General features: G+C 35.5%; 3 protein-coding genes across 4 annotated transcripts; 1 reads left to right on the top strand and 2 right to left on the bottom strand.

The window, feature by feature from the left end:
* Window positions 1-13,938: 13,938 nt before the first annotated feature.
* Window positions 13,939-14,736, bottom strand: LOC129987770 (uncharacterized). The gene has a single exon (XM_056095708.1). The coding sequence runs from the start codon at window positions 14,734-14,736 to the stop codon at window positions 13,939-13,941; it is 798 nt and encodes a 265-aa protein (XP_055951683.1).
* A 27,504-nt stretch (window positions 14,737-42,240) lies between these two features.
* On the top strand, window positions 42,241-51,757 carry LOC129988573 (gastrula zinc finger protein XlCGF8.2DB-like). 2 transcript variants are annotated; one of them, XM_056096823.1, is made up of 2 exons: window positions 42,241-42,573; window positions 49,654-51,757. In XM_056096823.1, the coding sequence occupies exon 2, from the start codon at window positions 49,820-49,822 to the stop codon at window positions 50,846-50,848; it is 1,029 nt and encodes a 342-aa protein (XP_055952798.1). In that variant the 5' UTR covers window positions 42,241-42,573; window positions 49,654-49,819; the 3' UTR covers window positions 50,849-51,757. The 2 variants fall into 2 exon arrangements, with proteins under 2 accessions (XP_055952798.1, XP_055952799.1); XM_056096824.1 differs by lacking the exon at window positions 42,241-42,573 and adding an exon at window positions 42,681-42,754.
* Window positions 51,758-60,462: 8,705 nt separating this feature from the next.
* LOC129987769 (fibroin heavy chain-like) lies at window positions 60,463-134,492 on the bottom strand. Its single transcript, XM_056095707.1, has 86 exons — window positions 134,039-134,492; window positions 132,206-132,430; window positions 131,171-131,446; window positions 131,054-131,113; window positions 129,965-130,204; window positions 128,765-129,151; window positions 127,739-127,997; window positions 126,726-126,976; window positions 126,585-126,680; window positions 125,521-125,817; window positions 124,366-124,743; window positions 123,266-123,595; window positions 122,162-122,530; window positions 121,115-121,393; window positions 120,194-120,346; window positions 119,990-120,163; window positions 119,172-119,228; window positions 118,932-119,120; window positions 117,996-118,163; window positions 117,777-117,950; window positions 116,951-117,007; window positions 116,711-116,860; window positions 115,790-115,942; window positions 115,556-115,729; window positions 114,491-114,787; window positions 113,381-113,713; window positions 112,316-112,606; window positions 111,146-111,547; window positions 110,081-110,377; window positions 109,302-109,312; window positions 108,866-109,226; window positions 107,801-108,097; window positions 106,616-107,029; window positions 105,551-105,847; window positions 104,351-104,773; window positions 103,286-103,576; window positions 102,131-102,517; window positions 101,093-101,356; window positions 99,926-100,321; window positions 98,861-99,151; window positions 97,721-98,092; window positions 96,620-96,952; window positions 95,627-95,884; window positions 95,486-95,581; window positions 94,421-94,717; window positions 93,224-93,643; window positions 92,159-92,455; window positions 90,974-91,390; window positions 89,942-90,211; window positions 88,943-89,173; window positions 88,802-88,897; window positions 87,737-88,027; window positions 86,816-86,968; window positions 86,552-86,740; window positions 85,727-85,783; window positions 85,487-85,636; window positions 84,566-84,718; window positions 84,302-84,490; window positions 83,486-83,542; window positions 83,246-83,395; window positions 82,104-82,475; window positions 81,279-81,335; window positions 81,063-81,188; window positions 80,196-80,294; window positions 79,908-80,096; window positions 78,861-79,139; window positions 77,721-78,092; window positions 76,680-76,952; window positions 75,666-75,908; window positions 75,510-75,608; window positions 74,463-74,741; window positions 73,464-73,694; window positions 73,323-73,418; window positions 72,276-72,548; window positions 71,106-71,507; window positions 70,059-70,337; window positions 69,045-69,290; window positions 68,904-68,999; window positions 67,857-68,135; window positions 66,687-67,079; window positions 65,640-65,918; window positions 64,609-64,878; window positions 64,468-64,563; window positions 63,459-63,699; window positions 62,294-62,697; window positions 60,463-60,815 (listed from the first exon to the last, which is right to left on the bottom strand). The coding sequence occupies exons 1-86, from the start codon at window positions 134,406-134,408 to the stop codon at window positions 60,517-60,519; spliced, it is 21,066 nt and encodes a 7,021-aa protein (XP_055951682.1). The 5' UTR covers window positions 134,409-134,492; the 3' UTR covers window positions 60,463-60,516.
* Between the last annotated feature and the right edge of the window lie 9,687 nt (window positions 134,493-144,179).

The following is a 144,179-nucleotide window of genomic DNA, read 5'->3' as shown; positions in this document are numbered from 1 at the left end:
CGGACGCCTGCGGACAAAATCATTCATCAGTGGCTAGGTGCGTTTAAAGAAATGGGATTTGTGTTAAAATAAAAGTCGTCTGCTGGCCAAAAAGTGTCTGAAAAAAAAGGCAAAAAAAGCATTAGATACTCGATTTGGCAACAAGTGGATTGGAAGAGCAGGGTTTATTTCTTGACCTCAAAGGAGCCCGGATCTGACTTCATGAGATTTTTTTCTTCTGGGGCCATGTCAAGAATCTTGTTTACACTAAGAAAATTCAGAATGTTTGCCGTCTCAGGCAAGGGATAATCACTTGTGTGGCAAACATCACTCCAGACATGCTGGCCAGGACACGGGAAGAGGCTGAATATCGTTTGGATGTGTGCAATGTCAGCACATATTGAAATCTACCAAATGGTAAAAATCTTGATAAATTGACATTTAAATATATATATATATATATATATATATATATATATATATATATATATATATATATATATATATATATATATATATATATATATATATATATATATATATATATATATATATATATATATATATATTGACTGAATTTTATGATTGAATTTTTTTAAAAAAATTGCATCAAAACACCTGAGTTCTTTATGGACAACCTGTATTTTCTAAATTCATGTCCGAAATATGATATGAAAAGCATAATTACTTCATTATGTCTTGTATTCTACAACAAACTATAATATTTTAAATCGGATAAATGATTTTTACTTAATTCGTATTCTAGATGCTATTTTCAATATTGGCCTCTAAAATGTTTATTTAGTTAGAAATGTTTTCTTTCGTAAATGACTTATTTAAGAGTCCATTAAAAATAAGACGATTATGGATCATGCCATTTTTATATTGAATAAAGTTTTATAAGGATGATTTCATTTTTGAAATAATTTCAAACATCGTGCGTAGAATTCGAGGGTGTCGAGGCATGGGTTATCGATGAAATATTATTTCAAGAAGTTAAAAACCAGTGAATAGCATATGAAAATTACTGATTTCGTGATTCGCAATAATTGATTTAATAATGAAGATTGTTGCCTGGTTTTTAAACAACTTGAAGCACAGGTTTGTTTCTTTTTTTGTGATTTATTGGTAACAGAAACGTACATCATAAATTTTAGACTGAAAATGTCTTGATAAATAAAATGCACGTGATTACGCCTTCGAGGACAAATTATAATATTAATACGTACATCGTATCTAAGAAAATATTACAAGCTGTAGCAGGCCTAGAGAGCTGCACACACCATAATATTCGGCAGAGAACCGAGATCACACCCAACGCAGTCCATGATATTCAACTTCGCAATATTCCAGCATTAACAGAGAGACCACGTGGTATTTACCAGATTGACAGCTAGCTCGGCCCAAGAAGATAACGTGGTTAACTGAATTCTTAAAATATCATCCATTAGCTGCCTCGACCACTCGAATTCTTCGAAAATGTTTTAATTTTTTTCAAACCCGTGCTTCACTTTCTCCTCAGCAGTCTCATTGAGTAATATGTTATACATTTGGTGAGGAATTGGGACCCACAAAAATCGAGATCCGTTTCTGTAAGTTTCTCACGAAACGAACTTAGTGTCCAAATAAAATTTGATAACTCGCTCCTCTCATGTTCTACAGTTCAAGGGGTTCTACGTTTTTGGACTCGAACTCCAGTAAGAAGAGCTCTAGGTCCTTCAAAAGTGGAAGCACTGAATATAAATAAAATCCATGTCAACAGTCTTTCAACTCTCAAATGAATCAAATGAAAGGGATGAAACATTTCTTACCCCTGAAGGTGACACGTTTAATTAGAAATTAGAGAAGAAAAAATATTTCTGGGAATTCGAAATCGTTGTAAAGTCTATTTTTAATTACCAACACAATTTATTGAAAATAAAATGATTCTGAAAGAAAACATTTTATTATAACTCTTTCGTTTCTTATTTTAAAGTGGTATGGAATCACTGTGTATTAATATGTTCGGAAAAAACTGAAAAAAATCGTTAAAATTTATAATAATAATATTAAATTGAATGTTTAATATAAGATTAATATTAAATTGAAATGTTGAAATAATTTAGCTTTCTTAGGTGATCATAACTGAATTAGATGAAACTTAGGTGAATAGTGCGATAACTGTAAGTTCAACGATCGGCGTTATTGAGTATTTTGAAAAATAATTGCATCATATATGTATCGCATGTAATTTACGAATATGCGGCAAAAAAGAAGAAAAATAAAAAGGATAATTTTGAAATTAATAAAAATAAAGGACACTGTTTGCAGAATAAATAAATAAATGAAATAAAAAAGAACAAAAAGTAAGTTAAGTTTGTTTTTTTAAATCGAGACAGAAACATTAATCTTCAAAACTGCCACTTTTGGAAAGGATAATGGAGATTCCATTTCATACAACAAAATAGTGACCGATATATTAAGCAAGTTTTAGTTGGATGTTTAATTTAATTAAGGAATGGATTGACTTTTGCTGTACACACGCGATAAATCTTTGACTACAAAATCAAAATGCCTGCCTTTTAGTCATCAGTGATGAACTCGATCTCACATGTGAGAATATTGTTAAAAGAATGCAGCTTCATGTAGTTAGGGAAGATATTCATACTGAACAAGTTATAAAGCACTTCAGTTAATAATTTTTTTTTCAATTTAATAATTGCTTTAATATTTCCATTAATATTTGCTTCTCTAATAAACTTACGAATCATGCTCATTATGCCTGAAAATTACAACGAAAATTTCGCTCAAAAACTGGTCAAAGATGTTTTATCTCGGCAAATTTTACAGACGGAAGCGTGAAAATTTGTCTCCTTGTAGATGGTTTGAACAAAAACATTTTACTCATTGAGATTTTTCCTGCGGGAGGGGTCTGTATAACAATTTAAATATTGTAAACCTTTTTATTTATTTTTGATTACCTTTGTTATGTCGGATTATTTACAATATTCTTATTTACAATAGTTAAAGAAATAAATGCTTATTTCACTTATACACAAAATGAAAAGTTATTTTCAAGTAAATGTTGGTCTTTCATTCATTTGTAATAAGTTACTAACCAATGAAAAAATTGTTTAATAATGAAATAAATATTGCTATATTAAAATTTACAAAATATATCATTCTTTTTCAAATAAACACTAAATTCCAATTTCTTTTGTTTCCCTCATTTTTTCGCTACCTCATTCTTGTAAGTTCCTATATCCATCCGAGGTTTAGGGAAAGGTGTTTACTTGCCTTCTCATATAAAGTGAAATACAAATGCTATTTTCATTTTGTACATGCATTTTCGATAAATTAGATTAATTTTAACTGCCCATAGAAACTCTAATGACTAATCATGCTTGCAATAAATATTTATATCCCCATATTTCCTTTAGATAATAGCATTCACTCTTAGCCCCCAACGAAATTCCAGTGAGTGATTACTGGCATATATTCGATTGTTAAAATGGTAATAATTATCATCGCGTTTCAATTGTTATCGAAGAAAAAATATTTCAACAATCACTTTTGTTATTGAAGTCAACAGCAATATAATTGTTTAAATACTCAACAAAATTATAAGATGTAAACAATGTAGCAGAAAGAACAATGAAAGCATACACTGTTGCTTTATTTTAAAATTCATTTACTGTTCTGCAACCGATAGTAATGCGAATTTTTCTTGTTCTGAGCAATGCTTAGTGCGTTTCTTGACTGTTTCACTATGGCTACGGCCGTCGGTGGACTCATCGTTTTTGTGACTCTTTGAGAATTGATAAAATATTCCCTATTTCCCCGTTTACCATCTTCTGGGGATTTTGTTTCTGATCCTGATTTGGATTCAAATGCGGTAGTACCATCTCAACCGTTTAAACCACGAGTTGCCGTGGTGCGCTCGTATGCCGTGTTTCGATTTTGCCAGGCATTGGACATTCCAGTTGAACTGGCTGATACTCAAGTCCAGGAAGCTGATGTTCCAGCAGTGAAATCATACATGGTTTATAAGATGTGCTGTGGATTGAACTTGCCGGCCCGATTGGCTCCCATTGGTGTCCCAGTTGTGGGGTCATATGCCATCTATCAACTTTGCTTGGCTCTGGATTTGCCGGTGGAATACCGACAGTGCTAAGAGGCAGTTTTCCGAATACTTTTGTTGGCTGATATAAAGATTCTCTGTCGCCAAAAGTTCAAAGACTGTTCCGGATGCCGGTTCAAAAACTGTCACGTGCTTCTGGAAGCTATTTAATATGATTTTCAACATCAAAAATGTGGTCGGCAGTCATATAAAGTTATGAAACAAGCATATTGTCAACATCAAAAACAAAAACATCAGCAGCAGCAATAAAAAAAAAACTTTGTGTGACTGCAGCGAAGAAGGGAGGGTTGGTGGGTGGGGAACGAGAGTAGCCCACCTCCACGTGGTGTTCCCCGGGCAACGGTGCAGTTCACTGGAACTGCAACGGCTAAGAGGCTACTCAAGCATGAAGTATAAATAAAGATCCTTTATTTTGTCTTTCAAAACTGCTTAGATATCATTTTTTAATTCTTTTGCATTATCTTGAATTTTTTTATAGGAAACCAATTATCAGTTCTTGAACAATAGTTTCTGCATTTTTAACATGTTAATGTTTATACATACATTCTACATATAATTCAGGCGATATGTATATGAAACATTATTCAAAACTTCTTTAAAGGTCGAATGTTTCATCTCAAGCTGGAAAATTCAGAAAAAGATACTTTTAGGGCTACGGGCTTACCAGATGAATCGAAATACCAGACAACATAAAAAGCAGAGGCAGTGGTCACTGCAACACTTACTCGCACATTCTCTAATGGATAGGACCACACACAACTTACATGCCTTTGGAGAATTTTAATAAGGAAACATAGATCTTTGGTGTTAATTTAACATTTATACTGAATATGATGCTGGGAGATGTATTTTCGACACTCTCCCCTCTTTTTTTTTTGACAGATTGTAATCAAAATTTGACACTCGTTAATTATTGCGCTCCCATGCAAACAAAAATACATAGAAACAGACATTCAACCTTTTGAAAGATTTGGGTATAAATTAGGGTAATCTGGGTAAAGATTTGGGTATATAACATTTTAGATGCTAAATATGTGTACCAAATATATCTGGCTATTTATACTTTTTAGTTGTTATCGAGCTCGTTTGCACTCGGGACAGCTGGAATGGCACATTCCCTCTGAATGGATTACCTTCAAAATTTTATAAATATCTACAAATTTAGTGTCAATTACACGTACTCAATAGTGTCAATTACACAAATTCCATTCGCCTTTCTCAAATCTTTGTTATCATTTTTTTGGGACAGATGAACAGAACGACAGGCAGACGCATTTCCAAAAATGTGTTTTTCTTGAAGATTTGTGAAAATCTCGAGTTTGAAATTCTGGACGGTTATATTATTTTCTCCTTGCATGACATCGCATTCAAAAAAATAAAAATATAATATTTTTTTCAATTTATGCTCTGATGAATTAAATATTTTATAGTTTTCTACAGATCCTTCGAGGTTTATTTAGTCCTAATTAGAAAAAGGACTTTGAAACTCTGTGATTTTAAGTAAAATGAAAGTCCATTCTATTGCGACTAAAAATGGGCAGTTATGAAAATTTGAATATGACTAACTTATAAAATTGCAAGATCTCAGGCTAATTCAATGAACATCTTTAAGATGGTACGCAAATCAATGCCCGAACTTTCTTCAAGACTGATTGACGTAAAATTCATAATTTTACGTCAATGAGTCTTGGATTGGATTGTCCTAAAATACTGTTATTCAGAACTTCGTAAATCGGTTGGATATGTTCGCAGAAGAAAAAAAATATTATTTTTAGTTTCTTTTAAATTTTGCAGTGTCAAGAACATTTCCTTTCATAATTCCTTAAGATTAAAGATTTAAGAAAGATAAAATGCTGGCCTCATAACTTTTTCAGCAGTATACTTATTGACTGAAAGGGAATGAAATATTATTTTTTACATTATTTAAATCCTTTTGAAATGAAAACTAAAAACTGAATTTTATGATGGATAAAAGAAATTTTTACTGAAAAGTTTTTTGAGATTTTGCATAAATCATAAAAAATATTCTTTAGTACAAATAAGACTTAAATGCTGAATGAATCTATTTTCTATTCTCATATTTTTTTTTTTGATGTTTAGTTGCAGCAAAAACTCTTTTAAGATTAAATGAAAATTTATCACTTCCTTTGTATCTCAAAGTTCAAATTTTACGGGAATTGACCAAAAATTAGAGAAGTTCTTAGTACTCTTAACACAACGGGATATGGCTTCTATAAGAGCGTGAGTTATATGACTATCAAAATTCTAAACTTAAATATATTTTTCCGAAGGAAGTAATTATAAAATATTTAATTGAACATAATTTATATAAAATATTTAACTGACATTTAAGCTACAATGAGCACAGCGATCCATCTGGTCTCCAAAGGTCATTAGTTAATAATAAACATGAATACCTGTTTGTATGTGAAAGCGAAGAAAGACAAAAATGGGTTTTTTAACTACATAGGAATGCCCTTTATTTTGTATCTACCTGAAATCAATCTCATTGTCAAATGGTGTAGCTAGTATAGAATTGATATTTAAATAAATTTATCTATTAACTGTTCTGAAAATATTTTTTAAAGAAGAAGTCTATTGCTTTCCATATCATCTGAATATACAAAATTTCATATCTTTGGGACTCGAGGGGGTAATTAAAAATGTATTAAAAAATTACTAACTTGAAGCGATTTAAGTATAAAAATGCATGCTGTTAATGCAACAGCCCCTTTCCTTCATACCATGATTAGACTTTAATTCAATAGCCAACGGAATGATTCGAAAAGCTCTTACCTGTCAGAAAGGAACTGGAGGCAACTAGTGGATTTTTCACATTTTATTCACACACAGCAGGAAATAAGAATACACAGCATTTATACAGCAAAGAGCACAAAGGCAACGCCATACAACAAGACTCTACAACGTACACAACAAGACTCCCAATATAAACAAAACCCCGAGGGGGACACAGCACCCTCATGCGTAAAACCTTGGACCTCGAGGGGTGTAAATAAAGTTTCAACACACTCCCTCCCCCTCTCGAAACGACCAAGGGGTTCATTCAAATTACCGTTCTGCAACCGACAGTTGTGCGTTTTTTTTTTTTTTTTTTTTTCTTCTGAGCAATGTTTAGTGCGTTTCTTGACTGTTTCAATGCGGCTACGGCCGCCGTTGGACGCATCGTTTTAGTGACTATTTGGGAATTGATAAGATATTCCCTATTTCCCCGCTTACCATCTTCTGGGGACTTTGTTTCTGATCCTGATTTGGATTCAAATGCGGTAGTACCATCTAATCCGCCTGAACCGCGAGTTGCCGTGGTGCGCTCGTATGCCGTGTTTCGATTTTGCCAAGCATTGGAGATTCCAGCTGAACTGGCTCCTCCTCAAGTCCAGAAAGCTGATGCTCCTATAGTGAAATCATACATAATTTATAAAATATGTTGTGGATTGAACTTGCCGGCCCGATTGGCTCCCATCGGTGTCCCAAACGTGGAGTCTCATGAAATCTATCTGTTTTACTTGGCTCTGGATTTGCCGATGGAATGCCGACAGCGGTAAGAGGTAGTTTAACATCGAAACTGTCGAAAGTCTCCGAATACTGTTTATGACTGATCCAAAGATATCTATTACCAAATGTTCAAACACCATTATTTTATTATTTTGTTATATTATTTTTAACATCAAAAATTGTGGTCAGCTGTCATATAAATTTATGAAACAAGCATGGTGTCAACATCTTAATACAGTTTTAAAAAACATTTTAATTCTGTCAGCTGCAGCGATGAAGGGAGGGTTGGCGGGTGGGGAACGAGAGTAGCTCACCTCCACGTGGTGTTCCCCGGGCAACGGTGCAGTTCACTGGAACTGCAACGGCTAAAAGGCTACTCAAACGTGAAATATAACTAAAGATCCTTTCTTTCGTCTGGTTAAACTGCAAAGATATCATTTTTTACTTTTTTCATTGTCTTACAATACAAATACTTCGCAAATACAGATACACAAAATACCTAGCAATACAAATCCCAAATACTTTGTAATACTTGTCACAAATACCTTGCAATTTTTTTGATAGAAAACTAATAATTAACACTTGAACATTAGTTTCTTTATTTTTAACATATTAATGTTTATGGGTTACATACGCTCAACATATTGCATTATGCAAACATGCATGATTAAAAATTCACTTTAAGTTGGATATTTCACCTCAAAATCGCAATTTCAGAAAAAGGTACTTCTAGGACTGTGGGCTTACATATACCAGATAACATAAAGACCAGAAGGAGTGATGACTTCAAAACTTACTCATACATAATAAATAAAACTCTTATTCCTCTCATCTTTCATAACAGTGTGGGCCTTATGTGTGAGACCACAAATACAGTACACTCCCGATTATCCGCGGAATTGGGTGGCGCGGCCGCCGCGGATAACAAAAATCGCGGATAATCCGAAAAAAGGCTAAAAACGGGTATTGAAAAAGAGAAAACAGTCATTCCAACTTTGAAAAATCATTTTATGTAATTGTACACGTAACGTAAAATAAACAGCAGGAAATGTTTAATTAACGCTTAATATTTTAGTATATCACTCAAAACTAACCTAAAATGCATTTTGTTAATGAAAACAGAAAAGTGCTTAGTATTTACGAGAGGCGTCAAGGATACACAGAAAAATTAATACATATGTACTGTTTTAATACTGTAACGTATTATGTAATTACAAAAGCATAACTGTAAAACTGCACCTTTTTGAAACAATCAGTCAAAAAAAAAAAAAAAAAAAAAATGTGCGGCAGGCGCGGATAACCCGCCCGCGGATAATCGAGAGTCTACTGTACTTTGCAATGGCAAAGGTGAATATAAAAAACGAAGTAGAGATCTTTGGCGTGAATCTAACAGTTTTATTGAATTTATTGTGAGAATATGTATTTTGTGCGCCTTTCATTCTGCCTGATCGTAGCCAAAGTTTGACATAAAACTATGTATTCGAGGTATCACATAACGAATTTCCTTTAAGTGATATATTTATGAATTATTGCATTCACTTGCATACAAAAATATATAGAGATTGACATGCAACCCTTTAACAGATTTGACTCTAAATCTAATTAGAAGCTACTCTTCAGATGCTAAATCTATGTACCAGAATTTATATATCTGGCTCTTCATGTTTCGTAGCTCATTTATGCTACGAACAGGTGGAATGGCAGATTTCTTTGGAATGGATTGCCGAGTTTCATAAAAATCTGCAACTGCAGGGTCAAGTCCAAGTACTGAATTCCATGCGTCTCTTTCAAAACATTTTTTCATCACTTTCTGAGACAAAGTAACAGGACATGAAGATATAATTCCAAAAATGTGTTTTTCGGTTGAGATTCGTCAAAATCTCGAGTTCGAAATTCTTGACGATTCTAATACTTTCGCTTGGATACTTCTTATACAAGAATGAAAAATACTATTATTTTATTTAATTTATGTTGTGCTGAATTAAGAATTTTATATAAAGGTGTTATTAAGTTCAGATATTAGAGATGAAAAAAATTTTTAATCTCCGGGATTTTTAAACCAATTTGTAATGCCACATCATTGTCAACTGCTAGCATCACAGAACAAGGATACCTATATAGGAAAATTAGCAATATTTGTAAAATTTAAGCTATACTGCGTTCTAACAAACTCTGACTATATACTATGTTCAGTAAAATTTCAAAAGAAAAATTCTTCAAAAGTTATTGTTCGTTTTAAATTAATTCTAATCAATACATTGTTAAAATGAACCATTCATTTATTAATAAAAATGGAAAATTTGGAGCGTTGAATTAAATTCAAGATAAATAAATTACTCACAATCAAGAATCAGGTTCGTTTAGTTTAAAACGTGATCGTTTTAGAGCGTTTGTTTTCATAGAATATTCTTCAATATTGTAAGTAATGCCTGATTATCCCTAGCCTTTTTGTATCTGTGAAATGATAATCAAATTGATTCAACTGTTTTAAATCAGGGAGTCAAAGTCGTTGGCGAAGTCATCTGTTTTAAAGACTCAGCATTTAATATATATATATATATATAACTGCAAAAGACGGTCCAAACTCTCTCGGGTTATTTAGTTAAAAAAAGATAGTCTTGCAGCGAGCAATTTTATTAATGATTTGCTTCTAAAGGAATTTTTAGAAAACTTCTCTAAGAATTAATTTTTAATTAATTTTTCTGTTTCAAAAGGTGATTTGAAGCTGAAAAATTAATTAACGCATGATTTTCTTTTCTAGAATCTGATTTTTTGAAGGAAACACTTCGTGTGACGTCACAATATTTTATGGTTTGAGAATTCCTTGAGAAAACTTTGCCCGTATTCACAGAAACTTTGAAAATAGGATCCCTTTCAATGAGTCTCCCTTTTCTTTTCTGTAACAAAAGAGGCACTTTTCATAAAACCATTTTTTTCTTTCTCCAATGAATTCAAGCCGGTTTCCTGTAATTTTATTAAAGATAATTTATAAACGCTTGAATGTATTCCTTTTCGTTAGAAGCAAAATTCACTATAGTGAAAAAAATCCATCTCTGTTAATTAAGTATTTATTGAAATCTGCTAGAATTTTATTCATAGCGACAAAAAAATGAATTGAAACGAGAGAAGAAAATGTCTTTTTTCATTTAAGTAAACAATATTTTTCAGTGTATTTTCTAAGATTAGAGAATTTACACCGCAACTGTCTTTTGAACTGTTAGATCTATTTTCACTTAATCGTGAACTGCACGGTGGTTTTTAAAGATTCACACCACTAATAAGGCTGTAAATTATTTTCAGATATTCTAATATTTATTTAGTTAAACCATTTCTTTACCGCGTTTTGAATTTAAAGACAAAAGGTCTTATTATTAGTTATGCTTAGTTAAATAATTTAATTTTTAACTGAGAAATTAAATATTTAAATTAATATTATAATTCTCACTCTCCAAACGTCAAAGAAATATTTGAAGAAAGTCTAAAAAATTTATAAATTTGGTCTTATTCCAATAGACTATGTTCTGCCCATGTTATGGATTTCTTTCAATTTATAAAATTAACGCATTCGAATAATATTAACACATTCTGCTCCACGTTCCTTAGCATTTAAATAAAAAACATCAATTATATTTTTATTCGACAAAATTATATTTGAATAAAAATAGCTAGCCATCGATAAAAATCTCCTGTAACAGCCAAGTGCAATCGTCATTAAAAGAGTACAGCGTTATTGATTGAGTATCAAACGATTCTCTATTTACTAAGATAACTTTAAGAAAAGACCTGAAATCGCGTTCAATTATCACTTTTAATTCATTATAAATAATAAATTTGAAAATTAAATTTATAATTCCCCTAAACGGTTCAACAAAAAAGGCTGTTCCACAATGCATATTTCTGCCAAGAAAATACACAATTCTGCAATTATTGAAATGAATTAAATTATCTAGGTAAGTTTTATTGCTTCACAGACTTGGCAAGGAGCCAGGATTTTTTTCGTCGGCTTTACAAGGAACCGAATTAGGAAATCAAAAAAGAATTCTTTTTATAAAATTTTAATTCTAAAAGCATCATTTGCAGGGTACTTTAAATTCTCTTTTCTTCAGTCTTTTGTGTGTCTTCATTTTCAGTTATTTGCTTTGAATTTTATCGCCAGTAGTACATCAGATCCAAACGAAGAAAATTAAAAGCTAAAAGTCAACATTATTTTTTTCTTTCCTTTTCACAGTTTTATATCCAGTTATTATGGTTTTGATGTCGATGGCATTCAGCTTGTCACGGACAAATCTGTGCGGGTTCCGATAGCATAAATATTCTAATTTCAAGTGTTTACTGAGGAAAGCGAACCGTAGCAGAGTACACAAAGCACATTCGTGATGCGGCATCAAGCTTTTCATCTTTACTGTTGACTGCATTCGCTCCGTTTACGGCATCACTCCTGGAATCACGGAGCGCGAGTCTTGTTTATCTTTCATTACTCCTGAATAAACACGCCCGACTGAGTTCTATTTAGACGGCAGAATAATTCATGGAAGAAGTGGCCATTCGCTGGACTGGTTCCAGAAACTTTCGCACATGAATTATATTTCTGTTTAGCCAACTTCCCCCACTCCCTAACTCTCCTTTAAAAAAAATTAAAATAGAAAATATAATGAAAATTAAAGTAACTGCAACTTACTTACCATTTATAAAAGGAATTCTTTATTTTCCCTTATAGGAAGTACACAAGGAAGAGATATGGTCAAAATGATCGAACCAGATTTTGACCATACTTCATACCTCGAACCCTCTAGTTCCATGAATACACTTTTGGAATTTTTGTCTTTTATGAACGCGATAATTCACATACTCTTTGAAGAAAAAAAAGATGGATGAAATTTGGTATATGGATTTAACACCAAAGTTATACATTTCTATCAAATTTTGAACTAAATTCATTCAAAGAAAATTTATCTGTTCTGTTGTTCGATCTCATATGAACACAATAGCTTCAAAATGTATTGAGTTAGATAGATGAAATCGATACACGTGTTAAAGTAGAGTAGACATCGCTGAGGCTGCTTTGCATTTATATAATTTGAAGTTAACTCTCTACGTTATTATTGTCTTTTTTAAAAGTAATTAATCTTTATAAATTTCTTTTTTGGCAACTTTATTTCTTTTGTGACGTCATTATGCTTACTTACAGATGTAATCTCGGCACGAAGAGGAATTGTTCATTGTAAGTTCTTTTAGAATTCTTTTTCCTGTGAATGTCGAATTTTATGCGTTTAAACCTTGAATATTTGTAAATAATCACTGCCGTAGCAGAAATTTTATGTATATATCTAAATTCTGAAGGAGTTTTAATTAAAACTGCTTCATTAGTACATGAAGTGCAGTGAACTATTTACTGGCGTCCTCATATAATTTATCACAAAACTAAGTTAGTCAGTGACTGATTTGACAACTTAACAACACGGGCTTAACATCGCAAATGTAGATCCATATCAAAGTTTGAACAAAATCCGTAAAGGGGTTGACCGTCTGTACTTTTCCATGTTTTGCATGCTTTCTAGAAAACTACCCGTTTTCTTTAGCTTCAAACTATAGCTTGCAGCGCATCTTAAATTCTTAAAAACTAAAATAATTTTAGAATTTTAGAATTTCATCGGCTTATTTATTCTTTTCAACTTAACAGCATATATTACAAACATTACCAGATTCCAAAAGGTTTACAATTGATCATCAGCTATTATACAAAAAATAAACGGAGTAATATTAATAAAATATGTTTATCAAAGAAAAATTGTTTGCTTTTACTTTTTAATAATTTAATTAAATAAAAATTGTAGCAGTTATAAAATGAAAAGGAATCGTCTGCTAGATGTCTATTAACAAATTTAGATTATGATATTTACCGAACACTCCCGCCTTTGATTATTCGTTAATAATCAAACAGCAAATAAGGTAAAGAAGCATTGGATACAAAGTAATTTGCATTGTTCAAGTCCTCAAAAATCTTGAAGTCACTTTTACAATTCTACCTCTTCTTGTTGTAAGAGATTTTTCACTAAGATTGGCTTTCAGCTTCTGTACACTTTATCTCAAAGGGACTAAATACGACGAACAGGACGTACAGTCTCACCGCTTCGTGTTTTCAATCGTACTACTTTAACGTTTTTATCTACCTGGATAAACCTCAAGAATTTGAGCCCTTGGCCACATTCATTTTTTCTTTGAATCATTTTCAATTAAGACAATTTCTCCAGGTTTTAGTTCATAATAATTGCCTTTCTTCCGTGGTTGTAATATTATGCCTAAATATTCACGGCAAAATCTGTTTCTTATTGTCTAAGATTTAGTCGATATTTCAGACAATTATTAGCATCAGTAGTGTCGAGTTTATCTAAATCGGGTACTCCCACCGTCGGAATATCTTGTATAAACATTGAAGGAGAGAGCGGAATGAGGTTATTGGAACCTTCGGGTAAGTACGTAAGAGGTCTGTAGTTAATGACCGCCTCACAATCACATAAGATAGTAACTAACTCTTCATAGTACAAGCAGGCATTCCCTAAAACACGTCTAAGAAGTTTTTTCACCATTTGTACAATCCGTTCCCAAAACCTATCCCACCAGGGTACAAAGGGTGGTATGAATTTCCATGTTATTCTTTGGATAGAAGTTTCTCTTTCAATCACATCCCAATCCAGTTTTCGCAGCAAATTTTCAGCGCCTACAAAGTTAGTGCCATTATTGATGTAAATAACCTTTGGTCGGCTTCGTCTGGATATGAACCGCCGAAGGCAAAGGATCAAGGATCTAGTATCAGGTGACTGTGTCAATTCGAGGTATATTGCTCGATACACTGCACACGTGAAAAGAAGTATCCAACATTTTTCACCTCCCTTAAGCGTAAGTGGTCCAGCTAAATCTATTCCGCTCACTTCAAATTCAACTGATTCTTCTACTATGTCCTGTGGAAAACCAATAGGCTGGGTCTGTATGTTCCTGGAATTGTATCTCTTGCATCTTAAGCATTTGTTAATTTCTCTACGAATGGTTTTTCTTCCATTTATAATCCAGAAATTTTCTCGCAATTTCGATAATAAAATCTGCACTCCAGCATGAGAGTTTTCCATATAAGCCTCTCTGACAAGAAGCTCTACTAACTTATGTTTTCCAGTAAGAAGAATAGGGTATCTAAAATTTCGCAAGTCGTCCTTCTCAGTTAATTTTGTTTTAATCCTTAAAATACTCTCCTTATCTCTAACGACATTGAGAGTCTTCAAATCTATAACTGATTATTCTGTGAAAGACTTTTCTTGAATCATCCTATTAATCCTTTTTTCTGCTTCATTCATTTCAGATGTAGTCAAACATCCCTCTTTTCTGCACTCCTTTTCAGTCTTAGAATTATGCTGAAATCTTGAAATTCAACCCAAAATTTTAAGGATTTTTGCATAGCTGGAAAACCGAGAGAAAAGACTTGCAGTAACAGGAGAGTTGTTTACAAGACTAATTGATTTGCCACATTTTTCTACAGAGATAAGCTATTAATTAATATGATGATTCGATTCTGGTCACAAATCCTCACGTAAAAGAAACCATTTGGATCCCTCCCACCATTTAGAACTCAGAAGCTTCAAAACGGAGCATCCACGAGAGGGCAAATCGGCGAGGTTTAATGATCCCGGAACATGTTTCAAGTCATCTATATTTGACAGCTTCCGAATTTCATTCACTCGATTGCGGACAAAAATGCTCCAAGGTTCGTCTCATCTGATCCATTGAAGAGCTGTGGTAGAGTCGGTTCAAAACTCTGTTTTCACATTTACAATATTTAAACTCTCTTTTACAAGCTTTGAAAGACTTGCACCAATGTAGTAGGCAAGCAGTTCCAGTCTCGGTATAGTAATGTATTTTATTGGAGCTATTCTATATTTAGCAGCTAGTAATTGGACAGAGGTTCCATGGACTGATTAGCATCGTATGAATACAACTGTTGCATATGAAATGAGGCTAGCACCGCAAAATACGTGAAAACTAAAGAAAGAAGCATTGCTAATAAAAATTGTCCTTGGAATTTTCACAAGATGTAACATTTTAATATTTTCTATCCATTTTAGAAATTTTTCTTTCATATCCGTTGATACTTCCGAATTCCAGCTTTTTTTCAATCGCCAACTCTCTTGCAATAATATTTTAGATTGCAAAGAGCCTGGATAAGTAAAACCAATCAGATCAAAACCTCTATTGGCATAAGATAAAATCACACGTCTAGTAATTGTATTGGTAGGCATTTCCAGTAAAGAATTATCATAAAAAAGCACATCTTCTGATTTTTCCACAGAAGTCCTAAAACAGGATTTGGTTTGGGATCTTTTAATGAAATTGGCTCTCCTGTGAATTCCCAACCTCTAAGGTCAAACTTGACTTGTGCCATCAGCTTTGTTGAATCTTTAATAAAGTGTTGCAGTTCCTGCTCTGAATTTACAGATGTCACACAATTGTCGACATAAAATGAGTTCTTTAACTTCACAGCAGTATCATGGTAAGGAGAAGATAAATACTGGTCAAAATGATGGTGGATGACAGCACTCAACAGAAAAAGGCAGCAATTCAGGCCAAAAACTACTCTGGCATGCTGATAAACTTTAGTCGCATCTCTGCTCTCATTCTTCCACCACAGAAATTTCAAGTATTTACTTTCTTCTTTAGAAACAGATATTTGAAGAAACGTCTTTTTGTCTCACATTGATACAACACCAAAATTTTTCTTCCGAAATTTCATAAGTACTGAAGGTATCGTCACTATAAAATTTGGACCTTTCATCAAACAATCATTGAATGTAAGATTACCTCTTGACTTGCATTAAGCGTCAAAAATTGGCCGCATTTTGGTGTTGGAATCATTTTTAAATACGCCTCGATGAGGTAGATAGTGACCAGGACCCTAATCAGAATCTTCTATAATACCTTCTTTTTTCCACTCTTCGAAGACAGCATCATAACACTCGAAATGATTGCCCTTTAACAACTTCATGCTAGTAGAAACGGGCCTTTTCCCAGCAATGTCTTTATTTGTAGGTAGTTCATCTTGACTGCGCATACAGGGAAGCTTGACCTCATATCTTCCATCCTCGTCAATTTTTACATTTTTGGAAAAATAATCAAAAACTGTATTTTCTAAGACTTTTGAATCATTAATCTCACATTGATCCATTATACCTAGAGATTCTAGTCTCCACAGGTCTGAAATGTCATTACTTTGAATAAAAAGAGACATGGAGGAGTTTTTGTTGAAATTAGCTTTTGGTTTTCCCATTGCACTCCAACCCAAATAGGTTTCGATAGCAATCATTCCTGATGACAAGGGACATATATTTCCTGTGAAGAGATTTCCAGTATAACCAACTCCTATCAACAACTCTATAGCATCGATCTTTTCCCAACATCAGTGAATTGGATACCTTTATTCTGTAGCTCCTTGACCCATGGATCCTTTTGTATTCTAGGAATATAACCTAAAAAAACCTTTTTGTATTAATTGCAGTTTCATCATTTCCATTTAATTTAAAATTGAATTTTGCGGGTGCTAACAGAAAATTAAAGAGATATGAATAGTACAATGAACATAACGTATCTGCGTAATGATAAAAGTAAATGAAATGACTATCAAAATTTGAAGCTTTAAAATATTTTACTGAAAACCCTATTATGAGAACAAGTTACATAATATATTAATTGAACATTTTAGCAAGCATTAATACTGGCGAACCGGCTGGTCGCCAAATGCGGCTAGTTTTGAATAAAAAAAGAAACGTTTTTAATTTAATTAAATTATTGTTCGAAAAAGCAAAGTTATATAATGAATAAGAACAATAAAAATGATATTTGCTGCGGAAAGTGGTAAATAAAGTCATAATTTCAATCGTATATATGAAACTATGTATGGAAATAAATATTCTAAAATATTGGTAGGAATATTAGAAGAGTTACATATTTAAATAGACTCTTTAATTTAGAATGCCTGGTCACTTTACATTCAAACGATGATAATACGAGCATGCGCGAAAACGAAATCAATAAAATTGGAAAGAATTAAGAAAGTTAGAGCAGGTTGATTCTATTTATCAAATAATAAGAATTGGAAGATGTGATATTCCTCTGAAACTAATTTTCTTTACAAATTTAATTCTAGCCAACGCTGAATAATCTGGAGCTTTTAATTCAAATTCAGGAAGAAAAAAAAACTAGACAATCATTGAAGAATCTAATTTTTACCAAAAAATCAAGGTTGTGGATCAATTAAATTTGTTTCCTTAATATAAGGGTCTGAACATTCTCCTATAATTTTCAGTTTGTAAGAAATTCAGCAGAATGACTTTGCATTTCTAAATTAAGGACATAAAATTTATCACGTATCGCAGATGTAAAACATTTGAAAGTATAATTAACAAATAGGACTATCACGTGTTTAAAAAATTTACGGTTTAAACTATCCCAGTCTTCTTTATTAAAACGTCGTCTTCAAGAGCAATTTTATGGAGGATTTGTTACAAATGGAACTATTAAAAAACTGTTTAAAAGAACTTCAGAAAGTAATGCACAGCAGAAAAGCTAATTAAAGTATATTGTTTTCTCTAGATTCTAACTTCTTATGAGGAAAAATTCGTTAAATGTTCCAGCATATTATAGTTTGAGAATTCTTCAGGAAACTTTGCCGCAATTCCTATTACATAGAAAAACACTACCTTTAGAGATATCTCTCCTATGGCAAAAAGTGTTACCTTTTACTTTGGCGTGAAACGAAGTATAGAGAAAGTATAGCAATCGTCAAAAAATTTGGGATTTTGACTCGGGATTTTGACGAATCTCCCCGAGTTCGAAAAACATATTTTTGGCACATTTTTTGACCGATTGTCTGCCTGTCTGTAAGAAAATAACTCAAAAACGATTGGAGTCAGAAGGTAAAATTTGTATCGGGTCTTCATCTCAAATTTCTAGAATTTATCACATTTTTAGTAAAATCCGTTCAGGGGAAGTCTGTCCGATTGTTCTAATATAATTAAATACGATAACTACAAAACGAAAAGGAATACAATCGGATGCACAGATTTAAAATCCATAATGTGAAAGTCTATCAAATTTTGAACCAAATACAGCAAGGGATGGATCGTCTGTCAACCCCTTGTTATTTTCAAAAGCATGTCAACGCTATAACTAAATAAATGCAATGACTTAAATATATCAAATATTTGGAAAGTTATTTTGTGACTACAAGTGTCATTTTGTGTCAAATTATGGTTTCAATCGGATGGAAAAAACGCGTCTGAAACACAACCGATTTTCGGATACTATTAGCCACATGCCAGGGATTCATCACCAAAACGCTTGCAAAGGATTACACGACAAATGCATGAAAATGTTAAATTCACACCGAAGTTTGATAGTTTTCTAAGCATTATACGTCACTGCTCCCTTGTCCAAAGTCCTGCAGAGTGGGGGAGGGATGACATTTATGTTGGAAGGTGCGCGAAGTTTTGGGGGGACAACTCCCGTTGCTTTAGAAGCATTTCTTTTTTCTTCTAATTTTATAAAGTATAATGTAATCTTTTAATTTTGTAAAGTATAATAATACCTATATCAAGAATTTCTGGTGTCACATTTTAATGATTATAATATTTTTAAATTTAGGAAAAGTTACTTTGAGGCTGGGTGAGGGGATTTTCCAACGCTTACAATAATTATAAATTCCCATTTTAAAAGTCTGTGCCCCGAGCTTTGTGTTTACAGATGATTCGGCTTTGCTCACTGTTCAGAAAGCTTCGATTTTGGACTTCTTTGCACGCTTTTTCTTCCAAAATGAAATGCATAGAATTTTCTTTTAAAAAATCTTTTAAAGAGCATCGCTGATAAAAAACAAAGCATAAAACAGTACAGGAATTCGGAATATTTAACTAAATAGTGTGTATGTTCTTACATATCAGATTTGACAATTTAATTAAATTTTCGTTGATTTACTTAATTTTTTTAAAAATCATAGAAAACAATCATATTTTACTGTATTTTTTTGAAAAAATATATTATTACAGGAAAATGAATGTCATATATGAGTTTTAATGTAATATAATAACGTAGAGAATAATGAAACCTTTAAATTAATAATAATTTGCGAAAAATCATGAGTTTTTTATAAGCAAAATATAACCGTTTTACTTACTGACCTTTTTCGAATTTATAAGGGAGAATGAGGAGGGGGGGGGGATCTTTCGCGGCCCTCAGAGGTAGGAACTTTTCGGTTCTCAATTCTTGAATGTCAAAGTAGAATTCGATCAATGTTTTAAAAATATATGCATTTTTCTTCTACTTTGCCTGACTGCAAAGGACTATTTTTTCATACATTCGTGAAGACTGTCCCCCTGATTGCAACAAGACGTGAACCGCCAGTTCTTGAGTAACTCCTCTTATTCCATACCCATTTTGACCCCCAAACACAATATTTACGGACATCTGAAAGACTTGCGATAAGTGCCGTGACTGTTGTAATTGATCTCATTCAGTCTAGTATAATTAACCAAATGTATAAGACACGCCTTCAAAAAAAAAAAAAAAAAAACGCCAACAGCTTCGTGATGTTGCCAGATGATCATTCTATATATTGACCTCACCGAATTTTGTTTACATGGATGGTGGAGCGAAAGCGGGTGCATGGTAGTTGATATACTGTACCAGCGAATGACGCTACACATTGAAAAACAAAAGATTGTAATTAGGGATTGCAATATCGGACCAAAATTTCAATACCGGTATTCGGTATTTTTTAAATTTAATACCGGAATACCGGTTTTAATACCGGTATTAGAAATTTTAGAAAAAGAAAGAAAACACAGGTGTTTTCTTTGTTTTATTTGCCAGTTTCGTTAGAGAGTGTAAATATCACAAAAAATAATTTGTAACTTATAAATTATAACATTATATAATCACAAAAAAGTGAAGGAACGTCTTATTTATTTAAATCACAAAAAAAAGGGTAAATATCACTTTCAGTCTGTGGTACTATTACAAATTTTTGAAACGTGATCTTAAAAAACATAATTCATCCATTGTACTATCATTAAGCATGAAAAGTAATTTTGTGCAAAAATGACCAGCTGTCGAAAACGCTCTTTCGGCATCTACGCTAGTTGGTGGTACTGTTAGCAATGCGCGATATACTTTTTCCAAGTATTTACCTCTAAATCCCTCATCTTCAAATAAATTGATTTCTCGTCAGATGGTTTTGGATATAGCTGATTTCTGTATTGTATTTTGGTTTGTTGAAATTTTTTTATTTATCGCTCATTCTAATTTTTGTTCAAGAGACAATTCCTTTTCACTATCGACAGTAGTGACATCAAAATCTTCGATAATTGAACCGAATTCTTCTGAACATGGATAGGTTTGTGGATAAAAAGTTTTAAGAAAATTTACTATAAACTTAATGAAATTTGAATTGGTTATTTTCTTTTCTTCTTTTTCATTTTCATTTTTAAAATCATTATAATTATGTAAATACCATAAGACATTTTCTATTTCGGTATGCCTTTCTTCTGTGCGAGTTTTCAATGTAATATATAATTCTTCAGATAGTGATGTGTGCTGTTCTTTCAGTGACTGCAACATGAAATTTATTGTTGCATTAGTTGCATAAATTAGAATCTCTCCGACATAATGCCTCAACAGTCAGTTTTATTGGAAGTAGAGCTGATATAGTTCTGGATATTAAGTCGAATTCACTACCTGAAAAATTAATTTTGAGGTTTAAGTCGATTATTGTTTTTTGGATTGTATTTCTCAGTTTCAAAAATCGTACCATCATTGGAAGTAAACTGTTCCAACGTGTTTTAGAATGTAATATTAACATATATTCTGTTTTATTTTCAGTTAGTATATATTTTAGTAACGTATCCTTTTTTATTGGGGAACTTTTAAATATCTTAACAATTTTTCAAACTTTATAAATTATAGAAAGCAATTCTTGATAGGTTAATATTTCATCCCCATTAGCAATATCTTCTTCAACAATTACATTGTCATTATCTTCATTGTCAATATCACTCTCACTCTTAGTCTCTTCAAATTTGGAATCCGAAGTTTCTATATCCACAGTATTTGGATTCTTCTGTTCTTTATTTTTTTGGTATAATACATCTATTAGTACTAATTGAATTCCATGTGCATAGCACAACTGCTGATTTGCACCAATCAACTTTCCAACTTTTTTCATAATTGTTTCTCCATCAGTCGTTATGGATACAATATTTTCTTTCAGAGATAATCCATGTTTCGCTAATTTAGATTTAAGCAATTAATTAGCTAATTAATTTCGCCCGTTAGGGAGACATAAAAACAAAAACATATACTATTTTGCTATGTTCGCGATTCCTGAACATAGTAGAGACAATTAAAATTTTTTTTAGTAAATACCGAAAAACCGGTATTTAAACTTGTGAATACCGGTATTACAAAATTGTACAAATGGCTCAAAATACCGGTATTCGGTATCCCGGTATACCGGTATTGCAATCTCTAATTGTAATAATTATATATTATGTATGATGATTCATCACTTTTACTAAATGCAAACCTTGAAAGATATCCTTATTTGATATCATTTTGTTTCTTTAAAGCACCCTTTTAATGCACATAACTATCTTATAACTAAATCAATATTTTAATTTCAATACAATGAAAATATATATGCAATCACTTCATGAAAACTGCCTGCTTCATATCTGGTCATTTGCAAAATGAAGAAATTTATAGGAAAATGTATTATTTATATGTTTAAATAGATATTTTTTTTATTGTATTTGAGATATTTTAACTTAATTACATTTTTAATTTTCATTATGTCCAATTATATTCGAGGTAGCAATATTCCTGACACTTCTCAAATAGAATATCGGAATTTCCCTTCATTCTTTTACATCTCTTAAATAATTTTACATAATCTTCTTCTACCCAAAATACTTCGAATAGATGCACCTATTATAAGTTTTATTATTGACGCAACTGTTATTAAAACCAGATTTATTCATAAATTAAAAGATATATCGACAAAAAGTTCACTAAATGTAATGTCGGCTGGTAACAGTCCAGTGAACAGTTTTTGACTCAATAGTCGTTAAGCAGAAGTAAAGTAAATTGCAATATTATAAATGAAGAGTTCATTGTAAAGCCGGTTCTCTACGGTTGCAATTCTTTCTCTCATTACTGTTTCGAAATGTAGTACTAAAAAATAAAACGATTATAAGTATAATTTTCAAAACTTTGCCAAATCAGATATAGTAATATTTTTATCTCAATGAAAATTTACACCTCTTATGATAATCTTAAAATAATTAATTTTTTTTCCTTATTAATAATTAATTTCTCTTATTGATTTTCAACAATAATTTAAATACAGTAAAGCATAATTATAACAAATGTTTCTAAATCATAGACCTTTTTAATATGTCTTCAACAGCCATGCTTTTAACTATGGATTTATTTTTGAAATTCAAAATATATATTGCCAAAGAAAATCAGTATTCATATGTCAATTATTCCAATTCTGAATCAGCATCCATTAAGATGGGTTAAATAAGAAAATACAAGCATTTCAAATATTCTATTCATTTAATCATTTCTTTTGCTTTATTTTTAGCAACTGAAAGTGGGAGGGAATGTTTATTGCCATCTATTGCAATAGAAATTTTCATTCAAATATATTTTTGACTCACAGAATTAATAGACACGGAGAGAGCAAAGGAAAATGTTAAGATTAAAATTCCCATTACAAAAAAAAAAAAAAAAAAAAAAAAATTAAAGAAATTTATTATTATATTATTTCGATATATTTTATGGAATATTCAAATAGAATAGAATATATATCACATGACACTCCAATGCTTTGAAAAGCTAATCCAGATTGATAGCTAAATGAGTTTTCAAAGATATTGATTCAGAGGTAGTTGATGGGATTCTTTTATTTTGCACTTTTGAAACAGGTTATTCTCTGATATCAAAAGAACAAAACTGTTTCCGTGAAAACAGTTTTATTCTTCGAGTAAGGAAAATTTCCATTTTTATAATTTAAAGCTGATGTATTTCAAAGAAGCAAAATAAAATGTTCTGTTTCTGCAATTCAATTACCACCTTTACCAAATTATGGAAGATGGAAGAAATTGTATTCTATTTTTAACTGTTAGTAAAAAAAAATGCATTTAAAATTGTGTGTGTGTGTGTGTGTGTGTGTGTGTGTGTGTGATTAGTATATAGGTACTGTAGAGAATAGTATCGTGTAGTGTCGGGTATCGTGTATCGTGTAGATATCACGTGCTTCAATTTTAAATCTTTTGGATAATTCCCCACCTGAATTTCATGATATAGTGGAAAAGTTAAAGGGTTTCTTTTAAGTTGATAATTGTCTCACAGGAGTAAATGATCCTTATGATCAGGCATCTTTCATTGAGGGAACACAGACGTTGATGTCAAGGGGAGGTTTCAACCTGAGAGGTTGAGTGAGTAATGTGGATGGCGAATTTATCTCGAAACATTCTGGCTATGCTTCTGTTTGGGGCCTTTTATGGAATTTGAAATGATGATAAATTGAGATATAACATTGATTTTGAAGTTCTTTCTTGTGAAACTGTAATTTCTAAAGGATTAATATTATCTTTAGTACAAATAGGAATAGTCCAATAGGAATATTGCGTGCTGCTACTTTGCTACCTAAAATAATGTTACAGGACACTTGGAAATTAAAATTTGGCTGGGATATTGAATTGCCACCTGATGTATCTACGAAATTTTTTATATAAGTGAATGAATTGCATTTATCGAAAGAAGTGTGTCTGCCCCTATTCATGCCTTTTAATGAGGGTTCTGAATTGCATGTTTTTGTTGATGTAAGTCGGGTTGCTTATTTTGCATGTGTTTTTGTCAGATCTGTGCTTGAAGCAGGAACTAGTGTCTCACTTATTCATGCAAAGACTACAGTAGCAACTCTAAAACCTTTGACCATTTCGCGGTTGGAGTTAATGGCCTGCTGCATAGGTGCAAGACTTGTCGATTCGATTCTTGGTGCACTTAATCTGCCGAATATAAAGGTAACATTTTGGTCGGATTCCGAGTTTGCACAATGGTGGATCAAAGAATACGGTGATTGGTCGGATTTTGTAACTAACCGTGTTCAAGAGATCAGGGTGTTAATGTAATTTCAATTATGGTGACATGTTCTTAGTGTTCTTAACGCAGCTGATATGCTGTATAGGGGGTTTTCTGCCGCAGATTGTTGGATTCCAGTTGGTGGGAAGGCCCCACATGGTAAAAAGATGCACCTGAAAACTGACCAAAAAGTGAAATTTGTTGTGAACCCCTGGATGCTCATACTGAAAGTAAAAAAAATGAATTGGTTATTATGAATGTAGACAATGATTGTTTTCCTCGGTATTGTCTAAAGATGTCTAATTATAACAGAATGATTAATGTGTTTGCATATATTTTGCGCTTTGTAAGTAACTGCCAAAATAATTGTACTTCTATTAATGATTCTATGCTTTTTTTTGTAGAAATAAATAAAGCCTGGAAAATATTTGATAAAACTACTACAATGTCACTTTTTTAAAACTGTTAGTGACTTAAAATTTATATCTGTATTTAAAGATGATAATGGTATACTCAGAGTAAAAACCAAAATCACCTACTCGAAAGATGACGAGTTCTTTATGGCTCTTATTTTGTTGCCTGGTAAGTGTCTTTTTAATAGAGTGTTAATAAAATCTGTTCACATCAAAAACTTTCCTGCTGGTATACAATTGATCCAAACTATTTTAAGTGAGAAATTTTGGATTTTAAGAGCTCGCAAAATTATATGAAGTGTTTTGTATGAATGTGTCAAATGTAAACGCTTTAGCTCCAAACCTATGTCAAACGTACCGACGCCTCTACCACCAGATCGCGTAAATGATTTTTCTGCTTTTGAAATTGTAGGTATTGATTTGGTAGGGCCTTTGTTTTTGAAAAACGGAATGAAAGTCTAGATCGCTCCTTTTACTTGTGCCGTTTACCGGGCAATTCATCTCGAATTGGTGAGATCACTTTCCTTCGACTCTTTTAACTCCTTATCTCCTAAGGGTACTTATAAGTACTAATCACTTTAAAACTTTATAGCACAACAACCACTACTTATATTCTGATGGTACGTTTTAGAAACAGTCTTTTAACTCTACTTTTTCATGATAGATGGCAATAGTTGTTCTAGGCTGATGAATTTTGCGAGGAAGAAAGCTATTTTCGAACGGACATTATGTTCTTTTGCTGCCATTTTGTACGGATTGCCGCTCTTATCTTTTCTTTGCTATAAACATATAATATCAAACCAAATTTAATTGTTATATATTTTTTATTCATTCTGTATTGTCTTAGAATATTATTTGCCCAATCATTATAAGATAACAGATTATGTAATGTGATTAACGGTCGAATTATTCGGTGATACTTATAAATACCGCCATTACACGTAGTATTAGAGAAAAACTTGTTTTCATTTTGTCCATGTAATTATCTATAGTATTTCTGTTTGTTATAATGTAATTATGAAAGTGTAGTGTAGCAATATGTTTTAGTATTTTTTATAGATTTCAATTATAGATTTTTTAAATTATTTATATTTTACTAACACTGTCAAGAGCATTTGAAAATGTTAGCATTAAATGTGAATTTGCTTTTGCATTCCGAATAAAAAAATAAGCTAGATTTTACTTGCAAAGTCCAAAGGAGACTCAAAGATGTTGCCAAAATTGACGTTACCGCACCCATTGTTGTAAAAGACTACAATGGACACATGGGGGGGGGGATTGATGAAGCCGACATGTTACTTGCTATTTATGATAGGGACTGGAAATCGAAAAAATGGTGGCACAGGCTTTTTTTTTTTTTTTTGCTATGCTAGAAATGTATATGTAAATTCATATATTGCATATGTGGAAGTGCGTCGTGAGAAAATGTCGTCCCTCGAATATAAGCGCATTCAGAGAGAAGCTAATTTGGAAAGAATGTCTTGGAAATTCAACCCCCCTCCCAATAGCCATATGGTGGGGTTTCTGGTGGGAGAGGCTTGTTGCGACGTACTTTGGGAAATTCGGTGTTGTCTTTTGAAGAACTTGAAACTGTTATTTGTGGATGTGAATCTGTTGTTAATTCTAGACCTTTGACTTACATTTCAGAAGAGTCACGAGAATTGAATTAGTACCTCTCACTCCTTCCATGTTTCTAATCGAAAATCGTTGTTTGGATGTTACGGATTTTGTGTCGATTGATCAAAGTCATTTTCAAAAGAGAATTAGGTTTCGTTCAAAACTTTTGAATGATTTGAGGCAACGCTTTAGGCGTGAATATCTTAGCCAGTTGGGTCAACGTATCAAGGACAAAAACTATGTCCGAGAACTTCGGCTCGGTGAAATCGTTCTGGTTGGCGACGATACAAAGAAACGTTTATTGTGGCCTCTGGCTAAAATCATTGAGCTGATTCTAGGAATTTCAGGGTGAAGAAATAGGCGATCCAACGCCTATTTCTTCTGGAAATTCAGTGGAGTGATCCTCAAATAAATATGGAACATGGTGAGGGGTGTGATTCTTGTGTCTCAAATCCAAATTTGAAAACTAATGCCTTATTTGCTGATGCAATTGTAAAGAAATACACCAGATCAGGAAGATGTATTAAAACATCCGAAATATTAGATCTCTTAAATTGTGTGAGTTATAGGTTTGAGTGTTTCATCGACCCTCAAAGGGAGGAGGGAATGTTGCACAAGCAATCAAGCAAAAATCCGAAAAGGAACTGCAATGAACTGAGTACTGAATGATGTAGGGTAGCGTTAGCCGGAGGACGTATTGGGGGATCAAGCTAGGTTCCAATTGGTGCCTGTAGACGGCGCCAGCAGTCTACAGCCATCTATAGGCGCTAACACGAACTATCCCAATTCCAGGATTAGCTATAATAGGGGTTATAAGATTTGGCAAATAAGCATATTTGTGGCGAATTATGCCAATCTTTTTCATTTTCTATTACGCGATTTTCTTCTTTATTTTATTCCGCCAAAACTTGGAATCGTCAAACTGTTTCGTTTCTTTTACTCTTTCTGAAACTTTACTCGTTTCTTTTACACTCTTTCAGAAATTCATCTGATAATTTTTTATTTTAAATTGATTTTGATGTAAATAAATTCTTTATTATTATTAAAATGTATTTATTTATTAAAAATTTTTTAATGTCATTCGTTAAAAATTATTATTTATTAAATAACTTATTAAAAATATAAATGTATTTATTTATTATTTTTTATTTATTTTATTATTGTATAATTATTTTTCATGTGAAAGAAAACGTCTCCAATAGTCAAAAATAATAGAAATATTGAAGCCATATAATATGTATAAAAACTCTCCATATAATATATATATAAATTTTTTACTATATAAAAAAAATTTCTAATAAAAGAGAACGTGCGTGTGTGTCTGCAGAGAAGAATAAATATGTTTTGGAGGGTGGGAAAGTGTAATGTTTGATAGAGCAATTTTTTAATTTTTTATTATTTAAAAACAGCGAAAAAGTTTGATGCTTTTCTGAAATTACTTCCGAAAATGTTTCCAGATTAAAAAAGATTTCAATTCATCTTTAAAATAAAAGTATATTTATACATATATCTTTTTAATTATAAAATCTTATGATATTCCTTCTTTATTTTAACAAATTTTTAAATATTGATTTTCAACGATATCGTAAATGAAAGACAAATCATTTTCCTTTTTCAATCAAAGCTGAATGATTTTCCTTTGTTAAAAAAATATGGGATAAAATTATTCATACTTTTAATATAATAAAATTTATAGGCTTGCATAAATTGCATCTTTCGGGACGGATTGTTGGACTTGGTACTTACAAATTTAGCTATTTCTTGAATAGCAATATTAAGAAATAGTGTTTCAAAAATTAAATTAAAATTTTAATAAAAAATTAACAAAATTCCAGCATTTTCTTTAATAACTTCGAAACATATAACTGACCAAAAACATTTTCAATTTTTAAAAGATTAGTTTTTCAGTTATCTCTTTTTTAATTCTATTCAATATTTTTCTTCTTTGATCTTAGTATTTTTCAAAATACTTTTAAATATATTTTTCAAAAATATTTTTCATTGGTTTAGTAAACTATACTTCTATATGAACACATTGCAGTGATATTAAGTACAATTTTATGTGCAAATTATTGTCATTTTAATTTTTTAAAGTTAATATAAAACTAAACAATTAAAATCTACAACCTTGGCTTCCTATGTTTTGGATGAAGATTCAAATCTGCTTTATTATTTTCATTTCTATTATTTATTTATTTATTTCATTTCATTTATTTTAGGTTAACATAAAATTAATTAGGTATTACTGGAGCATCGTCTTTTTTTTCCCCAATAAAATACAGTTGATTTTTTTTTTATTTAACCATTTTTTGTGGCTTTTTTTAGCATTTAATAAAAGCAATTTTAAAAAATAACTTTCTTTTAGTTTTACTATATTCACTTCTTAGCTCAATCATTAAATAAGTCTTCCATCAACTGCAAGATAATTCTTTTCGAAGGTTATGTTAATTATTTATATATTATAGTTTGCTTAAACAGTAATTCTCATAAAAAGCTAAAAAACAGATTTCATATAATAATTTACAACTATATATAACTTGTTCTTTTATTGCAATTTATGCATTAATTTAACAAAAATTAAATTCATTGCAAATACTTTATAATTAATTGACATAATTAAAGTAATATTAAATGTATGATGGACAGACCAGCTGGCCACCGAAAGCAGCCGGTACATCCCTAATTATTTCAATTTCGTTTCCAAAGTATACGTCTAACAATAATCATCCTTATAATGTAAATGTGAAACAAAACAGTGTATATCATTGGGGGAACGCGGTGTTTATATATTAAATAGTTAGCTAACATTAGAGCTCATGTTTCTTCTTGGGCTCTAGCCATGTCATACATGGAATACCTGCTTAATTATGCACCGACTCCTCTTAAAATCCAAAATTAATATTTATTGACTCATTCTCTAGTTAGCATTTATATTCAGCTGCCGGGTATACGCCTATATTGTTATATTAATGTTGAATGTGTAGCATGGACAAATAGCAAATTTCTACATACCTACTCTAATCAACTACTATTCTCTGAATAATCTACATTTATTCTCTGAAAATGTTAGCAACTTGCTTGCAGATTATTTTATGAAAATAAGCTGGAATGTATAAACCCCTTCAAACCTATAATGGAATTTATGATAGATGATTTTATCAAGTAAATTCTTCCAATCAGACTTCAAATCTTAAGAAATAAAAAATTCAATTAAATTTGCATCAAAAACTATTGTTATGACTTTTTCAAACGCTATCAATAGAAGGATAATGGAAAACCCATCAGGAAAAATGGTAGAAAAAAACCATGAAGGAGCCCGAAGTGGAGCAGTTCTCTTAGTTTTCGGAAAGGGGATATCCTACAATGGTAAATTTTCAGGCATTGTGTTTTAATTTTGATCAATTAAATCCTATTACTCTTTCCAATGATTAATACATTAATCTTATCCGGTGTCAATGACATCATGTAATTGATCTTGACCACTTGTTATCTGCTAGGAGAGAACAGATTAAGGAAAAAAATGTCTGATGACGACAGGTCAAAAATATCCTTATTTTCTATAGACTACTTATATTCTCTTTTCAAATTTATCACAGAATTTATGCAAAAAATAAATATTAAGGTGATTCGAACCTTTAATTCGAAATATCGTAGTAAAATAATATTTTAGATTTCATTTTAATCTATCTTTATATTATTCTTTTCCCTTAATTACAACAGTAATAAAGTAAATAAAAATGGTGTTTAATATCGACCACATCAAACACATTCTTGACCAAGAATTAAGCAGGATCGGTCTTTAGTCGATTGCTTCCAATTGGGCGACGTTCATAAGGTCTCTTTCATATTCCAGCATACAGGGCTAATTTTTCTTCCGCCTTGCCATGGACCTTAACAAACATAAAAGAATCTTAGTAGTCTTTTTACGAAAGGTATTGTATGTTCGTAACATAAAATTTATAGCTACTTTGTCTATTTAATAGGGAACAAAAGGGGCACGAGAAGGGTTTTGGGAGCGGACATTTCCGTACGAGTCAAACGTCCAATAAATCATTCTTAGCTCATTGAAAAAAGGGGCTAGGGAGTGATTAGTCTTTACTAAAAACATATAAGCCTGCTGGAAAGAATGTTTAGTGAGAAAATGTATTGGTATTTTAACTAAATTTTGATACTTAAACATAAGGGAAAAGCTTTTGTCTGTTTGTACATGTGCTGACTTTACAAACCAGCCTTTTTGACATGTATCAACCAAATTTGGCAAACAATTAGTTTGGTGGTTAAAAATGTGCTCTTCAGAGCGATTTAAAAAAAATTTTATTAACTAGAAATTAAGCGAAATATTGGCCTTTATTCGGGATAAAAAAAAGTAAAAAAAAGTTTAAAGTAGAAAAATAGTTTTTATAGCATTATAAAATTAAAAAAATATATATCCTTTTGACGATACCGAAATTTTTTATCATACAATTTTTCTTACAATATTTTAAACGTATTTTGCAACAATATATATTTTATTGTTGGAAAAAAAAAAAAACTCAAAACCGTTTTTAATGTTGCTACTAATTTCGTATCGGCTTTTTTTTTTCTGTTTCCATCACTGTTACCAGTTTTTGTCTATCATTGTTTCTATCTGATTTATTTTTTTTAATTTACACTTTAGAAGAATTCGCAAAGTTAAAACTCTTCAATCAGCAACGGAAATTATTCACTTCTTGTCCACTTAACATACTATTTACTTTTCTAAATGGATCTTTGGCGAAACTTTTCACGAGCAGAAAAAAAAATTTCAAGGCATTTCTTTTTAAAAAAATAATTAGCGTTTTATGCATTGGACTCTGGTCCATTATAAAATAGTTGTTTTCTATAAAATTTGAATAAAGGAATTTTTAAATAAAAGTTTTTAACTAGGAAATGGGAGTTTATGAAATTATTATTCTGCACTGAATTTATTCAAAAACCAGATATTTGTTCTTAATTCGAATTTTCCTGTATTCCTGAAGGGTTATTTTTAAGAATTTTATTTTAACTTTTTCAAACTTAAATGCTTACAAAAATAATTTTTTTTTTCAATTTTAAAAACTTTTTTTCCATTATGGTAGATATGGATATTCTATCAACATTTTTCTTTATTAATCACCATTTTAACAAGACGCATTTATCCATATTTCATTAATGGGAACATTTGGAATAATATGGTTTTTTTCGTGATATAATTTGCAGAAGGGAAAAAAAAAATCTCATTCCGATTTCTTTTTTACTATAGTAAATATGATGGTTGAATGCTTTGTGAGGAAATTGAAGAATGCCTTTGGAGATTTAAAAAAAACAAAAACAAAAAAAACCCATGAAAATTTTTGAATTTCTTGCTTGTGATAACAGATAAGAAGCATTTCAAATTTATATATTCATCTACGGATTCTCTTGACAATTTCAGTTTCTGGACCATTTGTAGAAAGAAAGTTTTCCAACTTGAAATTAACTACGATCATTAATTATAAAACATATTTACGATCATTAATTCAGCAAGAATGCTTAAATCGTTGGCCAGTTATATCGATTGGATTTGAAATCAGCCGGATTTCGGATTTATATAAAAAGTTCGCAAAAGGAAATAAAAGCAAGAAAAATTGCTCCCTAATAATAAACGACAATAATGACCTATGAATTTTTCAATTATTTTTTATATAAGTCCTAAAAATTATTTATTTCTGACAATGTTCTTGCATTTCATTTTCTTTTTGTACAAAATAAAGAGTTTTCATAAATCTTTGTTAAGTCACTGAAATAAATAGTATAGTGACCTATTTACTTATTACAGATAGTATACAAATTTCTGTTCATTTGTTGGCTAGGTTATGTGCATTCATGAATTAAAAATTAAAGCATATGTTTTAAAGTATATATAAATTTACGAGTATGTTTGGTTTATTAATCAGTGTGAAAAACACGTTTTAATCATTTTCTATTTAGCTCTAATGTCAATTTGTGATTTCCATTCTACTGCTGAGTTATATCTATAGCAACATTTTATTTAATACTAGTCGCCGACCAACTGGCGAGCCAAAGTTAATGGCCACTAAAATTTTCAATTAAATAATTTACGTAACTGAGTCTTAATAGCTTTTTCAGCAAATTATTTACAAGCTTCATATTGTCATAGATAGTCTATAATAAATATTATATTAGAAGACTTCTATGATTCTATTCATTTTACTATGTATTTCCTTTTTTTTTCTGCCAATGCCACTAACCATCATGGATGCACTTTGATATTTTTAGTCTTTTAACAATACAATCTAATTTCTAACCTAGAGCGAAACAAAAATTGGCATTTTTCTTCATATTAAAAGTATTTTAAATGTAAACTTTTTTTTTTTTTTTTTTTTTTTGCAGAATTAAATAATTATATTGCTGGTTTTCCTGAAATCAGCTTTGCCAGTCATAATTTTTGTAAAGGACAGAATAATAATTCGCACTGTAAAACGAAAACTGAACTTTTTTTTTTTTTTGTACATTTAATAATAACTTTGGTGTTCTTCCAGAATTCTTATGCTCTTGTATTATTATTCTTGATACGTTTAATATTTGTTCAGAATTCTTAAGATTTTTGCTGGAAAATATGCTTAAAATATTTTTTTAAAAATTGATTAAATATGAAAAAAACATTGATACTGCAAAAAATTACAATCATTGAAAAAAAAAATTCTGAATTTGTAAAAATAATATTTATTCTGTAATATTTTCAGAAGTTATCAAGGGACAAAAACATCAAGAACTTGCTTAATTTTTAATTAATTAAAATTCTAAATGAAATTTTAAAAAATTGCTCCGAAGTGCACATTTTATCCGTCCAACATAGTTGCGTACTAAGTTTGGTAGCTATAGGTCTTACGGTTTGATTAATAGAGCGTCAACACCCAGATACACACGTACAAACACATACTCATCTTTATAATTAGTAGAGATCGCTCCTGGTGATCAGCTGGTAAGACAAAAATATTGATTATATTTAATTCCAAATAAATTATTTAGATATAACTATATACCCATGATACCGCGAAATTTCCAGACATCAAATATGTGTTACTTTTATTGTCTTACGCAAATACTCACATACGCACGAAGACACATACATTCATCTTTATTATTAGCATAGATAATGCATTTCATGTTTGTAAAGATGAAGTTTTGTAATGGAATTTTTATTCGCTCTCTCAGGTGACAGAATTTCAAAATTGCACGGCACATTTGTATTCTCTATGACTATACATAATTTTGCTAGAAATGAACTTGTCAATTTACTTAATTTTTAATTTCAAATGAGTAGTGCCATCCGGTACTGAATATGAGAAAAAAACAATTTATTTTTAAATTACATAATGCATATAATCTACACTAATTATAAAGATAAATTTGTGTGTGTTAGTTTTGGTAGTGTACATGTTGTTTACATCTATAACAACCAAATTTTGCACATATATGCAGTGCGGAAATTTGAAATTTCAGTGCGATTTTTTAAATTTTCAGTTAATTAAAATTTGTAAAATTTTGACGTCTTTGCAATAATCTCTGAAAATATTATAGCAGAAAAACGATTTGTACAGAATCTTAAAATTCAAAACATTATCTTTTAAATGATGCCAAATTTTTTGCCATATACTTTTTTTATTTTTTAAAAGTTTTTAAGTTTATTTTACAACACCGTATTTTATTATTGAAGAGAAACTGAAACCATTTACATTGTTGCTCCTAATACCTCATCTTGACCTTATACCACTGATATGACCAAGATATGAAGATTCGGTTTATTTTCCCATGTTGAGTTGGCTTAAATATGAAGCATGCTTTTAATAATTTTTCTACATATATTTTGTTGCATTAAATAAAAAAGTTCGTCCTTTCGTGACCAAAACTGAGTGAGTTATGACAATTTGAATGTCACTGTTTCATAAAAACGCGGAATTCCATTGACCATCTCGAAGATATTCAATCAGTGCCCTGAGTTTCCCCAAGATAGATCGACCTAAAATAATTACATTTTTTTTATTGTCCTAAAATAAGGATATTCAAGACTTTATAACTCGGTCAGATTTAGCCGCAAAAGATGGAAACGTTAGATGATCAAGATTATTTTACTGAATAGGATTCCTAGGCCTGAAGGAAGAAATAAAATTCAGATTTCATAATCGTTTACAGAAGTACTTTTTTTATTGAAATAAACTAAAATATTACGACATTTAAATCCTTCGGAAAGCAAAATTGAAAATAAAATTTTATGATGAGGCCAAAGAAAATATTATTGAATAATGTTTTTATATAATTCATAACTTATTAAAATATTCTGTAATACAAATAAATTTCAATGCTGAAGTCATGTATTTTCTTTTTTTTAAAGACGTGTTTGGTTTTTAAAAAATGCATTTATTGAAGTTTTATCAATTCCGGCTTCAATTTCAAGTTCACATTTTACGGGAACTGATAGAAAATTAGAGAAAGGCATCGAAGAACGAACAGAATAAGGTAAGGCTTCTATAATAGTATCGGTGATAAGTTTCTAAAAATTTGAAGCTTAAAAACATTTTGCTTGAGAATCTATTAAGAGAGCAAGATACATCTATCTATATCTATATCTATATCTATACTTATAATAAAGCTCAATGTGTGTGTGTGTGTGTGTGTTGGCGCTCTACAGGTCAGGTCATTTGACATACAGCTATCAAATTTGGTACATGTATACCTTAGAGGTCGGGAATGTGCACCTGGGGTCCCTTTTTTTGAAATTTTAATTAGAATTTTAATTATTAATTAAAAACTAACTTTCCCGCCAAAAAAATCTTTCATTTTTACCACCGCCAAATGAGTAAGGCTTCAGTTGTTTTTTCTCCCAACAGTAATGAGGCTAGGGTTAATATTTTTCGGCGGATTATTTCAAACGATTCTGTTTATTTTCTTAATGTTTTATGCATTTAAAATTAAACATTGTTAATTAATCCATGTTTCAGATTCATTCTGAAGTACTTTTGAATTAAAATAACACAGAATAAAGGAAATTAAAAATGTATAATCTGCATAGCGTTACCCCAACTGGCGTAGAAAAATTCACGCATTGACGTTAACGTAACTGGCGAAGAAAATACACGCATGCGCATTATGTTCAGACTGTGCGCATGACAACCAACGAATGATTTAAATTATTTTTAGGTTAGTTGCATGCTTTTGTAAGTAAATTGTATTTATGTTAATTATATATTTTTTGTATATGCTTATAGTTTTAAGTACATCGTTTTTTAAGTACTTTTTTTAAACCTGTGTTCGGCCGATTATTTTAAACGATTCGTTTTATTTTCTTAGTGTTTGATGCATTTAAAATGAAACATTGTTCATTAATCGATCTGTTCATGATGAATTTCAGAAAATTTTGTTGACAAAGTCTTGAGATATTACATAAAAAAAATTCTTTAGTGCCCATAAAGTTTAAACGCTCAGTGACTCTGTTATCAGTAATCATATTATAAAAAAATGCTTTGTTTCAGTAAAAAATATTATGATATTAATTCTTTCCACTTTAATTTAAAGCATAAATTCTACGGGAGCTAACAGAAAATTAGAGAGATAATATTACGTTATGACTGAAGGCATTTATAATATTATGAATGAATTATACGACTATCAAAATTAGAAGTTTTTAAATATTTTGATGAAGAATCTATTAAAGTAGCGTAAAATATTTAATTATTAAAATTTAAACGAACATTAAGATTGGCGAACCGGCTGGTCGCCAAAGGCGGCTAGTAAAAAATAAAAAAAGAGCAAGATACATTTGAGAAGCTACTTTTAAGCAAGAAGCTACTTTCTTTGAGGGGAACCAAACAAGAAAGAGGAAAATATAAAACTCATATTATTAAAATTTTTTGGTTAAAAATCTTCATCTCTAAGCAGATGAATAAAAATAATAAAAATTTTGCTATATGCTGCATTCCAAATAGCTCTTTTCGGTCCTTTTTAATGAATATTAAATCAAAAGAATAACGTTAGAGTAAGATGCTGATACCTGTTTGTAATTTCAGTCTTACTGAAGAATTGTTAATGTGTTATCTATACTAAAGATAATTGTTAATGTGTTTATCTATACGTTAACATGAGTTGCAAGACAAAAGTCCCCAAAGCTTAACATTTAGCAAACGTGATTTAGAGGTTAAAAATGTGTAATTTATCAAAATTTACAACTATAATTTTAATTAATGTCTCTCTTTCTCTTTCTCTCTATATATATACTATATATTAAAATAAAACTAATTCTACATGGTTGTATAAAAAATGGTTTTGTCGATTCGTGCTATCAAAACATTAACTATATTAAAAAGCAACTCAAAACAGCGAACTCAAGAACTGACTAAAATACACCGATAAAAAAGTATTAAATAAGAAATAAATCGTAATAATAATTTCAATATTCTTTATCAAGTATTTGTAATATTTATATGCTACAAGGGAAAAATAGATTCAGTTTAATCAACTTTACTTAAAAAACATTAGTTCAAAATGGATATTCACAGATCAATGCGAATGTCAAATACTTTGTTATATTATTTATGTAAACAAGTAACTGTCTGTTTAATTTTTCCTTAATTTGTCTTTTTTTAAAAGTTTTATAAAAATTTATTCATTTGCCTTTATAAAATGAAGGCATTTTTTTTAAAAAGGAAATTAGCCCCATGAGTTCACTGAATTTTCCCATCTCCAGGCATGGGTTAAAGTGTAATTATCAAGTTTCGCATGGGAAAAATGTTGATTATACCATAAAAAAGAATCAATATCCATCAATCATTCTCATTACAAGAATGATAAATATGCATTCCCTACAGCTTTTCTAACTGTTTACCAAGTTTTCTCTAAAAGGTAATTTAATTCCATTTATCCTACAACTTTAGCATATATGATATTAGTTAAGAACGCATCTACCATACGACCGCCCGGTGGTATTGTTGCCGTACTGAAATTGGGGTAGCTTTTCAAAATCATCAGAGATAGGTAAGTAAATGGAAGTGGAGGAATCAATTACAGAACTGTCATACGTATATATTTTTCTTTCTTGATGCTCATAAAAGCATCAGTTACTGCCCTATCTATAAGCTTTCTTTGAAAAACTACATTTAAGCAATTTTATTTTGATGATTAAAATGCTAAAGAGAAAAATATCAAAATAATGTTTATTAAAATTATTTGATAAAAAAAACCCTTCACTTTTAAATAGAATAGTAGATGAATAAAAATTTTACAATATGCTGCATTCCAGTGGATATCAAATCAAAAGAATAACATTAGGTCAACATACATATATGCAATCGTAATTTCAATCTTACTGAAGAAATATATAGTTGTTCATATATTTATCTATACTTTGAAATGAGTTATAAGACAGACTGCCGACTCCAGAAACTGAAAATTTATCAAACATGCTTTAAAGGTTGAAAACGTGTGCTTTGATGCAATGCATCAAAATTTCCAATGATAATTTTAACTAAACCAAATGTTGATGTTTTCCTCTTATAATTCCCAAAATATATTATTGTACAAAAATGATACTAACACTATTTTCCAAATTTAATATCAAAAAGCTTTTATTGATATCAATTTTATTATCATACAATTGTCTTTTTAATATTAATAAATTAAAAAAACATTTTAGAATGTATTTCTACAATAATTTTTATTATTGTAATACAATTCATTTCATTCCCAATACTCTATCAAAATTTAACTACTCAAGTAAAGACGAATTTATTCTTTTGCCATTAATTTAAACTTTTTTTTCTGTCACTCAACATTACATGTTTGTTTGTATGCAATATAGTAATTACAAAAAAAAAAAAAAAAGTATAACCAACAATATTATTTGATAACAATAATCTTTGAAAAAAATAGAATATTATGTTTGCAGTAGTAGCTGAAAAATCTACAAACGAGGATAACAATTCCTTATGACATCTTGACACAACGCAATTTCTCCTACCCTTCAAGATATTTTATTTGTTCAATAAAAATGCTTAGGTAAATTAACAAAGCCATATTCGAAATTTTGTTAAGATGCCATTTTATCATTCAGATTTAGTATTTAAAACTTCAAAAATAACATTTGGAAATTATGAAATTTTCTTCTGAGGCATTAAAAAAGGTTTCTTTTATTCGCAAAAGAATTATTTTTCTTCAGAAGTAAAATTTTCTTAAAAAAAAAATGCTGTAAAGAAATTTAAGTGTAAGCTGATTAGTGATGGCATTCGCGTATCTAATTTTAAGGATAAATATCCAGAATGGATATTTATTTTTCAATTAACTGTATTCACATAAAAAAACTGTATGATCTTATATGCTAATGTTATAAAGAGGCAGAAAAAGTATAAAGATAAAAGAGAGAAAAGGAAAGAAGCATATAATTTTTTTTTTATTTTATAAAATTAAAAAGAAAATTAATTAAAAAAAAACAATAACACATCATACATTTTACATACTTGATTTAAATTTTTTTTTAGTTACGATGAACAATAATGAGGTAGACGATTTTTTAAAAAGTAATTTTAACTAAATTTTTTTTAAAAAATGATTTATTTTTCACTTAAAATGATATTGGAAACAAAAGTGAAAGATATTGTTTAGTTTTTTTTCCTTCCAATTTTTAGACTGTAGTTTATGCATTAATAAGAATCATGTTTTAGAGGTAGAATTTGAATTTTGAGAGGAGTTGCATAGATTATCGGCTTTCTTATGGAATATATTATATCATATATTCCACTTGTAAATGATTGTGCTTTCTCTTTGGTCATTAAGTTTAATTTTTTCTTCTATCAAGTTCTCTTTATCTCTTTTAAATATCCACATTCCACTGCTCTTTCATATGCTAACAGATTTCTTTTTTCTTCTTTTGTGAATACAATGGCCTAGGAAGTTCTTTCAGTTGCATTTAAAATGTACAAAACTACTTTGGTTTTTAAAATACTGGTTTCATACAAACTCCTTCATCAAAACAATGATCAGAACATATTTTGTGATCCTTCTGATATTTTTCATTCTCAGTCCATCATTTTTTCTGCAATGAATAAAATCTGTCTTCAGTTGATTGCCATCTATTTTCTTTTATTGATTCAACTGATATATATAAGTTAAACCACTCGGACAGTTTTAATCTACTTGTGTCATTAGCTTTAAAATTTTTACTGAAGGTGAATTGAATCAATACTAAATTATTTTTGGAAATTAACCTTTCTTTATGTTTTTGTAATGGGGACAATGGAAGTTGTTTTAAAGTCTCCAAGTTATTAAATTGCCTATTGAACAAATGAATTTGCAGATAATTTGATTCAGAGATTATGATTATGTTTATTATTGATTCTAAATTGTAAATAATGTTTTCAATTTAACATAAACAGTGTTAAAATTCATTATTCCATTGTAATTATCATTACTTTAAAACAATAAAAATTATTCTCCCATTTCATTTTTCTACAACAATCTTTTTTCTATATCCTCATAGAAATTGTCATTTTTTTTTAATAATTAAGTCAAAACCTTAATTTTAAAAGATAAAGTAGGTATATAAACTATATAAGTTTTAAGGATTTTCATCATCCTTTATAATTTTTTTTACACAATATCTCAGAAATATTCGCCACTCGGTATTTATCCACTCATTTGAATTAGTTAAAACAATATTAATATAGCATTTTCTAAGGTGGAGCAAATGTTTCTTATTTTGTTAATGGTTTGGTTAACTAATATACATTAGTTTATTACAATAATGAATGCATGGGAAGCAAATCACTTTTATTTCATAAATTATTATTGAAAATCAAAATGAGAAGAAATTAAGCTTAAAAAAACTGAGAAAAAGAAAAATTCTTGAGAAAATGTAAGTATCGAATAAAATATTACTTAAATATTATATAAAAATTAGCAAATGATATTTTAGAATTTAATTGAAAATTCTATTGCCTAATTTAGAATAAACTAATATTATTATATTAAATTAAAAAATAATAATTATTTTTTGAAATTAAAAATTACATTCCAAATTTTCTTTAAAAGTTTTTACTTTGTGCATTATTATAAAAGTAGAAAATTCAACATTTGAACAAATGTATCCAAGATATTAAAATTTTTAGTACAATTTTTCTTTTAAAATATTATTACACCAACAGTATAATTACAAAGAATTGATTCTATTACCTTTTCAGATTTAGTTTGGCTACTTTCAATTAAAATTCTGATTTTTAGCATTAAAAGAAGAATTAAATTGCAGTATGCATAAATAAATTTACTAAGCATTTATGAAAAAAAAAAAAATAGAATAAGAAATATATGTATTGAAAAAGTACTTTTTAAAATCATGTAATATTATGCATATAATTTTTAATTCAATATAAATCTTATTTTAACCAAACAAAAAATAGTTTTTATTAAATAGAAAATATTGAATATTTTGATGATTCCTTTGAAGATTTTTGGTTATCATACTTTCTTAACAGAGAATAAGCCATATTTTATCAAAAATGTAGCTAAAATTATATATATAGTGAAAAGAATTCATATATATATATAATCTTAACAGTGCATATTTTTTACAAGTATAAATTATTCAATTTTAAAACAAATTTTAAAGAGTTTATCATGCACAATATCAACATTTAAAAAAAAAAAATGGACAAAACTGCAAGAAAGAGATTACAGATTTTTATTATTGCAATTTTTAGACCACAAAATATAAATGCTTTATTGCTAATACAAATACTACCAAATAACAAAATCAAAGCATGCCTGCAGTTATAAAAAATGTTTTAAATGTTCTATAACATTAATTTATTATTAAATTAAGTAATATAATTTTTAAAAAGCATCACTTAAAAAAAAATTTAGTTAATATTTAAAAAAAAAACATTTAGCTTTGTACATTAAACAAAATATGAGCATAAAACATTAAAATACTTTCCAATGAATACAGCCAAATTGCAAGAAATAAAATTAAAACAACATCGAATTTGTATTCCGAATAAAGCATCATTTTTCGCTTCCATTAAGAATTTAAATGAAACTTGTAAGTTCATTTTCATTACTTTGTGAAAACTTTAAATTTCATTTAACAAACCAATAGAAGATAGAATTTAATGAGCAAAAATAAATAAATAAATTATATCACGGTATTATCCTTTTATTAATAAAAATCGTGCATAAATAAGGTCTGCCTTCTTCATAGATCAGATCGACCGTCGTACACCCTCCACCCTATACATTCCAAAAATGCGCTTCATTCTTGGCGTGTAAATAAATTTTCACCTTTTGGCGAAAAAAGCTTTTCCGTAAGCAACCATACATCTATTCTCCCATTTCCATCACTACCGGAATGAAACCCATCCTCCAGTGCTACTTCCTCCCAATCGTTCCTAATGTTTCCCCCTTATGAACTTCTAGTGGGGGGTTCAAGCGTCCTCCGGTTAACGAATCTCGAATGATGTATGTAGTACAGCGTGGGTGTATCGTGATGGCTTGTAAATAACTGTAACGTTTGCTGTGTTGTGGTTGGTGTCTTTTGTGTTCATGTTTTGTGCTTGTGTCAAAGAAAGCAAGTATTTTAAATGTTGTGTCTGCTGGAACTGATTAAAAGCGCTGGAGCAGCTGGTAGCTACTAAGAATCTTTACATAACACTCGCCAAAAGTTATAATAAAAATAAGAAATTAATCAACAGTACAAAATACTACTTATATTTGGTAAGCATATTCTTATATATATATATATATATATATATATATATATATATATATATATATATATATATATATATATATATATATATATATATATATATATATATATATATATAGGTATGTCATACATTCATCAGATTCTGTTTCTGTGCTGACTTTTAGATCCTCCTAAGGGCTTGGAAAGGTCAGTTGTGTTTGAAATTTATTATTTGCTTGCATATCTTAATCAAGATATTCAAGCTGCATATTCAGAATAACTGTCAGTTGACATTTATTCTGAATAGGCTTGAAATCAGTGTTTCAAGGAGAGTTTTTCAATAAATTTTTAATGTAATAAAGCAATCATAGTTTTGTAATGTTATCCATTTTTTTAATGAATGTCTTCTTAAAAATAATTTTAAACATTTTTCAAATTCATTGAGTTTTAAAATTAATTATCTGACATAATCATAATAAATTATATAGAATTTATATTGTCTTTAACCTTTCTGATACAATTCAATCAAAAAATTATTCATGAAATAACTATTTAATTTTTATTTAAAAGCATGTTTTATTTTATTATTCATTCACATTACTAATAAAAATTATATTATTGATTTAGATAGAATTACAATTCTTTGCAAAATATCTTAAACAGCAGAAATTTATAGAATTTGAAGTAAAATTTAAGCAAGATATATTTAATAGTTTGGAAATGTATGATACATTTAAAAACATTTTGGTAGTTGCAAAGTGGTACTGCATTGTTTACACTGCTAATCAATTTTGGTTCTAATTTTATTCTTGTAGCACATATGATACCTTTTAATAGATTTCCTTTCCTTCAAATTATTGAATTCAGTTTCTTCATAATCACCCCAATCATCTTCAAAATTTGTACCTCTCTTATGCTTTAAAGTGTTTATTTCACAACTTTTCCTTCATTAAAATATATATTAATTGACATTCACACTTAATATTTACGAGAGTGAAATGCAGGCAACAGAATTTGGCTGTGATTTTTACCTGGTAGTTCTAATGTTAAATAACATGTGCTAATAATATGACATTTTTACAAATAATAAAAAATGATATAATGTTGCCAAATTTAATATGCTAGAAACTAATGTGCTAAATTCATTACTATTACATTAGTAATTCATTTACATTGAATAGTGTAATTGTAAAGTATGGCATGAAAAATAAATGATAAGTTTGACTTGTCATTTTACAGCACGAGGTTAAATTAGAGTTATTTTAGAGGTTAAATGAAAATTAAAGACAATGTAAAAATTAATTAAATTATTAGTTAAATAAATGTCCATTGTTTCATTTTAAGATTTACTTTCTGGAATTATTAAATGATATATCATGATTGATCTTAATTTTTTTATTTCTTGGGAAGTTTTCAATTTTTGTCAAGAAATCTCTCTTGGTCCCTCCCCCATCTAAACTAAAAATATTAAATCTTTTATTAAAAATTGTATTCCTCCTCCCCAAATTGTTCACTGCTAACATTAACTAAAATCTTTTCTTTCTGTTAGTCTCACTAATAAATGTTTTTTAGAGAGGATCTTCCTAAGATATTTGTACCTTGAGAAATATTTTTATTTTGAATCATTTCTTATAAACTGCTATTTCTGGTGTTTGAAGTGACATTGTTTTTAAGTGCTTAAGAAAGGATTAATTTTTGTTGTTGTTACATTTTACCATTTAGCTTTTTTGCAAAATTTACCGCAAACTTTATTCATTATTATACAAAATTTATTCATTATTATCCTTTCTTTTTTCTTCCCCTTCTATGTTTATCATATAAGGAATATTAGGAAAGTTTAAATTTAATTTTGCCTCTATTTCGTCATAATTTATTCCACAAACATGAAAAGTTACAGCCTTCTCACAGCTCATGAATTTATGAGACTTAAGTAATTATAATTCTTCAGAACCATCACTTAATGATCAAGTTAGGCTTTTGATTAAAATATGAGCTTCCTATTTCATAAGAATATTATTATATCTCCCTACATCATGCAAGATATATCTTTTGATTGCATCTAAAAATTTTCAGGGCTGTAAATGCTGCATGTAAATACTTTTTTGATATGAAGGGGAAAAAAAAAGTATTTTCATTATTTATTTATTTTAAAAAAAGAATGACTATTGTAATTATTTTTTTGTGTGTAGTAAAAAATAATTAGAAATTTCATCACAATTCCTTCCAATACTCATTTAGGCAAAATAAAATGTATGTGTATGTTTTTTTTTTCTCACTCAAATGTATTATTATATGGAGTCAACGATTAAATTAATGAAATGTTCATGTTTGCATGTTCATTTGCAAAAAATTGACAGGCATTGAGATGACATTTTAGATACTATTTGCCAAATATTAAACTGAAATGCTGTTGAATTATTATATGAAAAATTCCAAAAACTCGAATTTCTTTGTGGGTTTAAAATGTATTTTCACGGTACATCCAATAAATTTATTTTCATATTCAAAAGTTTTAATATAAAAATAGTTTGTATGTCCTATTTGTATATTATATGCTTTATTAAGAATAAAATAATGATAATAATTAAGGTGGAAATGTGCTTTACTAAAATGGATTTACACCCAACATTGATGTTAATTGCTTGCTGTACTGATATGGAATGGAAATTATGCATGCTTTACTGCTATTATGTAGCTATTTTATCACTTACTATTATAAGAAATTTGAAGTTTTGTTATATATTGGAAAATTTAAGAGAAATGAATTCTGTGATGGTAGATTAAATGGGGAAATTGCTATTTTACTTTATAATTCTTTTTAATCATTTAGAATCTGTTTTAGATTACATATTCAAGCTAAGCGTTTTCTAATGCTATATCCACGTATTTATATTTGTGAGAATATTAATTTCTTTTGATATTATTTGAATTGTTTTTTAGTAGTTCTCATTCATGTTCTAAAGCTAAATATAATTGCTATTTTATAATTGATGTTTTGTTGTTTTGACATGATAAGAAAATGTAAATATTTAAAAGTGGTAATGTATTCCCCAAAAAAACCCTCGCATCTGAAATGTTCATAAAGAACTGACAACTTATTTAGAATTGTACAGACTTTGAAATTTCTTACGACAACAGCATTTTTTGATGTCACAAATAGATTCCTCATGAAAAATTAAATAGAATTAAAATTTTGTTTAATACAATGATTACAGCAGAAAATATTTGCCATTTTATGTTAAGGGACCGTTTCCATATTTAGAAGTTAAGTTTTAAGTATTCTCTGGAAAATTTATTAAGTATTGCCAAAAGAATTTTTTTCCCTTATAATATTTTAAAATCGTCTTTCAGCTTTCTATCTACATGTTACAATTTATTGTTGTGTGATGCTGACAAAAATATTTACAGTGAAAAATTCTAGCATACGTTTGATTCTTTCCCCCTGCGCCCCCCCCCCAAAAAAATAGTTTACGTTCAAAATATGAAAATAATAAGTTTTGTTGCATGAAAGAAATAAATAAAATTAAATGTATCTTTTATTTTTTGAAAGAAATATTAATTAATATCTCACCAGTACAGGCAGAGAAAAGAAATTAGCTGATTTTTATTTCTTTTTGCGTTTTATTCCCACATTCCTTTATCAATATATAACATTCATATTAGCATTGCTTACGATTCGTAATTCAGTATGAAATGATACAGCACTTTATTTTACACATTTATTAAAAAAAAAAAGTAGTTTATGTACCGATAAATACACATTTTTTTTTTCATGCTTTATTGCCAATGTAATGTTCTAAGTGAATGCATTTGATTGCGAAAAATTTCATTATATGAAGAAACATATACATAATATTTATGTTATAGAAACGTTGACCGCAAATCGCAGAACACCACTCTAAATGCTCATTCATTTATTTTACAAATCTTTTATTTCTTTTATTGTAGTATTTTTTAAGTTATTCATCAGACAATTTGCTGCTTTTGATAAGAATGGAAATTTTAAACCAGGTATAATTATTGGAATAATTATAACACCTAATTAAAGAAAAAATTAATATATATAAAATTATGAGAATGATTATTATTCCATAAGATGTCTTTAAGAAGTAACTGGAGTAAGAACTGAATATTTAAATGAGAGACTTTGTCATTAATTATAAGACAATGAATTCAATTAAATTAGAAAAGTTGCAAAATTTATAAATCGGATATATTAAATGTAATATGGAGGTGTGGAATCAATAAATAAAAGGAGTTAAAAATCGTAATAATACATCTAAATGTAGTTTATAAAAAAATAACATAATTATATCTAAAAGTTTGCTAATATATATATATATGCTTTCTATTCCTATTTCTTCTTAAAATTCTTTGTAAAAATATATCGCAAACGACTATTCTGACCCGCCCTGAGGGAAAGGAAAAATCTGAATGATCGGAACACCTTCGGCAGTATAAGCGGAAACTATAGTTGAATCTCAAGACGCATTACTAGCCACGGCATAACCTTACCCATACTGGAAGGATACAACGGTATAAGATAGATGTAGTCTGCACCACACCATTTTTGTAACCCACCAGAAAACCAACCACCAGTCCGAAATAGATTCACAGTTGTTTTGAATGATGCCTCTGAGAGAGAGAGAGAGAGAGAGAGATCAAACGAATTCAGGAATACAATGACATTCTTTCAAAAGATGAACACGCGAAACAATTTTTGCTACAGACCGTTGTCGAAGACCATAAAAATTACTCAGTTATTCCCTTAGGAAAAAATAATGTTCATTCTTCATTCATTGTGTCTTGATTTTACAGAATTATTGTTCTAAATGTGGGACCCTCGTAGAAATTGTTGCAGTTTTTAAGAAAATATAATTTGTTTAAAAAATTTTAATAAATAAAACAAGATTAATATGTGGGAATAGCAAAATTTTAAATTATAAAAATAACATGTAATGTATAATCATATTAAAATTGGAAGTATGGATCTCACACTTAAGATTTTATTATTATTATCTAGTGTTCAGCTAAAATTTTTGCTTTCGAATGTATTATCCTGAAATAATATCTAAACTATCGGTTTTGCTTATTTGTTTTTAATTGAAAGAAAACTATTCGAAGTTGTAAGATGTAAAATTCACTGTATTTTCATTCATAAAGATAAACTAAATAATTGGTTATTGGTAAAAAATATTTTCAGAATGTTAATAGTGAAATTAGCATTTGGGGAAACAGAGCGTATTACAGTTATTAATCACTTCAAATGATTGCTTTTATTTGCCTTGTTTAAAAACAGATAATCACTCCTTGAAATTGTAAAGTTTACTAATATTGCTGAGTAGATTCATATAATGCTTGTACTATGTTGTGAAATAAATTATGCTCCTACTAACAGTAGCATCAAGACCGGGTAGAGTACAGATGCCATGAGTGCCATTAGAACAAAACATAAGTGCATTTATATCATTTTTAAATGAAATATGAAGGAGTGAAAAATATTGACCTGCCTGGGTGCCATCTATATTTCGCAAACGTTCGTTCGATAATGATTGGGGGTTGAAAAAATTATAATGCCTTGGAACACCTCGCTACATCTTTGCCTTATAATGACAAAAAAAAAAAAAAAAAAAATGCATAGAAGTTTGAAGTTTATTGTAGGATTGGATGCATTTGGATTTTTGATATATCTTGCAATTATCATGTGAATTGGCTGGATTACCATTCTGTTACTTTGTAAAAAATGTGGTTATGTTCGTACATCATTATCATCCACAAGTTTTTTTTCTTCTTTGCGTGTGTGTTTTAATATTCATCTAATGGAAAATGAATGTTACAACCCTAGTTCGACATTAATTTCTTTCAAATATTTGGAACTGTATCTGGCACTCTAAATTGTATTGTAAAAATGAAAATTTGTTGCTTACAAAATGGTTTCCCAAAATATGTTGTGATTAAAAAAAATATTTTTTTTTTTTCTTCTGAGTAATTGTAATTTGTTGAGAATAAATCATTGTAATCATGTTTTTTGCAATAGTCTAAATGTGGATCGATGATTTTTTCGTTTTTGTTGTTATTTTATTATCGTAAAACTTGTTAAACTATTTCATTCATAAAAATCCTATTTGCATTAGTCCTGAATTAATAACGTCATTTTCTTGTATTTAAATCTTTTTTTCAGCATGATTTGGTGCTAAGTAGTAAAATAAATCAACTTTTTTTTTTTTATATATATATATCTATCGTTTAATGTAGCTTTCGTGCTTTCCTGTTGCTCACATACAAATAATTTCATCTGTCGAAATTGCAACTGCGACTGTACTGCTCAAAGATTAAGATCCCTGTATTATTTTTTGTTTAAAACATTTATTTAAATATTGTTATAGAGTTATTGAGCGTGTAGAATCATATAATAGACTTTAAGTTGAAAATATTCTTTTAATGCTGTCAGTGAAACTATGAAATACATTTATATGCATGTAAGTTATTATGACTTCAATTCAAAATTTTGAAACATTTTGACAGTAAAAAAGGTGACTCGGTCGTGAAACTAGCAACATTCGATTGATATTTATTTATTTTTAATTGGATGGTGGTGTAAATTCTTTTTTTTTTTTTTTTCTTCTGATATATATTCTAAATTTAAAGACTGAAATTCTATTGAATTGCTCAACTAGGAAATAACAATAACAAAACTGTCAATGGAAAAAATGTAATTTTTATTATTTAAATGAATTATTATTAATACCAAAATATTAATATTGAGAATAATTGATTGCAAAAAAAAAAAAAAAATGATGTACATTTTTTTGCTTAAACATTAAGGAGAATTAAGGAGAATTATTATATTAGAGTCCAAGAGCGAACAATCCATAATTTGTGAATTGATGATCATCCAAGTATAAAATTCTTTCTATAGCTGTTTTAATAAGTTTCTATGTCTATTCAGTTGCTTTGAAAGTTTAGTTTATTTCAAAGATAAACAGAAAACTTCTTGCTCTATTAGCTATCTTAGTTCGAAGAGTCACTGAAATAATGATAAATTTTATGGAAATGTGTTCTAAAAGGAGCTTTTTTTTTTTTTTTTTTTTTTTTTTCTTTTTCAGATGGCTTCTGAAGGTGGCTTGAGTGTGATGAAGACGCAAAGTTTATTTCGAAACGAATAAAAAAATTCCAATGTTTATGTACAGATAAAAGGCATTCCCCAGAGTTAAATGATCAGTGCTACAATTCCATCTCATTTTTGAGGGGGGTGGGGAATAAATTCTGAGGATGGAAGTCTCAATCAAGGAGAATGAAACACATTTATTTGATGATCATTGTGTTAAATCGTTTGGTGACGATACAGCGGTACGAACTCAAGATTTCATAAATGAGACCCGTTTCGCTTGCGATTGTTGTAATAAAGCATTTCCCCAGAAAAGTGACTTAAATGACCATGTTTGTACTCCTATGAATGAAAAACTTTATTCTTGTGATGCATGCGGTAAAGGATTTTCTCGGATAAATTATTTAAAACAACACGCTCGAATTCATACAAATGAAAAAGTTTATTCTTGTGATGCATGCAGTAAAAAATTCCTTCGGAAATTTCATTTAAACCAGCATTTATTTTCTCATACAAATGAAAAATTATACTGTTGTGATGTGTGCAGTAAAGGATTTTCTCAGAAAAAGTATTTAAATCAACATTTACGTATTCATGCAAATGAAAAGGCTTATTCTTGTGATGAATGCTGTAAAAGATTTTCTCAGAAAGCTCATTTAAATCAGCACATACTTACTCACACAAATGAAAAAGCTTACTCTTGTGATGTGTGCAATAAAGGATTTTATCGGAAAGCTCATTTAAATTTACACTTGCTTACTCATACAAATGAAAAACCTTATTCATGTGATGTGTGCAATAAAGGATTTGCTCAGAAAAATCATTTAAATCAACACTTGCTTACTCATACAAATGAAAAACCATATTCTTGTGATGTGTGTAATAATGTGTTTTCACGAAAAAAAAATTTAAATCAGCACTTGCTTACTCATACAAATGAAAAGCCTTATTCTTGTAGTGTATGCAATAAAGAATTTTCTCAAAAAAATAATTTAAATCAACACCTTCGTACTCATACGAATGATAAACCTTATTCTTGTGATGTATGTAGTAAAGGATTTTCTCGGAAAAATCATTTAAGTCAACATTTGCGTACGCATACTAAAGAAAAACCTTATTATTGTGATGTATGCAGCAAAGGTTTTTCTCGGAAAGCTTATTTTAATCAACATCTGCTTACTCATTCAAAATAAAAATGTATGATGATCAAGCTAATCTATGCAATAAAAATTTCTGAAAAACTATTTTAGATGAATGTTATCGAATTCACACCAATGCAAGTTTTATTGTTGCCATCTATGCTGAAAAGAATTTTCTCATTAAAATAATTTTAATCAACACATCTTGCGAATAATTCTTGTGAAAGAAAATTTTTTTTGTTCATTGTCAAACATTTTCTAAAAAAAAAAAAAAAAAAAAAGATCTTAAATGATTATTAGCGTGTTCATACAAGTTGAAAAACATTTTTTCCGGTTGCTATTAATATTTAAGAATTTTGCCACGCTGAATATTTAAATGAATATTATATGGAGGAAGTCCTGGATATGCACTGAGTTTTAGTTATGAGCTTTTATAAAAATTTTCATTAAAATAAAATTTGCATTATTCGGGTGTGTGGTGATTCTAGATTGAATGTTACCGACGAAATCTCTGAAAATATTTTTGTTTCCGACAAATGACGCAATATGTCAAACGGCTGTTTTAATTGTCTTGGATTTAAGAATTGGCCATTTCTTCATTTTCGATAAATATCTTCTTCGCGGTTGCAGGTTGTCTTTCTTTTCTGTTCATTGATCAGAATGAATCAAGAAAAGGCGACGTAACTTTTCTTTCCGTGAAACCGTGAGATACTGCAGCTGTGTTTCATTTCAAAGTGATTTGACTAAACAACTATCTACTTTTGAAGAATAATATTCCAGGAATTTTACTGATGAAAAATTTGTCTTTTAAATATGAGCCTTGATATGTATAGTTCGTTAAAAAAGTATCTTAACACATTTGTAATTTATTAATGTGAAAATGAAGTAAAAATATTTCATTAAATCCTTTCTAAATATGTGCAAATTACATTTGCGTAAAGAGCTGTTTTTATATTTATTTTCTCACAGAAATCATCATTGATTTTTTTAAAAATACTTATACTTATTGAAAACCCACCGAATAGGAAATTTTAAATAATTATGTGCAAATTAAACAAAAAGGTGTTATGCAAAATCCAACTTTTTGAAAAACAGGTTTTCAAATTCAATATTTCCAAAAAGCCGGTTTTCGAATCCCCTCCCCCCCAAAAAGAATAGGGTAAAATATTTTATTTAATTTATATAAAATAACAAAAAAAGAAATTAGTATCAAAATATAAATATATATATATATATATATATATATATATATAAGGATTACATATACATATTACTTAGACAAAATAATGAAAACTCAAATAAAAATTTCAAATAATATTTTTATTATTTTCACTAATTTTAATTTCTGCTAAAAAAAATAGGATTTTAAAAATCACAAAATATCCACTGAACGGTGGCTAAGTCTTGTTCTTATTTTGGGCTCAATATTGTCTGAAATTGAAAATACTCGTTCAATAGCTACTGACCTTGGTTTTATAGTTTTCATGACATCAAAAAACAAATCCAAGTTTTTTGTTCTTTTATTAGTTGCCTCAAATAATAAAAGTTCAGATTTCAATGTCTTTGAATTTGTAAGTTTTTCGTCAGGGTTTTCAAGAAACTTATGAATTGATTTTTATATGGCTTCTTTTAAAAAATTGCATTAACTCTGATGAGTAGTTTCTTCGATTTGCTCTTCATCAGAATCGGTTTCCACATAAGAATTAAGAAATATTCTAGACAGTATCTTTCCAAATAACGTAATAATTTCGGTTTTTGAATCTAAAGAGAGTATTCTAGATTTCTTCACTGAACAAGAAATGCTAAGTGGATTTTGCAAATACAGCAAAAGAGTTGTTGAATCTACTTGTTTTCTTTATTGAATTCGTTCTTCTGAAGCATAAAATAATTTCAAACTTATTTCAGTGTTTAAATTTTTTTTAGTTCATTTAATAAAAATTCAAATAACCTTCACTTGTTAATAAATTGGCATCTCGTCGCCCTAAGCCTTCAGCTGCTTCAGCTTTTCATTTCAAATAAAAAAAACTGGTCTTCGGTTTACTGTTTATTATTAATTTCATATTATCTCTTTTTATTCTAACTTTCATTTAATCATATTAAGTAAATATTCTTAGCTTTTCTATCATCTTATCAAATAATATTCTTAGATTAGATCCCCCCCCTCATCATATTACGTAATATTCTTAGATTACATTCCCCTTCATCATACTAAGTAATAATCTTAAAATGAATTTAATTTAAACCTCAACATCGATAAGTCCTAAGTCTTCTGCTGCAGTCAGTTCCTGACGTTTTCCTGCCTTTTCCCTCTCACCTATTCCACTAGAAAGGCCGCTGGCTCGGTGGACGGGCACTGTGGGTGGATTCTGGTATGATGATGCAATCTGATGGTGCTGTGCTGTTATTTCATTATTGTTTTGCTGTTTGTACGTGCGTTGTTGATTAATAAAGAACTGCCTTTGTGTTTGCTTCGGCTGTGTTTTACTTTTGTATTTCGATCATGCGTTTTTGTGTAAAACAACGCAGTTACTCGTTATAAATATTACTGAAATTCTTTCTATACACTCATTATACCTTTTCTGTTATGTCTTCCACGTAGCCTCTAAACGAGATATTAACTTAACTATACTAAACTAATATTAAAATTTTTAAAAAATTCGGTTCTGCTCTTTCAGCTTTATTATCGAAAAAATGGGGGGAAATAAAATATTGCACATATGTATATCTGCCTTCAATAAAAATTATAATTAAATATTAAAAATGAACAAAATAATATGTTAGAGTGCATGCAAAAGAAATATTTTTAAAAAGTAAGCAAGTATTCTCTGTTCGAGGATTCAAATCCGAAGTGGAAAATCGAAAGGAAAAATGTGTCTATCAGTCGGACGCAGTTTACCGCTTTTCTTAATAAATGAAAATTGAATTATATTATTAATTTGCACGGAATAGCAACTTATTCATTGTCACTCTTCAATGAATGTAGCATGAGAAAAAAAGTACAAAACTCTATCAAAAATATTATTATATCTGCAAAATCCATTGCAAGACAAAAGTCCCTAAAATACTGATGGTGAATTCCTCTTCCGGCGGATTTTTTTTTTTTTTTCATTAATTTTAGACGAAGACGCTGCTTTTATGTAAAAAAATATATTACAATCAAGCAGACAGTTTTGTCGATTTTGATGCACACCCGGTAAAAAAGACCAAATACCTTAAATACACTTGAGAATCTCAGCCACCGGTGGCTCTGTTCAATGTGCTGATGACAGTGACTTGCCTCAAGAGTAATCTTTTGTAATAAAAAGAGTCATGTAATCATACTGAGAGCTAAGTTTGCAGATGAGTGCTTCATGACCAAGGAGGATATGAATCCCTTGATTGCCACAAATGCAACTACTGCTGAAGAAGAGATAAACTGCTTCACAAGAGAAAGTAAGGCCTAGATCTTTTCGTTATATTCACGACCGACAACCAGATTTTCTTGAAATTAAAAATTCACCAGACGTTTCTGCCGGCTTTTTTCAACAAAAGTGATGCCCATATTTTACACCCGAACTCTGTTTAACTTAATAAATCCTTTCACATATTACTCACACTTTTACGAATAAACACATTCAACTAGATTTACAGTGAGTGCAAGGGGGAAATTCGTGGCAGTATTGTAAAAGACGAAGGTAAAGATAATTATGCATTGAAGGACTTATTTTCAAGATCGCAAGTGTAAAAAATTTCAATTCCGCTGCCCTACCTCCGATGTCGGAAGATATATGCCCACCCTGAATATATCTGGAAATTCAACTATAGTTAGGTAAGGAGATAAATCTGCTGAACTGGGATTAACAAACTACCAAAAATGGTCAGGATTTTCACCATCGGAGACCTCGGGACTGTTATTTTTGAGGATTATATCCTGAAAATGGGCGAAAAATGAAAGGAGCTTATTTTTTCCAAAGAAACTCGAGGATCAAAAGCTCAAAGATTTATTTGAGCCAAAGGACACTCCTGTACCAACTTTTCTCCTCAAATTGTCTTACAAATTATTACATCAGACGATGATCTCATCAATGAACAATTTCTTTGTTCATTAATGAGTGGAAAAGAATATCTAGAGAACTTTGAAGAATCTGAAAGTTAATTGCATTACTACTGAATGCAATCCAAATCACTAACTACCTACTCATAGCTATTGCCTTGTATAGCGAAGTTGTTTCTTTGGAAAATAGGCGGATTGCGACTGTAGTACTGATGGAGGAAGTGCCGGATATTATATTTCTGAATGACCGGCGTACTAATTAATATGAAAAAAAATTATTTCCAAATAGTTCCTGAACTAATGAAATTTTGATAATTAGTACATTATAAAACTGGAAAAAGCATAATCAAGAACATTGCTCAATAACATTTTGGAAATTCTTTTGCATAATAACCAATATTTTGAGATTTTGAGCTGTGTTGTGCATTGCTAAATATGCCACATATTAATATACGTTACTTCTTATTATGAATATTATTATTTTTAATTATTCTTTTCTTTTATTATATGATATAGTTTATATTTTTCTATTTTTTGCATTATATTATGATAATTATTTTGTACCTTATGTTTCTTATTTTGCATTTTACTTTATCATTCCCATTTTTACCCTTTAAGCTTTCTTGTTATTTTTAATTTATAATTCTGTTATAACAGCAGATTTCATATTTTCTGAATTCTCATTTATTACATATAAACTGTGGTTTAAATTTTTTGGAACTGTTTGAAATTATGAGATATGGCAAATACAACTGCTTTTGCTGTATCTGCCGGACTCGCTTTGCCCGACCGTTTGTAAATTAGGAAGCCGAATTGGGCTGTGACAATTTTCGATTTATCGAAAAAATATTTATATTTTTGTAAAATTGATTTTTTGGTATCAGTTTTTGAAAAATATGGGTTCATCGGTATCATTATCATGTGTCATGATTCGCGATGAATCGGGATACAATAAATCGATATTCACAATTTGCATTTTCCATTTCATTTTGATTTCCAATTCGTACTTATTTTTGTTACTCTTCATTGTTTTTCACCTTCATTCTTAATATTTCTATAAATACTGTCCTATTCTAATATATAAAAGTATTTGTTTTAAGCATGCCATTCTGGAATAAACTGCTTTCTGTTCCTTAACTGAATGATACCATTAAACAAGTTTATATTTCAGTGTAATAAAATAATGATATATCTTTTATTTTCATTCATATTTACAATTCAGGTAAAGTTATGCTTTATTCATTCTAAACATGCGAAATATCTTATAGAAATAATGGTAAAGCAGTAATAATTTAATAATAGAATCTGTAATAATTTTTAATATTTTTATGAATTAAATTTAAAAATCATACAAATAACTTAACTCAAAATGTATCAGGTCAGAAACAGATGCTAAAAATTATTTAATTAAAAAACTTGTAGTTTTTATCCAATTAAGAAATTACCGTCCAATTAAAATATTAAGTAAGATATTAATTATTATTTCATTAAAAAATATATTAATTTAAATTTCAGATATGTTTAATACGAACGTTGCCATCACTTTTTAAGAATTTTTTTTTGTTTAATTCTTTCTATACAAGCTTTTGTATAGAAAGCTTAGTAGCTTTATCTTATGTAAATTTTGTAATGCATATACAAAATACGTTTATATTTTGTATTTATATTTATACAAAATACGTATACACACATACAAATTATGTTTATACATTGTAAAGTAAAAAACTTAATTTTTTATAAATTCCAATTAAACAAAAGTTTTTTTCAAGGTATTGTTTTGTATATCGGTGGAAAGTATGTGTTGTACTTCTTTCCTTTTCTTTTTAATCCGTGTGCTTTCCTGTAGTATGCGCTTTTAAGTTTCTAAAAGTGTGTAATTTTTCTTGTTTTATATCTTTAAAAAATACTCTTTTCAAGTTTCATAATATATATATTTTTTACAATATTTTATTTTTCTCATTTTAGATAAAGATTATTTTTAATGAATACATTTTATTACTCCGATGTATTTTACTTTATGTAATTGGATTATATTTGCGCTTTTTTCAAATTTTCATGCAGTTTAAAAGAATTTTTTTCTTTCCCTTTTTTTTTTATTCATGCCCTTTTGTTTATTTTCAAATATACACTATTTTGATGTGATTTAAAAATTTCAGCATTCAATTGACTTTAGAATTTTTAGTAAAATTTTTATTTCTCTATTTCTCATGTAAAAATATTTTAGTGGTAATTTTTTATTCTTTTAACTATATATATATATATATATATATATATATATATATATATATATATATATATATATATATATATATATATATACTTTAATTCACTTCACTTTAATTTTTCTTATTTTCTTATTCTTTTTTATTTCATTTCGAATTTCATAATACACCAAAATGTTGATAGAATAATTGGAAATAATAGATAATTAGCTGGAATTTTAATATTCAGAAACATAGCGTTATACTTGAGTGTTGGTAATTTTTTCATTGAGTTTATATTAATAGTGATAGATAATTGTAAATTTTTTCTTTTATCTGAACATGATGTGCACCTTTTCTGAAATTTTTAACGTATAATATCATTTGTCAGTAAATAATTTTACACTCCATAATATTTGTTAATGTTTTACTCATTACGAAATTATTATTTTTCATCTCTTTTTGAATTTTGAAATAGCAAATTGAATGATCAATTTTAATTATCTATAATACCTATTGTTAAAATTCTAGTGCATATTTAAATTAAATCTACCAATATTACTATTAAAATAACAATAAACATTTATGTAATTCATATACTAAATTATTTTTTCAAGACATCAGATTTTGAATTTGTTTTTTATTAAAAGGACTTAAGTTTACTTGTTAAAGGCATTATTTTTTCTTTTTTTTTTAAACAAAGAATGAAAGAAAATAATTTTTTAAAAAATCAGCTGTAAAAACGGTAAAATTGCATTATACAAAGTGATCAAAATTAAAACACCCGTACTGTGAGCTCGCTGTACAGCGAACCACTCAGTGTAAAGGCTCCAAAATTGGTGAACATACTATTCAAGACATTGGGAGACAGATTAGGTGAAAAAAACTAGTTCCAGAAACACCGATAGATGGCGCTGTAAACAAAAAATATTCTGAAAAGCTCAAAATACCCATTTATAACACATTTTATTCGAACGTATCAAACATTCAATCACAAGGATCTTATCGATGCTCACCAGTTTGTTTAGCTGCGGATTTTAATTGGTCGATTGAGATGCTTCTCACATGCAGAGTGATATTATCTTTGAAATCTGTCAGGATTCCTCGATAAACAAGCATTTTTAATATTCCCAAGCCAAAAATCGCAGGGATTAAAATGTGTAGAACGAAATGGTTAGGTTGCCGGCAACGCATGACTAATTACTCTGTCATTAGTAAAATGGTGCCGAAGAAATTTCTGTACACAGACTCCAATGTGTGGAGGCGCTTCATCTTGCAAAAAGGTAACTGAATCAACACATTGGCGCCGTTGCATTTGGTGTACATCAAAATTTTCGAGCATGTTTTGGTTACTGCTGGTCCTTTGCGTAAATGCTCAAGTCGACGAACTCTCGAAGTGCAACTGCAGTATTTCCTTTGTTTTCATAAAAACAACTTCATAAGCAAAGAAGCAAAGCGTGAAGCCATCTCTGATAAGAATGACATTTTGCAGCTTTATCCCTTTTATGCCTAGAACTTTAGCAGCAAACCAAGGATTTATGCTTACAGTGCGAAATTGCAGTTACAATAACAGTTTCTTTTCTTCTTCTTCTTCTTTTTTTTTTTTTTTTAGTATGGTGTTTCTGGAACTTTATTTTTTTTTTAGTATGGTGTTTCTGGAACTTTTTTTTTTTTTTTTTTTTTTTGTCTTGAATAGTATGCTTACCCATTTTGGAGCCTTTACACTGAGTAGTTCGCTGTGTAGCTCAGAGTAGGAGTGTTTTAATTTTGATGACCTTGTATAATTAAAAGACGCAATATGATAACATGCAGATATTGCTTTGGCATTGATACACTTTATTAAAGGGATTTTAGCACAATTATTTTCTAACTATTTTTACTGAAAAGAGCACGAGCATTTTTATTACATAAAATGAAACTTTCTTTTATTTGAAGTCGTTCTGAAGTATTTTAAGTGATGCTATTTATGATTTATAATAATTATAACTAAATAATGATATCGCGATATATCAAAAAATATCAATACGTCTTGGATGATATATCGCGATAATGAAGTTCGGTCAGCGCCCAGTCCTAAAGCCGAATATCCGCTTTTGATTGTTGGGTCACAGAATGGTGCATGATTATATTAATAATTGCAGCAAATGCTTTTCTTATTTTATCAGTATTATCATAATCTTATTTTTCTCATATTTTCTTACTTACGTATATTATTAATATGCATTTTGCATGGAAGCGGTTCAACGGAAAAACATTTCAGGATTTCCGAGAATTTTTTTATTTTCACTTTAGATTTCGGTCCGCGGATACTTTATTTTTATTTGCTTGTTCATTTTTTTTATATTTTTGTGTCTTGAATTCTCCTTTCTCGGGAGAATTGTCTCCCCGAGAAAGTCTCGGGGAGACAATTATCGTTGCTTTTTAATCAGTTATCGGAATACTAGAATGAAATGATATTGCGTTGGTCCTTGTTTTTTTTTTTTTTTTTTTTTTTTTTGTAAGTTAGTTTTAAAACCCTGCGCTTTAAGTGTGGCACCCTATACTTCTTTTATTTGCTAAATTTTGGTTCTATAGTGTCCAAATATTAACAAAAGTTAAATGATTGGATTCTCGAATAGCATGACGTCAGCTCATATTAATAATGAATTAACCTGAATTCCGAAGTTTATCTCATTATTTTTGAAACAAGCTTTAATATTCCCTCATATCAATAAAATATCTGTATATAATTTTATTTTTCTTCTCAGGGTTAGCTTCCTGATAAAGCAGAGTCCACTGACAGTGTGAAAGTTGTCCTTAATTGCAAGATATGTGTGCTCTTTCATAACATGTTTATGATAAATTTAACAAAAGGAAACTGAAACATCTTTTTTCTCGTTTTTATTTACTTGATGAATTTCATATTCATCAAAATGAAGTTTAGCGGTCGATTTTTTACCCAATTCACTTGAAATTTTTAGATATTAAATGTATTTTCCAAACTTTTTTGTTCCGCTAATCTTGTTTTATGTTTAGAAATTTCGTGTTTGTAGAAATGGAATTTTTAATTATTTTTATTCTTTTTGTAATATTCTATTAGTGCTTTCAAATTCTGAACTTTGAGCTTTTGATAATAGTACAATAATGAAAATATTTTAATATTTTCAGAACTTCATCGTCAGCTAACCGATTAATTTAATTAGTTTTTGATTCAATATATGAGGCAACATGTAGAGGCAAATTTGATTTTAAAAGTAGTTAAAATAACTATTTATTACTTGAAAACAAAATTGTAGAAAGTAATTAAAAAAAAAATAACTTTTTTGTACAATAATGAAAAAATATTTTTAAAATATTTGTTTTTCTTGAAAAATGTAAAGCTTTGAAACTTTTGTATCAAAATAAAGTTTAAGAAAGAACAAAAAGAATCAAACAAACGAATCAAAATATGCTTCACATTTTATTGCTTTTATTTCTAATTTTATACAATAAGGAATTACAGATGAATTTTAATATGCAAACATTCTGCGGATAGATTGGTTGTAGGCAGACATCGCCGAATACGACGGGGTAGAGGGGACTGAGCCGGATCCTCCATAAGAGAGGCTATGCAAGGCCGCCATGAGTGCGTCCATCATCAGATTCATGTCATTGCTATTGCAGGTTCCGGAACCCGTGGAGTACTGAGACATAAGATTTCCGAAATTCTGATAGTTGAATCCGGATGGCTGCATGGAGCTTAGCACTCCGTTCACCAACGATGACATCCTAGATGGTCCGCCATATGCTTGACCGCCAGGTGCACCTCCTGGAAATCCAAAACATTTAGAATGAAATCGCTTATATTCATTATTTTGCATTATTAATTGAATTTTGTTTGAAACCTTTGTATGTTATTTTATTAACCGGAATTGTTTTATTTTATAAAGATGGAATTTTTAAAATCTATTTTTATTCATTTCTGATAAGTTGCTGCTATGAAATTTTATAGTTATGCATTCATAATAAAATACCTTATTATAATATTTTCAGAAAGCAATTACCAGTGAAACGTTCAATTTAATTCATTTTTATACGAATGGCATCTTCTTGCAGTGAATTCAAAATGAAGTTCATTTCAAGATTCCGTATCATTTGCAACAAAGAAATATAATTGCTAAGAATTGAAAATAATTGAAAAAAGAACTTTACTTTTTGAATACATTTATGAAAATTCAGTTTAAAAATGAATACTTTAGTGTCACTCTGTATTAATCGTAATTAATGGACATCCATGTTGTTTTTGGAAAATTCATACATTACTGAATCACATTTTACTGAGTCCTTTTTCAGTCTGCTCTATTTCAAATCTTTCAAATAGTGGTTGTGATACGATTGTATAAGTTTCTTTTGTTGTCTGTTAAGAATGCTTCTTCGCCGTTTCCCTTCTTTTTAAAATATCATCCTGTTATCATTCTCCGTGCGAAAACTAAATGCAATTCGCATTTAGCTTTGCATTTAGTAAGCACTCGAAAATAAGCTAGCCAAAGTGAGCATCAAATATAAAATGAAACAGCTTTAAAAATTCACGTAAAGAAGAGGTTTCTTCCAAATCGCTTTATTTCAAGTCATTAATACATAAAATATCGTAATCTGTATTCTTTCAAATCGAAAAGTCTTTGATATAAAGATAAATTGATATTGGATGTAAATGAAATATTTGATATTAAAGAATTTTTTTAATGAATGAACATCTTATTATCTTTACGAATGAGAATGCATTGGCTGATTACTATATTTTCGTGCATTTAAAATTGACAAACCAATTCATATCAAATATTTTTTTCCTGCCTGAAGATATACATATGGATATTAACAAGTATGACAATCTGCTAAAAAGAGCAGTTATAAATTTTCTGTAAAAAGAATAACACTGATAGAATTCTCTATACACTTTTAATGATATTACGCTTTCTAATCGAAATATTTCCTTTCTTTATTGTTCTTTTATTGACTGAAGCTGTTTATCTATTAACATAACAGCCTCATGGATGTTTTTACACTGATGTTGTAACTTTTGCAACTTTTGATTGTACAATCAACATGAACAAAGTTAAACATATTAAACACTATTTAAGTTTAATATTCATATACGACAAAATCAATTGTTTTCAGTAACGTGTTCAAATGAAATGAAATTAATATATATTTAAGAAAGAGAAATGAGGTGACTGGAAACATGTCTCATGTGTTAAATTTTAAACTATTTTATCAAAAAGTTAAACACAGAAAAAGACAACGTTTTACCTCCAATTCCTGATCCGTATGCTCCTCCAGGACCACTAGCACCAGATGTAAATAATGGTCCAGCTCCACCCGATCCGCTGCCTTCAGGACCTGCTCCTGTTCCTTCAGGGAAAACAGTCACATCGACCTCCACTGTTATGGGACCCTCTCCTCCAGCACCTCCTGGTCCAGCACCTCCTGGTCCAGCACCACCTGGTCCAGCTCCACCCGGTCCAGCTCCACCTGGTCCAGCTCCACCTGGTCCAGATCCTCCTGGTCCATAAGGTCCGGCTCCACCCGGTCCAGCACCACCTGGTCCAGCTCCTCCTGGTCCATAAGGTCCGGATCCACCGGGTCCATACCCTCCAGCTCCACCTGGTCCTACTCCTCCAGCTCCACCTGGTCCTACTCCTCCAGCTCCTGAAATATATAAATATCAATGATAGCTGTAAAAACAATACAAATATAAAGAGAAGTATCGACTGTTCAGAAAAAATTGATTAGACTTGTTTCGCCACGAATCAAGTCTAACCAATAAACTAGCATCAATTTTTGCCTCAGTAAACACTTGAATCTCAAAGTAGATAAAAGAGGAAAACGATTCTTTGATATATATGAAACTAACTGCTTCCTAACCTTTCAGTATTTCTGCTAGGCTTTAGCAATCCCATTTGTTTGGGTGTGTTAATCATGCTGATCGACATTACATTATTATTCCATTTCAGCAAGATGGAACACTCTCATCTAAGCAGAAGCAAGAATGCTTCCCATCCTAGAAATTATATATTTCGTTTAAACTGCACTACTTAGAATTATTCAGATGTTTTATATTCTAAATCGATAAGATTCGGCCCTTTAGTCAATGAATGTCTTTCCATATCTGTAATTTCACATCTGGACAATCTACCAGTTGATTTTCAGCCATTAATGAAAGCTCATATTAGATGTCCAGGGAAACAAAATTAGTTTGGCTAATCAAGCCTCTATCTTTCCAACAAGAGAAAGTCTCACCGACCTAATTTGCATGATACTTGATCAAAAACTCTTATGAGGCCATTTCTTCTTTTTCCGAAAAAGAAGCAATAAAATTGTAAGAAAATGCTTGAAGTACTTTTTTGAATTCTTACTGAGATAAAAATCATCTGAGGAACTGAGCGGTGTGAAGAAAGAAATGAAATAAAATCTACCTCCGGGTCCGTAAGGTCCTCCAGCACCTCCGGCTCCTGGTCCGAATCCACCTGGGCCACCGGCTCCTCCTGGTCCATAAGGCCCGGCTCCTCCTGGTCCTGAGCCACCAGGTCCATAAGGCCCGGCTCCTCCTGGTCCAGATCCACCAGGTCCATAAGGCCCGGCTCCTCCTGGTCCGTAACCTCCGGCTCCACCGGGTCCTGATCCACCTGGGCCATAAGGTCCGGCTCCACCTGCTCCTAGATTATATATCAAAGATAAAATCTATAACTACAAATAATGATATGACGAGAATTTCTAACTAAATTTGAGACGCAGAATCTCAAGTAATGAATTCAGCCCAATTAATTTCATTTATCATGCCTGCAGTCATACAAATTGCATAGCTGATGTAAAGGAAAATTTACTTTTCAAATGATTTTCTTATTCTGTTTCGGTTGTGAAGATATCGGCCGCATATTCCTCTCTAATATATTTCGATAAACCAGTTGAATGCGAACCATATAAAAATATTCTTTCTGTCTTCCCCAGAATCTCATGAATCTGCATGAACACGTATAACATTTTCCGGGATAAGTGTGTTATGAATCATCTGTACAAAGAATATCACAAAAGCACATCTCCTAAGCCAGTTCACGTTATTATACTCTCTAAGAAAACGTTTGCTTTTTTTTCATTTTTGTTTTCGTCAGTGAAGCTCTTTCTCCTTTCATATATCAACATCATATGAAACTTTTTATTGATATGATATCCTTCTCAACATTTTAAGTGCAGATTCATTATGAAGAATAATCGTAATAAAAAACTATGACGATCTGTGTCGAAAATTTGCACGTCAGTGAAACTCCGTTGTTACATTGCACTATTAATGAAAGAGAAATTAAGATATTTTCAAATGAAAGAATTGGGAAATCGATTGTAAGAATTCTCATACGGTAGATTTTCATGCATCAGGTGCACAAATAATTTATATATATGGGAGAGCGAAGAAAAAGTCTTCACATTACCTCCTGGTCCATACGCTCCTCCAGGACCTCCTGGCCCACCAGATGCTCCTCCAGGTCCAAATCCAGCACCACCTGGTCCAGAACCTCCAGGTCCTTCTCCTTCAGGGTAAATAGTTACATCGACATCCACTGTTATGGGACCCTCTCCTCCAGCACCTCCTGGTCCAGCACCTCCTGGTCCAGCACCTCCCGGTCCAGCACCACCTGGTCCAGCTCCACCCGGTCCAGCTCCACCTGGTCCATAAGGTCCGGCTCCACCCGGTCCAGCTCCACCCGGTCCAGCTCCACCTGGTCCATAAGGTCCGGCTCCACCCGGTCCAGCACCACCTGGTCCAGCTCCTCCTGGTCCATAAGGTCCGGATCCACCGGGTCCATACCCTCCAGCTCCACCTGGTCCTACTCCTCCAGCTCCTGAAATATATAAATATCAATGATAGCTGTAAAAACAATACAAATATAAAGAGAAGTATCGACTGTTCAGAAAAAATTGATTAGACTTGTTTCGCCACGAATCAAGTCTAACCAATAAACTAGCATCAATTTTTGCCTCAGTAAACACTTGAATCTCAAAGTAGATAAAAGAGGAAAACGATTCTTTGATATATATGAAACTAACTGCTTCCTAACCTTTCAGTATTTCAGCTAGGCTTTAGCAATCCCATTTGTTTGGGTGTGTTAATCATGCTGATCGACATTACATTATTATTCTATTTCAGCAAGATGGAACACTCTCATCTAAGCAGAAGCAAGAATGCTTCCCATCCTAGAAATTATATATTTCGTTTAAACTGCACTACTTAGAATTATTCAGATGTTTTATATTCTAAATCGATAAGATTCGGCCCTTTAGTCAATGAATGTCTTTCCATATCTGTAATTTCACATCTGGACAATCTACCAGTTGATTTTCAGTCATTAATGAAGGCTCATATTAGATGTCCAGGGAAACAAAATTAGTTTGGCTAATCAAGCCTCTATCTTTCCAACAAGAGAAAGTCTCACCGACCTAATTTGCATGATCAAAAACTCTTATGAGGCCATTTCTTCTTTTTCCGAAAAAGAAGCTAATAAAATTGTAAGAAAATGCTTGAAGTACTTTTTTGAATTCTTACTGAGATAAAAATCATCTGAGGAACTGAGCGGTGTGAAGAAAGAAATGAAATAAAATCTACCTCCGGGTCCGTAAGGTCCTCCAGCACCTCCGGCTCCTGGTCCGAATCCACCTGGGCCACCGGCTCCTCCTGGTCCATAAGGTCCGGCTCCTCCTGGTCCCGAGCCACCAGGTCCATAAGGCCCGGCTCCTCCTGGTCCAGATCCACCAGGTCCGTAAGGCCCGGCTCCTCCTGGTCCTGATCCTCCAGGTCCATAAGGCCCGGCTCCTCCTGGTCCGTAACCTCCGGCTCCACCGGGTCCTGATCCACCTGGGCCATAAGGTCCGGCTCCACCTGCTCCTAGATTATATATCAAAGATAAAATCTATAACTACTAATAATGATGTGACGAGAATTTCTAACTAAATTTGAGACGCAGAATCTCAGGTAATGAATTCAGCCCAATTAATTTCATTTATCATGCCTGCAGTCATACAAATTGCATAGCTGATGTAAAGGAAAATTTACTTTTCAAATGATTTTCTTATTTTGTTTCGGTTGTGAAGATATCGGCCGCATATTCCTCTCTAATATATTTCGATAAACCAGTTGAATGCGAACCATATAAAAATATTCTTTCTGTCTTCCCCAGAATCTCATGAATCTGCATGAACACGTATAACATTTTCCGGGATAAGTGTGTTATGAATCATCTGTACAAAGAATATCACAAAAGCACATCTCCTAAGTCAGTTCACGTTATTATACTCTCTAAGAAAACGTTTGCTTTTTTTTCATTTTTGTTTTCGTCAGTGAAGCTCTTTCTCCTTTCATATATCAACATCATATGAAACTTTTTATTGATATGATATCCTTCTCAACATTTTAAGTGCAGATTCATTATGAAGAATAATCGTAATAAAAAACTATGACGATCTGTGTCGAAAATTTGCACGTCAGTGAAACTCCGTTGTTTCATTGCACTATTAATGAAAGAGAAATTAAGATATTTTCAAATGAAAGAATTGGGAAATCGATTGTAAGAAATCTCATACGGTAGATTTTCATGCATCAGGTGCACAAATAATTTATATATATGGGAGAGCGAAGAAAAAGTCTTCACATTACCTCCTGGTCCATACGCTCCTCCAGGACCTCCTGGCCCACCAGATGCTCCTCCAGGTCCAAATCCAGCACCACCTGGTCCAGAACCTCCAGGTCCTTCTCCTTCAGGGTAAATAGTCACATCGACATCCACTGTTATGGGACCCTCTCCTCCAGCACCTCCTGGTCCAGCACCTGCTGGTCCAGCACCACCTGGTCCAGCTCCACCTGGTCCAGCTCCACCTGGTCCAGCTCCACCTGGTCCAGCTCCACCTGGTCCAGCTCCTCCTGGTCCAGATCCTCCTGGTCCATAAGGTCCGGCTCCACCCGGTCCAGCACCACCTGGTCCAGCTCCTCCTGGTCCATAAGGTCCGGATCCACCGGGTCCATACCCTCCAGCTCCACCTGGTCCTACTCCTCCAGCTCCTGAAATATATAAATATCAATGATAGCTGTAAAAACAATACAAATATAAAGAGAAGTATCGACTGTTCAGAAAAAATTGATTAGACTTGTTTCGCCACGAATCAAGTCTAACCAATAAACTAGCATCAATTTTTGCCTCAGTAAACACTTGAATCTCAAAGTAGATAAAAGAGGAAAACGATTCTTTGATATATATGAAACTAACTGCTTCCTAACCTTTCAGTATTTCTGCTAGGCTTTAGCAATCCCATTTGTTTGGGTGTGTTAATCATGCTGATCGACATTACATTATTATTCCATTTCAGCAAAATGGAACACTCTCATCTAAGCAGAAGCAAGAATGCTTCCCATCCTAGAAATTATATATTTCGTTTAAACTGCACTACTTAGAATTATTCAGATGTTTTATATTCTAAATCGATAAGATTCGGCCCTTTAGTCAATGAATGTCTTTCCATATCTGTAATTTCACATCTGGACAATCTACCAGTTGATTTTCAGTCATTAATGAAAGCTCATATTAGATGTCCAGGGAAACAAAATTAGTTTGGCTAATCAAGCCTCTATCTTTCCAACAAGAGAAAGTCTCACCGACCTAATTTGCATGATACTTGATCAAAAACTCTTATGAGGCCATTTCTTCTTTTTCCGAAAAAGAAGCTAATAAAATTGTAAGAAAATGCTTGAAGTACTTTTTTGAATTCTTACTGAGATAAAAATCATCTGAGGAACTGAGCGGTGTGAAGAAAGAAATGAAATAAAATCTACCTCCGGGTCCGTAAGGTCCTCCAGCACCTCCGGCTCCTGGTCCGAATCCACCTGGGCCACCGGCTCCTCCTGGTCCATAAGGTCCGGCTCCTCCTACTCCCGAGCCACCAGGTCCATAAGGCCCGGCTCCTCCTGGTCCAGATCCACCAGGTCCGTAAGGCCCGGCTCCTCCTGGTCCTGATCCTCCAGGTCCATAAGGCCCGGCTCCTCCTGGTCCGTAACCTCCGGCTCCACCGGGTCCTGATCCACCTGGGCCATAAGGTCCGGCTCCACCTGCTCCTAGATTATATATCAAAGATAAAATCTATAACTACTAATAATGATGTGACGAGAATTTCTAACTAAATTTGAGACGCAGAATCTCAGGTAATGAATTCAGCCCAATTAATTTCATTTATCATGCCTGCAGTCATACAAATTGCATAGCTGATGTAAAGGAAAATTTACTTTTCAAATGATTTTCTTATTTTGTTTCGGTTGTGAAGATATCGGCCGCATATTCCTCTCTAATATATTTCGATAAACCAGTTGAATGCGAACCATATAAAAATATTCTTTCTGTCTTCCCCAGAATCTCATGAATCTGCATGAACACGTATAACATTTTCCGGGATAAGTGTGTTATGAATCATCTGTACAAAGAATATCACAAAAGCACATCTCCTAAGTCAGTTCACGTTATTATACTCTCTAAGAAAACGTTTGCTTTTTTTTCATTTTTGTTTTCGTCAGTGAAGCTCTTTCTCCTTTCATATATCAACATCATATGAAACTTTTTATTGATATGATATCCTTCTCAACATTTTAAGTGCAGATTCATTATGAAGAATAATCGTAATAAAAAACTATGACGATCTGTGTCGAAAATTTGCACGTCAGTGAAACTCCGTTGTTTCATTGCACTATTAATGAAAGAGAAATTAAGATATTTTCAAATGAAAGAATTGGGAAATCGATTGTAAGAAATCTCATACGGTAGATTTTCATGCATCAGGTGCACAAATAATTTATATATATGGGAGAGCGAAGAAAAAGTCTTCACATTACCTCCTGGTCCATACGCTCCTCCAGGACCTCCTGGCCCACCAGATGCTCCTCCAGGTCCAAATCCAGCACCACCTGGTCCAGAACCTCCAGGTCCTTCTCCTTCAGGGTAAATAGTCACATCGACATCCACTGTTATGGGACCCTCTCCTCCAGCACCTCCTGGTCCAGCACCTGCTGGTCCAGCACCACCTGGTCCAGCTCCACCCGGTCCAGCTCCACCTGGTCCAGCTCCACCTGGTCCAGCTCCACCTGGTCCAGATCCTCCTGGTCCATAAGGTCCGGCTCCACCCGGTCCAGCACCACCTGGTCCAGCTCCTCCTGGTCCATAAGGTCCGGATCCACCGGGTCCATACCCTCCAGCTCCACCTGGTCCTACTCCTCCAGCTCCTGAAATATATAAATATCAATGATAGCTGTAAAAACAATACAAATATAAAGAGAAGTATCGACTGTTCAGAAAAAATTGATTAGACTTGTTTCGCCACGAATCAAGTCTAACCAATAAACTAGCATCAATTTTTGCCTCAGTAAACACTTGAATCTCAAAGTAGATAAAAGAGGAAAACGATTCTTTGATATATATGAAACTAACTGCTTCCTAACCTTTCAGTATTTCTGCTAGGCTTTAGCAATCCCATTTGTTTGGGTGTGTTAATCATGCTGATCGACATTACATTATTATTCCATTTCAGCAAAATGGAACACTCTCATCTAAGCAGAAGCAAGAATGCTTCCCATCCTAGAAATTATATATTTCGTTTAAACTGCACTACTTAGAATTATTCAGATGTTTTATATTCTAAATCGATAAGATTCGGCCCTTTAGTCAATGAATGTCTTTCCATATCTGTAATTTCACATCTGGACAATCTACCAGTTGATTTTCAGTCATTAATGAAGGCTCATATTAGATGTCCAGGGAAACAAAATTAGTTTGGCTAATCAAGCCTCTATCTTTCCAACAAGAGAAAGTCTCACCGACCTAATTTGCATGATACTTGATCAAAAACTCTTATGAGGCCATTTCTTCTTTTTCCGAAAAAGAAGCTAATAAAATTGTAAGAAAATGCTTGAAGTACTTTTTTGAATTCTTACTGAGATAAAAATCATCTGAGGAACTGAGCGGTGTGAAGAAAGAAATGAAATAAAATCTACCTCCGGGTCCGTAAGGTCCTCCAGCACCTCCGGCTCCTGGTCCGAATCCACCTGGGCCACCGGCTCCTCCTGGTCCATAAGGTCCGGCTCCTCCTGGTCCCGAGCCACCAGGTCCATAAGGCCCGGCTCCTCCTGGTCCAGATCCACCAGGTCCGTAAGGCCCGGCTCCTCCTGGTCCTGATCCTCCAGGTCCATAAGGCCCGGCTCCTCCTGGTCCGTAACCTCCGGCTCCACCGGGTCCTGATCCACCTGGGCCATAAGGTCCGGCTCCACCTGCTCCTAGATTATATATCAAAGATAAAATCTATAACTACTAATAATGATGTGACGAGAATTTCTAACTAAATTTGAGACGCAGAATCTCAGGTAATGAATTCAGCCCAATTAATTTCATTTATCATGCCTGCAGTCATACAAATTGCATAGCTGATGTAAAGGAAAATTTACTTTTCAAATGATTTTCTTATTTTGTTTCGGTTGTGAAGATATCGGCCGCATATTCCTCTCTAATATATTTCGATAAACCAGTTGAATGCGAACCATATAAAAATATTCTTTCTGTCTTCCCCAGAATCTCATGAATCTGCATGAACACGTATAACATTTTCCGGGATAAGTGTGTTATGAATCATCTGTACAAAGAATATCACAAAAGCACATCTCCTAAGTCAGTTCACGTTATTATACTCTCTAAGAAAACGTTTGCTTTTTTTTCATTTTTGTTTTCGTCAGTGAAGCTCTTTCTCCTTTCATATATCAACATCATATGAAACTTTTTATTGATATGATATCCTTCTCAACATTTTAAGTGCAGATTCATTATGAAGAATAATCGTAATAAAAAACTATGACGATCTGTGTCGAAAATTTGCACGTCAGTGAAACTCCGTTGTTTCATTGCACTATTAATGAAAGAGAAATTAAGATATTTTCAAATGAAAGAATTGGGAAATCGATTGTAAGAAATCTCATACGGTAGATTTTCATGCATCAGGTGCACAAATAATTTATATATATGGGAGAGCGAAGAAAAAGTCTTCACATTACCTCCTGGTCCATACGCTCCTCCAGGACCTCCTGGCCCACCAGATGCTCCTCCAGGTCCAAATCCAGCACCACCTGGTCCAGAACCTCCAGGTCCTTCTCCTTCAGGGTAAATAGTCACATCGACATCCACTGTTATGGGACCCTCTCCTCCAGCACCTCCTGGTCCAGCACCTGCTGGTCCAGCACCACCTGGTCCAGCTCCACCCGGTCCAGCTCCACCTGGTCCAGCTCCACCTGGTCCAGCTCCACCTGGTCCAGCTCCTCCTGGTCCAGATCCTCCTGGTCCATAAGGTCCGGCTCCACCCGGTCCAGCACCACCTGGTCCAGCTCCTCCTGGTCCATAAGGTCCAGATCCACCGGGTCCATACCCTCCAGCTCCACCTGGTCCTACTCCTCCAGCTCCTGAAATATATAAATATCAATGATAGCTGTAAAAACAATACAAATATAAAGAGAAGTATCGACTGTTCAGAAAAAATTGATTAGACTTGTTTCGCCACGAATCAAGTCTAACCAATAAACTAGCATCAATTTTTGCCTCAGTAAACACTTGAATCTCAAAGTAGATAAAAGAGGAAAACGATTCTTTGATATATATGAAACTAACTGCTTCCTAACCTTTCAGTATTTCTGCTAGGCTTTAGCAATCCCATTTGTTTGGGTGTGTTAATCATGCTGATCGACATTACATTATTATTCCATTTCAGCAAAATGGAACACTCTCATCTAAGCAGAAGCAAGAATGCTTCCCATCCTAGAAATTATATATTTCGTTTAAACTGCACTACTTAGAATTATTCAGATGTTTTATATTCTAAATCGATAAGATTCGGCCCTTTAGTCAATGAATGTCTTTCCATATCTGTAATTTCACATCTGGACAATCTACCAGTTGATTTTCAGTCATTAATGAAAGCTCATATTAGATGTCCAGGGAAACAAAATTAGTTTGGCTAATCAAGCCTCTATCTTTCCAACAAGAGAAAGTCTCACCGACCTAATTTGCATGATACTTGATCAAAAACTCTTATGAGGCCATTTCTTCTTTTTCCGAAAAAGAAGCTAATAAAATTGTAAGAAAATGCTTGAAGTACTTTTTTGAATTCTTACTGAGATAAAAATCATCTGAGGAACTGAGCGGTGTGAAGAAAGAAATGAAATAAAATCTACCTCCGGGTCCGTAAGGTCCTCCAGCACCTCCGGCTCCTGGTCCGAATCCACCTGGGCCACCGGCTCCTCCTGGTCCATAAGGTCCGGCTCCTCCTGGTCCCGAGCCACCAGGTCCATAAGGCCCGGCTCCTCCTGGTCCAGATCCACCAGGTCCGTAAGGCCCGGCTCCTCCTGGTCCTGATCCTCCAGGTCCATAAGGCCCGGCTCCTCCTGGTCCGTAACCTCCGGCTCCACCGGGTCCTGATCCACCTGGGCCATAAGGTCCGGCTCCACCTGCTCCTAGATTATATATCAAAGATAAAATCTATAACTACTAATAATGATGTGACGAGAATTTCTAACTAAATTTGAGACGCAGAATCTCAGGTAATGAATTCAGCCCAATTAATTTCATTTATCATGCCTGCAGTCATACAAATTGCATAGCTGATGTAAAGGAAAATTTACTTTTCAAATGATTTTCTTATTTTGTTTCGGTTGTGAAGATATCGGCCGCATATTCCTCTCTAATATATTTCGATAAACCAGTTGAATGCGAACCATATAAAAATATTCTTTCTGTCTTCCCCAGAATCTCATGAATCTGCATGAACACGTATAACATTTTCCGGGATAAGTGTGTTATGAATCATCTGTACAAAGAATATCACAAAAGCACATCTCCTAAGTCAGTTCACGTTATTATACTCTCTAAGAAAACGTTTGCTTTTTTTTCATTTTTGTTTTCGTCAGTGAAGCTCTTTCTCCTTTCATATATCAACATCATATGAAACTTTTTATTGATATGATATCCTTCTCAACATTTTAAGTGCAGATTCATTATGAAGAATAATCGTAATAAAAAACTATGACGATCTGTGTCGAAAATTTGCACGTCAGTGAAACTCCGTTGTTTCATTGCACTATTAATGAAAGAGAAATTAAGATATTTTCAAATGAAAGAATTGGGAAATCGATTGTAAGAAATCTCATACGGTAGATTTTCATGCATCAGGTGCACAAATAATTTATATATATGGGAGAGCGAAGAAAAAGTCTTCACATTACCTCCTGGTCCATACGCTCCTCCAGGACCTCCTGGCCCACCAGATGCTCCTCCAGGTCCAAATCCAGCACCACCTGGTCCAGAACCTCCAGGTCCTTCTCCTTCAGGGTAAATAGTCACATCGACATCCACTGTTATGGGACCCTCTCCTCCAGCACCTCCTGGTCCAGCACCTGCTGGTCCAGCACCACCTGGTCCAGCTCCACCCGGTCCAGCTCCACCTGGTCCAGCTCCACCTGGTCCAGATCCTCCTGGTCCATAAGGTCCGGCTCCACCCGGTCCAGCACCACCTGGTCCAGCTCCTCCTGGTCCATAAGGTCCGGATCCACCGGGTCCATACCCTCCAGCTCCACCTGGTCCTACTCCTCCAGCTCCTGAAATATATAAATATCAATGATAGCTGTAAAAACAATACAAATATAAAGAGAAGTATCGACTGTTCAGAAAAAATTGATTAGACTTGTTTCGCCACGAATCAAGTCTAACCAATAAACTAGCATCAATTTTTGCCTCAGTAAACACTTGAATCTCAAAGTAGATAAAAGAGGAAAACGATTCTTTGATATATATGAAACTAACTGCTTCCTAACCTTTCAGTATTTCTGCTAGGCTTTAGCAATCCCATTTGTTTGGGTGTGTTAATCATGCTGATCGACATTACATTATTATTCCATTTCAGCAAAATGGAACACTCTCATCTAAGCAGAAGCAAGAATGCTTCCCATCCTAGAAATTATATATTTCGTTTAAACTGCACTACTTAGAATTATTCAGATGTTTTATATTCTAAATCGATAAGATTCGGCCCTTTAGTCAATGAATGTCTTTCCATATCTGTAATTTCACATCTGGACAATCTACCAGTTGATTTTCAGTCATTAATGAAGGCTCATATTAGATGTCCAGGGAAACAAAATTAGTTTGGCTAATCAAGCCTCTATCTTTCCAACAAGAGAAAGTCTCACCGACCTAATTTGCATGATACTTGATCAAAAACTCTTATGAGGCCATTTCTTCTTTTTCCGAAAAAGAAGCTAATAAAATTGTAAGAAAATGCTTGAAGTACTTTTTTGAATTCTTACTGAGATAAAAATCATCTGAGGAACTGAGCGGTGTGAAGAAAGAAATGAAATAAAATCTACCTCCGGGTCCGTAAGGTCCTCCAGCACCTCCGGCTCCTGGTCCGAATCCACCTGGGCCACCGGCTCCTCCTGGTCCATAAGGTCCGGCTCCTCCTGGTCCCGAGCCACCAGGTCCATAAGGCCCGGCTCCTCCTGGTCCAGATCCACCAGGTCCGTAAGGCCCGGCTCCTCCTGGTCCTGATCCTCCAGGTCCATAAGGCCCGGCTCCTCCTGGTCCGTAACCTCCGGCTCCACCGGGTCCTGATCCACCTGGGCCATAAGGTCCGGCTCCACCTGCTCCTAGATTATATATCAAAGATAAAATCTATAACTACAAATAATGATATGACGAGAATTTCTAACTAAATTTGAGACGCAGAATCTCAGGTAATGAATTCAGCCCAATTAATTTCATTTATCATGCCTGCAGTCATACAAATTGCATAGCTGATGTAAAGGAAAATTTACTTTTCAAATGATTTTCTTATTTTGTTTCGGTTGTGAAGATATCGGCCGCATATTCCTCTCTAATATATTTCGATAAACCAGTTGAATGCGAACCATATAAAAATATTCTTTCTGTCTTCCCCAGAATCTCATGAATCTGCATGAACACGTATAACATTTTCCGGGATAAGTGTGTTATGAATCATCTGTACAAAGAATATCACAAAAGCACATCTCCTAAGTCAGTTCACGTTATTATACTCTCTAAGAAAACGTTTGCTTTTTTTTCATTTTTGTTTTCGTCAGTGAAGCTCTTTCTCCTTTCATATATCAACATCATATGAAACTTTTTATTGATATGATATCCTTCTCAACATTTTAAGTGCAGATTCATTATGAAGAATAATCGTAATAAAAAACTATGACGATCTGTGTCGAAAATTTGCACGTCAGTGAAACTCCGTTGTTTCATTGCACTATTAATGAAAGAGAAATTAAGATATTTTCAAATGAAAGAATTGGGAAATCGATTGTAAGAAATCTCATACGGTAGATTTTCATGCATCAGGTGCACAAATAATTTATATATATGGGAGAGCGAAGAAAAAGTCTTCACATTACCTCCTGGTCCATACGCTCCTCCAGGACCTCCTGGCCCACCAGATGCTCCTCCAGGTCCAAATCCAGCACCACCTGGTCCAGAACCTCCAGGTCCTTCTCCTTCAGGGTAAATAGTCACATCGACATCCACTGTTATGGGACCCTCTCCTCCAGCACCTCCTGGTCCAGCACCTGCTGGTCCAGCACCACCTGGTCCAGCTCCACCCGGTCCAGCTCCACCTGGTCCAGCTCCACCTGGTCCAGCTCCACCTGGTCCAGCTCCTCCTGGTCCAGATCCTCCTGGTCCATAAGGTCCGGCTCCACCCGGTCCAGCACCACCTGGTCCAGCTCCTCCTGGTCCATAAGGTCCGGATCCACCGGGTCCATACCCTCCAGCTCCACCTGGTCCTACTCCTCCAGCTCCTGAAATATATAAATATCAATGATAGCTGTAAAAACAATACAAATATAAAGAGAAGTATCGACTGTTCAGAAAAAATTGATTAGACTTGTTTCGCCACGAATCAAGTCTAACCAATAAACTAGCATCAATTTTTGCCTCAGTAAACACTTGAATCTCAAAGTAGATAAAAGAGGAAAACGATTCTTAGATATATATGAAACTAACTGCTTCCTAACCTTTCAGTATTTCTGCTAGGCTTTAGCAATCCCATTTGTTTGGGTGTGTTAATCATGCTGATCGACATTACATTATTATTCCATTTCAGCAAAATGGAACACTCTCATCTAAGCAGAAGCAAGAATGCTTCCCATCCTAGAAATTATATATTTCGTTTAAACTGCACTACTTAGAATTATTCAGATGTTTTATATTCTAAATCGATAAGATTCGGCCCTTTAGTCAATGAATGTCTTTCCATATCTGTAATTTCACATCTGGACAATCTACCAGTTGATTTTCAGTCATTAATGAAAGCTCATATTAGATGTCCAGGGAAACAAAATTAGTTTGGCTAATCAAGCCTCTATCTTTCCAACAAGAGAAAGTCTCACCGACCTAATTTGCATTATACTTGATCAAAAACTCTTATGAGGCCATTTCTTCTTTTTCCGAAAAAGAAGCTAATAAAATTGTAAGAAAATGCTTGAAGTACTTTTTTGAATTCTTACTGAGATAAAAATCATCTGAGGAACTGAGCGGTGTGAAGAAAGAAATGAAATAAAATCTACCTCCGGGTCCTCCAGCACCTCCGGGTCCGTAAGGTCCTCCAGCACCTCCGGCTCCTGGTCCGAATCCACCTGGGCCACCGGCTCCTCCTGGTCCTGAGCCACCAGGTCCATAAGGCCCGGCTCCTCCTGGTCCAGATCCACCAGGTCCATAAGGCCCGGCTCCTCCTGGTCCTGATCCACCAGGTCCATAAGGCCCGGCTCCTCCTGGTCCGTAACCTCCGGCTCCACCGGGTCCTGATCCACCTGGGCCATAAGGTCCGGCTCCACCTGCTCCTAGATTATATATCAAAGATAAAATCTATAACTACAAATAATGATATGACGAGAATTTCTAACTAAATTTGAGACGCAGAATCTCAGGTAATGAATTCAGCCCAATTAATTTCATTTATCATGCCTGCAGTCATACAAATTGCATAGCTGATGTAAAGGAAAATTTACTTTTCAAATGATTTTCTTATTTTGTTTCGGTTGTGAAGATATCGGCCGCATATTCCTCTCTAATATATTTCGATAAACCAGTTGAATGCGAACCATATAAAAATATTCTTTCTGTCTTCCCCAGAATCTCATGAATCTGCATGAACACGTATAACATTTTCCGGGATAAGTGTGTTATGAATCATCTGTACAAAGAATATCACAAAAGCACATCTCCTAAGTCAGTTCACGTTATTATACTCTCTAAGAAAACGTTTGCTTTTTTTTCATTTTTGTTTTCGTCAGTGAAGCTCTTTCTCCTTTCATATATCAACATCATATGAAACTTTTTATTGATATGATATCCTTCTCAACATTTTAAGTGCAGATTCATTATGAAGAATAATCGTAATAAAAAACTATGACGATCTGTGTCGAAAATTTGCACGTCAGTGAAACTCCGTTGTTTCATTGCACTATTAATGAAAGAGAAATTAAGATATTTTCAAATGAAAGAATTGGGAAATCGATTGAAAGAATTCTCATACGGTAGATTTTCATGCATCAGGTGCACAAATAATTTATATATATGGGAGAGCGAAGAAAAAGTCTTCACATTACCTCCTGGTCCATACGCTCCTCCAGGACCTCCTGGCCCACCAGATGCTCCTCCAGGTCCAAATCCAGCACCACCTGGTCCAGAACCTCCAGGTCCTTCTCCTTCAGGGTAAATAGTCACATCGACATCCACTGTTATGGGACCCTCTCCTCCAGCACCTCCTGGTCCAGCACCTCCTGGTCCAGCACCACCTGGTCCAGCTCCACCCGGTCCAGCTCCACCTGGTCCAGCTCCTCCTGGTCCAGATCCTCCTGGTCCATAAGGTCCGGCTCCACCCGGTCCAGCACCACCTGGTCCAGCTCCTCCTGGTCCATAAGGTCCGGATCCACCGGGTCCATACCCTCCAGCTCCACCTGGTCCTACTCCTCCAGCTCCTGAAATATATAAATATCAATGATAGCTGTAAAAACAATACAAATATAAAGAGAAGTATCGACTGTTCAGAAAAAATTGATTAGACTTGTTTCGCCACGAATCAAGTCTAACCAATAAACTAGCATCAATTTTTGCCTCAGTAAGCACTTGAATCTCAAAGTAGATAAAAGAGGAAAACGATTCTTTGATATATATGAAACTAACTGCTTCCTAACCTTTCAGTATTTCTGCTAGGCTTTAGCAATCCCATTTGTTTGGGTGTGTTAATCATGCTGATCGACATTACATTATTATTCCATTTCAGCAAAATGGAACACTCTCATCTAAGCAGAAGCAAGAATGCTTCCCATCCTAGAAATTATATATTTCGTTTAAACTGCACTACTTAGAATTATTCAGATGTTTTATATTCTAAATCGATAAGATTCGGCCCTTTAGTCAATGAATGTCTTTCCATATCTGTAATTTCACATCTGGACAATCTACCAGTTGATTTTCAGTCATTAATGAAAGCTCATATTAGATGTCCAGGGAAACAAAATTAGTTTGGCTAATCAAGCCTCTATCTTTCCAACAAGAGAAAGTCTAACCGACCTAATTTGCATGATACTTGATCAAAAACTCTTATGAGGCCATTTCTTCTTTTTCCGAAAAAGAAGCTAATAAAATTGTAAGAAAATGCTTGAAGTACTTTTTTGAATTCTTACTGAGATAAAAATCATCTGAGGAACTGAGCGGTGTGAAGAAAGAAATGAAATAAAATCTACCTCCGGGTCCGTAAGGTCCTCCAGCACCTCCGGCTCCTGGTCCGAATCCACCTGGGCCACCGGCTCCTCCTGGTCCATAAGGTCCGGCTCCTCCTGGTCCCGAGCCACCAGGTCCATAAGGCCCGGCTCCTCCTGGTACAGATCCACCAGGTCCGTAAGGCCCGGCTCCTCCTGGTCCTGATCCTCCAGGTCCATAAGGCCCGGCTCCTCCTGGTCCGTAACCTCCGTCTCCACCGGGTCCTGATCCACCTGGGCCATAAGGTCCGGCTCCACCTGCTCCTAGATTATATATCAAAGATAAAATCTATAACTACTAATAATGATGTGACGAGAATTTCTAACTAAATTTGAGACGCAGAATCTCAGGTAATGAATTCAGCCCAATTAATTTCATTTATCATGCCTGCAGTCATACAAATTGCATAGCTGATGTAAAGGAAAATTTACTTTTCAAATGATTTTCTTATTTTGTTTCGGTTGTGAAGATATCGGCCGCATATTCCTCTCTAATATATTTCGATAAACCAGTTGAATGCGAACCATATAAAAATATTCTTTCTGTCTTCCCCAGAATCTCATGAATCTGCATGAACACGTATAACATTTTCCGGGATAAGTGTATTATGAATCATCTGTACAAAGAATATCACAAAAGCACATCTCCTAAGTCAGTTCACGTTATTATACTCTCTAAGAAAACGTTTGCTTTTTTTTCATTTTTGTTTTCGTCAGTGAAGCTCTTTCTCCTTTCATATATCAACATCATTTGAAACTTTTTATTGATATGATATCCTTCTCAACATTTTAAGTGCAGATTCATTATGAAGAATAATCGTAATAAAAAACTATGACGATCTGTGTCGAAAATTTGCACGTCAGTGAAACTCCGTTGTTTCATTGCACTATTAATGAAAGAGAAATTAAGATATTTTCAAATGAAAGAATTGGGAAATCGATTGTAAGAAATCTCATACGGTAGATTTTCATGCATCAGGTGCACAAATAATTTATATATATGGGAGAGCGAAGAAAAAGTCTTCACATTACCTCCTGGTCCATACGCTCCTCCAGGACCTCCTGGCCCACCAGATGCTCCTCCAGGTCCAAATCCAGCACCACCTGGTCCAGAACCTCCAGGTCCTTCTCCTTCAGGGTAAATAGTCACATCGACATCCACTGTTATGGGACCCTCTCCTCCAGCACCTCCTGGTCCAGCACCTGCTGGTCCAGCACCACCTGGTCCAGCTCCACCCGGTCCAGCTCCACCTGGTCCAGCTCCACCTGGTCCAGCTCCACCTGGTCCAGCTCCTCCTGGTCCATAAGGTCCGGCTCCACCCGGTCCAGCACCACCTGGTCCAGCTCCTCCTGGTCCATAAGGTCCGGATCCACCGGGTCCATACCCTCCAGCTCCACCTGGTCCTACTCCTCCAGCTCCTGAAATATATAAATATCAATGATAGCTGTAAAAACAATACAAATATAAAGAGAAGTATCGACTGTTCAGAAAAAATTGATTAGACTTGTTTCGCCACGAATCAAGTCTAACCAATAAACTAGCATCAATTTTTGCCTCAGTAAACACTTGAATCTCAAAGTAGATAAAAGAGGAAAACGATTCTTAGATATATATGAAACTAACTGCTTCCTAACCTTTCAGTATTTCTGCTAGGCTTTAGCAATCCCATTTGTTTGGGTGTGTTAATCATGCTGATCGACATTACATTATTATTCCATTTCAGCAAAATGGAACACTCTCATCTAAGCAGAAGCAAGAATGCTTCCCATCCTAGAAATTATATATTTCGTTTAAACTGCACTACTTAGAATTATTCAGATGTTTTATATTCTAAATCGATAAGATTCGGCCCTTTAGTCAATGAATGTCTTTCCATATCTGTAATTTCACATCTGGACAATCTACCAGTTGATTTTCAGTCATTAATGAAAGCTCATATTAGATGTCCAGGGAAACAAAATTAGTTTGGCTAATCAAGCCTCTATCTTTCCAACAAGAGAAAGTCTCACCGACCTAATTTGCATTATACTTGATCAAAAACTCTTATGAGGCCATTTCTTCTTTTTTCGAAAAAGAAACTAATAAAATTGTAAGAAAATGCTTGAAGTACTTTTTTGAATTCTTACTGAGATAAAAATCATCTGAGGAACTGAGCGGTGTGAAGAAAGAAATGAAATAAAATCTACCTCCGGGTCCTCCAGCACCTCCGGGTCCGTAAGGTCCTCCAGCACCTCCGGCTCCTGGTCCGAATCCACCTGGGCCACCGGCTCCTCCTGGTCCTGAGCCACCAGGTCCATAAGGCCCGGCTCCTCCTGGTCCAGATCCACCAGGTCCATAAGGCCCGGCTCCTCCTGGTCCTGATCCACCAGGTCCATAAGGCCCGGCTCCTCCTGGTCCGTAACCTCCGGCTCCACCGGGTCCTGATCCACCTGGGCCATAAGGTCCGGCTCCACCTGCTCCTAGATTATATATCAAAGATAAAATCTATAACTACAAATAATGATATGACGAGAATTTCTAACTAAATTTGAGACGCAGAATCTCAGGTAATGAATTCAGCCCAATTAATTTCATTTATCATGCCTGCAGTCATACAAATTGCATAGCTGATGTAAAGGAAAATTTACTTTTCAAATGATTTTCTTATTTTGTTTCGGTTGTGAAGATATCGGCCGCATATTCCTCTCTAATATATTTCGATAAACCAGTTGAATGCGAACCATATAAAAATATTCTTTCTGTCTTCCCCAGAATCTCATGAATCTGCATGAACACGTATAACATTTTCCGGGATAAGTGTGTTATGAATCATCTGTACAAAGAATATCACAAAAGCACATCTCCTAAGTCAGTTCACGTTATTATACTCTCTAAGAAAACGTTTGCTTTTTTTTCATTTTTGTTTTCGTCAGTGAAGCTCTTTCTCCTTTCATATATCAACATCATATGAAACTTTTTATTGATATGATATCCTTCTCAACATTTTAAGTGCAGATTCATTATGAAGAATAATCGTAATAAAAAACTATGACGATCTGTGTCGAAAATTTGCACGTCAGTGAAACTCCGTTGTTTCATTGCACTATTAATGAAAGAGAAATTAAGATATTTTCAAATGAAAGAATTGGGAAATCGATTGAAAGAATTCTCATACGGTAGATTTTCATGCATCAGGTGCACAAATAATTTATATATATGGGAGAGCGAAGAAAAAGTCTTCACATTACCTCCTGGTCCATACGCTCCTCCAGGACCTCCTGGCCCACCAGATGCTCCTCCAGGTCCAAATCCAGCACCACCTGGTCCAGAACCTCCAGGTCCTTCTCCTTCAGGGTAAATAGTCACATCGACATCCACTGTTATGGGACCCTCTCCTCCAGCACCTCCTGGTCCAGCACCTCCTGGTCCAGCACCACCTGGTCCAGCTCCACCCGGTCCAGCTCCACCTGGTCCAGCTCCTCCTGGTCCAGATCCTCCTGGTCCATAAGGTCCGGCTCCACCCGGTCCAGCACCACCTGGTCCAGCTCCTCCTGGTCCATAAGGTCCGGATCCACCGGGTCCATACCCTCCAGCTCCACCTGGTCCTACTCCTCCAGCTCCTGAAATATATAAATATCAATGATAGCTGTAAAAACAATACAAATATAAAGAGAAGTATCGACTGTTCAGAAAAAATTGATTAGACTTGTTTCGCCACGAATCAAGTCTAACCAATAAACTAGCATCAATTTTTGCCTCAGTAAACACTTGAATCTCAAAGTAGATAAAAGAGGAAAACGATTCTTTGATATATATGAAACTAACTGCTTCCTAACCTTTCAGTATTTCTGCTAGGCTTTAGCAATCCCATTTGTTTGGGTGTGTTAATCATGCTGATCGACATTACATTATTATTCCATTTCAGCAAAATGGAACACTCTCATCTAAGCAGAAGCAAGAATGCTTCCCATCCTAGAAATTATATATTTCGTTTAATTATAGATTAACTTAGAATTATTCAGATGTTTTATATTCTAAATCGATAAGATTCGGCCCTTTAGTCAATGAATGTCTTTCCATATCTGTAATTTCACATCTGGACAATCTACCAGTTGATTTTCAGTCATTAATGAAAGCTCATATTAGATGTCCAAGGAAACAAAATTAGTTTGGCTAATCAAGCCTCTGTCTTTCCAACAAGAGAAAGTCTCACCGACCTAATTTGCATGATACTTGATCAAAAACTCTTATGAGGCCATTTCTTCTTTTTCCGAAAAAGAAGCTAATAAAATTGTAAGAAAATGCTTGAAGTACTTTTTTGAATTCTTACTGAGATAAAAATCATCTGAGGAACTGAGCGGTGTGAAGAAAGAAATGAAATAAAATCTACCTCCGGGTCCTCCAGCACCTCCGGGTCCGTAAGGTCCTCCAGCACCTCCGGCTCCTGGTCCGAATCCACCTGGGCCACCGGCTCCTCCTGGTCCATAAGGTCCGGCTCCTCCTGGTCCTGAGCCACCAGGTCCATAAGGCCCGGCTCCTCCTGGTCCAGATCCACCAGGTCCATAAGGCCCGGCTCCTCCTGGTCCTGATCCACCAGGTCCATAAGGCCCGGCTCCTCCTGGTCCGTAACCTCCGGCTCCACCGGGTCCTGATCCACCTGGGCCATAAGGTCCGGCTCCACCTGCTCCTAGATTATATATCAAAGATAAAATCTATAACGACAAATAATGATATGACGAGAATTTCTAACTAAATTTGAGACGCAGAATCTCAGGTAATGAATTCAGCCCAATTAATTTCATTTATCATGCCTGCAGTCATACAAATTGCATAGCTGATGTAAAGGAAAATTTACTTTTCAAATGATTTTCTTATTTTGTTTCGGTTGTGAAGATATCGGCCGCATATTCCTCTCTAATATATTTCGATAAACCAGTTGAATGCGAACCATATAAAAATATTCTTTCTGTCTTCCCCAGAATCTGCATGAACACGTATAACATTTTCCGGGATAAGTGTGTTATGAATCATCTGTACAAAGAATATCACAAAAGCACATCTCCTAAGTCAGTTCACGTTATTATACTCTCTAAGAAAACGTTTGCTTTTTTTTCATTTTTGTTTTCGTCAGTCAAGCTCTTTCTCCTTTCATATATCAACATCATATGAAACTTTTTATTGATATGATATCCTTCTCAACATTTTAAGTGCAGATTCATTATGAAGAATAATTGTAATAAAAAACTATGACGATCTGTGTCGAAAATTTGCACGTCAGTGAAACTCCGTTGTTTCATTGCACTATTAATGAAAGAGAAATTAAGATATTTTCAAATGAAAGAATTGGGAAATCGATTGTAAGAATTCTCATACGGTAGATTTTCATGCATCAGGTGCACAAATAATTTATATATATGGGAGAGCGAAGAAAAAGTCTTCACATTACCTCCTGGTCCATACGCTCCTCCAGGACCTCCTGGCCCACCAGATGCTCCTCCAGGTCCAAATCCAGCACCACCTGGTCCAGAACCTCCAGGTCCTTCTCCTTCAGGGTAAATAGTCACATCGACATCCACTGTTATGGGACCCTCTCCTCCAGCACCTCCTGGTCCAGCACCTCCTGGTCCAGCACCACCTGGTCCAGCTCCACCCGGTCCAGCTCCACCTGGTCCAGCTCCACCTGGTCCAGCTCCACCTGGTCCAGCTCCACCTGGTCCAGCTCCTCCTGGTCCAGATCCTCCTGGTCCATAAGGTCCGGCTCCACCCGGTCCAGCACCACCTGGTCCAGCTCCTCCTGGTCCATAAGGTCCGGATCCACCGGGTCCATACCCTCCAGCTCCACCTGGTCCTACTCCTCCAGCTCCTGAAATATATAAATATCAATGATAGCTGTAAAAACAATACAAATATAAAGAGAAGTATCGACTGTTCAGAAAAAATTGATTAGACTTGTTTCGCCACGAATCAAGTCTAACCAATAAACTAGCATCAATTTTTGCCTCAGTAAACACTTGAATCTCAAAGTAGATAAAAGAGGAAAACGATTCTTTGATATATATGAAACTAACTGCTTCCTAACCTTTCAGTATTTCTGCTAGGCTTTAGCAATTCCATTTGTTTGGGTGTGTTAATCATGCTGATCGACATTACATTATTATTCCATTTCAGCAAAATGGAACACTCTCATCTAAGCAGGAGCAAGAATGCTTCCCATCCTAGAAATTATATATTTCGTTTAAACTGCACTACTTAGAATTATTCAGATGTTTTATATTCTAAATCGATAAGATTCGGCCCTTTAGTCAATGAATGTCTTTCCATATCTGTAATTTCACATCTGGACAATCTACCAGTTGATTTTCAGTCATTAATGAAAGCTCATATTAGATGTCCAGGGAAACAAAATTAGTTTGGCTAATCAAGCCTCTATCTTTCCAACAAGAGAAAGTCTCACCGACCTAATTTGCATGATACTTGATCAAAAACTCTTATGAGGCAATTTCTTCTTTTTCCGAAAAAGAAGCTAATAAAATTGTAAGAAAATGCTTGAAGTACTTTTTTGAATTCTTACTGAGATAAAAATCATCTGAGGAACTGAGCGGTGTGAAGAAAGAAATGAAATAAAATCTACCTCCGGGTCCTCCAGCACCTCCGGGTCCGTAAGGTCCTCCAGCACCTCCGGCTCCTGGTCCGAATCCACCTGGGCCACCGGCTCCTCCTGGTCCATAAGGTCCGGCTCCTCCTGGTCCTGAGCCACCAGGTCCATAAGGCCCGGCTCCTCCTGGTCCAGATCCACCAGGTCCATAAGGCCCGGCTCCTCCTGGTCCTGATCCACCAGGTCCATAAGGCCCGGCTCCTCCTGGTCCGTAACCTCCGGCTCCACCGGGTCCTGATCCACCTGGGCCATAAGGTCCGGCTCCACCTGCTCCTAGATTATATATCAAAGATAAAATCTATAACTACAAATAATGATATGACGAGAATTTCTAACTAAATTTGAGACGCAGAATCTCAGGTAATGAATTCAGCCCAATTAATTTCATTTATCATGCCTGCAGTCATACAAATTGCATAGCTGATGTAAAGGAAAATTTACTTTTCAAATGATTTTCTTATTTTGTTTCGGTTGTGAAGATATCGGCCGCATATTCCTCTCTAATATATTTCGATAAACCAGTTGAATGCGAACCATATAAAAATATTCTTTCTGTCTTCCCCAGAATCTCATGAATCTGCATGAACACGTATAACATTTTCCGGGATAAGTGTGTTATGAATCATCTGTACAAAGAATATCACAAAAGCACATCTCCTAAGTCAGTTCACGTTATTATACTCTCTAAGAAAACGTTTGCTTTTTTTTCATTTTTGTTTTCGTCAGTGAAGCTCTTTCTCCTTTCATATATCAACATCATCTGAAACTTTTTATTGATATGATATCCTTCTCAACATTTTAAGTGCAGATTCATTATGAAGAATAATCGTAATAAAAAACTATGACGATCTGTGTCGAAAATTTGCACGTCTGTGAAACTCCGTTGTTTCATTGCACTATTATTGAAAGAGAAATTAAGATATTTTCAAATGAAAGAATTGGGAAATCGATTGTAAGAATTCTCATACGGTAGATTTTCATGCATCAGGTGCACAAATAATTTATATATATGGGAGAGCGAAGAAAAAGTCTTCACATTACCTCCTGGTCCATACGCTCCTCCAGGACCTCCTGGCCCACCAGATGCTCCTCCAGGTCCAAATCCAGCACCACCTGGTCCAGAACCTCCAGGTCCTTCTCCTTCAGGGTAAATAGTCACATCGACATCCACTGTTATGGGACCCTCTCCTCCAGCACCTCCTGGTCCAGCACCTCCTGGTCCAGCACCACCTGGTCCAGCTCCACCCGGTCCAGCTCCACCTGGTCCAGCTCCACCTGGTCCAGCTCCACCTGGTCCAGCTCCACCTGGTCCAGCTCCTCCTGGTCCAGATCCTCCTGGTCCATAAGGTCCGGCTCCACCCGGTCCAGCACCACCTGGTCCAGCTCCTCCTGGTCCATAAGGTCCGGATCCACCGGGTCCATACCCTCCAGCTCCACCTGGTCCTACTCCTCCAGCTCCTGAAATATATAAATATCAATGATAGCTGTAAAAACAATACAAATATAAAGAGAAGTATCGACTGTTCAGAAAAAATTGATTAGACTTGTTTCGCCACGAATCAAGTCTAACCAATAAACTAGCATCAATTTTTGCCTCAGTAAACACTTGAATCTCAAAGTAGATAAAAGAGGAAAACGATTCTTTGATATATATGAAACTAACTGCTTCCTAACCTTTCAGTATTTCTGCTAGGCTTTAGCAATCCCATTTGTTTGGGTGTGTTAATCATGCTGATCGACATTACATTATTATTCCATTTCAGCAAAATGGAACACTCTCATCTAAGCAGAAGCAAGAATGCTTCCCATCCTAGAAATTATATATTTCGTTTAAACTGCACTACTTAGAATTATTCAGATGTTTTATATTCTAAATCGATAAGATTCGGCCCTTTAGTCAATGAATGTCTTTCCATATCTGTAATTTCACATCTGGACAATCTACCAGTTGATTTTCAGTCATTAATGAAAGCTCATATTAGATGTCCAGGGAAACAAAATTAGTTTGGCTAATCAAGCCTCTATCTTTCCAACAAGAGAAAGTCTCACCGACCTAATTTGCATGATACTTGATCAAAAACTCTTATGAGGCCATTTCTTCTTTTTCCGAAAAAGAAGCTAATAAAATTGTAAGAAAATGCTTGAAGTACTTTTTTGAATTCTTACTGAGATAAAAATCATCTGAGGAACTGAGCGGTGTGAAGAAAGAAATGAAATAAAATCTACCTCCGGGTCCTCCAGCACCTCCGGGTCCGTAAGGTCCTCCAGCACCTCCGGCTCCTGGTCCGAATCCACCTGGGCCACCGGCTCCTCCTGGTCCATAAGGTCCGGCTCCTCCTGGTCCTGAGCCACCAGGTCCATAAGGCCCGGCTCCTCCTGGTCCAGATCCACCAGGTCCATAAGGCCCGGGTCCTCCTGGTCCTGATCCACCAGGTCCATAAGGCCCGGCTCCTCCTGGTCCGTAACCTCCGGCTCCACCGGGTCCTGATCCACCTGGGCCATAAGGTCCGGCTCCACCTGCTCCTAGATTATATATCAAAGATAAAATCTATAACTACAAATAATGATATGACGAGAATTTCTAACTAAATTTGAGACGCAGAATCTCAGGTAATGAATTCAGCCCAATTAATTTCATTTATCATGCCTGCAGTCATACAAATTGCATAGCTGATGTAAAGGAAAATTTACTTTTCAAATGATTTTCTTATTTTGTTTCGGTTGTGAAGATATCGGCCGCATATTCCTCTCTAATATATTTCGATAAACCAGTTGAATGCGAACCATATAAAAATATTCTTTCTGTCTTCCCCAGAATCTCATGAATCTGCATGAACACGTATAACATTTTCCGGGATAAGTGTGTTATGAATCATCTGTACAAAGAATATCACAAAAGCACATCTCCTAAGTCAGTTCACGTTATTATACTCTCTAAGAAAACGTTTGCTTTTTTTTCATTTTTGTTTTCGTCAGTGAAGCTCTTTCTCCTTTCATATATCAACATCATATGAAACTTTTTATTGATATGATATCCTTCTCAACATTTTAAGTGCAGATTCATTATGAAGAATAATCGTAATAAAAAACTATGACGATCTGTGTCGAAAATTTGCACGTCAGTGAAACTCCGTTGTTTCATTGCACTATTAATGAAAGAGAAATTAAGATATTTTCAAATGAAAGAATTGGGAAATCGATTGTAAGAATTCTCATACGGTAGATTTTCATGCATCAGGTGCACAAATAATTTATATATATGGGAGAGCGAAGAAAAAGTCTTCACATTACCTCCTGGTCCATACGCTCCTCCAGGACCTCCTGGCCCACCAGATGCTCCTCCAGGTCCAAATCCAGCACCACCTGGTCCAGAACCTCCAGGTCCTTCTCCTTCAGGGTAAATAGTCACATCGACATCCACTGTTATGGGACCCTCTCCTCCAGCACCTCCTGGTCCAGCACCTCCTGGTCCAGCACCACCTGGTCCAGCTCCACCCGGTCCAGCTCCACCTGGTCCAGCTCCTCCTGGTCCAGATCCTCCTGGTCCATAAGGTCCGGCTCCACCCGGTCCAGCACCACCTGGTCCAGCTCCTCCTGGTCCATAAGGTCCGGATCCACCGGGTCCATACCCTCCAGCTCCACCTGGTCCTACTCCTCCAGCTCCTGAAATATATAAATATCAATGATAGCTGTAAAAACAATACAAATATAAAGAGAAGTATCGACTGTTCAGAAAAAATTGATTAGACTTGTTTCGCCACGAATCAAGTCTAACCAATAAACTAGCATCAATTTTTGCCTCAGTAAACACTTGAATCTCAAAGTAGATAAAAGAGGAAAACGATTCTTTGATATATATGAAACTAACTGCTTCCTAACCTTTCAGTATTTCTGCTAGGCTTTAGCAATCCCATTTGTTTGGGTGTGTTAATCATGCTGATCGACATTACATTATTATTCCATTTCAGCAAAATGGAACACTCTCATCTAAGCAGAAGCAAGAATGCTTCCCATCCTAGAAATTATATATTTCGTTTAAACTGCACTACTTAGAATTATTCAGATGTTTTATATTCTAAATCGATAAGATTCGGCCCTTTAGTCAATGAATGTCTTTCCATATCTGTAATTTCACATCTGGACAATCTACCAGTTGATTTTCAGTCATTAATGAAAGCTCATATTAGATGTCCAGGGAAACAAAATTAGTTTGGCTAATCAAGCCTCTATCTTTCCAACAAGAGAAAGTCTCACCGACCTAATTTGCATGATACTTGATCAAAAACTCTTATGAGGCCATTTCTTCTTTTTCCGAAAAAGAAGCTAATAAAATTGTAAGAAAATGCTTGAAGTACTTTTTTGAATTCTTACTGAGATAAAAATCATCTGAGGAACTGAGCGGTGTGAAGAAAGAAATGAAATAAAATCTACCTCCGGGTCCTCCAGCACCTCCGGGTCCGTAAGGTCCTCCAGCACCTCCGGCTCCTGGTCCGAATCCACCTGGGCCATCGGCTCCTCCTGGTCCTGAGCCACCAGGTCCATAAGGCCCGGCTCCTCCTGGTCCAGATCCACCAGGTCCATAAGGCCCGGCTCCTCCTGGTCCTGATCCACCAGGTCCATAAGGCCCGGCTCCTCCTGGTCCGTAACCTCCGGCTCCACCGGGTCCTGATCCACCTGGGCCATAAGGTCCGGCTCCACCTGCTCCTAGATTATATATCAAAGATAAAATCTATAACTACAAATAATGATATGACGAGAATTTCTAACTAAATTTGAGACGCAGAATCTCAGGTAATGAATTCAGCCCAATTAATTTCATTTATCATGCCTGCAGTCATACAAATTGCATAGCTGATGTAAAGGAAAATTTACTTTTCAAATGATTTTCTTATTTTGTTTCGGTTGTGAAGATATCGGCCGCATATTCCTCTCTAATATATTTCGATAAACCAGTTGAATGCGAACCATATAAAAATATTCTTTCTGTCTTCCCCAGAATCTGCATGAACACGTATAACATTTTCCGGGATAAGTGTGTTATGAATCATCTGTACAAAGAATATCACAAAAGCACATCTCCTAAGTCAGTTCACGTTATTATACTCTCTAAGAAAACGTTTGCTTTTTTTTCATTTTTGTTTTCGTCAGTCAAGCTCTTTCTCCTTTCATATATCAACATCATATGAAACTTTTTATTGATATGATATCCTTCTCAACATTTTAAGTGCAGATTCATTATGAAGAATAATCGTAATAAAAAACTATGACGATCTGTGTCGAAAATTTGCACGTCAGTGAAACTCCGTTGTTTCATTGCACTATTAATGAAAGAGAAATTAAGATATTTTCAAATGAAAGAATTGGGAAATCGATTGTAAGAATTCTCATACGGTAGATTTTCATGCATCAGGTGCACAAATAATTTATATATATGGGAGAGCGAAGAAAAAGTCTTCACATTACCTCCTGGTCCATACGCTCCTCCAGGACCTCCTGGCCCACCAGATGCTCCTCCAGGTCCAAATCCAGCACCACCTGGTCCAGAACCTCCAGGTCCTTCTCCTTCAGGGTAAATAGTCACATCGACATCCACTGTTATGGGACCCTCTCCTCCAGCACCTCCTGGTCCAGCACCTCCTGGTCCAGCACCACCTGGTCCAGCTCCACCCGGTCCAGCTCCACCTGGTCCAGCTCCACCTGGTCCAGCTCCACCTGGTCCAGCTCCACCTGGTCCAGCTCCTCCTGGTCCAGATCCTCCTGGTCCATAAGGTCCGGTTCCACCCGGTCCAGCACCACCTGGTCCAGCTCCTCCTGGTCCATAAGGTCCGGATCCACCGGGTCCATACCCTCCAGCTCCACCTGGTCCTACTCCTCCAGCTCCTGAAATATATAAATATCAATGATAGCTGTAAAAACAATACAAATATAAAGAGAAGTATCGACTGTTCAGAAAAAATTGATTAGACTTGTTTCGCCACGAATCAAGTCTAACCAATAAACTAGCATCAATTTTTGCCTCAGTAAACACTTGAATCTCAAAGTAGATAAAAGAGGAAAACGATTCTTTGATATATATGAAACTAACTGCTTCCTAACCTTTCAGTATTTCTGCTAGGCTTTAGCAATCCCATTTGTTTGGGTGTGTTAATCATGCTGATCGACATTACATTATTATTCCATTGCAGCAAAATGGAACACTCTCATCTAAGCAGAAGCAAGAATGCTTCCCATCCTAGAAATTATATATTTCGTTTAAACTGCACTACTTAGAATTATTCAGATGTTTTATATTCTAAATCGATAAGATTCGGCCCTTTAGTCAATGAATGTCTTTCCATATCTGTAATTTCACATCTGGACAATCTACCAGTTGATTTTCAGTCATTAATGAAAGCTCATATTAGATGTCCAGGGAAACAAAATTAGTTTGGCTAATCAAGCCTCTATCTTTCCAACAAGAGAAAGTCTCACCGACCTAATTTGCATGATACTTGATCAAAAACTCTTATGAGGCCATTTCTTCTTTTTCCGAAAAAGAAGCTAATAAAATTGTAAGAAAATGCTTGAAGTACTTTTTTGAATTCTTACTGAGATAAAAATCATCTGAGGAACTGAGCGGTGTGAAGAAAGAAATGAAATAAAATCTACCTCCGGGTCCTCCAGCACCTCCGGGTCCGTAAGGTCCTCCAGCACCTCCGGCTCCTGGTCCGAATCCACCTGGACCACCGGCTCCTCCTGGTCCATAAGGTCCGGCTCCTCCTGGTCCTGAGCCACCAGGTCCATAAGGCCCGGCTCCTCCTGGTCCAGATCCACCAGGTCCATAAGGCCCGGCTCCTCCTGGTCCTGATCCACCAGGTCCATAAGGCCCGGCTCCTCCTGGTCCGTAACCTCCGGCTCCACCGGGTCCTGATCCACCTGGGCCATAAGGTCCGGCTCCACCTGCTCCTAGATTATATATCAAAGATAAAATCTATAACTACAAATAATGATATGACGAGAATTTCTAACTAAATTTGAGACGCAGAATCTCAGGTAATGAATTCAGCCCAATTAATTTCATTTATCATGCCTGCAGTCATACAAATTGCATAGCTGATGTAAAGGAAAATTTACTTTTCAAATGATTTTCTTATTTTGTTTCGGTTGTGAAGATATCGGCCGCATATTCCTCTCTAATATATTTCGATAAACCAGTTGAATGCGAACCATATAAAAATATTCTTTCTGTCTTCCCCAGAATCTCATGAATCTGCATGAACACGTATAACATTTTCCGGGATAAGTGTGTTATGAATCATCTGTACAAAGAATATCACAAAAGCACATCTCCTAAGTCAGTTCACGTTATTATACTCTCTAAGAAAACGTTTGCTTTTTTTTCATTTTTGTTTTCGTCAGTGAAGCTCTTTCTCCTTTCATATATCAACATCATATGAAACTTTTTATTGATATGATATCCTTCTCAACATTTTAAGTGCAGATTCATTATGAAGAATAATCGTAATAAAAAACTATGACGATCTGTGTCGAAAATTTGCACGTCAGTGAAACTCCGTTGTTTCATTGCACTATTAATGAAAGAGAAATTAAGATATTTTCAAATGAAAGAATTGGGAAATCGATTGTAAGAATTCTCATACGGTAGAGTTTCATGCATCAGGTGCACAAATAATTTATATATATGGGAGAGCGAAGAAAAAGTCTTCACATTACCTCCTGGTTCATACGCTCCTCCAGGACCTCCTGGTCCATACGCTCCTCCAGGACCTCCTGGCCCACCAGATGCTCCTCCAGGCCCAAATCCAGCACCACCTGGTCCAGAACCTCCAGATCCTTCTCCTTCAGGGTAAATAGTCACATCGACATCCACTGTTATGGGACCCTCTCCTCCAGCACCTCCTGGTCCAGCACCTCCTGGTCCAGCACCACCTGGTCCAGCTCCACCTGGTCCAGCTCCACCTGGTCCAGCTCCACCTGGTCCAGCTCCACCTGGTAAAGCTCCTCCTGGTCCAGATCCTCCTGGTCCATAAGGTCCGGCTCCACCCGGTCCAGCACCACCTGGTCCAGCTCCTCCTGGTCCATAAGGTCCGGATCCACCGGGTCCATACCCTCCAGCTCCACCTGGTCCTACTCCTCCAGCTCCTGAAATATATAAATATCAATGATAGCTGTAAAAACAATACAAATATAAAGAGAAGTATCGACTGTTCAGAAAAAATTGATTAGACTTGTTTCGCCACGAATCAAGTCTAACCAATAAACTAGCATCAATTTTTGCCTCAGTAAACACTTGAATCTCAAAGTAGATAAAAGAGGAAAACGATTCTTTGATATATATGAAACTAACTGCTTCCTAACCTTTCAGTATTTCTGCTAGGCTTTAGCAATCCCATTTGTTTGGGTGTGTTAATCATGCTGATCGACATTACATTATTATTCCATTTCAGCAAAATGGAACACTCTCATCTAAGCAGAAGCAAGAATGCTTCCCATCCTAGAAATTATATATTTCGTTTAAACTGCACTACTTAGAATTATTCAGATGTTTTATATTCTAAATCGATAAGATTCGGCCCTTTAGTCAATGAATGTCTTTCCATATCTGTAATTTCACATCTGGACAATCTACCAGTTGATTTTCAGTCATTAATGAAAGCTCATATTAGATGTCCAGGGAAACAAAATTAGTTTGGCTAATCAAGCCTCTATCTTTCCAACAAGAGAAAGTCTCACCGACCTAATTTGCATGATACTTGATCAAAAACTCTTATGAGGCCATTTCTTCTTTTTCCGAAAAAGAAGCTAATAAAATTGTTAGAAAATGCTTGAAGTACTTTTTTGAATTCTTACTGAGATAAAAATCATCTGAGGAACTGAGCGGTGTGAAGAAAGAAATGAAATAAAATCTACCTCCGGGTCCTCCAGCACCTCCGGGTCCGTAAGGTCCTCCAGCACCTCCGGCTCCTGGTCCGAATCCACCTGGGCCACCGGCTCCTCCTGGTCCATAAGGTCCGGCTCCTCCTGGTCCTGAGCCACCAGGTCCATAAGGCCCGGCTCCTCCTGGTCCAGATCCACCAGGTCCATAAGGCCCGGCTCCTCCTGGTCCTGATCCACCAGGTCCATAAGGCCCGGCTCCTCCTGGTCCGTAACCTCCGGCTCCACCGGGTCCTGATCCACCTGGGCCATAAGGTCCGGCTCCACCTGCTCCTAGATTATATATCAAATATAAAATCTATAACTACAAATAATGATATGACGAGAATTTCTAACTAAATTTGAGACGCAGAATCTCAGGTAATGAATTCAGCCCAATTAATTTCATTTATCATGCCTGCAGTCATACAAATTGCATAGCTGATGTAAAGGAAAATTTACTTTTCAAATGATTTTCTTATTTTGTTTCGGTTGTGAAGATATCGGCCGCATATTCCTCTCTAATATATTTCGATAAACCAGTTGAATGCGAACCATATAAAAATATTCTTTCTGTCTTCCCCAGAATCTCATGAATCTGCATGAACACGTATAACATTTTCCGGGATAAGTGTGTTATGAATCATCTGTACAAAGAATATCACAAAAGCACATCTCCTAAGTCAGTTCACGTTATTATACTCTCTAAGAAAACGTTTGCTTTTTTTTCATTTTTGTTTTCGTCAGTGAAGCTCTTTCTCCTTTCATATATCAACATCATATGAAACTTTTTATTGATATGATATCCTTCTCAACATTTTAAGTGCAGATTCATTATGAAGAATAATCGTAATAAAAAACTATGACGATCTGTGTCGAAAATTTGCACGTCAGTGAAACTCCGTTGTTTCATTGCACTATTAATGAAAGAGAAATTAAGATATTTTCAAATGAAAGAATTGGGAAATCGATTGTAAGAATTCTCATACGGTAGATTTTCATGCATCAGGTGCACAAATAATTTATATATATGGGAGAGCGAAGAAAAAGTCTTCACATTACCTCCTGGTCCATACGCTCCTCCAGGACCTCCTGGCCCACCAGATGCTCCTCCAGGTCCAAATCCAGCACCACCTGGTCCAGAACCTCCAGGTCCTTCTCCTTCAGGGTAAATAGTCACATCGACATCCACTGTTATGGGACCCTCTCCTCCAGCACCTCCTGGTCCAGCACCTCCTGGTCCAGCACCGCCTGGTCCAGCTCCACCCGGTCCAGCTCCACCTGGTCCAGCTCCACCTGGTCCAGCTTCACCTGGTCCAGCTCCTCCTGGTCCAGATCCTCCTGGTCCATAAGGTCCGGCTCCACCCGGTCCAGCACCACCTGGTCCAGCTCCTCCTGGTCCATAAGGTCCGGATCCACCGGGTCCATACCCTCCAGCTCCACCTGGTCCTACTCCTCCAGCTCCTGAAATATATAAATATCAATGATAGCTGTAAAAACAATACAAATATAAAGAGAAGTATCGACTGTTCAGAAAAAATTGATTAGACTTGTTTCGCCACGAATCAAGTCTAACCAATAAACTAGCATCAATTTTTGCCTCAGTAAACACTTGAATCTCAAAGTAGATAAAAGAGGAAAACGATTCTTTGATATATATGAAACTAACTGCTTCCTAACCTTTCAGTATTTCTGCTAGGCTTTAGCAATCCCATTTGTTTGGGTGTGTTAATCATGCTGATCGACATTACATTATTATTCCATTTCAGCAAAATGGAACACTCTCATCTAAGCAGAAGCAAGAATGCTTCCCATCCTAGAAATTATATATTTCGTTTAAACTGCACTACTTAGAATTATTCAGATGTTTTATATTCTAAATCGATAAGATTCGGCCCTTTAGTCAATGAATGTCTTTCCATATCTGTAATTTCACATCTGGACAATCTACCAGTTGATTTTCAGTCATTAATGAAAGCTCATATTAGATGTCCAGGGAAACAAAATTAGTTTGGCTAATCAAGCCTCTATCTTTCCAACAAGAGAAAGTCTCACCGACCTAATTTGCATGATACTTGATCAAAAACTCTTATGAGGCCATTTCTTCTTTTTCCGAAAAAGAAGCTAATAAAATTGTAAGAAAATGCTTGAAGTACTTTTTTGAATTCTTACTGAGATAAAAATCATCTGAGGAACTGAGCGGTGTGAAGAAAGAAATGAAATAAAATCTACCTCCGGGTCCTCCAGCACCTCCGGGTCCGTAAGGTCCTCCAGCACCTCCGGCTCCTGGTCCGAATCCACCTGGGCCACCGGCTCCTCCTGGTCCATAAGGTCCGGCTCCTCCTGGTCCTGAGCCACCAGGTCCATAAGGCCCGGCTCCTCCTGGTCCAGATCCACCAGGTCCATAAGGCCCGGCTCCTCCTGGTCCTGATCCACCAGGTCCATAAGGCCCGGCTCCTCCTGGTCCGTAACCTCCGGCTCCACCGGGTCCTGATCCACCTGGGCCATAAGGTCCGGCTCCACCTGCTCCTAGATTATATATCAAAGATAAAATCTATAACTACAAATAATGATATGACGAGAATTTCTAACTAAATTTGAGACGCAGAATCTCAGGTAATGAATTCAGCCCAATTAATTTCATTTATCATGCCTGCAGTCATACAAATTGCATAGCTGATGTAAAGGAAAATTTACTTTTCAAATGATTTTCTTATTTTGTTTCGGTTGTGAAGATATCGGCCGCATATTCCTCTCTAATATATTTCGATAAACCAGTTGAATGCGAACCATATAAAAATATTCTTTCTGTCTTCCCCAGAATCTCATGAATCTGCATGAACACGTATAACATTTTCCGGGATAAGTGTGTTATGAATCATCTGTACAAAGAATATCACAAAAGCACATCTCCTAAGTCAGTTCACGTTATTATACTCTCTAAGAAAACGTTTGCTTTTTTTTCATTTTTGTTTTCGTCAGTGAAGCTCTTTCTCCTTTCATATATCAACATCATATGAAACTTTTTATTGATATGATATCCTTCTCAACATTTTAAGTGCAGATTCATTATGAAGAATAATCGTAATAAAAAACTATGACGATCTGTGTCGAAAATTTGCACGTCAGTGAAACTCCGTTGTTTCATTGCACTATTAATGAAAGAGAAATTAAGATATTTTCAAATGAAAGAATTGGGAAATCAATTGTAAGAATTCTCATACGGTAGATTTTCATGCATCAGGTGCACAAATAATTTATATATATGGGAGAGCGAAGAAAAAGTCTTCACATTACCTCCTGGTCCATACGCTCCTCCAGGACCTCCTGGCCCACCAGATGCTCCTCCAGGTCCAAATCCAGCACCACCTGGTCCAGAACCTCCAGGTCCTTCTCCTTCAGGGTAAATAGTCACATCGACATCCACTGTTATGGGACCCTCTCCTCCAGCACCTCCTGGTCCAGCACCACCTGGTCCAGCTCCACCCGGTCCAGCTCCACCTGGTCCAGCTCCACCTGGTCCAGCTCCTCCTGGTCCAGATCCTCCTGGTCCATAAGGTCCGGCTCCACCCGGTCCAGCACCACCTGGTCCAGCTCCTCCTGGTCCATAAGGTCCGGATCCACCGGGTCCATACCCTCCAGCTCCACCTGGTCCTACTCCTCCAGCTCCTGAAATATATAAATATCAATGATAGCTGTAAAAACAATACAAATATAAAGAGAAGTATCGACTGTTCAGAAAAAATTGATTAGACTTGTTTCGCCACGAATCAAGTCTAACCAATAAACTAACATCAATTTTTGCCTCAGTAAACACTTGAATCTCAAAGTAGATAAAAGAGGAAAACGATTCTTTGATATATATGAAACTAACTGCTTCCTAACCTTTCAGTATTTCTGCTAGGCTTTAGCAATCCCATTTGTTTGGGTGTGTTAATCATGCTGATCGACATTACATTATTATTCCATTTCAGCAAAATGGAACACTCTCATCTAAGCAGAAGCAAGAATGCTTCCCATCCTAGAAATTATATATTTCGTTTAAACTGCACTACTTAGAATTATTCAGATGTTTTATATTCTAAATCGATAAGATTCGGCCCTTTAGTCAATGAATGTCTTTCCATATCTGTAATTTCACATCTGGACAATCTACCAGTTGATTTTCAGTCATTAATGAAAGCTCATATTAGATGTCCAGGGAAACAAAATTAGTTTGGCTAATCAAGCCTCTATCTTTCCAACAAGAGAAAGTCTCACCGACCTAATTTGCATGATACTTGATCAAAAACTCTTATGAGGCCATTTCTTCTTTTTCCGAAAAAGAAGCTAATAAAATTGTAAGAAAATGCTTGAAGTACTTTTTTGAATTCTTACTGAGATAAAAATCATCTGAGGAACTGAGCGGTGTGAAGAAAGAAATGAAATACAATCTACCTCCGGGTCCTCCAGCACCTCCGGGTCCGTAAGGTCCTCCAGCACCTCCGGCTCCTGGTCCGAATCCACCTGTGCCACCGGCTCCTCCTGGTCCATAAGGTCCGGCTCCTCCTGGTCCTGAGCCACCAGGTCCATAAGGCCCGGCTCCTCCTGGTCCAGATCCACCAGGTCCATAAGGCCCGGCTCCTCCTGGTCCTGATCCACCAGGTCCATAAGGCCCGGCTCCTCCTGGTCCGTAACCTCCGGCTCCACCGGGTCCTGATCCACCTGGGCCATAAGGTCCGGCTCCGCCTGCTCCTAGATTATATATCAAAGATAAAATCTATAACTACAAATAATGATATGACGAGAATTTCTAACTAAATTTGAGACGCAGAATCTCAGGTAATGAATTCAGCCCAATTAATTTCATTTATCATGCCTGCAGTCATACAAATTGCATAGCTGATGTAAAGGAAAATTTACTTTTCAAATGATTTTCTTATTTTGTTTCGGTTGTGAAGATATCGGCCGCATATTCCTCTCTAATATATTTCGATAAACCAGTTGAATGCGAACCATATAAAAATATTCTTTCTGTCTTCCCCAGAATCTCATGAATCTGCATGAACACGTATAACTTTTTCCGGGATAAGTGTGTTATGAATCATCTGTACAAAGAATATCACAAAAGCACGTCTCCTAAGTCAGTTCACGTTATTATACTCTCTAAGAAAACGTTTGCTTTTTTTTCATTTTTGTTTTCGTCAGTGAAGCTCTTTCTCCTTTCATATATCAACATCATATGAAACTTTTTATTGATATGATATCCTTCTCAACATTTTAAGTGCAGATTCATTATGAAGAATAATCGTAATAAAAAACTATGACGATCTGTGTCGAAAATTTGCACGTCAGTGAAACTCCGTTGTTTCATTGCACTATTAATGAAAGAGAAATTAAGATATTTTCAAATGAAAGAATTGGGAAATCGATTGTAAGAATTCTCATACGGTAGAGTTTCATGCATCAGGTGCACAAATAATTTATATATATGGGAGAGCGAAGAAAAAGTCTTCACATTACCTCCTGGTTCATACGCTCCTCCAGGACCTCCTGGTCCATACGCTCCTCCAGGACCTCCTGGCCCACCAGATGCTCCTCCAGGCCCAAATCCAGCACCACCTGGTCCAGAACCTCCAGGTCCTTCTCCTTCAGGGTAAATAGTCACATCGACATCCACTGTTATGGGACCCTCTCCTCCAGCACCTCCTGGTCCAGCACCTCCTGGTCCAGCTCCACCCGGTCCAGCTCCACCTGGTCCAGCTCCACCTGGTCCAGCTCCTCCTGGTCCAGATCCTCCTGGTCCATAAGGTCCGGCTCCACCCGGTCCAGCACCACCTGGTCCAGCTCCTCCTGGTCCATAAGGTCCGGATCCACCGGGTCCATACCCTCCAGCTCCACCTGGTCCTACTCCTCCAGCTCCTGAAATATATAAATATCAATGATAGCTGTAAAAACAATACAAATATAAAGAGAAGTATCGACTGTTCAGAAAAAATTGATTAGACTTGTTTCGCCACGAATCAAGTCTAACCAATAAACTAGCATCAATTTTTGCCTCAGTAAACACTTGAATCTCAAAGTAGATAAAAGAGGAAAACGATTCTTTGATATATATGAAACTAACTGCTTCCTAACCTTTCAGTATTTCTGCTAGGCTTTAGCAATCCCATTTGTTTGGGTGTGTTAATCATGCTGATCGACATTACATTATTATTCCATTTCAGCAAAATGGAACACTCTCATCTAAGCAGAAGCAAGAATGCTTCCCATCCTAGAAATTATATATTTCGTTTAAACTGCACTACTTAGAATTATTCAGATGTTTTATATTCTAAATCGATAAGATTCGGCCCTTTAGTCAATGAATGTTTTTCCATATCTGTAATTTCACATCTGGACAATCTACCAGTTGATTTTCAGTCATTAATGAAAGCTCATATTAGATGTCCAGGGAAACAAAATTAGTTTGGCTAATCAAGCCTCTATCTTTCCAACAAGAGAAAGTCTCACCGACCTAATTTGCATGATACTTGATCAAAAACTCTTATGAGGCCATTTCTTTTTTTTCCGAAAAAGAAGCTAATAAAATTGTTAGAAAATGCTTGAAGTACTTTTTTGAATTCTTACTGAGATAAAAATCCTCTGAGGAACTGAGCGGTGTGAAGAAAGAAATGAAATAAAATCTACCTCCGGGTCCTCCAGCACCTCCGGCTCCTGGTCCGAATCCACCTGGGCCACCGGCTCCTCCTGGTCCATAAGGTCCGGCTCCTCCTGGTCCTGAGCCACCAGGTCCATAAGGCCCGGCTCCTCCTGGTCCAGATCCACCAGGTCCATAAGGCCCGGCTCCTCCTGGTCCTGATCCACCAGGTCCATAAGGCCCGGCTCCTCCTGGTCCGTAACCTCCGGCTCCACCGGGTCCTGATCCACCTGGGCCATAAGGTCCGGCTCCACCTGCTCCTAGATTATATATCAAAGATAAAATCTATAACTACAAATAATGATATGACGAGAATTTCTAACTAAATTTGAGACGCAGAATCTCAGGTAATGAATTCAGCCCAATTAATTTCATTTATCATGCCTGCAGTCATACAAATTGCATAGCTGATGTAAAGGAAAATTTACTTTTCAAATGATTTTCTTATTTTGTTTCGGTTGTGAAGATATCGGCCGCATATTCCTCTCTAATATATTTCGATAAACCAGTTGAATGCGAACCATATAAAAATATTCTTTCTGTCTTCCCCAGAATCTCATGAATCTGCATGAACACGTATAACATTTTCCGGGATAAGTGTGTTATGAATCATCTGTACAAAGAATATCACAAAAGCACATCTCCTAAGTCAGTTCACGTTATTATACTCTCTAAGAAAACGTTTGCTTTTTTTTCATTTTTGTTTTCGTCAGTGAAGCTCTTTCTCCTTTCATATATCAACATCATATGAAACTTTTTATTGATATGATATCCTTCTCAACATTTTAAGTGCAGATTCATTATGAAGAATAATCGTAATAAAAAACTATGACGATCTGTGTCGAAAATTTGCACGTCAGTGAAACTCCGTTGTTTCATTGCACTATTAATGAAAGAGAAATTAAGATATTTTCAAATGAAAGAATTGGGAAATCGATTGTAAGAATTCTCATACGGTAGATTTTCATGCATCAGGTGCACAAATAATTTATATATATGGGAGAGCGAAGAAAAAGTCTTCACATTACCTCCTGGTCCATACGCTCCTCCAGGACCTCCTGGCCCACCAGATGCTCCTCCAGGTCCAAATCCAGCACCACCTGGTCCAGAACCTCCAGGTCCTTCTCCTTCAGGGTAAATAGTCACATCGACATCCACTGTTATGGGACCCTCTCCTCCAGCACCTCCTGGTCCAGCACCTCCTGGTCCAGCACCACCTGGTCCAGCTCCACCCGGTCCAGCTCCACCTGGTCCAGCTCCACCTGGTCCAGCTCCACCTGGTCCAGCTCCTCCTGGTCCAGATCCTCCTGGTCCATAAGGTCCGGCTCCACCCGGTCCAGCACCACCTGGCCCATAAGGTCCGGATCCACCGGGTCCATACCCTCCAGCTCCACCTGGTCCTACTCCTCCAGCTCCTGAAATATATAAATATCAATGATAGCTGTAAAAACAATACAAATATAAAGAGAAGTATCGACTGTTCAGAAAAAATTGATTAGACTTGTTTCGCCACGAATCAAGTCTAACCAATAAACTAGCATCAATTTTTGCCTCAGTAAACACTTGAATCTCAAAGTAGATAAAAGAGGAAAACGATTCTTTGATATATATGAAACTAACTGCTTCCTAACCTTTCAGTATTTCTGCTAGGCTTTAGCAATCCCATTTGTTTGGGTGTGTTAATCATGCTGATCGACATTACATTATTATTCCATTTCAGCAAAATGGAACACTCTCATCTAAGCAGAAGCAAGAATGCTTCCCATCCTAGAAATTATATATTTCGTTTAAACTGCACTACTTAGAATTATTCAGATGTTTTATATTCTAAATCGATAAGATTCGGCCCTTTAGTCAATGAATGTCTTTCCATATCTGTAATTTCACATCTGGACAATCTACCAGTTGATTTTCAGTCATTAATGAAAGCTCATATTAGATGTCCAGGGAAACAAAATTAGTTTGGCTAATCAAGCCTCTATCTTTCCAACAAGAGAAAGTCTCACCGACCTAATTTGCATGATACTTGATCAAAAACTCTTATGAGGCCATTTCTTCTTTTTCCGAAAAAGAAGCTAATAAAATTGTTAGAAAATGCTTGAAGTACTTTTTTGAATTCTTACTGAGATAAAAATCATCTGAGGAACTGAGCGGTGTGAAGAAAGAAATGAAATAAAATCTACCTCCGGGTCCTCCAGCACCTCCGGGTCCGTAAGGTCCTCCAGCACCTCCGGCTCCTGGTCCGAATCCACCTGGGCCACCGGCTCCTCCTGGTCCATAAGGTCCGGCTCCTCCTGGTCCTGAGCCACCAGGTCCATAAGGCCCGGCTCCTCCTGGTCCAGATCCACCAGGTCCATAAGGCCCGGCTCCTCCTGGTCCTGATCCACCAGGTCCATAAGGCCCGGCTCCTCCTGGTCCGTAACCTCCGGCTCCACCGGGTCCTGATCCACCTGGGCCATAAGGTCCGGCTCCACCTGCTCCTAGATTATATATCAAATATAAAATCTATAACTACAAATAATGATATGACGAGAATTTCTAACTAAATTTGAGACGCAGAATCTCAGGTAATGAATTCAGCCCAATTAATTTCATTTATCATGCCTGCAGTCATACAAATTGCATAGCTGATGTAAAGGAAAATTTACTTTTCAAATGATTTTCTTATTTTGTTTCGGTTGTGAAGATATCGGCCGCATATTCCTCTCTAATATATTTCGATAAACCAGTTGAATGCGAACCATATAAAAATATTCTTTCTGTCTTCCCCAGAATCTCATGAATCTGCATGAACACGTATAACATTTTCCGGGATAAGTGTGTTATGAATCATCTGTACAAAGAATATCACAAAAGCACATCTCCTAAGTCAGTTCACGTTATTATACTCTCTAAGAAAACGTTTGCTTTTTTTTCATTTTTGTTTTCGTCAGTGAAGCTCTTTCTCCTTTCATATATCAACATCATATGAAACTTTTTATTGATATGATATCCTTCTCAACATTTTAAGTGCAGATTCATTATGAAGAATAATCGTAATAAAAAACTATGACGATCTGTGTCGAAAATTTGCACGTCAGTGAAACTCCGTTGTTTCATTGCACTATTAATGAAAGAGAAATTAAGATATTTTCAAATGAAAGAATTGGGAAATCGATTGTAAGAATTCTCATACGGTAGATTTTCATGCATCAGGTGCACAAATAATTTATATATATGGGAGAGCGAAGAAAAAGTCTTCACATTACCTCCTGGTCCATACGCTCCTCCAGGACCTCCTGGCCCACCAGATGCTCCTCCAGGTCCAAATCCAGCACCACCTGGTCCAGAACCTCCAGGTCCTTCTCCTTCAGGGTAAATAGTCACATCGACATCCACTGTTATGGGACCCTCTCCTCCAGCACCTCCTGGTCCAGCACCTCCTGGTCCAGCACCACCTGGTCCAGCTCCACCCGGTCCAGCTCCACCTGGTCCAGCTCCACCTGGTCCAGCTCCACCTGGTCCAGCTCCACCTGGTCCAGCTCCACCTGGTCCAGCTCCTCCTGGTCCAGATCCTCCTGGTCCATAAGGTCCGGCTCCACCCGGTCCAGCACCACCTGGTCCAGCTCCTCCTGGTCCATAAGGTCCGGATCCACCGGGTCCATACCCTCCAGCTCCACCTGGTCCTACTCCTCCTGCTCCTGAAATATATAAATATCAATGATAGCTGTAAAAACAATACAAATATAAAGAGAAGTATCGACTGTTCAGAAAAAATTGATTAGACTTGTTTCGCCACGAATCAAGTCTAACCAATAAACTAGCATCAATTTTTGCCTCAGTAAACACTTGAATCTCAAAGTAGATAAAAGAGGAAAACGATTCTTTGATATATATGAAACTAACTGCTTCCTAACCTTTCAGTATTTCTGCTAGGCTTTAGCAATCCCATTTGTTTGGGTGTGTTAATCATGCTGATCGACATTACATTATTATTCCATTTCAGCAAAATGGAGCACTCTCATCTAAGCAGAAGCAAGAATGCTTCCCATCCTAGAAATTATATATTTCGTTTAAACTGCACTACTTAGAATTATTCAGATGTTTTATATTCTAAATCGATAAGATTCGGCCCTTTAGTCAATGAATGTCTTTCCATATCTGTAATTTCACATCTGGACAATCTACCAGTTGATTTTCAGTCATTAATGAAAGCTCATATTAGATGTCCAGGGAAACAAAATTAGTTTGGCTAATCAAGCCTCTATCTTTCCAACAAGAGAAAGTCTCACCGACCTAATTTGCATGATACTTGATCAAAAACTCTTATGAGGCCATTTCTTCTTTTTCCGAAAAAGAAGCTAATAAAATTGTAAGAAAATGCTTGAAGTACTTTTTTGAATTCTTACTGAGATAAAAATCATCTGAGGAACTGAGCGGTGTGAAGAAAGAAATGAAATAAAATCTACCTCCGGGTCCTCCAGCACCTCCGGGTCCGTAAGGTCCTCCAGCACCTCCGGCTCCTGGTCCGAATCCACCTGGACCACCGGCTCCTCCTGGTCCATAAGGTCCGGCTCCTCCTGGTCCTGAGCCACCAGGTCCATAAGGCCCGGCTCCTCCTGGTCCAGATCCACCAGGTCCATAAGGCCCGGCTCCTCCTGGTCCTGATCCACCAGGTCCATAAGGCCCGGCTCCTCCTGGTCCGTAACCTCCGGCTCCACCGGGTCCTGATCCACCTGGGCCATAAGGTCCGGCTCCACCTGCTCCTAGATTATATATCAAAGATAAAATCTATAACTACAAATAATGATATGACGAGAATTTCTAACTAAATTTGAGACGCAGAATCTCAGGTAATGAATTCAGCCCAATTAATTTCATTTATCATGCCTGCAGTCATACAAATTGCATAGCTGATGTAAAGGAAAATTTACTTTTCAAATGATTTTCTTATTTTGTTTCGGTTGTGAAGATATCGGCCGCATATTCCTCTCTAATATATTTCGATAAACCAGTTGAATGCGAACCATATAAAAATATTCTTTCTGTCTTCCCCAGAATCTCATGAATCTGCATGAACACGTATAACATTTTCCGGGATAAGTGTGTTATGAATCATCTGTACAAAGAATATCACAAAAGCACATCTCCTAAGTCAGTTCACGTTATTATACTCTCTAAGAAAACGTTTGCTTTTTTTTCATTTTTGTTTTCGTCAGTGAAGCTCTTTCTCCTTTCATATATCAACATCATATGAAACTTTTTATTGATATGATATCCTTCTCAACATTTTAAGTGCAGATTCATTATGAAGAATAATCGTAATAAAAAACTATGACGATCTGTGTCGAAAATTTGCACGTCAGTGAAACTCCGTTGTTTCATTGCACTATTAATGAAAGAGAAATTAAGATATTTTCAAATGAAAGAATTGGGAAATCGATTGTAAGAATTCTCATACGGTAGATTTTCATGCATCAGGTGCACAAATAATTTATATATATGGGAGAGCGAAGAAAAAGTCTTCACATTACCTCCTGGTCCATACGCTCCTCCAGGACCTCCTGGCCCACCAGATGCTCCTCCAGGTCCAAATCCAGCACCACCTGGTCCAGAACCTCCAGGTCCTTCTCCTTCAGGGTAAATAGTCACATCGACATCCACTGTTATGGGACCCTCTCCTCCAGCACCTCCTGGTCCAGCACCTCCTGGTCCAGCACCACCTGGTCCAGCTCCACCCGGTCCAGCTCCACCTGGTCCAGCTCCACCTGGTCCAGCTCCACCTGGTCCAGCTCCACCTGGTCCAGCTCCTCCTGGTCCAGATCCTCCTGGTCCATAAGGTCCGGCTCCACCCGGTCCAGCACCACCTGGTCCAGCTCCTCCTGGTCCATAAGGTCCGGATCCACCGGGTCCATACCCTCCAGCTCCACCTGGTCCTACTCCTCCAGCTCCTGAAATATATAAATATCAATGATAGCTGTAAAAACAATACAAATATAAAGAGAAGTATCGACTGTTCAGAAAAAATTGATTAGACTTGTTTCGCCACGAATCAAGTCTAACCAATAAACTAGCATCAATTTTTGCCTCAGTAAACACTTGAATCTCAAAGTAGATAAAAGAGGAAAACGATTCTTTGATATATATGAAACTAACTGCTTCCTAACCTTTCAGTATTTCTGCTAGGCTTTAGCAATCCCATTTGTTTGGGTGTGTTAATCATGCTGATCGACATTACATTATTATTCCATTTCAGCAAAATGGAACACTCTCATCTAAGCAGAAGCAAGAATGCTTCCCATCCTAGAAATTATATATTTCGTTTAAACTGCACTACTTAGAATTATTCAGATGTTTTATATTCTAAATCGATAAGATTCGGCCCTTTAGTCAATGAATGTCTTTCCATATCTGTAATTTCACATCTGGACAATCTACCAGTTGATTTTCAGTCATTAATGAAAGCTCATATTAGATGTCCAGGGAAACAAAATTAGTTTGGCTAATCAAGCCTCTATCTTTCCAACAAGAGAAAGTCTCACCGACCTAATTTGCATGATACTTGATCAAAAACTCTTATGAGGCCATTTCTTTTTTTTCCGAAAAAGAAGCTAATAAAATTGTAAGAAAATGCTTGAAGTACTTTTTTGAATTCTTACTGAGATAAAAATCATCTGAGGAACTGAGCGGTGTGAAGAAAGAAATGAAATAAAATCTACCTCCATGTCCTCCAGCACCTCCGGGTCCGTAAGGTCCTCCAGCACCTCCGGCTCCTGGTCCGAATCCACCTGGGCCACCGGCTCCTCCTGGTCCATAAGGTCCGGCTCCTCCTGGTCCTGAGCCACCAGGTCCATAAGGCCCGGCTCCTCCTGGTCCAGATCCACCAGGTCCATAAGGCCCGGCTCCTCCTGGTCCTGATCCACCAGGTCCATAAGGCCCGGCTCCTCCTGGTCCGTAACCTCCGGCTCCACCGGGTCCTGATCCACCTGGGCCAAAAGGTCCGGCTCCACCTGCTCCTAGATTATATATCAAAGATAAAATCTATAACTACAAATAATGATATGACGAGAATTTCTAACTAAATTTGAGACGCAGAATCTCAGGTAATGAATTCAGCCCAATTAATTTCATTTATCATGCCTGCAGTCATACAAATTGCATAGCTGATGTAAAGGAAAATTTACTTTTCAAATGATTTTCTTATTTTGTTTCGGTTGTGAAGATATCGGCCGCATATTCCTCTCTAATATATTTCGATAAACCAGTTGAATGCGAACCATATAAAAATATTCTTTCTGTCTTCCCCAGAATCTCATGAATCTGCATGAACACGTATAACATTTTCCGGGATAAGTGTGTTATGAATCATCTGTACAAAGAATATCACAAAAGCACATCTCCTAAGTCAGTTCACGTTATTATACTCTCTAAGAAAACGTTTGCTTTTTTTTCATTTTTGTTTTCGTCAGTGAAGCTCTTTCTCCTTTCATATATCAACATCATATGAAACTTTTTATTGATATGATATCCTTCTCAACATTTTAAGTGCAGATTCATTATGAAGAATAATCGTAATAAAAAACTATGACGATCTGTGTCGAAAATTTGCACGTCAGTTAAACTCCGTTGTTTCATTGCACTATTAATGAAAGAGAAATTAAGATATTTTCAAATGAAAGAATTGGGAAATCGATTGTAAGAATTCTCATACGGTAGATTTTCATGCATCAGGTGCACAAATAATTTATATATATGGGAGAGCGAAGAAAAAGTCTTCACATTACCTCCTGGTCCATACGCTCCTCCAGGACCTCCTGGCCCACCAGATGCTCCTCCAGGTCCAAATCCAGCACCACCTGGTCCAGAACCTCCAGGTCCTTCTCCTTCAGGGTAAATAGTCACATCGACATCCACTGTTATGGGACCCTCTCCTCCAGCACCTCCTGGTCCAGCACCTCCTGGTCCAGCACCACCTGGTCCAGCTCCACCCGGTCCAGCTCCACCTGGTCCAGCTCCACCTGGTCCAGCTCCACCTGGTCCAGCTCCACCTGGTCCAGCTCCACCTGGTCCAGCTCCACCTGGTCCAGCTCCTCCTGGTCCAGATCCTCCTGGTCCATAAGGTCCGGCTCCACCTGGTCCAGCACCACCTGGTCCAGCTCCTCCTGGTCCATAAGGTCCGGATCCACCGGGTCCATACCCTCCAGCTCCACCTGGTCCTACTCCTCCAGCTCCTGAAATATATAAATATCAATGATAGCTGTAAAAACAATACAAATATAAAGAGAAGTATCGACTGTTCAGAAAAAATTGATTAGACTTGTTTCGCCACGAATCAAGTCTAACCAATAAACTAGCATCAATTTTTGCCTCAGTAAACACTTGAATCTCAAAGTAGATAAAAGAGGAAAACGATTCTTTGATATATATGAAAATAACTGCTTCCTAACCTTTCAGTATTTCTGCTAGGCTTTAGCAATCCCATTTGTTTGGGTGTGTTAATCATGCTGATCGACATTACATTATTATTCCATTTCAGCAAAATGGAGCACTCTCATCTAAGCAGAAGCAAGAATGCTTCCCATCCTAGAAATTATATATTTCGTTTAAACTGCACTACTTAGAATTATTCAGATGTTTTATATTCTAAATCGATAAGATTCGGCCCTTTAGTCAATGAATGTCTTTCCATATCTGTAATTTCACATCTGGACAATCTACCAGTTGATTTTCAGTCATTAATGAAAGCTCATATTAGATGTCCAGGGAAACAAAATTAGTTTGGCTAATCAAGCCTCTATCTTTCCAACAAGAGAAAGTCTCACCGACCTAATTTGCATGATACTTGATCAAAAACTCTTATGAGGCCATTTCTTCTTTTTCCGAAAAAGAAGCTAATAAAATTGTAAGAAAATGCTTGAAGTACTTTTTTGAATTCTTACTGAGATAAAAATCATCTGAGGAACTGAGCGGTGTGAAGAAAGAAATGAAATAAAATCTACCTCCGGGTCCTCCAGCACCTCCGGGTCCGTAAGGTCCTCCAGCACCTCCGGCTCCTGGTCCGAATCCACCTGGACCACCGGCTCCTCCTGGTCCATAAGGTCCGGCTCCTCCTGGTCCTGAGCCACCAGGTCCATAAGGCCCGGCTCCTCCTGGTCCAGATCCACCAGGTCCATAAGGCCCGGCTCCTCCTGGTCCTGATCCACCAGGTCCATAAGGCCCGGCTCCTCCTGGTCCGTAACCTCCGGCTCCACCGGGTCCTGATCCACCTGGGCCATAAGGTCCGGCTCCACCTGCTCCTAGATTATATATCAAAGATAAAATCTATAACTACAAATAATGATATGACGAGAATTTCTAACTAAATTTGAGACGCAGAATCTCAGGTAATGAATTCAGCCCAATTAATTTCATTTATCATGCCTGCAGTCATACAAATTGCATAGCTGATGTAAAGGAAAATTTACTTTTCAAATGATTTTCTTATTTTGTTTCGGTTGTGAAGATATCGGCCGCATATTCCTCTCTAATATATTTCGATAAACCAGTTGAATGCGAACCATATAAAAATATTCTTTCTGTCTTCCCCAGAATCTCATGAATCTGCATGAACACGTATAACATTTTCCGGGATAAGTGTGTTATGAATCATCTGTACAAAGAATATCACAAAAGCACATCTCCTAAGTCAGTTCACGTTATTATACTCTCTAAGAAAACGTTTGCTTTTTTTTCATTTTTGTTTTCGTCAGTGAAGCTCTTTCTCCTTTCATATATCAACATCATATGAAACTTTTTATTGATATGATATCCTTCTCAACATTTTAAGTGCAGATTCATTATGAAGAATAATCGTAATAAAAAACTATGACGATCTGTGTCGAAAATTTGCACGTCAGTGAAACTCCGTTGTTTCATTGCACTATTAATGAAAGAGAAATTAAGATATTTTCAAATGAAAGAATTGGGAAATCGATTGTAAGAATTCTCATACGGTAGATTTTCATGCATCAGGTGCACAAATAATTTATATATATGGGAGAGCGAAGAAAAAGTCTTCACATTACCTCCTGGTCCATACGCTCCTCCAGGACCTCCTGGCCCACCAGATGCTCCTCCAGGTCCAAATCCAGCACCACCTGGTCCAGAACCTCCAGGTCCTTCTCCTTCAGGGTAAATAGTCACATCGACATCCACTGTTATGGGACCCTCTCCTCCAGCACCTCCTGGTCCAGCACCTCCTGGTCCAGCACCACCTGGTCCAGCTCCACCCGGTCCAGCTCCACCTGGTCCAGCTGCACCTGGTCCAGCTCCACCTGGTCCAGCTCCTCCTGGTCCAGATCCTCCTGGTCCATAAGGTCCGGCTCCACCCGGTCCAGCACCACCTGGTCCAGCTCCTCCTGGTCCATAAGGTCCGGATCCACCGGGTCCATACCCTCCAGCTCCACCTGGTCCTACTCCTCCAGCTCCTGAAATATATAAATATCAATGATAGCTGTAAAAACAATACAAATATAAAGAGAAGTATCGACTGTTCAGAAAAAATTGATTAGACTTGTTTCGCCACGAATCAAGTCTAACCAATAAACTAGCATCAATTTTTGCCTCAGTAAACACTTGAATCTCAAAGTAGATAAAAGAGGAAAACGATTCTTTGATATATATGAAACTAACTGCTTCCTAACCTTTCAGTATTTCTGCTAGGCTTTAGCAATCCCATTTGTTTGGGTGTGTTCATCATGCTGATCGACATTACATTATTATTCCATTTCAGCAAAATGGAACACTCTCATCTAAGCAGAAGCAAGAATGCTTCCCATCCTAGAAATTATATATTTCGTTTAAACTGCACTACTTAGAATTATTCAGATGTTTTATATTCTAAATCGATAAGATTCGGCCCTTTAGTCAATGAATGTCTTTCCATATCTGTAATTTCACATCTGGACAATCTACCAGTTGATTTTCAGTCATTAATGAAAGCTCATATTAGATGTCCAGGGAAACAAAATTAGTTTGGCTAATCAAGCCTCTATCTTTCCAACAAGAGAAAGTCTCACCGACCTAATTTGCATGATACTTGATCAAAAACTCTTATGAGGCCATTTCTTCTTTTTCCGAAAAAGAAGCTAATAAAATTGTAAGAAAATGCTTGAAGTACTTTTTTGAATTCTTACTGAGATAAAAATCATCTGAGGAACTGAGCGGTGTGAAGAAAGAAATGAAATAAAATCTACCTCCGGGTCCTCCAGCACCTCCGGGTCCGTAAGGTCCTCCAGCACCTCCGGCTCCTGGTCCGAATCCACCTGGGCCACCGGCTCCTCCTGGTCCATAAGGTCCGGCTCCTCCTGGTCCTGAGCCACCAGGTCCATAAGGCCCGGCTCCTCCTGGTCCAGATCCACCAGGTCCATAAGGCCCGGCTCCTCCTGGTCCTGATCCACCAGGTCCATAAGGCCCGGCTCCTCCTGGTCCGTAACCTCCGGCTCCACCGGGTCCTGATCCACCTGGGCCATAAGGTCCGGCTCCACCTGCTCCTAGATTATATATCAAAGATAAAATCTATAACTACAAATAATGATATGACGAGAATTTCTAACTAAATTTGAGACGCAGAATCTCAGGTAATGAATTCAGCCCAATTAATTTCATTTATCATGCCTGCAGTCATACAAATTGCATAGCTGATGTAAAGGAAAATTTACTTTTCAAATGATTTTCTTATTTTGTTTCGGTTGTGAAGATATCGGCCGCATATTCCTCTCTAATATATTTCGATAAACCAGTTGAATGCGAACCATATAAAAATATTCTTTCTGTCTTCCCCAGAATCTCATGAATCTGCATGAACACGTATAACTTTTTCCGGGATAAGTGTGTTATGAATCATCTGTACAAAGAATATCACAAAAGCACATCTCCTAAGTCAGTTCACGTTATTATACTCTCTAAGAAAACGTTTGCTTTTTTTTCATTTTTGTTTTCGTCAGTGAAGCTCTTTCTCCTTTCATATATCAACATCATATGAAACTTTTTATTGATATGATATCCTTCTCAACATTTTAAGTGCAGATTCATTATGAAGAATAATCGTAATAAAAAACTATGACGATCTGTGTCGAAAATTTGCACGTCAGTGAAACTCCGTTGTTTCATTGCACTATTAATGAAAGAGAAATTAAGATATTTTCAAATGAAAGAATTGGGAAATCGATTGTAAGAATTCTCATACGGTAGATTTTCATGCATCAGGTGCACAAATAATTTATATATATGGGAGAGCGAAGAAAAAGTCTTCACATTACCTCCTGGTCCATACGCTCCTCCAGGACCTCCTGGCCCACCAGATGCTCCTCCAGGTCCAAATCCAGCACCACCTGGTCCAGAACCTCCAGGTCCTTCTCCTTCAGGGTAAATAGTCACATCGACATCCACTGTTATGGGACCCTCTCCTCCAGCTCCACCCGGTCCAGCTCCACCTGGTCCAGCTCCACCTGGTCCAGCTCCTCCTGGTCCAGATCCTCCTGGTCCATAAGGTCCGGCTCCACCCGGTCCAGCACCACCTGGTCCAGCTCCTCCTGGTCCATAAGGTCCGGATCCACCGGGTCCATACCCTCCAGCTCCACCTGGTCCTACTCCTCCAGCTCCTGAAATATATAAATATCAATGATAGCTGTAAAAACAATACAAATATAAAGAGAAGTATCGACTGTTCAGAAAAAATTGATTAGACTTGTTTCGCCACGAATCAAGTCTAACCAATAAACTAGCATCAATTTTTGCCTCAGTAAACACTTGAATCTCAAAGTAGATAAAAGAGGAAAACGATTCTTTGATATATATGAAACTAACTGCTTCCTAACCTTTCAGTATTTCTGCTAGGCTTTAGCAATCCCATTTGTTTGGGTGTGTTAATCATGCTGATCGACATTACATTATTATTCCATTTCAGCAAAATGGAACACTCTCATCTAAGCAGAAGCAAGAATGCTTCCCATCCTAGAAATTATATATTTCGTTTAAACTGCACTACTTAGAATTATTCAGATGTTTTATATTCTAAATCGATAAGATTCGGCCCTTTAGTCAATGAATGTCTTTCCATATCTGTAATTTCACATCTGGACAATCTACCAGTTGATTTTCAGTCATTAATGAAAGCTCATATTAGATGTCCAGGGAAACAAAATTAGTTTGGCTAATCAAGCCTCTATCTTTCCAACAAGAGAAAGTCTCACCGACCTAATTTGCATGATACTTGATCAAAAACTCTTATGAGGCCATTTCTTCTTTTTCCGAAAAAGAAGCTAATAAAATTGTTAGAAAATGCTTGAAGTACTTTTTTGAATTCTTACTGAGATAAAAATCATCTGAGGAACTGAGCGGTGTGAAGAAAGAAATGAAATAAAATCTACCTCCGGGTCCTCCAGCACCTCCGGGTCCGTAAGGTCCTCCAGCACCTCCGGCTCCTGGTCCGAATCCACCTGGGCCACCGGCTCCTCCTGGTCCATAAGGTCCGGCTCCTCCTGGTCCTGAGCCACCAGGTCCATAAGGCCCGGCTCCTCCTGGTCCAGATCCACCAGGTCCATAAGGCCCGGCTCCTCCTGGTCCTGATCCACCAGGTCCATAAGGCCCGGCTCCTCCTGGTCCGTAACCTCCGGCTCCACCGGGTCCTGATCCACCTGGGCCATAAGGTCCGGCTCCACCTGCTCCTAGATTATATATCAAAGATAAAATCTATAACTACAAATAATGATATGACGAGAATTTCTAACTAAATTTGAGACGCAGAATCTCAGGTAATGAATTCAGCCCAATTAATTTGATTTATCATGCCTGCAGTCATACAAATTGCATAGCTGATGTAAAGGAAAATTTACTTTTCAAATGATTTTCTTATTTTGTTTCGGTTGTGAAGATATCGGCCGCATATTCCTCTCTAATATATTTCGATAAACCAGTTGAATGCGAACCATATAAAAATATTCTTTCTGTCTTCCCCAGAATCTCATGAATCTGCATGAACACGTATAACATTTTCCGGGATAAGTGTGTTATGAATCATCTGTACAAAGAATATCACAAAAGCACATCTCCTAAGTCAGTTCACGTTATTATACTCTCTAAGAAAACGTTTGCTTTTTTTTCATTTTTGTTTTCGTCAGTGAAGCTCTTTCTTCTTTCATATATCAACATCATATGAAACTTTTTATTGATATGATATCCTTCTCAACATTTTAAGTGCAGATTCATTATGAACAATAATCGTAATAAAAAACTATGACGATCTGTGTCGAAAATTTGCACGTCAGTGAAACTCCGTTGTTTCATTGCACTATTAATGAAAGAGAAATTAAGATATTTTCAAATGAAAGAATTGGGAAATCGATTGTAAGAATTCTCATACGGTAGATTTTCATGCATCAGGTGCACAAATAATTTATATATATGGGAGAGCGAAGAAAAAGTCTTCACATTACCTCCTGGTCCATACGCTCCTCCAGGACCTCCTGGCCCACCAGATGCTCCTCCAGGTCCAAATCCAGCACCACCTGGTCCAGAACCTCCAGGTCCTTCTCCTTCAGGGTAAATAGTCACATCGACATCCACTGTTATGGGACCCTCTCCTCCAGCACCTCCTGGTCCAGCACCACCTGGTCCAGCTCCACCCGGTCCAGCTCCACCTGGTCCAGCTCCACCTGGTCCAGCTCCACCTGGTCCAGCTCCTCCTGGTCCAGATCCTCCTGGTCCATAAGGTCCGGCTCCACCCGGTCCAGCACCACCTGGTCCAGCTCCTCCTGGTCCATAAGGTCCGGATCCACCGGGTCCATACCCTCCAGCTCCACCTGGTCCTACTCCTCCAGCTCCTGAAATATATAAATATCAATGATAGCTGTAAAAACAATACAAATATAAAGAGAAGTATCGACTGTTCAGAAAAAATTGATTAGACTTGTTTCGCCACGAATCAAGTCTAACCAATAAACTAGCATCAATTTTTGCCTCAGTAAACACTTGAATCTCAAAGTAGATAAAAGAGGAAAACGATTCTTTGATATATATGAAACTAACTGCTTCCTAACCTTTCAGTATTTCTGCTAGGCTTTAGCAATCCCATTTGTTTGGGTGTGTTAATCATGCTGATCGACATTACATTATTATTCCATTTCAGCAAAATGGAACACTCTCATCTAAGCAGAAGCAAGAATGCTTCCCATCCTAGAAATTATATGTTTCGTTTAAACTGCACTACTTAGAATTATTCAGATGTTTTATATTCTAAATCGATAAGATTCGGCCCTTTAGTCAATGAATGTCTTTCCATATCTGTAATTTCACATCTGGACAATCTACCAGTTGATTTTCAGTCATTAATGAAAGCTCATATTAGATGTCCAGGGAAACAAAATTAGTTTGGCTAATCAAGCCTCTATCTTTCCAACAAGAGAAAGTCTCACCGACCTAATTTGCATGATACTTGATCAAAAACTCTTATGAGGCCATTTCTTCTTTTTCCGAAAAAGAAGCTAATAAAATTGTAAGAAAATGCTTGAAGTACTTTTTTGAATTCTTACTGAGATAAAAATCATCTGAGGAACTGAGCGGTGTTAAGAAAGAAATGAAATAAAATCTACCTCCGGGTCCTCCAGCACCTCCGGGTCCGTAAGGTCCTCCAGCACCTCCGGCTCCTGGTCCGAATCCACCTGGGCCACCGGCTCCTCCTGGTCCATAAGGTCCGGCTCCTCCTGGTCCTGAGCCACCAGGTCCATAAGGCCCGGCTCCTCCTGGTCCAGATCCACCAGGTCCATAAGGCCCGGCTCCTCCTGGTCCTGATCCACCAGGTCCATAAGGCCCGGCTCCTCCTGGTCCGTAACCTCCGGCTCCACCGGGTCCTGATCCACCTGGGCCATAAGGTCCGGCTCCACCTGCTCCTAGATTATATATCAAAGATAAAATCTATAACTACAAATAATGATATGACGAGAATTTCTAACTAAATTTGAGACGCAGAATCTCAGGTAATGAATTCAGCCCAATTAATTTCATTTATCATGCCTGCAGTCATACAAATTGCATAGCTGATGTAAAGGAAAATTTACTTTTCAAATGATTTTCTTATTTTGTTTCGGTTGTGAAGATATCGGCCGCATATTCCTCTCTAATATATTTCGATAAACCAGTTGAATGCGAACCATATAAAAATATTCTTTCTGTCTTCCCCAGAATCTCATGAATCTGCATGAACACGTATAACATTTTCCGGGATAAGTGTGTTATGAATCATCTGTACAAAGAATATCACAAAAGCACATCTCCTAAGTCAGTTCACGTTATTATACTCTCTAAGAAAACGTTTGCTTTTTTTTTCATTTTTGTTTTTGTCAGTGAAGCTCTTTCTCCTTTCATATATCAACATCATATGAAACTTTTTATTGATATGATATCCTTCTCAACATTTTAAGTGCAGATTCATTATGAAGAATAATCGTAATAAAAAACTATGACGATCTGTGTCGAAAATTTGCACGTCAGTGAAACTCCGTTGTTTCATTGCACTATTAATGAAAGAGAAATTAAGATATTTTCAAATGAAAGAATTGGGAAATCGATTGTAAGAATTCTCATACGGTAGATTTTCATGCATCAGGTGCACAAATAATTTATATATATGGGAGAGCGAAGAAAAAGTCTTCACATTACCTCCTGGTCCATACGCTCCTCCAGGACCTCCTGGCCCACCAGATGCTCCTCCAGGTCCAAATCCAGCACCACCTGGTCCAGAACCTCCAGGTCCTTCTCCTTCAGGGTAAATAGTCACATCGACATCCACAGTTATGGGACCCTCTCCTCCAGCACCTCCTGGTCCAGCACCACCTGGTCCAGCTCCACCCGGTCCAGCTCCACCTGGTCCAGTTCCACCTGGTCCAGCTCCACCTGGTCCAGATCCTCCTGGTCCAGATCCTCCTGGTCCATAAGGTCCGGCTCCACCCGGTCCAGCACCACCTGGTCCAGCTCCTCCTGGTCCATAAGGTCCGGATCCACCGGGTCCATACCCTCCAGCTCCACCTGGTCCTACTCCTCCAGCTCCTGAAATATATAAATATCAATGATAGCTGTAAAAACAATACAAATATAAAGAGAAATATCGACTGTTCAGAATTAATTGATTAGACTTGTTTCGCCACGAATCAAGTCTACCCAATAAACTAGCATCAATTTTTGCCTCAGTAAACACTTGAATCTCAAAGTAGATAAAAGAGGAAAACGAGTCTTTGATATATATGAAACTAACTGCTTCCTAACCTTTCAGTTTTTCTGCTAGGCTTTAGCAATCCCATTTGTTTGGGTGTGTTAATCATGCTGATCGACATTACATTATTATTCCATTTCAGCAAGATGGAACACTCTCATCTCAGCAGAAGCAAGAATGCTTCCCATCCTAGAAATTATATATTTCGTTTAAACTGCACTACTTAGAATTATTCAGATGTTTTATATTCTAAATCGATAAGATTCGGCCCTTTAGTCAATGAATGTCTTTCCATATCTGTAATTTCACATCTGGACAATCTACCAGTTGATTTTCAGTCATTAATGAAAGCTCATATTAGATGTCCAGGGAAACAAAATTAGTTTGGCTAATCAAGCCTCTATCTTTCCAACAAGAGAAAGTCTCACCGACCTAATTTGCATGATACTTGATCAAAAACTCTTATGAGGCCATTTCTTCTTTTTCCGAAAATGAAGCTAATAAAATTGTAAGAAAATGCTTGAAGTACTTTTTTGAATTCTTACTGAGATAAAAATCATCTGAGGAACTGAGCGGTGTGAAGAAAGAAATGAAATAAAATCTACCTCCGGGTCCTCCAGCACCTCCGGGTCCGTAAGGTCCTCCAGCACCTCCGGCTCCTGGTCCGAATCCACCTGGGCCACCGGTTCCTCCTGGTCCATAGGGTCCGGCTCCTCCTGGTCCTGAGCCACCAGGTCCATATGGCCCGGCTTCTCCTGGTCCAGATCCACCAGGTCCATAAGGCCCGGCTCCTCCTGGTCCTGATCCACCAGGTCCATAAGGCCCGGCTCCTCCTGGTCCGTAACCTCCGGCTCCACCGGGTCCTGATCCACCTGGGCCATAAGGTCCGGCTCCACCTGCTCCTAGATTATATATCAAAGATAAAATCTATAACTACAAATAATGATATGACGAGAATTTCTAACTAAATTTGAGACGCAGAATCTCAGGTAATGAATTCAGCCCAATTAATTTCATTTATCATGCCTGCAGTCATACAAATTGCATAGCTGATGTAAAGGAAAATTTACTTTTCAAATGATTTTCTTATTTTGTTTCGGTTGTGAAGATATCGGCCGCATATTCCTCTCTAATATATTTCGATAAACCAGTTGAATGCGAACCATATAAAAATATTCTTTCTGTCTTCCCCAGAATCTGCATGAACACGTATAACATTTTCCGGGATAAGTGTGTTATGAATCATCTGTACAAAGAATATCACAAAAGCACATCTCCTAAGTCAGTTCACGTTATTATACTCTCTAAGAAAACGTTTGCTTTTTTTTTTCATTTTTGTTTTCGCCAGTGAAGCTCTTTCTCCTTTCATATATCAACATCATATGAAACTTTTTATTGATATGATATCCTTCTCAACATTTTAAGTGCAGATTCATTATGAAGAATAATCGTAATAAAAAACTATGACGATCTGTGTCGAAAATTTGCACGTCAGTGAAACTCCGTTGTTTCATTGCACTATTAATGAAAGAGAAATTAAGATATTTTCAAATGAAAGAATTGGGAAATCGATTGTAAGAATTCTCATACGGTAGATTTTCATGCATCAGGTGCACAAATAATTTATATATATGGGAGAGCGAAGAAAAAGTCTTCACATTACCTCCTGGTCCATACGCTCCTCCAGGACCTCCTGGCCCTCCAGATGCTCCTCCAGGTCCAAATCCAGCACCACCTGGTCCAGAACCTCCAGGTCCTTCTCCTTCAGGGTAAATAGTCACATCGACATCCACAGTTATGGGACCCTCTCCTCCAGCAGCTCCTGGTCCAGCACCACCTGGTCCAGCTCCACCCGGTCCAGCTCCACCTGGTCCAGCTCCACCTGGTCCAGATCCTCCTGGTCCATAAGGTCCGGCTCCACCCGGTCCAGCACCACCTGGTCCAGCTCCTCCTGGTCCATAAGGTCCGGATCCACCGGGTCCATACCCTCCAGCTCCACCTGGTCCTACTCCTCCAGCTCCTGAAATATATAAATATCAATGATAGCTGTAAAAACAATACAAATATAAAGAGAAGTATCGACTGTTCAGAAAAAATTGATTAGACTTGTTTCGAAGCGAATCAAGTCTAACCAATAAACTAGCATCAATTTTTGCCTCAGTAAACACTTGAATCTCAAAGTAGATAAAAGAGGAAAACGATTCTTTGATATATATGAAACTAACTGCTTCCTAACCTTTCAGTATTTGTGCTAGGCTTTAGCAATCCCATTTGTTTGGGTGTGTTAATCATGCTGATCGACATTACATTATTATTCCATTTCAGCAAGATGGAACACTCTCATCTAAGCAGAAGCAAGAATGCTTCCCATCGTAGAAATTATATATTTCGTTTAAACTGCACTACTTAGAATTATTCAGATGCTTTATATTCTAAATCGATAAGATTCGGCCCTTTAGTCAATGAATGTCTTTCCATATCTGTAATTTCACATCTGGACAATCTACCAGTTGATTTTCAGTCATTAATGAAAGCTCATATTAGATGTCCAGGGAAACAAAATTAGTTTGGCTAATCAAGCCTCTATCTTTCCAACAAGAGAAAGTCTCACCGACCTAATTTGCATGATACTTGATCAAAACCTCTTATGAGGCCATTTCTTCTTTTTCCGAAAAAGAAGCTAATAAAATTGTAAGAAAATGCTTGAAGTACTTTTTTGAATTCTTACTGAGATAAAAATCATCTGAGGAACTGAGCGGTGTTAAGAAAGAAATGAAATAAAATCTACCTCCGGGTCCGTAAGGTCCTCCAGCACCTCCGGCTCCTGGTCCGAATCCACCTGGGCCACCGGCTCCTCCTGGTCCATAAGGTCCGGCTCCTCCTGGTCCTGAGCCACCAGGTCCATAAAGCCCGGCTCCTCCTGGTCCAGATCCACCAGGTCCATAAGGCCCGGCTCCTCCTGGTGCTGATCCACCAGGTCCATAAGGCCCGGCTCCTCCTGGTCCGTAACTTCCGGCTCCACCGGGTCCTGATCCACCTGGGCCATAAGGTCCGGCTCCACCTGCTCCTAGATTATATATCAAAGATAAAATCTATAACTACAAATAATGATATGACGAGAATTTCTAACTAAATTTGAGACGCAGAATCTCAGGTAATGAATTCAGCCCAATTAATTTCATTTATCATGCCTGCAGTCATACAAATTGCATAGCTGATGTAAAGGAAAATTTACTTTTCAAATGATTTTCTTATTTTGTTTCGGTTGTGAAGATATCGGCTGCATATTCATCTCTAATATATTTCGATTAACCAGTTGAATGCGAACCATATAAAAATATTCTTTCTGTCTTCCCCAGAATCTCATGAATCTGCATGAACACGTATAACATTTTCCGGGATAAGTGTGTTATGAATCATCTGTACAAAGAATATCACAAAAGCACATCTCCTAAGTCAGTTCACGTTATTATACTCTCTAAGAAAACGTTTGCTTTTTTTTCATTTTTGTTTTCGTCAGTGAAGCTCTTTCTCCTTTCATATATCAACATCATATGAAACTTTTTATTGATATGATATCCTTCTCAACATTTTAAATGCAGATTCATTATGAAGAATAATCGTAATAAAAAACTATGACGATCTGTGTCGAAAATTTGCACGTCAGTGAAACTCCGTTGTTTCATTGCACTATTAATGAAAGAGAAATTAAGATATTTTCAAATGAAAGAATTGGGAAATCGATTGTAAGAATTCTCATACGGTAGATTTTAATGCATCAGGTGCACAAATAATTTATATATATGGGAGAGCGAAGAAAAAGTCTTCATATTACCTCCTGGTCCATACGCTCCTCCAGGACCTCCTGGCCCACCAGATGCTCCTCCAGGTCCAAATCCAGCACCACCTGGTCCAGAACCTCCAGGTCCTTCTCCTTCAGGGTAAATAGTCACATCGACATCCACAGTTATGGGACCCTCTCCTCCAGCACCTCCTGGTCCAGCTCCACCCGGTCCAGCTCCACCTGGTCCAGCTCCACCTGGTCCAGCTCCACCTGGTCCAGATCCTCCTGGTCCAGATCCTCCTGGTCCATAAGGTCCGGCTCCACCCGGTCCAGCACCACCTGGTCCAGCTCCTCCTGGTCCATAAGGTCCGGATCCACCGGGTCCATACCCTCCAGCTCCACCTGGTCCTACTCCTCCAGCTCCTGAAATATATAAATATCAATGATAGCTGTAAAAACAATACAAATATAAAGAGAAGTATCGACTGTTCAGAAAAAATTGATTAGACTTGTTTCGCCACGAATCAAGTCTAACCAATAAACTAGCATCAATTTTTGCCTCAGTAAACACTTGAATCTTAAAGTAGATAAAAGAGGAAAACGATTCTTTGATATATATGAAACTAACTGCTTCCTAACCTTTCAGTATTTCTGCTAGGCTTTAGCAATCCCATTTGTTTGGGTGTGTTAATCATGCTGATCGACATTACATTATTATTCCATTTCAGCAAGATGGAACACTCTCATCTAAGCAGAGGCAAGAATGCTTCCCATCCTAGAAATTATATATTTCGTTTAAACTGCACTACTTAGAATTATTCAGATGTTTTATATTCTAAATCGATAAGATTCGGCCCTTTAGTCAATGAATGTCTTTCCATATCTGTAATTTCACATCTGGACAATCTACCAGTTGATTTTCAGTCATTAATGAAAGCTCATATTAGATGTCCAGGGAAACAAAATTAGTTTGGCTAATCAAGCCTCTATCTTTCCAACAAGAGAAAGTCTCACCGACCTAATTTGCATGATACTTGATCAAAACCTCTTATGAGGCCATTTCTTCTTTTTCCGAAAAAGAAGCTAATAAAATTGTAAGAAAATGCTTGAAATACTTTTTTGAATTCTTACTGAGATAAAAATCATCTGAGGAACTGAGCGGTGTGAAGAAAGAAATGAAATAAAATCTACCTCCGGGTCCTCCAGCACCTCCGGGTCCGTAAGGTCCTCCAGCACCTCCGGCTCCTGGTCCGAATCCACCTGGACCACCGACTCCTTCTGGTCCATAAGGTCCGGCTCCTCCTGGTCCTGAGCCACCAGGTCCATAAGGCCCGGCTCCTCCTGGTCCAGATCCACCAGGTCCATAAGGCCCAGCTCCTCCTGGTCCTGATCCACCAGGTCCATAAGGCCCGGCTCCTCCTGGTCCGTAACCTCCGGCTCCACCGGGTCCTGATCCACCTGGGCCATAAGGTCCGGCTCCACCTGCTCCTAGATTATATATCAAAGATAAAATCTATAACTACAAATGATGATATGACGAGAATTTCGAACTAAATTTGAGACGCAGATTCTCAGGTAATGAATTCAGCCCAATTAATTTCATTTATCATGCCTGCAGTCATACAAATTGTATAGCTGATGTAAAGGAAAATTTACTTTTCGAATGATTTTCTTATTTTGTTTCGGTTGTGAAGATATCGGCCGCATATTCCTCTCTAATATATTTCGATAAACCAGTTGAATGCGAACCATATAAAAATATTCTTTCTGTCTTCCCCAGAATCTCATGAATCTGCATGAACACGTATAACATTTTCCGGGATAAGTGTGTTATGAATCATCTGTACAAAGAATATCACAAAAGCACATCTCCTAAGTCAGTTCACGTTATTATACTCTCTAAGAAAACGTATGCTATTTTTCATTTTTGTTTTCGTCAGTGAAGCTCTTTCTCCTTTCATATATCAACATCATATGAAACTTTTTATTGATATGATATCCTTCTCAACATTTTAAGTGCAGATTCATTATGAACAATAATCGTAATAAAAAACTATGACGATCTGTGTCGAAAATTTGCACGTCAGTGAAACTCCGTTGTTTCATTGCACTATTAATGAAAGAGAAATTAAGATATTTTCAAATGAAAGAATTGGGAAATCGATTGTAAGAATTCTCATACGGTAGATTTTCATGCATCAGGTGCACAAATAATTTATATATATGGGAGAGCGAAGAAAAAGTCTTCACATTACCTCCTGGTCCATACGCTCCTCCAGGACCTCCTGGCCTACCAGATGCTCCTCCAGGTCCAAATCCAGCACCACCTGGTCCAGAACCTCCAGGTCCTTCTCCTTCAGGGTAAATAGTCACATCGACATCCACTGTTATGGGACCCTCTCCTCCAGCACCTCCTGGTCCAGCACCACCTGGTCCAGCTCCACCCGGTCCAGCTCCACCTGGTCCAGCTCCACCTGGTCCAGCTCCACCTGGTCCAGATCCTCCTGGTCCAGATCCTCCTGGTCCATAAGGTCCGGCTCCACCCGGTCCAGCACCACCTGGTCCAGCTCCTCCTGGTCCATAAGGTCCGGATCCACCGGGTCCATACCCTCCAGCTCCACCTGGTCCTACTCCTCCAGCTCCTGAAATATATAAATATCAATGATAGCTGTAAAAACAATACAAATATAAAGAGAAGTATCGACTGTTCAGAAAAAATTGATTAGACTTGTTTCGCCACGAATCAAGTCTAACCAATAAACTAGCATCAATTTTTGCCTCAGTAAACACTTGAATCTTAAAGTAGATAAAAGAGGAAAACGATTCTTTGATATATATGAAACTAACTGCTTCCTAACCTTTCAGTATTTCTGCTAGGCTTTAGCAATCCCATTTGTTTGGGTGTGTTAATCATGCTGATCGACATTACATTATTATTCCATTTCAGCAAGATGGAACACTCTCATCTAAGCAGAGGCAAGAATGCTTCCCATCCTAGAAATTATATATTTCGTTTAAACTGCACTACTTAGAATTATTCAGATGTTTTATATTCTAAATCGATAAGATTCGGCCCTTTAGTCAATGAATGTCTTTCCATATCTGTAATTTCACATCTGGACAATCTACCAGTTGATTTTCAGTCATTAATGAAAGCTCATATTAGATGTCCAGGGAAACAAAATTAGTTTGGCTAATCAAGCCTCTATCTTTCCAACAAGAGAAAGTCTCACCGACCTAATTTGCATGATACTTGATCAAAACCTCTTATGAGGCCATTTCTTCTTTTTCCGAAAAAGAAGCTAATAAAATTGTAAGAAAATGCTTGAAATACTTTTTTGAATTCTTACTGAGATAAAAATCATCTGAGGAACTGAGCGGTGTGAAGAAAGAAATGAAATAAAATCTACCTCCGGGTCCTCCAGCACCTCCGGGTCCGTAAGGTCCTCCAGCACCTCCGGCTCCTGGTCCGAATCCACCTGGACCACCGACTCCTTCTGGTCCATAAGGTCCGGCTCCTCCTGGTCCTGAGCCACCAGGTCCATAAGGCCCGGCTCCTCCTGGTCCAGATCCACCAGGTCCATAAGGCCCAGCTCCTCCTGGTCCTGATCCACCAGGTCCATAAGGCCCGGCTCCTCCTGGTCCGTAACCTCCGGCTCCACCGGGTCCTGATCCACCTGGGCCATAAGGTCCGGCTCCACCTGCTCCTAGATTATATATCAAAGATAAAATCTATAACTACAAATAATGATATGACGAGAATTTCGAACTAAATTTGAGACGCAGATTCTCAGGTAATGAATTCAGCCCAATTAATTTCATTTATCATGCCTGCAGTCATACAAATTGTATAGCTGATGTAAAGGAAAATTTACTTTTCGAATGATTTTCTTATTTTGTTTCGGTTGTGAAGATATCGGCCGCATATTCCTCTCTAATATATTTCGATAAACCAGTTGAATGCGAACCATATAAAAATATTCTTTCTGTCTTCCCCAGAATCTCATGAATCTGCATGAACACGTATAACATTTTCCGGGATAAGTGTGTTATGAATCATCTGTACAAAGAATATCACAAAAGCACATCTCCTAAGTCAGTTCACGTTATTATACTCTCTAAGAAAACGTATGCTATTTTTCATTTTTGTTTTCGTCAGTGAAGCTCTTTCTCCTTTCATATATCAACATCATATGAAACTTTTTATTGATATGATATCCTTCTCAACATTTTAAGTGCAGATTCATTATGAACAATAATCGTAATAAAAAACTATGACGATCTGTGTCGAAAATTTGCACGTCAGTGAAACTCCGTTGTTTCATTGCACTATTAATGAAAGAGAAATTAAGATATTTTCAAATGAAAGAATTGGGAAATCGATTGTAAGAATTCTCATACGGTAGATTTTCATGCATCAGGTGCACAAATAATTTATATATATGGGAGAGCGAAGAAAAAGTCTTCACATTACCTCCTGGTCCATACGCTCCTCCAGGACCTCCTGGCCTACCAGATGCTCCTCCAGGTCCAAATCCAGCACCACCTGGTCCAGAACCTCCAGGTCCTTCTCCTTCAGGGTAAATAGTCACATCGACATCCACTGTTATGGGACCCTCTCCTCCAGCACCTCCTGGTCCAGCACCACCTGGTCCAGCTCCACCCGGTCCAGCTCCACCTGGTCCAGCTCCACCTGGTCCAGCTCCACCTGGTCCAGATCCTCCTGGTCCAGATCCTCCTGGTCCATAAGGTCCGGCTCCACCCGGTCCAGCACCACCTGGTCCAGCTCCTCCTGGTCCATAAGGTCCGGATCCACCGGGTCCATACCCTCCAGCTCCACCTGGTCCTACTCCTCCAGCTCCTGAAATATATAAATATCAATGATAGCTGTAAAAACAATACAAATATAAAGAGAAGTATCGACTGTTCAGAAAAAATTGATTAGACTTGTTTCGCCACGAATCAAGTCTAACCAATAAACTAGCATCAATTTTTGCCTCAGTAAACACTTGAATCTTAAAGTAGATAAAAGAGGAAAACGATTCTTTGATATATATGAAACTAACTGCTTCCTAACCTTTCAGTATTTCTGCTAGGCTTTAGCAATCCCATTTGTTTGGGTGTGTTAATCATGCTGATCGACATTACATTATTATTCCATTTCAGCAAGATGGAACACTCTCATCTAAGCAGAGGCAAGAATGCTTCCCATCCTAGAAATTATATATTTCGTTTAAACTGCACTACTTAGAATTATTCAGATGTTTTATATTCTAAATCGATAAGATTCGGCCCTTTAGTCAATGAATGTCTTTCCATATCTGTAATTTCACATCTGGACAATCTACCAGTTGATTTTCAGTCATTAATGAAAGCTCATATTAGATGTCCAGGGAAACAAAATTAGTTTGGCTAATCAAGCCTCTATCTTTCCAACAAGAGAAAGTCTCACCGACCTAATTTGCATGATACTTGATCAAAACCTCTTATGAGGCCATTTCTTCTTTTTCCGAAAAAGAAGCTAATAAAATTGTAAGAAAATGCTTGAAATACTTTTTTGAATTCTTACTGAGATAAAAATCATCTGAGGAACTGAGCGGTGTGAAGAAAGAAATGAAATAAAATCTACCTCCGGGTCCTCCAGCACCTCCGGGTCCGTAAGGTCCTCCAGCACCTCCGGCTCCTGGTCCGAATCCACCTGGACCACCGACTCCTTCTGGTCCATAAGGTCCGGCTCCTCCTGGTCCTGAGCCACCAGGTCCATAAGGCCCGGCTCCTCCTGGTCCTGATCCACCAGGTCCATAAGGCCCGGCTCCTCCTGGTCCGTAACCTCCGGCTCCACCGGGTCCTGATCCACCTGGGCCATAAGGTCCGGCTCCACCTGCTCCTAGATTATATATCAAAGATAAAATCTATAACTACAAATAATGATATGACGAGAATTTCGAACTAAATTTGAGACGCAGATTCTCAGGTAATGAATTCAGCCCAATTAATTTCATTTATCATGCCTGCAGTCATACAAATTGTATAGCTGATGTAAAGGAAAATTTACTTTTCGAATGATTTTCTTATTTTGTTTCGGTTGTGAAGATATCGGCCGCATATTCCTCTCTAATATATTTCGATAAACCAGTTGAATGCGAACCATATAAAAATATTCTTTCTGTCTTCCCCAGAATCTCATGAATCTGCATGAACACGTATAACATTTTCCGGGATAAGTGTGTTATGAATCATCTGTACAAAGAATATCACAAAAGCACATCTCCTAAGTCAGTTCACGTTATTATACTCTCTAAGAAAACGTATGCTATTTTTCATTTTTGTTTTCGTCAGTGAAGCTCTTTCTCCTTTCATATATCAACATCATATGAAACTTTTTATTGATATGATATCCTTCTCAACATTTTAAGTGCAGATTCATTATGAACAATAATCGTAATAAAAAACTATGACGATCTGTGTCGAAAATTTGCACGTCAGTGAAACTCCGTTGTTTCATTGCACTATTAATGAAAGAGAAATTAAGATATTTTCAAATGAAAGAATTGGGAAATCGATTGTAAGAATTCTCATACGGTAGATTTTCATGCATCAGGTGCACAAATAATTTATATATATGGGAGAGCGAAGAAAAAGTCTTCACATTACCTCCTGGTCCATACGCTCCTCCAGGACCTCCTGGCCTACCAGATGCTCCTCCAGGTCCAAATCCAGCACCACCTGGTCCAGAACCTCCAGGTCCTTCTCCTTCAGGGTAAATAGTCACATCGACATCCACTGTTATGGGACCCTCTCCTCCAGCACCTCCTGGTCCAGCACCACCTGGTCCAGCTCCACCCGGTCCAGCTCCACCTGGTCCAGCTCCACCTGGTCCAGCTCCACCTGGTCCAGATCCTCCTGGTCCAGATCCTCCTGGTCCATAAGGTCCGGCTCCACCCGGTCCAGCACCACCTGGTCCAGCTCCTCCTGGTCCATAAGGTCCGGATCCACCGGGTCCATACCCTCCAGCTCCACCTGGTCCTACTCCTCCAGCTCCTGAAATATATAAATATCAATGATAGCTGTAAAAACAATACAAATATAAAGAGAAGTATCGACTGTTCAGAAAAAATTGATTAGACTTGTTTCGCCACGAATCAAGTCTAACCAATAAACTAGCATCAATTTTTGCCTCAGTAAACACTTGAATCTTAAAGTAGATAAAAGAGGAAAACGATTCTTTGATATATATGAAACTAACTGCTTCCTAACCTTTCAGTATTTCTGCTAGGCTTTAGCAATCCCATTTGTTTGGGTGTGTTAATCATGCTGATCGACATTACATTATTATTCCATTTCAGCAAGATGGAACACTCTCATCTAAGCAGAGGCAAGAATGCTTCCCATCCTAGAAATTATATATTTCGTTTAAACTGCACTACTTAGAATTATTCAGATGTTTTATATTCTAAATCGATAAGATTCGGCCCTTTAGTCAATGAATGTCTTTCTATATCTGTAATTTCACATCTGGACAATCTACCAGTTGATTTTCAGTCATTAATGAAAGCTCATATTAGATGTCCAGGGAAACAAAATTAGTTTGGCTAATCAAGCCTCTATCTTTCCAACAAGAGAAAATCTCACCGACCTAATTTGCATGATACTTGATCAAAACCTCTTATGAGGCCATTTCTTCTTTTTCCGAAAAAGAAGCTAATAAAATTGTAAGAAAATGCTTGAAATACTTTTTTGAATTCTTACTGAGATAAAAATCATCTGAGGAACTGAGCGGTGTGAAGAAAGAAATGAAATAAAATCTACCTCCGGGTCCTCCAGCACCTCCGGGTCCGTAAGGTCCTCCAGCACCTCCGGCTCCTGGTCCGAATCCACCTGGGCCACCGACTCCTCCTGGTCCATAAGGTCCGGCTCCTCCTGGTCCTGAGCCACCAGGTCCATAAGGCCCGGCTCCTCCTGGTCCAGATCCACCAGGTCCATAAGGCCCGGCTCCTCCTGGTCCTGATCCACCAGGTCCATAAGGTCCGGCTCCTCCTGGTCCGTAACCTCCGGCTCCACCGGGTCCTGATCCACCTGGGCCATAAGGTCCGGCTCCACCTGCTCCTAGATTATATATCAAAGATAAAATCTATAACTACAAATAATGATATGACGAGAATTTCGAACTAAATTTGAGACGCAGATTCTCAGGTAATGAATTCAGCCCAATTAATTTCATTTATCATGCCTGCAGTCATACAAATTGCATAGCTGATGTAAAGGAAAATTTACTTTTCAAATGATTTTCTTATTTTGTTTCGGTTGTGAAGATATCGGCCGCATATTCCTCTCTAATATATTTCGATAAACCAGTTGAATGCGAACCATATAAAAATATTCTTTCTGTCTTCCCCAGAATCTCATGAATCTGCATGAACACGTATAACATTTTCCGGGATAAGTGTGTTATGAATCATCTGTACAAAGAATATCACAAAAGCACATCTCCTAAGTCAGTTCACGTTATTATACTCTCTAAGAAAACGTTTGCTTTTTTTTCATTTTTGTTTTCGTCAGTGAAGCTCTTTCTCCTTTCATATATCAACATCATATGAAACTTTTTATTGATATGATATCCTTCTCAACATTTTAAGTGCAGATTCATTATGAACAATAATCGTAATAAAAAACTATGACGGTCTGTGTCAAAAATTTGCACGTCAGTGAAACTCCGTTGTTTCATTGCACTATTAATGAAAGAGAAATTAAGATATTTTCAAATGAAAGAATTGGGAAATCGATTGTAAGAATTCTCATACGGTAGATTTTCATGCATCAGGTGCACAAATAATTTATATATATGGGAGAGCGAAGAAAAAGTCTTCACATTACCTCCTGGTCCATACGCTCCTCCAGGACCTCCTGGCCCACCAGATGCTCCTCCAGGACCTCCTGGCCCACCAGATGCTCCTCCAGGTCCAAATCCAGCACCACCTGGTCCAGAACCTCCAGGTCCTTCTCCTTCAGGGTAAATAGTCACATCGACATCCACTGTTATGGGACCCTCTCCTCCAGCACCTCCTGGTCCAGCACCTCCTGGTCCAGCACCTCCTGGTCCAGCACCACCTGGTCCAGCTCCACCCGGTCCAGCTCCACCTGGTCCAGCTCCACCTGGTCCAGCTCCACCTGGTCCAGCTCCACCTGGTCCAGCTCCTCCTGGTCCAGATCCTCCTGGTCCATAAGGTCCGGCTCCACCCGGTCCAGCACCACCTGGTCCAGCTCCTCCTGGTCCATAAGGTCCGGATCCACCGGGTCCATACCCTCCAGCTCCACCTGGTCCTACTCCTCCAGCTCCTGAAATATATAAATATCAATGATAGCTGTAAAAACAATACAAATATAAAGAGAAGTATCGACTGTTCAGAAAAAATTGATTAGACTTGTTTCGCCACGAATCAAGTCTAACCAATAAACTAGCATCAATTTTTGCCTCAGTAAACACTTGAATCTCAAAGTAGATAAAAGAGGAAAACGATTCTTTGATATATATGAAACTAACTGCTTCCTAACCTTTCAGTATTTCTGCTAGGCTTTAGCAATCCCATTTGTTTGGGTGTGTTAATCATGCTGATCGACATTACATTATTATTCCATTTCAGCAAGATGGAACACTCTCATCTAAGCAGAAGCAAGAATGCTTCCCATCCTAGAAATTATATATTTCGTTTAAACTGCACTACTTAGAATTATTCAGATGTTTTATATTCTAAATCGATAAGATTCGGCCCTTTAGTCAATGAATGTCTTTCCATATCTGTAATTTCACATCTGGACAATCTACCAGTTGATTTTCAGTCATTAATGAAAGCTCATATTAGATGTCCAGGGAAACAAAATTAGTTTGGCTAATCAAGCCTCTATCTTTCCAACAAGAGAAAGTCTCACCGACCTAATTTGCATGATACTTGATCAAAAACTCTTATGAGGCCATTTCTTCTTTTTCCGAAAAAGAAGCTAATAAAATTGTAAGAAAATGCTTGAAGTACTTTTTTGAATTCTTACTGAGATAAAAGGAACTGAAAGGAGTGAAGAAAGAAATGAAATAAAATCTACCTCCGGGTCTTCCAGCACCTGCGGCTCCTGGTCCGAATCCACCTGGGCTACCGGCTCCTCCTGGTCCATAAGGTCCGGCTCCTCCTGGTCCTGAGCCACCAGGTCCATAAGGCCCGGCTCCTCCTGGTCCTGATCCACCAGGTCCATAAGGCCCAGCTCCTCCTGGTCCGTAACCTCCGGCTCCACCGGGTCCTGCTCCACCTGGGCCATAAGGTCCGGCCCCACCTATTTTATATAAAAAAAGATGAAATTTATAATTGCAAATATATAATTCTGATGAACCCTAGAGATTTATTCTTATTTCGTCGAGCGAAACTTTACTTTTCGGCATAAATGAAATATTTCCCAAATATTGGATAACATGTCGCTTGAAAGAATTTTTTTATATATGGTCTTTTTTTAAAATTATTCATTTGTTAGAACTTTTGAAGAGTTTTACGCTTTAACCTTTTGCCTCATTTCAGTCATTCTATATCTTTTATTCTATAAAATTTTCCATCCAGTTGTTTTAATATTTAGGCGATTGTGCAACCTGTTCTCAATTAATTTCAAGTGATAAAGAAACGTATGTAAGTAGACGTACATTGAATTGACTCTATCCTAATAAATTTAACTGTTTCAGCTTGTTAAGGACTTTTCGCCCTAATTATTTTAAAATTTAACGAAAATACTCTTGGAATCCTTTTAGTTTTTCCAAAATACACCTATTTAAAATTTTAAAACAATGCTCGAATCAGTTTCTTATTTTCTATTCAAATTGATGCTTTAGTCCGAATAAAATGGGAAGATGGTTCAAATAATTTTACTCTTCCTGCCTCTTGGTTCCTGGAATAAGTTTAATTAGCATTAAAGCTTTTCAGGTTTCTTTCTATACCTGGACCCATTCGTTGCTCTTTCTTTATAGTTTTCATTTTTAGTATTCGGCATCGTTTATGCTGTCTTGACCTCAACGTTCCTATCATGTGTGAAGCAATAAAGTAGCTGCAACTGTTTTCCTCTTCAACTATTCGAAAGGTTTTCTCTGATAATAATCCTTACTTATAGTAATTAATATAAAAGTGAAACGATTCTTGTGGTGAATGCAGCTTCTCACTGCAAGTTTTCAGGAGTTGCCTCATCCTTTTTTTCTCTTCTTGAGAAAGAAAAGTAACCTTTCCTGTAAAATTGTTTAAAATTAAGGAATGATTGGAGCTTCCGACAGTTAAATTTCTCAAAGGGAAGACGTGGTGACGAGAGTTATTGTCAAGACATCAGAATCACCCTATATGAATAAGAATTAATATTCTGATCTCTATCTGAACCAATAAAAAAATGATGCTCCACAGGTAAAATACTGGCTAATTTAATATCAAAGAAGACTAAAACAATGCTTGAGGGTTGAGAGGCACTACCGCCACCTTCACCAACGCTGACCGTACCTGTTTCGGAAACAGTTGGAGCTTGGCATAATAACAAGTCGATAGAAGTATTACTCTTTTCCAACTGCTCGAGAAGCTTTCTCTTATTAGATATTACTTGTAGTAATATAAAATTAAAAAGATGTATGATAGCAGCTTCTAACCGAAGAGGTTTGCGGGGTTGTAGATTCCTCCTTCATTGGAAAGTAAACGTTTTCATATTAAATGATATAAAAGAAAGAAATCATTCGATCATCTAATAGCTAAGTTTCACGAAAGAGAGGCGCCTGATGCCAAGAGATATTTTCAAGACACTAGAATCCCCCGATATGATTATTCTTCTGCTCAGAATCTGTACCAGCCAAATACAAAAAATTATGATGCCTCACAGTTAAAGTGCTGGCTAATTTAATAGCAAATAAGACTGAAACCATACCTGAGGGTTGAAGGGCACCACCGCCACCTCCACCAACGCTGACCGTAACCTTTTCGGTAACAGTCGGAGCTCCTCCCTGACCGCCACCTGTTGAGGACTGAGAGTACTGTCTTGATGAACCGGTGTCTACCTCGTTGAACTGCTCTTGAGAGAAGAGGTTGACGAGTTCTATAATTTCGCTGACGAAACTCTCGTCCACTTGCCCAGTTGTGGACATCAAGGCGCTCCTCAAGGCATTTATCGCCGCGTTGGTCTTTTCCTGCATGTTCACACCGCCGCTCTCCTCCACTATCAGCTCGGCGATCGAGGAGGCCAGAGCCATCTGCATGGCTTTAGTCTTGGCTTTGGTGTCATGCCGGCCTTTTCCCATGGTCTGGGCTTGTATCAGACTCTGAATGATGTCGTCAAAGTCCTCGGTGCCTTGGCTTCCGAATTCTCCGCAGCTCGCGATGTTGCTCACGAAACTTCTTGCAAACGTCATCGCCGTGTTGGGGTCAGAAAGGGGCGCGTAGATCGAGACATGGATGCCCCTCGCATAAGTCGTCGCACTCTGTGCTAAAAGGAAAAACACCACTGCTGTTGTAAAGCAGGCCATGTTGTCTGCTTTGTTCCAGAAGTGATCTGAGGTTGCCCCAACTTCAACCCGCTTTTATATGGAACTGATCACGCTTTTCCGTGACTCGTGAGCATTGCAACTCGCACAAACAGGTGTATCCAGTTGGATTCTTTAAATTAGTCAGATGCAATATGTGCAATAAAAATTGATGAAAACAAGAAGCAATCAAGTCCGAATGTTTACTTGTTTTTCTGTTGCAAAATTCTTGTTTATCTGGCCCTTTTTTTTGTCCTATATAACTAATAGAATTCATGATCGGTGAAATTGGGAAATATATTAGAAACTAGAAAATTCCGAAAGTATTCTATTTGAGGTAATATTGAATTATAACTATCAGGAATTACGTAAGCTATTTAGAGTTGTGTTTTAAAATTTTATAACATTTATCGAATAATACTAAATTTTTTAATGTTAAATCACATTTAAATATAAAACAGTGTTAATACGCAATTATATATATATATATATATATATATATATATATATATATATATATATATATATATATAAATCACATTTAAATTTAATGATTCATGCTTTAAATACTTTTACAGATACTGTTATTAGCTTTATGGTATCGTCCATTTCAAATTTCAATTACCCATGTACACATATTTACATATTGTTATAATATATGTATTATATGTATATGTTAAGGTAAATTTAATAAACTAGTGATTACGTCTAATTATCGATAATTATTCTTTTCTAATAATAAAGATGAAAATGTGTGTGTTTGTGCATGTGTGTTGACGCGCGACAGGCCAGGCAATTTGACTTAGATCTACCGATCAGAGGGCAAAAATGTGCACCTCGGAGCGATTTTTAAAATTTTTATAAGAATTTAATTCATTAAAAATTGAACGAAATTTCGGGAGATTTCTGTGATAATTTCCCAAAATATTATTGTATAATAATATATTTTATACAATTAATTTTTTTAAAAAGTCCAATTAAAGATAATTTAATAGTCATGCGAATATTTCATGTAATTTGGTAATTATATTTTCCCTAATTTCCAACAATAGAAATTAGAAGCTATTCATTAGAACATAAAATTCCACCGTTTTCATTGTTGCATAAAATATTTGATCACACGATTTCCTTCCACTACTGAAAGCAAAGGTAGAGGGACTTTGTTGAATATCTGTATAGTTTACGAAACATGAAATATTCGCACGAATTTTTTTTAAAAAAAAAAAGCAAATTACAATATGGAGAAATTTAAAAGAGAGATGAACCGGATATTTATGTTTCTAGTAGCACTGTGATGTTATCTCGATTAGAAATGTTCATGCACACAATAAATAAAACTTAAGATCAATAAAATAACATGAAATTAATATCAGGCAATTTGGTGGAATCATGGCATTATATTTAAATAATTTTCAGAAATCAAGTGTAACTAATATCCCCGGTGAGCCAGCAGATCGCCCATGAGTTTAATTGTGATAATATGAATATATATGTAATAATATTTTTCATCTTAATTAAAATTTTTATTAATTTCCTTATTTTTAGTTTAAATTATCTCATATTAACATATTTCTAAAATATTCTCTTCTTTCCCAATCTAATTACACTATTTAGTTAATTATTTCTACACGCGTTCTGGAAAACTGATGACTTTTGCATTTTCTCACGCTCCGAGGCAAGGAACAAAAATCTTAAAAACCCACACATATTTCTCAAAGATACCTAATATCCCCTTGCCTAAGTCGACAGGTGGCAAAAAAAAAATTATCTATCAAAATCTCATAGTAAAATCAATGAATAGAAAAATATCGGACACTTTGTTCTGAGTTCCCGATGTAAGCAGACGTCATTTTATCTTCACATCTTTGAACAAAAATTACATCTTCCGGAATAAAATTCTCTCTCTATATATATATATATTATATATATATATATATATATATATATATATATATATATATATATATATATATATATATATATATATATATATATATATATATATATATATATATATATATATATATATATAATTATTAAAATTAAATATACATACAAAATTTAAGAATAACTTCATTCTAAAATGTTCTCTTATTTCCTGATCCAATTCCAACTTCTTTATTTAATTAATTCAACACTAACTCTGTAGAACTGCTAAAATCTGTACTTTCACCCGCTCCAAGTAAAGGGATAAAAATCTGTCATTCTAAGCGAACTCTTTTAACACACACACACACACACACACACACACACACACACACACACATATATATATATATATATAGCATAGAAACATTGCTTGAAGGTTTGATAAAGCATCAATTAACAACTATGTTAAAAATAGAATCATCCTCATAATTTTTCATGCAATTCGGATTTGTCATCTCTATCAGTTTTAACTTTTATCGGGGAATAGGGGGGGAGGCAGTATGAGTAGATGGACGAAAAGTCATTGGATAGAAAAAGATAAAGAAAGAAAGAAAAAAGACTCTCGCCTTTCCTAGGAGTAATCATATGAAATTCCGACTAAGCCGACCGTAAGAATTGGCCGCCACCAAGTAACCTCTCACAGCTCGAAGGAGCAAATGAACACTCGTTGATATCGGAAAGCGACAATTTACTCTTTCGCACCAAAGCCCTCCAGCCTCTGCTTGCTGATCCGAATGTCGTCGAACTATGCACAATCACCATTTTAAATGATAAAGCAACTTACCCCCTTCGTGGAGCTAAAGCCACCCGCAAAGCAATCTATCCATAAATGTATCATAGTTATAAAACAAAAATATCAATTTATCAATTGGCAGTTAAAAATTATCAATAATTGTCAGTAACATTCCAAGATCAATAAAATGTTTAACTTTCTTTAACGTTGATCTCAGGGTCGGATGAGCCTGGTTGGTAGTACTTTGCATTTGCATCCCTTGTGTTATGAGTTTAAATCCCACCGGCCGAAGACTCTCCATGTATATAGTGGTTGATGCACTTATATATCTGTTCATAGCCACAAAGTCCCCCAAGTCGAGCAATGCAATTGGGGGTGCTGGATCAGAGGTGATTGTTCTTTGATTCAGGTCTAAATTGCAATCTGTGGAGGAGTGAATGAAATATATGAATGAAGTCAGCCCCGTGAAAAGGGCTGTGCAGCAGGTGTAGCTAAGATGTACACTTACCCCTAGATGGCTCTACTGAAACAAGAAATGCTAAAACTTGGCTTAAAATCACTGACTTTGTCAGCGGACTTGTCTATGACAAGTGCCGTAAGTAAAAACAAAAACATTTCAACTTCCAAAAGTCTTTGCAAAACGACCCCGAAGAAGAAAAAAAAAAGGAGATGAAGTTCGAGTCCACTATAAACTATTTCTGTGGTCAAGAATTGAGAATGTCTTTCCATAGTTCACACTCCTTTAAAATATATGTAGCCATTCCTAACTGCATCTGCATTTGGGAGATTTTGCGAAAACGTATCTTGATGGTCTGTAAATACTACATGCCCAGTCACTGCTTGATTAATATAGAAATCACCAGTAATAGTCTATTTATATTTACTTTATGAATAAAAATTTTTGACTTTTTATTTAGACTCTCGAATAGTAAAAAAATTAATTCATTGCATCTTTAAGGGCATCCTCTTTGGCATGAAAACCTGCCTATTCCTTGACCACTCTAATCTTGTTTTTAAATTTGAATAAATGATCCTTTGCTTAATAAAATTTCTGTTTTCATCCATTGCGTTTATGAACGCCAGAGCTGATCCTGAATCTCTTATGACCATAATATTCTGCAGTTTCTTAACTATTGAGCAAGAGGTCCCCTAGGAGTAAAATAATTACATGGACTGAATGATCTCCGCTTGAAGGACGCTACGTCCCATCTGATTGGATGATGCGACGTATCGGTCCTTCGTTCTTAGGATGTTGTTACGATCCCAGATGCTAAGTCAGAGGTTCGATAAACCCCATTCAACAGCCATTTTTAACTTCAAATTTATACCTTCCTAGTTAAATATAATAATTATGCCTTTTATATTAAATGTTGTATTAAATTATCCTTAAAATAATATATGAACTTAAGAATTAAGTATGTAAAAATATTCTACAAAGCTAGAAATGTGTGTGTAATGATATCTCTTAATTTAATTTAAATCCTAATTAATTTCTTGATTCTTATCTTAAATTAGCCCATATTAACTTCATTCTAAAACGTTGTCTTATTTCCTGATAGCATTCCCACTTTTTTTTATTTAAGTTATTTTAACGTGCCTCTGAAAAATTGCTGACACTTTCATTCTGGCACTGCAAACGAAAGGATAAAAAAAATCCTTAAAGGCTACGCATTCTTTCTAAAGATACTTAAGATTCCCTTTACTAAATCGACACGTGTTAAAGATATTGCTATTGGAATCTCAGTAAAAGTATTAAGAGAAAATCTTCACCACTTTTCGCTCTTTTGTTCTGGTAAGAACGAGTTTGTTCCGCTTTTGTCCCCATGTAGAAATCGTTCTCTTCCTTGAAAAAATAAATTGAAATTAATTCCAAATTTTTCTTTCAGGTTACTCATTTGCAATATTATGTTACACACACATATATATAAATATAAATTATTTCCCTTTGACTCTTTAATTGTCAAATATTTCAAATTTGGGGAAAAATTTCTATCAATGAGTTCCTTCATTAGTTAAGAATCTAAGTTTCACGGATGATCCGTTCCGTCTTTATTTTAAAGCCATGCGTTTTCCTGTCTCCTAAGCACGGTTCAAATGTATCACAAACATCCGAAAATAAACTTAGTATTGCTTCAAAAACAGAACATTATTCTATAATTAAACTGAACTAAATTTCTTTACATAGAACGATTGTATGTAACTTACTAAAATTAATAAGGCCTCTAAAACTGGCTTGCATACGGGAGACTTATCTGTGCTTTTTCTTACAGACATAATTGCTTTTCTGTCACTCTGAATTTTTTTAGGTGCTTCATAATTCTCTTCAGTAATATATAGATTCTAAAAGTATATTTATTTGTGCTTACTCTGACACATTTGCTTTCGCGCAAATGTGTCAGAAATATGATACATAAACAAAATATGATAAAGAAAAAGCACTGCAGTCGTCAAAAGATTCTTACTTCAGATTCTGGTGAATTTTCCCTTTTAATGCTACCTTACGTTAAAAAAAAAAGAACCTTTTTGGAATTTATCATGAAATTTCACTGTCAAAATTATACATTTGTATGAAATTTCTCGTCTACGACTTGATCATCTGTCGTCGGTATATTTGTAAATATAAGCACACAAAAACTAAATTATGCCACGATTTAGATAAATAAAATTTGACATGTGGTCATATCAGCAAAATTGTATCAAATGTAGGACAAAGCAGATTGAAAGGAAAAAAAATCCAAATATACATACTTGGTTTTCTTCAAGATTACGTAGAAATTAATAACAAAATTTAAGGTCCAAGATTTGCAAAAACATCAGCGGAATTTCTTCTTACCAAATTGATCGGAGCAATGAAGACATCAGCAACGAAATGTCTGTTTTGATTTGTTAATTTTTGAAATAATGGTCTAACTTATATCTGAACTCAAAGCATGTTTTGATGAAGCCAATTGATTACCAATCAATGGATCTCTAAAAGCAACGGAAGTCAGATTATTGGTTGGATGTTTCCCTGAAGTAGTTACGAAAGTTGGAATACAAAGAAAAATATATTATGCTATATTTAAATTTTAAAAATATACGCAACAGAACATAAAAAGAAATCAAAACATTCTGTTCGTAGATCAAAGATTAAATTTTAAACCGCTGAATATAATTCCAGGGGAAAAAACGCTGTAAATGATGTAAAGAATTCTAGTATACGCCGTTTGAATAAATGAATGCATGGTTGGAAGAATAACGAGCTTTAACTTTTAATACATTCCCTTGGTCCTATTAATTATATTTTATAAAATATCATGATACATTAATATTTTATGTAAAAGAATTATTTCCTGTGACCTTAACTGATTTGGATTTGAAGCTTTCATTATTGATTTAAATTATTTTAAACCATTTTAATTTCACCACGTCGAACAATACGCGGCCTTTTCTCTAAACGGCCACTGATTGGCTGAAACAATAAAATTTAGTGTTTTATAACTCAGTCAGCTTTGGTCACCGAAGAATGAGGATTCTTTTGATTAAAATATTGGTGGGTAAAAATTGTTTTCTAAATAAGATTTGCAATTTGTAAAAAGTGTTTGAATACGTAATTTTTTCAGCAGTGTGTTTATTGGCACAAACAACATATAAGATAATTTCATACTTCATTTAGAATATTTTGGTATCTCAATGAGCGTGTTTAGCACAAATAGCTTAGAAATTACATGTTGGGCAATGTTTAGAGAATGAGAATGCCTGTTATAGATAAAGATTTTGAATGACTAGCATAGTGAAAAGAATTTTTTTCTAGTATATTTAGAAGATATTATTTATTCATTGATTTATTTTTGGGACAATATATAAAACTTTATTTATCAATGCAATGAAGTGTTCATCAATAGGGTTGCTCTCAAAGTTTCCACGACAGACGCAATAAAAAAATAACTTTCATAATTCAAATACGAAAAATGTTGCGTTTTAATTATAAATTCTGCAAATAATTAAAGCAAAAAATAAATAATTAAATAAAAGTTGAAAAATAAATAATTAAATTACCGTTTGCATGATTTTGATCTTATTAAAAAGTACTAATACATAAAACAATACTATACTTCCATTCGTTATGACAAACGTAATGCGCCATCTTATTTCATTAATGATTCAACCTATTTCAAAAGCGCCTTTTTTTAATGCAATTTTACAATAAACAATTGTTAGAATTCTTGGAGTTATTAATTATAAACAACATTTAAATATTAATATATTTTAAAATATTATTTTATGAATATGTCGAACACTACTGTCATATGTAGTTTTTCGAATCATGTTAAGCTTCAAATTAAAAAGCAAATCTTTTCCGTGCTGCATCATTATTTTTAAGTGCATATTTGTACTTCATTCTTGGAACAAAAATTACAATGCCCTTAATTCGATTTTTGTGTGTGTGTGTGTGTGTTCATTACGAAATTCACTTTCCTTTTTTGCCATTATATTAAAGTTGATGATTTTTTTTCTCTGGACCCGCTGAAAATATCATACTTTCTTGCAAATATGCAGAAAAGTTACTGCAATCCGAAAGTTATATATGAATGAAAAAGAAAGATCAGAATGCGTCCATCTATTAAAATAATGGAACACGCCTGGAAAAATTTATTCATTTTGTTATTTCAAACAAATATAACAAATCAAAATGGATTTCAACTGCTTTTATACTGTTTAATATTGAGAAATATTAGTTGTAGATGTTTGTGCGGCAGCTTAATCGGAAAATTGCAATTAGGAACAAGTTAGGAATTTTGTAGACTGAAAAGTGTTAATGAAAGATCTTAGGCATTACTGCTGCCGTGACCACGGTCACAGATAAATTTATGTTCAAAATGATAAAATTTATATACTTGAACCTTAGACGGGTAGGTGTCTGTATTATATGAGGCCTTTAGAAAAGGTCAATATCTTTGGAAAAACTTTCATTTTAATTGATTATTAAGCGAACGTTAAGGGCTGACATAACTTGAACTCTCAATTGCGACAGCCCTTAACGTTCAAATAATTCATGGCCAAAAATCCAAAAATTATAAAGAGATGCCATTTTGAAGTAGAGCTCATAGTATGAAAGCTTATGATCATGATCTACCGAAACACGATCATATTTCATAATTTGATATTGATTGATAATGATACATTTTATTGATCATGGTATATAGAAATATGATTATATTTTATAATCCGATATTGATTGATATTGATACATTTTATTGATAATGATTTACAGAAATATGATCATATTTCATTATCTGATATTGATTGATATTGATACATTTTACTGATCATGATTTATAGAAATCTGATCCTATTTCATAATCGTATTACACCTAAAACGAAAAATTATTTATTTGAGCCCAATAGAAGCCGCGGTCCATTATATCCATATCTATTTTTATTTTAACAAATGTTTCTAGAAGCTCTATCGGCCAGTAAAAAACTTGTACAAATTAACTAAAACTTACGATCTTACAGAAACAAAATCTGTTTATATATGGGAATATCTTTGGTTTAATAATTTAAAGAAATCTTGTACTATATGAATCAAAATTTGGGGAAAATTATTCATTTCAAGGAATTCTACATCGTTCTGTCGTCACGACCTGGGATCAACCATAAAAACTTATTTCTTTTTCTTATTTCTTCTTATGCAATTATCTGTAAGTCACCGCGTATTACTGAAGTGGATTCACGTCAATTTTGTTGTTGCGACTTTCACTGTTCAGCTGGTTTTCTAGAATATTATTACTGCGTGATTTAATTTGGAGTATTATTTATATAATAAGAAAAGCAAGATTGGGCACACAAAATTCATATCAGCTAATATTGGAAACCGGAATGATTCCAAACTATTTTTGGCTGGGCACTCTTTTCCCGAAAACAAAATTTTCATTAGACGATCAACTTAAATAAATATTGGTATTTCTCATTTACCGGACCTATTTTGATGAAGAAACACGAATCCTTCTTATGATAAATAAAAAATTCTGAGAGAAAATAAATTTTGTGCAGAAATGGTAGGAAGTTTTTGTCCAATTCCATTTTTCTCTCTCTCTCTCTCTCTCTCTCTCTCTTTCATGATGATGCTCTGAACAAGAACATAGCTCTACCATTTGACGATGAAACACCTCTGACGATGAATTAGCATTCTTTCATCTTAATCCTGAGTTCATTTAGTAACATTCAGTTAGAAAACGTTTAAGAGGACAGTGCACTTTAAAATAAGCAAAACTGGACGAAAACGTGGAATTTTGTTTTTATCATTTCATCACCAAAATATGTGTTTATATTCAACTAAAATAGTGTTATAAAATGCATTGTTCAATAAAATAAATATTTGAAGGGATATTTAAGAGGAAAAAAAGTACATCTTAATGACTTTTCTCAAAATGATATTATAATTAGGTTTAAATATCTTTGAAATGCTCCAGGTGTCTTAAATTCTGAAGAAATGAAATGAAATTGAGAATAAAACTTTCGGTCAAACATGAAATGAAAACGGGGTGTGCATTTTAAGTTTCGAGTTATTTTAGCTCGCTGAAAGTCAATTTTAATTCAAAAAATCATAAAATTCCTGAGAAAATGAAGTAAGAATGCATAAAAATATTTTTAAAAAATGAGCATTTTACGGAAATTTTAAAATCATACGTCATTTTGTTCCAAATAAATTTATATTGGATAATAAGAAAAAAAATAACAGAGTAAATTAAAAGGAAAGTCACCAGGAATATTTTGAAATTTTTTTTTAAATTATATCTTTTAAATTTTTTTAAAATAATATATTTTGTTTTTAAATGTTTTTTTAAGAAATTTGACGTATTATATTTTAATACATATGCATAAAAAATGTTATAACCCTGACT

The sequence above is a fragment of the Argiope bruennichi genome, chromosome 10, assembly GCF_947563725.1.
Source record: "Argiope bruennichi chromosome 10, qqArgBrue1.1, whole genome shotgun sequence".
In the NCBI taxonomy this organism is placed as follows: domain Eukaryota; kingdom Metazoa; phylum Arthropoda; class Arachnida; order Araneae; family Araneidae; genus Argiope; species Argiope bruennichi.
This window is presented reverse-complemented; position numbering and strand designations above follow the sequence as displayed.

Coding starts and splice junctions, on each gene's coding strand:
- LOC129987770 (XM_056095708.1), bottom strand. CDS start 14,736: ATGGAAAACTCTCATGCTGGAGTGCAGATTTTATTATCGAAATTGCGA.
- LOC129988573 (XM_056096823.1), top strand. CDS start 49,820: ATGGAAGTCTCAATCAAGGAGAATGAAACACATTTATTTGATGATCAT.
- LOC129987769 (XM_056095707.1), bottom strand. CDS start 134,408: ATGGGAAAAGGCCGGCATGACACCAAAGCCAAGACTAAAGCCATGCAG. Junction 111,548..112,315: donor AGGTGCTGGAGGACCCGGAG/GTAGATTTTATT, acceptor TATATATTTCAG/GAGCTGGAGGAGTAGGACCA. Junction 71,508..72,275: donor AGGACCTTACGGACCCGGAG/GTAGATTTTATT, acceptor TATATATTTCAG/GAGCTGGAGGAGTAGGACCA.